Source organism: Heptranchias perlo, chromosome 1, assembly GCF_035084215.1.
Source record: "Heptranchias perlo isolate sHepPer1 chromosome 1, sHepPer1.hap1, whole genome shotgun sequence".
In the NCBI taxonomy this organism is placed as follows: domain Eukaryota; kingdom Metazoa; phylum Chordata; class Chondrichthyes; order Hexanchiformes; family Hexanchidae; genus Heptranchias; species Heptranchias perlo.
In genome coordinates this window covers 98,273,920-98,418,098 of record NC_090325.1, presented here as the reverse complement: position 1 = coordinate 98,418,098, position 144,179 = coordinate 98,273,920, and the positions used below count along the sequence as shown (strand labels likewise).

At 44.2% G+C, this 144,179-nt stretch overlaps 1 long non-coding RNA gene across 2 annotated transcripts; it reads right to left on the bottom strand.

The window, feature by feature from the left end:
* Positions 1–30,284: 30,284 nt before the first annotated feature.
* On the bottom strand, positions 30,285–108,518 carry LOC137335142 (uncharacterized). Of its 2 annotated transcripts, none has more exons than XR_010966348.1 (4): positions 108,456–108,518; positions 107,825–108,038; positions 82,832–82,941; positions 30,285–30,338 (listed from the first exon to the last, which is right to left on the bottom strand). It is a non-coding gene; the product is annotated as an uncharacterized lncRNA (long non-coding RNA). The 2 variants fall into 2 exon arrangements; XR_010966354.1 differs by having other exon boundaries at positions 107,825–107,905; positions 108,456–108,491.
* Positions 108,519–144,179: the final 35,661 nt, after the last annotated feature.

Genomic DNA, 144,179 nt, shown 5'->3' with positions numbered 1-144,179 from the left:
TGCAAGCAGCCACCTTTTACTAGCTTCTGGCTGTCACCATCTCAACTTCAAAAATATAAGATCAAAATTGTAAAAGCTTTCTTGCCCAATTGGACAATTCTTTAACCAGTTTATTTATGAAGTGCTCTTCGCAGTGACCAGCAGTTGAGCCGACTATGCAAACATTGACCCAGAATTTGTTGGGAAAATTTGTGGTGAGGAAGAGATATGCAATGATTTGTGAATCTCCACAAATTGCTGGACGACTTGCACAGCTCCGCTGCTAGCCTCACACAAACGGAAACTCGTCGTCAACCCCCCCTTGCATTTCAAGAAATTGCTGCATTTGCGCCATTAAAGTGAATTAAACTCACCGCAGAAAGTTAGGGCTGGCATTTAATGCCGTAAAGACCCTTTTAATGACAAGATTTATGTTCCTGCAAGATGACTCAACCTCTCCGGCTCAGAAAGTCAATAATTGAAACTGTGGACTCTCACTCCTGCAGATAGTGAATTTTTCCCAGAGGTATTTTAAATTTTAAATTTTTGGATTTTTTTCTTACTTTTCCTTTCTGTCTCCTTTTTTTCTCTCTCTCTTTACCTAATCTTTCTTTCCCTCTCTTTATTTCTCTTTCTGTACCTAATTTGACTATAATTCACCCTATTTCCTTCTCAGTCATTTGCTCTGTTTCTTTCTCTATCCTTAAATTGAATTGGTTAAGGAGATAGTCTGTTGATCCCATCATTCACCAAGGTCCAAGATGCCTCATATTTGCATTGTATCAAATAGATTTTTAGTGGCATGATATCTTGCCACCCTTCTATCTTCTCCTGTTTCAAAGTCTGAGATGATGACGATGAAGAGTAACAGAATCATCACCATTATGAGTTGACATATCCACCTTAAAATCCCAGTGTAATAGGGATCAAGTAGCTCCAGGTACATAAAGCCCATCACCTTCCGGTCTAAGACACATCTCTTCTCCATCAGATTATCTTCAAGGAAACTTTTTAAACGTTTTCAAAAATTAAGTCCCAAAGGATTCAGAATTGCTAGTCAACCAGGGAGTAAATTATTTCCACTTGGCTACCATCTAAAACATAGTATTCTTTATTGTTAAAAACATTATTTTTATATTTTATTGCAATTGATTAATTACAGCTTATTACTATAAATAACTTTTGTAGCAAACAGTACAGTGTAACAGGCAATATTACTGAATATACCCCTGACTGGCTCTCACTAGACTAAATGTATGTGTTTAAATGCCCCCTTAATGTAGTTAACAGCTGCTCAGTCTTACTTCAACCACTCCATTTGTTGGCCTTCTGTCAGAGTGGCTTGTGGATAACCCTGCTGCTTGGCTCTTATAAGTGGTAATGTATCCAGTTATGCTGCACTGTATGCCCTCAGTTCTGCTGTCTTGGGCTGATGTGGCTTTTGTGTTGTAAACTCTGTTTGGTTGGTCAGGTTGACTGATTTATGCCCTTCTGACATAGTCTCTATGCTGTGGGGGGAGGATGTTATTCATTCACCCATCTGTTGTTGGCAGTAGGCCAAGAATAGGGGCCAGATTCTGGAGATTTTTTTTTGTGGTTCAATATGCTGCTTCCTGGTCTTCCCATAGCAAATCCCTTGGACCCAAATATGAGAAGGCTGTTGAGTTTTCTCCTAACAGCAGCTTGATGTTGAATTCTACAGAGATACCACCACAACGTTTATGTGGGCAGAAACACTATGCCAAGTAGTACATTTTAAAACTATCATGTACTTGTTGAGACTGAACTGAGCAAAGTGGCAATAATAAAACCTTACCTTGGCTATTGCTGCTGCAGCCACAAATTACAACTGCTAAGTTTAACTGGATAGGACAAATCCCAGCATGCTTTATTACAATAAGTATGGACATGAACATTGTTTTTAAAAGGAATAGTGCTTCTTGAATCCAAGATCTCTCAATTCAAATAGCCTGTGGCTGAAAATTTGGTTTGATGCTCGTTGCTAGAAGTGACCAAAGTTATCTTATCTACCTTCATGAAAAGAGTTATATTCTCCTTCATCTTTTGGTTCATTAGCTGGGGAAGAAAATTTTGACAATTACCAAATCAGTTTGAATAATGGTGGAAAATCGGACACCACACACGTCTTTCTTCTCTAAATGTCCTTGAATATGCTGTTGTCTCCCAGCTTCATGCCCATTTTCCTGACTCCCTGTTTGAATCCCTGAAAGATGACTTCTGACCCTAGCTAAAGTCACAAACAACATCCTCTGTGATTGTGACTATGATGCATTATCCTCTCTCGTTTTCCCAAACCTCTGCTCAGTGTTTGACATGATTGTCCACACCACCCTCATCTAACTTTTCTCCTCCATTGTTCAGATACATGGGACTGCCCTTGCATGGTTCCACTTCGGAATACAGCCAATGCATCTCCAGCAATGGCTTTTCTTCCATCCCCTATACCTTTAGCTCTGCAGCTCCCCCAAGGATCTTTCCTTGCCCTCTTCCTCATATATATGTTGTTCCTTGGCAAAGTCATCTGCAGGCATGTGATCAACTTCCAAATGTATGCTGATGACACCCTGCTTTACCTTTCCAACACTTCTCTCAACCATTCATCTGCCTCCATGCTGTCAGACTGCCTTTACAACATCACACCATGGAGGAGGCACATCTTCTTTCAACTCAACATCATGAAAGATGAAAAGAAAGAATGTACATTTTTATAGCACGTTGCATGACCTCAGGATGTCACAGAATGTTTCACAGCCAATGAATTACTTTGGAAATGTAGTCAGTGAGGTTATCCAGGCAAACGTGGTGGCCAATTTGCTCACTGTAAATTCAGGAACACTGAAGTTATCGGTTCCAGCCCTCTAAGTCCACTACCTTGTCACTGATTCCATTAGTCCCCAGCCATTCACTTAAGCTGAACCAGACCATGTACAACCTTGGAATCCTGTTCAACATTATACCTGAAGTGAGCTGTAAGCCCCATGTCCTGTCCATCACCAATACCACGTATTACTAACCTCAGCAACATTGCCTGTCTCTACCACCCCACTGCAGAAACCCTCTGTTGACCGGAAGTCACCGGTTAATGGTTTTAGCTTAGTACACAGAGGAAGAGTCAATTCTCTCTTAAGTCTCAATTCGCTTTATTAACGTTATTAGATCATGTACATATCGCTTATACGTCTAGTTAGATATAGGCATGTAGTTTACAGCAGGTTATACAGTTTTATACTCAAACTAGGATTTAAACGCACACCCACTAGGTTTCTCTGCTAACACTCCCTGAGTATTAGGATTTAAACGCACACCCACTAGGTTTCTCTGACGACACTCCCTGAGTGTTCACAGAATAAAAAGGATATTATATTACCTGGAAAGGAGAGGTACTGCTGGCAGGGCAATTCTCTCTCTTACTCCCGACGTCGTCTCTATGTCCCTGACGTAAGGTTCCCACTTCCACGAGGGTTAGTCTCCAGAGTCTCCCTCACAAACAAACACACACTGGGACCAAGCCAGCAATTCTTCAGTTTTATTTCCAAGTCTGTCTTTTTGAATGATGCTGTCTTCTCTGGTTGGCTCAAAGTTGCTGGAATGATCGATGTCATCCCCTGATTGGCTGTGTTCCAAGGGCCTAGGTAGCATCACCTCAATACTCCTTTTCTAAATAAGGGCTGGTGTCTCATCACAGCTCCTTTGTCCTTGTAAGAAGTGGAACAAATTCAAACCGGTTCTGGCCAGTTCAGACCAGTGACTGAACTCCAGGTCACCTCAGTTCAAAAGGTCAGTGTCTTTGTTAGCAATTCGAATTAACCTCAATAGGTTTCTGCAGCCTCTGGCCAACATCTCCCCCCTTTTGATCCAAAGATGCCTATCTTAGGATCATTATTCTCCCTTTCTGTGTACCACTCCTGAGGCTGTCATTGTCCCCCAATGGGCATGTTACATCCGCGATTTCATATGATTATAGAAAAACAATATAAATGGTTATATAAACAATACAAAAAGGAAGCGTATATAAAATATACTTCACACACTGTCCTTATGTTGATAATCGCTTCTTCTGTTTCATTATAGCACTAACACTCAATTATTGCAAAATTTCATTTTTCCACCATCTAAGCTGATATACATTGAATATGACAAGTACTAATGCACATTAAATCACAATTATAGCAGCATGTGATAAAATCCTGACCCATGGATGTATTTGAACGTTAGATCCCCAATTCCAAAACTTATTCCAGAACCCGGGGTCCCGTAGCAGTTCATCTGCTTTATCAGCATGCGTTTTAATTATTTTAGTGTGTTTAGTCCATTGATGAATTATCTCATTGGCTTCCTCCGCTATTTGCATCCAATCTGCAGTCAGGTGCGGAATGGGTGGTAGTTCGGTAGGAACATATTTCCACAGATCTTGGTCTATATCGGTACGTTGGACTGTGAGGCTTTCGTTTATTACCATCCTCATTATTGGCTTAGGCAGAACATGTCCACCGACAACCAGGTCTGAGGTCATGTTGTTAATGGCCACATTGTGTCCTTCCAGAGGGCAATGTTTCCATCCTTTATTATAGCTCATAGCCGCTGTGGCTATGTAATACGTTTGTCCCACAAGGGCGTATTGTAAAAAGGACTGGTTGTTAACCGGCAAAATGGACAATGAACAATTTTCATAAGTACTGAACCCACAATTAGTAAGTCTCTGTCTCGTTATCTCTTCTGGACAGGCCCAGTGATTCCCTCCTTGGTGACACTTTGACAAATCTACCCCTTTCTCAGCACCATCCATATTATAGCATGAGATGGTGGATTGCTCAAAGATATCCAAGTACCCTCATGATACTTGCCCACATTATGAACTCTTTTTAATGGGTAGGTCAAATTACCTCCGTGCCGGGGAATATGAAACACCGCCCCAACGTAATATTTCCCTTTATGAGTCACTACTCCAGTCAGTATTTACATAGGTGTGGTCCCAGTGGACCATAATTTTACCTTGACCGTCGCTCCCCGATGGTCGCTCCATAAATGGACTCACAAATTGATTAATAATATTTCCCTCTGAGATTACCGATAATGTCACCTCTAGAACTGTGTTACATGAAAACCGTACTCCCGCTCCCTCCGGTATACCCAAAGTTTTTCCTACACACACTAACCCATCCACTCCCGTATAATACAAATTTAAATCCCCTCTTTTCCCTTTGTTGGTTCGGACTGTCTTATTCTGCAGAGCAATGTTGTCCCTGGTCTCGAAATATCCCTCCGTCGTCGACACTGCTTCAGGCACGTTCATTCGTCGTGACGGCTCCGAGGCAGGTTCAACCACAGTTCTGATGACGATCAATCCGATAGCAACAACATGCATCATCCCCTTCATTCTAGGCTGGACCTGGAATAAACAAGCGTAATTTCTGCTCTTATGTACAGTTTCTTTTAGGTACTATCATAAGTCCAGTCTCTCCATATACTGAGCCAGACGATCCATATCCTGTTCCCAATTTGTTTCAGATTCTAACCGTCCGTTTCTTCGAACCCACTTATTCCCCCTTTTTGTTTTATTTTTCTTTCGTTTTTGTTCCTGGATTCACCTCTGCATGTGAACGGACAGTGTCAAATTTGTTTTCAATCACCTCCTCTTGGACCTGTAGCTGGTCCTGTTCTTGATCTCCCTGACCTTCAGAATTCGGAACATCGTTAGCATCGAGCAGCACATGCCAATGATGATTATCCTGTTTTTCTCCTACCAACTTTAGCTGATTAATGTGGTACCAGCCACTCTTATCTGGTACCGTTAATATCCTGTATACAGATGGGCTAGCTTTGTCTACTATCTCATAGGGACCGGCAAACTTTGGACTCAAGAATGAGGTGGGCTGGTATATTCTAATCATTACTCTCTGTCCAGGGCTCAACTCTATGTATATCGCACAGCCAGTTCTCCTTTCCCCATCCTGTACTGATGAAGAGCCATCCACAAAAATTTTAAAATAGGGTTCTTCCTTTCCTGTTTCCTTTGTCTTTCTGCTTTCAGGCCCCGTCTTACCCCTTCCTTTTTGTTTTGATACAAATGGGCCCTTGGGGTCATTTGCTATCATCAATTGGCACTCATGTTTTTCTCCCCGATAAACTAAGTTGTCTGCTAACATAGTGGTGGTTTTCACCCCCTTTATGGTTATATTTCTCCCTTGCAGCAACAATGTCCATCTAGCAATTCTATTTTGGCTAACTCAACCATCCTTAATCCTTCCATCTAACAGTAGCTGTACTGGGGTGTGTTCTGTTAATATTGGAAGTGGATTTAGTCCCACTATAAAGGTAAAATGCTGCACTGCCCAAAAGACAGCTAGCAAGTGTCTTTCGCATACCGTATACCCCTGCTCTACTGGTGAGAGCATACGTGAGGCGTACGCTACTGGTCGTAATTTCCCGTGTGTCTCCTGTAATAGAACTGTCGAAAGGGTGGTGTCTGTGGTAGCCACCTCCAATGCAAACGGTTCCGTTGGATTTGGGGTTTTCAGAGCAGGCGCGGCAGCTAGTGCTTGCTTTAGAGCGGTCATGGCCTGGGTGTATTCTGTTTTCCACTCCCAAGCCACATTCTTTTTTAATAATTCCATCAGCGGGGCCGCTTTTGTGGCAAATCCATCAATGTGGTCCCTGCAATATCCCACCGAGCCCAAGAAGGACCTTAACCCTTTCACATCCCGCGGAACAGGGAGTCTGCCAACTGTCTCTACCCTTCGCTTGTCAATGTCCCTTAGTCCCGGCGTCAGAATCATTCCCAAGTAAGTAACTTTTTGTTTCATGATCTGCGCTTTTTTAGGGTTAATCTTTAATCCCAAGTCATGTAACAACTGCAGTAATTCACTTAGCAGTTGATAATGTTCCTTCTTAGTTTCAGTTTGTAGGAGTAAGTCGTCTACATACTGCACTAGATATTCAGGCCTCGAGAATCCTTTTAACCCTTCCCTCAGCCGTTGGTGAAATATGGACGGGGAATTGTGAAACCCCTGCGGCAGGGCAGTCCATGTATATTGCTGTCCTTGGAAAGTAAATGCAAATTTATTTTGACATTCTTTCTCCAGTGGAATCGACCAAAAACCGTTACTTATGTCCAAAACCATAAACCACTGCGCATCCTCATTTTGTCAAACTACTGTCTCTGGGCTAGTTGCTACAGTAGGGGCTGTTAATCGGGTGACTTTATTTAATTCTCTGTAGTCTATCGTTAGTCGCCAGCTACCGTCGTGTTTCCTCACTGGCCAAATAGGTGCGTTGTTAGTAGAAGCTATTGGTCTTAATATCCCTCGCTGCAGCAGACTCTGTATCACCTTCTCTATCTCTTCTTCTGCTTGTTTTGGGAAACCATACTGCTTTTGTGGTTTGGGGTCTGGACCTTGTATACACACACTCCCGATCATTTTCCCACAATCATGTTTATGTCGGGCGAATACTATTGAGTTTTGTGCAATAATCTGTTGTACTTCACGATCATTACTCATTTCTCCTGGTTCTATCCACATTTCCCCGATCGTGCATATCCTATCCCGATATTCCCCCACCGGGACAACTGTGTGATTCATACTGCCCATGCCCAAAGGCATTTGCCAAATCATACAATTAACAGGGTCAAAGCAAAATCCCGCTTTGGCCATATAGTCACTCCCTAATATATGTTCTTGTTCTCTAGGTAATTTGATAAGGACCACTGAATGCTCTATCACTATGTCTCCCACACCGACTTCCAACGGTACACTCACATATCCCACTTGTGAATGCCCAGTGAATCCACTTAGAACAATTTTGTTTTGAATTTTCCAATCTATGTCATTGATCTGAGTGGTGTTAACGGTGGTTTGGGATCCCCCTGTGCCCCAAAGGAATGTAAGAGGACGGCCTCCAACCCTACCATTCACTAGGGGTCTCCCCGTGTCATCCAACCGCGCGTCACACACCCATAACGGAGAGGCCTGAGATCGTCATTGCAGTTCGGGGTACAACCCGGAACTCGGTGATATTTCTATCGTATCACACTGAGGACTTGGTCTATTCAGCCCTTCCACGGGTAGGCTCTGATTCCTTCCCCGACCTGCATTCTCTCGTCTTGGGTTCGGGCAGTCCCTTGCGAAGTGTCCCTCTTGGCCACAGTTATAGCATTTGGACACCTCGCCTTGAGTTCTCCCCGTTCCCGAGAAGTTTCCTCTGCCTCTACCTCTTCCCACTGTCTGATAAGCTGGAGGGGGTTCCCCCTTAGTAGGTCCCCTCCCTTCATTTCTCCAGATTATCGCCTGATCTTTAACAGGCATTGCTCTGTGCCCGGATGCCTTGGATCGTTTGGGTATTTCCCTTTCCCATACTCTAACCATCTTCCTAATTATCCAGGGTTCCATATGTGTGTCATCAGTGGGGTCAAACTGATCTAGTGCCTTCCTCGACTCCTCAGTGCCATGCGACACTAGTGTTCTCAACCATCGGTTCCTAACCTCCCGCTGTAAATTATCCCTATCTAAGTCTGTACCGTAGATCCCTTGAAACACCACCCAAATGCGGGCCGAAAATACAGTGGGGTGTTCATCTTTCCTTTGATAGCATCTCATCAGCGCCTCCACTGGATCCCCTCTGTTATCACCCATGACAGATAATATCTGGTCCTTTAAGGCCTCATTCGTGCCTCTACCAAGTTTTTGTTCCTCCGGTAGGGCGGAGTGTATATGTGGGTGTAGGCACATTAGGATTAATTTCCTTTCCTCAGCATCGTCTAAGCCGTGTATCGCTCTCTGTGGCCTGACCGCTAGGAACAACTCCCTAGGATCATCCCCAGGCTCACATGTTCCAATATCTTTCGCAATAACCCTCAGTTCCTGTACCCCAAGTGGGGTGGAATAGGTCATATCCTGACCATCTTCCCCAACCTGTGCTCTAGTAGTTACCAGGGGGCAGACGGTTTTTTCTGCTCTGGAGCATATGCTGGCGGTGAGTCCCCTAGTGGAGGTTCCCTATCACCGCTGCTGTATCTATCCACCTTGTCTGCTAAATCATCCCAATCTACATCCCCTAGACCACTTTCTTCACCTCTTCCGGGTGCAAAAGCACACAATATGCCCCTCTGTGCGGCTAGCTGATCTTGCAGCCTCCCTATCACTTTCTGACACGTTGTGTGATCACCAGTACTACTCCTCTTCTCCTGAGCTGCTCTGTGAATCACATTCATAGCAGTTTTTAAATCACTACATTGTTGTTTCCATCTCTCCACCTCAGCTTTAGCTGCTTGGGCTTCTCCCTCTCTCTTACTCTTTTCATTAGTCAATTTTTCGCACTGTAACTGATATTGGTTCATGTGCATCAAATCTGCACTTCTCTGTACCTGTAGATCAGTTACCTTCTCACTAAGGCAGGCGATCTCCTCACGGAGTTTTTTATTCTCTACTTCTAATTCGTCTTGGATTTTCTGAGTCTCTTCTTTCTCTCTCCTAGCCTGCTGTCGGCATTCTATCCATTCCCCAAGTAAACATCCGATCGCTACGGACTTCTGTATCTTTTTAAATTTCCTATCTGACATATTTGTTTGCGCAATTTTCCAAAGGACCTCCCCAACAGGCGTTCCCTTGTCTCCAATGTGACCCGCATACTCCCCGTATTGTGGCCACTTCCCTATTACGTATTTTTGAAGGAGTCCCTTCCAATCAAAACAATCCAAGTCCCCAGGGCTTGGTGATTTCCCTTTATTCGTCATCTTACGTTATTAACTATGAATTAACTCAAACTCCTGTTCTCTGTATACTTTGCCAAATTCGGTTCGCCTCGAGGCTCCCACTGACGCAACAGAGAGATTTATCCTCGAACCCACCCAGGGACGCCAAAGATGTTGACCGGAAGTCACCGGTTAACGGTTTTAGCTTAGTACACAGAGGAAGAGTCAATTCTCTCTTAAGTCTCAATTCGCTTTATTAACGTTATTAGATCATGTACATATCGCTTATACGTCTAGTTAGATATAGGCATGTAGTTTACAGCAGGTTATACAGTTTTATACTCAAACTAGGATTTAAACGCACACCCACTAGGTTTCTCTGCTAACACACCCTGAGTATTAGGATTTAAACGCACACCCACTAGGTTTCTCTGACGACACTCCCCGAGTGTTCACAGAATAAAAAGGATATTATATTACCTGGAAAGGAGAGGTACTGCTGGCCAGGCAATTCTCTCTCTTGCTCCCGACGTCGTCTCTACGTCCCTGACGTAGTCTTTACGTCCCTGACGTAAGGTTCCCACTTCCACGAGGGTTAGTCTCCAGAGTCTCCCTCACAAACAAACACACACTGGGACCAAGCCAGCAATTCTTCAGTTTTATTTCCAAGTCTGTCTTTTTGAATGATGCTGTCTTCTCTGGTTGGCTCAAAGTTGCTGGAGTGATCGATATCATCCCCTGATTGGCTGTGTTCCAAGGGCCTAGGTAGCATCACCTCAATACTCCTTTTCTAAATAAGGCTGGTGTCTCATCACAGCTCCTTTGTCCTTGTAAGAAGTGGAACAAATTCAAACCGGTTCTGGCCAGTTCAGACCAGTGACTGAACTCCAGGTCACCTCAGTTCAAAAGGTCAGTGTCTTTGTTAGCAATTCGAATTAACCTCAATAGGTTTCTGCAGCCTCTGGCCAACACCTCATACATGCTTTTCTCATCTCCATGATCAACTACTCCAATGCTGGCCTCCCATCCTCCACCCTCCATAAAACCCAACCTGACCAAAACTGCCACTCATATCTTATCTTGTCCTAAGTCTCACTCGCCCATTACCCCATCCTCACTGACCTACATTGGCTCCCTATTCCCCAAAGGATTAAATATAAAACCCTTGTCCTCATTTATAATCCCTCTATGGCCTTGCCCCACCCAATCTCCCTAATCCAAATATATATCACTTCCCCGCATGGTCTGTTCTTCTGGCTCTAGTCTTGTGTGTATTAAATTCTTTTATTAAAAAACAATGGTGGAATAAACCATTGAGTAATTATGTACTTTATTATGAATTCCTTTCCAGAAAGTATTAAAGATCTGTGTTGATAGCAGTAATATCTGATCCCTCAGAATTTATTCTTTAAAATTTTTGTTGGCTATTAGTATTTGTCTTTTTTTTCATGCATATTAGAACCTAATTTCTATAATATGAGAGTGCAATTTATCAAAAAAAACTATTGGAATTTGTCAGCGCTCTTGCTCCAGTTAATTTTATTGGTATCTACAGACCTGAAGATTGAAAAAAGATTCTCATACGCCATTGATATGAGAATTCTGTTGTTATTGCACTAAGATTTGTTGGTACTGGGAAAGGAATTGTGCTGTCTGGTGTAATGTTGACACTGATAGTAGAACAGCTAACTTGAAGTTAACTCTACTTTTGATGCAATTACTATCAACTCATTAATTAAGGAATTACAAATGCAATGTAAGTAGTTAGCAAATCCACCAATGAAACCTATTATTAAGAAAAGGGCTTGACTAAAATAAGCTAACCAGCAACTTTGCACATTCAAGATCAATGTTATACATAAGCGCGATTGAAGCAGAATTAATATAGTGCTTAGTTAACCAGAATCCTTCAGCCAACAACAGCAAAGATTACAGAACATCAGAAATCTCTCTTATTCATGAAATTTCCATTTTAGCAAGTGCTCCTCACAGCAGGAAGGAGTGAAGATGGAGGATGAAGTATTTACTTCAAGAATTTACTGTCAAAAACAATTTGGCTTAAACCAAACAATAGTTTGACAGTACTGACTGTAACATTTTCATTTTAGTAGGGACATTATCATTGACATACATCACTGGTCACACATAGAATTTGAATCATCCAATATAATTGTGGCTGTAGCGTTAACTGCATCTTTAAAAAAATCACTGCAACCACACATTTCTGTGTTACTGGCTCCTTTCAGGCTTTAAGAGGTTTACTATAGAGTTATCTCACAATTAACCATGTTCAACTCAATAAAGGAGGTACTGATGCACTGCTAATGAGGTTTTTGAATGCACACAATTCCTTAAATTAGTGCACCAATAGGTATATACTAAACAAAGTTTTTAAGTCTATTTTTGGTTAGATCAATATGGGTGGCACTGGGTTGCCCCGATATAATTAACCAGAGAAACAGTTCTACAAGTACCTTCTCATCTGAGGAGGAATTACTGATATAATAATCTGAACATGAGGTTCAATCAAACTAAGAGGAATTTACATTGAAACTAAATCATAATATTATTATCCATATCAATTAAATAGTGTACCTTCCCACCAGTCATGGAAAGCTTCTCTCCTTCCCTCTCCAGGGTCACCAGGGTGCGAACATGACCACGGAAGAGAGGCAGGTAGACAGAGTGACCTCCTACCCCCCCCCCCCCTGCCCCCTTACCCACAGGTTGCACTCATCCTGCTCCTGTGATCCACTGTTTTTGCCAGACTGAGGAGCCATGAGAAGGTCATCTGACTTGCACGTCATCTTCTGTACTGGGCTAAAGGTGAGCCAAAGGTTGAGGAGCAGCCCCTTTAAATAGTAAGATAGGGGCTGCAACCTCTCACACTTCACGTATATATGAAATATTGTTTCCTTTAGACTCAAAAGTTACAAGCAGCCTTGACAAAGTGTTTACACTGCAGCCAGTTTTCTATGGATGTTCCATTTTACTGACTGCGCACATGTCAAGATATATGCACCTATCCATAACGCCTTTGACTACATGACATGGTGATAATCCAATTGCATAATCCACAAAACACAACCATGTAACTACATGGTAGAAATTTCTCAGGTCAGAAGTAAGTTAGACAGGATTGTAGAGAGCCTAGTAATTGTGGCAATGAATTTCATTCATAACTGCATCTGAAATCCTGAAGAGTAGGGAGGTTCTTTTACAGTTGCCCTTTCTGTTCCTATCTAGTTTTACCCCTCCCTGATCCAATTTCCCCACTCACTTCATATTTATCATTACCAGACATGCTATGAACTCTTCAAAACAGTACATAGCTGGAAAGCCAACATTTTAAAGAAAGCTAATATGATGTAGAATTGAACAATAACATGCACTTAATAAAAAAGTGCCACAGTTATTTAGATGACACCATATTGCATGGTCTGATTATTATATAATAGCATCATAATGGTTTCAGATGACTTTTTCTCCTTCCATAGTTTTGTTATAGTCTTGTACTCATCGAGATTCAGGTGTGAAAAGGACAGATAACAATGAAGATTCTTTACCTGATTAGCCAGAAGCAAGAATTCACTTTGGTTAACCATCTACAAGGCACAAGTCAGGAGTGTGATGGAATACTCTCCACTTGCCTGGATGAGTGCAGCTCCAACAACACTCAAGAAGCTCGACACCATCCAAGATAAAGCAGCCCGCTTGATTGGCACTCCATCCACCACCCTAAATATTCACTCCCTTCACCACCGGCGCACTGTGGCTGCAGTGTGTACCATCCACAGGATGCACTGCAGCAACTCGCCAAGGCTTCTTCGACAGCACCTCCCAAACCCGCGACCTCTACCACCTAGAAGGACAAGAGCAGCAGGCACATGGGAACAACACCACCTGCACGTTCCCCTCCAAGTCACACACCATCCCGACTTGGAAATATATCGCCGTTCCTTCATCGTCGCTGGGTCAAAATCCTGGAACTCCCTTCCTAACAGCACTGTGGGAGAACCGCCACCATACGGACTGCAGCGGTTCAAGAAGGCGACTCACCACCACCTTCTCAAGGGCAATTAGGGATGGGCAATAAATGCCGGCCTCGCCAGCGACGCCCACATCCGATGAACGAATAAATTAAAAAAAACTGGAAATAGATCAAGGTGGTCTATGCTTACGGTGAGCTGCAATGTTTATCGATTGCTTTTCTATAAATGTTTCCATGTATGACCCAACAGGTCCAAGCTAAACCCTTTGATATTGCTCTGTATGAGGTTACTCTTTGTATCTGCAGTGATGTTAACTCAAACATACATCTCTTCTGCACAATGTTGTGTTCTGTGCCTCAGTATGTAACCTCGTGTGCATGCATTTCTGTTCTGACGGCATCAGAGTCCTACAATAGTCCCTTGGTGGAACATTTTATTCACAGTGGCTCACTGTCTAAGGCTCAGCATCTTTGATTCATATTATGACCTTTTCTCATGATTTATTTTACCCTTGTGGCTATTTGCGTACTGCTCTGTATAAGCCCGTGAGAATAACTGGACAGAGTTTCCTGCAATAGTGAGATTGGCGACATACACCATAAACCTTGCTGACTTGTGCGCCAATCCTGCCATCTCTAACTTGCTCCAAATTTTGCTGGTTTTCTAATTAGAATACGTGGCAGTGACCATAGCGCGAATCAGGCAATTAATGTCGATCTAAGAGTTGAAGTGACGGTACATTCACCATCCGGAGCCGGGGGAGGGTTTAAGTGAACGGAAATGTTTTTTTTATTCGTTCATGGGATATAGGCGTCGCTGGCGAGGCCAGCATCATTGCCCATCCCTAATTGCCCTTGAGAAGGTAGTGGTGAGCCGCCTTCTTGAACTGCTGCAGTCCATGTGGTGAAGGTTCTCTCACAGTGCTGTTAGGAAGGGAGTTCCAGGATTTTGACCCAGCGACGATAGTAACTACTTAAATAAAGTTAAATCTACAATCGAGCTTTGTGCTAAACACTGATATCCTGTTAAAATACTCATGATATCAAAGATTAAGAAAAATAACTGACTCAGCTAAATAAAGGAAGAAATAAACAAATGAATAGAAACTGTGTTGGTCCTTTGTGATTTGAGGCAGATGAAACATTTGCAGGATAGTTACCATCACAAAATTATCGCAACAAACTTCTGAGCAAAGGATAAATAACACTGTGGAATATGATCTAGGATCTCCCTTTTCCATACCGATCTTGGAGCAATAAATGATGCCACTGCCAGGCCACCAGCACCATTATTTTTAAGTCTATGTGGCAGCAATGTGAAAACTGGCTTAAAACAACCCACTTTCCTGTGGACCTAGGAGGGGCGGGAGTGCTCCCCCAACTCCACAAAATTCACGATCAGTATCTCCCCATAGCCCGTTCTAACCTCCCCTCCCAGAATTTAACCGAGGGCTGCTGCTGGTGAGGCAGGCAGCCCAAAAATGATGTCTCCCGTTGGGTGAGCTGCCTGTGGAGGTGCAACCAGTGTCGTAAGCTCATCCCAGTTATTTAGATGAGGCCTGGGGATCGATTTCCATCGATTCGGGCCTCTTGCTTCAAGAGTCTGGGTCCGAAAAATGGGTTCAGACTAATTTCTACCTCCATATCTGTTCTATGTGTGATTTGAGTTAGTGGTGCTTTGTGACAATTATAAATGTATCTGACCAATTTCTGTGTACATATTTTGGCAGATTGCTGAGAAAAGTAATTGTCAAGAGAACTTTAGTTTCCCAGAACCTCATTCACTTGTTGTTCCTAATCACGGAATACCAGGTTCAAGGCTGACTTTGTTGATGTTGTAATTGTCTATAAAAGAAGCAAAAGGCTCTAAGATGAAAATCCAGATTGTTAAAAACTTGCTCCCACCTCCAAGGTGGATGGGTAGAATGTTGATTACAGTAATTGAAGCAGGAATTAATGCACAGGTTCTTGTAATGATATACATTGTGCTCTGCATAATAAAGTTCAGGAAATGTGCCTTTCAGTTGTGCCTTTATATACTCACTTTAAACTCAGTTTCTAAGCATCTTGGGGTGTTTTATCTGCATAAGCAGTGCTTTATAAATGCAAGTTGTTGTTGTTTTGACACAATGGGCAGAATATTCACAGTGCTGGTGCTAACTCAATGCGAATAATAATAACTACTTGCACAGGAAAAAAAATCTAAAAACACTTCATATTCAGGAGGAAAATAAGCAATTTGCAGAGTTGGAGAGAAAAAGCGAAAAATGGAGACAGTTCTGGTGGGGGAATCAAAGGCATAATTGAGGGAATTGAAAGGTAAGCGCAAAAAAAATCCTACTTAATACAATACCATTTTAATATATAAATGAGAATGGTAATGATTTAAGTGCTCTCATGGATTGGTCATATGCAATGCTAGTTAGTCCCAGGCTGGTCCTGTCGCCTTTGCTGTTGCCAATTTGCTTTAATAGTCAAAAGGCACAATTCAGATGTATTAATAATGCTTTTTTCAATATGGAATAATTCTTCTCCCTTGTCCAACTTGCTGTCTTCAATGTTTTGTTTTTCTCTGTGCTGTGGAGCATTTTTTTCCTTATTGGGCGTATACAGATTTGCTGAAGTCCAAATTAAAGAAAACTCAGATATTCATGACAAAGTAATGAAATGGTCAATTCAGGCCCATTCTGGTTTCCAATTAATTTGGAGCTATGCTTAAAATGTAAACAAAAGCAAGCCAGCAGCCAACCACAATGAGACTTATACTGCTTTATTTTGGGTTTTTTTTTCAACCGTTTTTACTCTAGATTCTTCAGCCCCTGTAACTTGGATCCTTCTCATAAGTAAGTCTCAACTCCTTATGCCTTCAAGATCATCTTCAGTAGCCTTGTTACCTAGATACATTTTCAACACCGAGTGCAGGATAATGAAAGAAAAAATCTTCCATTAAATAGTTTATCTACTGGAATTATCCTAAGCCTAAAAAAGGGTTTCTTATCTTTGATAAGTGAAAAAGCATCACATTATTGGACCTCATTTTAGGAACTATTAAGTAAATGTATTTAATAATGGGTGAACAGCAAGATAAATAACAGTAATTTAATACATACATATATATATATATATATACAAAACCTATATATACACATTGGAAATCCTTCTATCCAGCTCCTTGCAAGGAAAAGCAATAAAAAGTCACAGTCTAAATGCAAAGCCATTCTTTTGTATGTAACTTTTATATATACCGTGTTTCTTCCCCTAGCTCTTACCAGTGTAGGAGCTGTATTAGCCTGAACTATGGGTGGGATAGCTAAAGAAAGGTGACAGCAGGCCCTGGATATTGGCAGGAAGATACTCAATTCATTGAATGGAGGGAGAGGACCTAGTTGAGTCTCTCTCCCTCCAATTCAGCCCCCAGCACAAATCTTTGTCGGCCTCAGTCTTGGCTGAGGCCCACAAAAACTGCAGCTCCCTTCTTCTTTGGGGCTCTTCATGCTGCTTTAACTGCCCTCAGGTGCTGCAGTTCTTTGGCAGTGTGGGCCTCCCTCTTAATGGTGGGAATTCTGCTCGGAGCCTGCCCTGCATGTTAAATGACTTCTGACCCAGAAAAATGGGTTGGGGCAACGGTCGTGTTAGAGGAGTGGGCAGAAGTCCCACTCTGCCTCAAAGAGGAGAATGCCACCCTAAATCTTTTGAAATTTCCAAATTGACTCTCTTATACAACTGCAGCTGCTTAAGTGTCCTTGAAAGCAGTTACCAGACTCCCTCAATTTGAATAACCATCAAGCAAGTTCAAAAATAAACAGTCATCATACACATAAGTGAACAAGTCAGACGGTCTGTGTTTGTTCAAAAGTAGCTTGCATCTTCCCTCAAGCTTTACAGACAACTAACAAAATTTGACATATTTATATCAATTTAAATGTCAGACAAGATTCCGACTGTGGCTAGATTTTTAAAAGTTCCTTGGGGGAAAATATCCACAGGCATTCACCAATTTCCCGCCATAACTTTGGCGGAAACCCTGTCGATAGCTGTTTACGCAGTTCCTTTGGGGTTTCTGCCGATCCTCCACCCCAGTTACAATGGGAGATCGGAAGAGCCCCGTGGAAATTCCAAGCAATTTTGACTTGTGACTGAATTAAAGGAACACCTCTACGGAGCTAAAACAAGACAGAACTGCTTCATTTTTGTCGCACTTACAGAGCCTGGCACATCAATCATTCATTATTACTTTTTCACATCAAACAGTTACTAGAACAAAAAATGCCATCATTGTTTGTTTTATGTTGCTTGTGTCATAATCCACTTTGAACATGTTTAGATTTAAAAAAGATATGTTTATCAGTGATGTTGAAGTTTAATTTTGACATTGAAATTCTGTTTAGCTAAGTTCGATTCCCGGCGGTGCTATCTGAAGATGTTATAAAAATGCCATACAGGGAGACAAATATTAACTTAATAATGAGTCCTTCAAATCTATACTTTTCATGAAAAGTTGAAGAAAGTTAAATTTCTTGGAGATATATATTTATCTTATTTTTTCAATGATATTTAATAATGGGCCAGAGAAAAGGAGAAATGAGAGAAATTTGTGAAAGATTAAGATAATTAATAGTTTACATATTCTTAGTTTATTGTCCATTTTTTCTATTTTAGTTAACCTTTTCCCAAATGTACCAGTCACGATTCATTAAGATAGGACAGAACACACTATATTATTCATTCGTATAAAGGAATCCTTATCATTCCTTCAGGCTAGAATATCCTACTTTATACTTAAACAACAAGAGCACATTCTTTCCGAGAAGCACCATTTTGTAGCAAGATAATTGTCACTTTCTTATATGCAAGAACTTTGAATAACTAGCAAGGGTATCGGTTCCAGACACTCCAGATAAAAACTGTAATAACAGGATAAATATAGGACCGGAATCTGGTTAGTTAGATTTGTTCCTGTACCCTTCAGCTCAAAAATATTTTGCCCTGTAAGTTGCTGGAAGTGCGAGCTGATAACGGTGCAGTGAGGGAAACAGGGCATCTGGGACCTTGGTGAACTATGGGACCAACAGTGTATCTCCTTAAACAATGAGATTGAAGGATTGAGAAATAAACAGAGGAAGGACTGAGAAGAAGGGTGAATTAGGGTGGGTGAATTCAATGTCAAATCAGGTACAGAAAGAGAAATAAAGAGAGGGAAAGAAAGATTGGATTAAGAGAGAGAAAAAAGCAACAGAAAGGAAAAGTAAGAATTTTTTAAAAATTTAAAATGTTTGTTTTAATTGTTCATTTTCTGGGCAAGAGAGGTTGGTTGGCAGTCATTAATAATTATCACATCATTAAAAGGGTACTTATGCTGTTAATTACCAGACTTAACTTTCTGTAGTGAGTTTAATGGGCAATTAATATGCAAATACAGCAACTCCATGAAACACATGGGGAGATTAAGGACATGATGCCGTTTTTGCGAAGCTAACTGCAGAACACTGCAAATAGTCCAGCAACTGTGGCGATTCGCAATTTACGGGGTATCTTTTCCTCACCACAAGTTGCTAGCCGATTTGCACATCGCTGTTATTTTTTCAGTAAATTCCAGCCCGTTGTAATTCCCAGTGCATTATTAATAGTAATATATTAAATGAGATTTCAAAATACTAGTTTGTGCATCCTAAACAACACAATATGAAGATAATGGAAGCCAAAAGTCCCTCAAAGTTGTGCTGCATCTGCAACTTGTACTTACATATAGCTTTTTTTTTCCTCAAGAAGTCATGTCATTTAAGTGTACTGTTATAATACATTGTAGTATGAAATTTACACGGAGAATATTAATTTTCATGGTAATGTTGGACCACCATTTATCACCACAATAGAGGAAAGCATTATGGAAGGTTAACAGCAAGTAAATCTAATAATTCCTCCCCAAATGCCCCTAGGGTAGTCAAACAAATCACAAGAGAGTTCTCACTAAAAAATATAAGATAAGTTGTAAAATTACAAATGCTCTTAGGTAAGTGGTGGATCTTGACTACCTTTAGAGCATGCTGGCTGTAGCCATACCCTCCCCCTCCCTCCCCCAAATATCAAATTGATGTAATCTGTGGCATTGTATTTTTTTAAATAATACTGTAGGAAAGTAGATTCAGCGGCAAATAGCAACCATTTTATGAGTTCATCTGCCTGAGTTGTGATTAAGTGTCCATATGTTAGCAACATTGCAGCAATTAGTGTAACAAGGTCAGTGAGGGCTGGTAGATTGTTGGTTGTGCACAACTGTCAATATGGGGAAATATGACACTTATGACCAGCAAAATTATTTAACATGCGGAGCTGCCATTATCTTTAAGAGTAACAGTCATCAAAGAGGTTGTAGATTCAACCAAAATCTATTTGTTGATCCTCATGAGTGACATTTGGTGGCCTTGCACATGTGGTTGTTTTGGTTGGACCTCTTTCCTTTATATATATATATGTATAGTTTCTCGCATATTCATCATCAGCATAACTGAAGTGATACTGAGTGGGATGTGCTTTAAAATAATTACTTAATGGGATATGATTATGCTGCCATATGTTAAAGCAAAGGATTGTGTTAAATGGAGAATTTTTGATTGTCTGAAATGCAAGTTGTTTGGCATAAAAGCTAACTGAAATGGGGAAAAGACAAGTATAGTGGAGTACTTCATTATCCACTATATACATACGACAAAATAATGTGATAGTATATATTATTTTAAAAGAATAAAGGTTGAATTCACAGTACTGGTTGGATTTTGAGGCTAATTAGATCACACATGTTTATCATGCTGCTCAGAGAGTAACATAAACAAACCCATTGGTACCAAAGAGCAATTTTTCTTCAGCGCTTAAAAATCAATAATTTAGTGATTCTACAAAACAGAAAAACAAATGCAATTCTTTTTGATGAGAAGATGTTAGAAAAGTATCATTCATTCTTTCTTTCTCAGCCGAACTTTTTAAAGCCACATCAACGTAGGGATCATTTAATTATATATTCCTCCCCCACCATAAACAACATGGGCTAAATTTTAAAAGCAAAGTCCGGGTGTGTTGGGGCGGGGGGGCAAAGAAAATTGTGTTTTTTTGGAGCATGTAGAAATCCCAGCTCCAACACACTGAAGAATATATATGACCCAGAATCATCTGGGTACGCTTGCCGTTCCTGAACCCGGAAGTCCTGCCGGCAATTAAAGCCAGCAGAACGATATTTAAAGTAGTAATTCAAGCACTTGAAGCACTTGAAATGTGCATGAATGTAATTAATTCTGCTGGCAAGCGATTTCAACACTGCCTCAGCATGTTTCCCGTGCTATGTGAATCACGCCATGGTAAAGGAGTTGTGTTTCAGCCGGCAGCCATTTGGACATTTCAATCCCTGTTTGACAGATGGGGATAAAGGGTGAATTATTGCAGCAGGGCACGCAGTTCTCTCAGACAAACTTTTGGCAGGAAGATCTTTGTATTTAGACTGAAAATTTTTGGTTTTCACTCAGAATTGTTCTGTTAACACAAATTTACCAACTTTCCGGACCCCCTCAAACTGACACCATCAAATGGGGGGCACGATGGCTGCATTCACCAGTACATCCGAGGATGAGGAACATCACCATCCTCGCCAGACACGGCGTGCACTTCTATCTCTTGTAGCTCCACAACACAGTGCTGTGCCACAGGCACCTGCGCAAGAGCACAGAGGGGAACAACAGAGAGAGCGACGTCGCAGGAGGCACTACCCTCACCAAAGGGTCTATAGACCGAGGCTCAGCTTCCTGGACCTCTCTGAGGAGTAGTGCATACGGAGACTGAGAGTGAGTCGCATGTGGTCACAGACATCTGCAGCCTCCTTCATGCCAAGCTGCTCCCAGCTGGGCCTGACGGCATCTCATTATCCGTCGCAGATAAAGTTACAACTGCCCTCAACTTCTTCGCCTCCAGATCATTCAGGGCACCACCAGTGACATTGTCGGGATCTCTCAGTCGTCTGCACACAAGTGCATAAGGCAGGTCACTGACAGCTTGTTTCGCAGAGCCTCGCAGTACGTCAGCTTCCCCATGGACGACCTCAGCCAGTCGGAGAGGGCGGTGGGATTCCATTCTGTGGCTGGCTTCCCACGGGTACAGGGTGCGATCGATTGCATACATATAGCAATCTGAGCACCTCCACATAAACCAGGACATTCTTCAACAGAAAGGGGTATCACTCCATCAACACTCAGCTCGTTTGTGACCACCGCAAATGATTTCTTCACGTGTGCACCAGATTCCCTGGCAGCTGCCATGATTCGTTCATTCTGTGGGAATCTAACATCTCGGGCCTCATCCACGCACTGTCTCCTCGGGGACAAGGGATACCCCCTGCACACATGGCTCATGACACCTCTGAGGAATGTAAAGAATCTTACAACACCAGGTTATAGTCCAACAGTTTTATTTGAACAATACCTCGTGATTACAGATAATCTTTCCAACTGCCCGTTGTCAAGGCAATCAAAGTGTTCAGACAGAGAGATGTTACCTACAGGACCACCGAATATACAAACGGCCAGAACAAAAGACAGAGAGAGAGAGGGAGAAACATCTGAAAGGAAGAGAAAGACAGAGAATGACCCGTTGTATTAAAAACAGATAACTTTTATTTGCTGGTGGGGTTACGTGTAGCGTGACATGAACCCAAGATCCCGGTTGAGGCCGTCCTCATGGGTGCGGTACTTGGCTATCAATTTCTGCTTGACGATTTTGCGTTGTCGTGTGTCTCGAAGGCTGCCTTGGAGAACACTTACCCGAAGATCGGTGGCTGAATGTCCTTGACTGCTGAAGTGTTCCCCAACTGGGAGGGAACCCTCCTGTCTGGCAATTGTTGCGCGGTGTCCGTTCATCCGTTGTCGCAGTGTCTGCATGGTCTCGCCAATGTACCATGCTCCGGGGCATCCTTTCCTGCAACGTATGAGGTAGACAACGTTGGCCGAGTCACATGAGTATGAACCATGTACCTGGTGGGTGGTGTCGTCTCGTGTGATGGTGGTATCTGTGTCGATGATCTGGCATGTCTTGCAGAGGTTGCCGTGGCAGGGTTGTGTGGTGTCGTGGACGCTGTTCTCCTGAAAGCTGGGTAATTTGCTGTGAACGATGGTCTGTTTGAGGTTGGGTGGCTGTTTGAAGGCGAGTAGTGGAGGTGTGGGAATGGCCTTAGCGAGGTGTTCGTCGCCATCGATGACATGTTGAAGGCTGCGGAGAACATGGCGTAGTTTCTCCACTCCGGGGAAGTACTGGACGACGAAGGGTGCTCTGTTGGTTGTGTCCCGTATTAGTCTTCTGAGGAGGTCTATGCGATTTTTCGCTGTGGCCCTTCGGAACTGTTGATCGACGAATCGAGCGTCATATCCCGTTCTTATGAGGGCGTCTTTCAGCGTCTGTAGGTGTCCATCGCATTCCTCCTCATCTGAGCAGACCCTGTGTATTCGCAGGGCCTGTCCATAGGGGATGGCCTCTTTGACGTGGTTAGGGTGGAAGCTGGAAAAGTGGAGCATCGTGAGGTTGTCCGTGGGCTTGCGGTAGAGTGAGGTGCTGAGGTGCCCGTCTTTGATGGAGATTCTGAGGAGTAGTCCATGGTGAGCTTAATGGTGGGTTGGAACTTGTTGATGTTATCGTGTAGTCTCTTCAGTGATTCTTCGCTGTGGGTCCATAGAAAGAAAATGTCGTCGATGTATCTGGTGTATAGCGTTGGTTGGAGGTCCTGTGCAGTGAAGAAGTCCTGCTCGAACTTGTGCATGAAAATGTTGGCGTATTGGGGTGCGAATTTGGTCCCTATGGCTGTTCCGTGTGTTTGGGTAAAGAACTGGTTATCGAAGGTGAAGACATTGTGATCCAGGATGAAGCGGATGAGTTGTAGGATGGCGTCTGGAGATTGGCTGTTGTTGGTGTTGAGTATTGATGCTGTTGCAGTGATGCCGTCATCGTGGGGGATACTGGTGTAGAGTGCCGAGACGTCCATCGTGGTGAGAAGTGTTCCTGGTTCAACTGGTCTGTGGGTGCTGAGTTTTTGTAGGAAGTCTGTAGTGTCGCGACAGAAGCTGGGGGTTCCCTGTGCGATGGGTTTCAGGATGCCCTCGACGTATCCAGAGAGGTTCTCACACAGGGTTCCGTTGCCTGATACGATAGGACGTCCGGGTGTGTTGGCTTTGTGTATCTTTGGGAGGCAGTAGAAGTCTCCCACGCGGGGAGTACGTGGGATGAGAGCGCGTAGGATGCTTTGAAGGTCTGGATCGAAGGTCTTGATTAGTTTGTTGAGCTGGTGGGTGTGTTCTTTGGTCGGATCTGCGGGTAACCGTCTGTAGTGTTCCTGGTTGTCCAGTTGTGGGTATGCTTCTTTGCAATAGTCCGTTCTGCTCTGTATGACGATGGCTCCTCCTTTGTCCGCTGGTTTGATGACGATGTTGCGATTGGTCTTGAGAGCGTCGATGGCGTTGCGTTGTGCTTGGGTGACATTCTGGACTGTCTTCTGAGTGCGGCTGATGAATCTGGCATTGACGCATCTCCTGACAGCTTGAGCATACATGTCAAGCTGAGGGCAGCGACCCTCCGGCGGAGTCCAGTTTGACTCTTTCTTCTTCGGTTGCTGTACCGCGGATCCCTCTGTCTGCTGTTCCGGATCGTTGATTGTCTCATTGGGTTCGCTGCTGAAATCTTGGGATTTGTGGAAGAATTCCACCTCTGAGGAACACCACTTTCTGATCTTACAAGAACCGTTCACTTATGAGTGATTCCCTGACTTCATGACCAGCCAGGTAAACCGCCTCTCTGCCCATGGGTTCGTCCTCCTCCTCCTCCTCCTCCTGCTCCTGCTGCCCCTCAATGTGGATAGCAGATGTGGATGGTGGATGAAGGTACCCCTCTCTTGTGCGCCATGTTGTGCAGAACACAACACACTACTATAACGCAACCCACTCTCGCTGGTGTGTATTGAAGCACTCCCCCAGAATGATCGAGGCACCGAAATCGTATCTTCAGCAACCCTATTCCATGTTCAATTACAGATGTGGTAGCGATATGGCTGTCATTGTATCGACACTGTTGCTTCTATCTCTTGTAGCTCCACAACACAGTGCTGCGCCACAGGCACCTGCACAAGAGCACAGAGGAGAACAACAGAGAGAGCGACGTCGCAGGAGGCACTACCCAGAAGGCATCAAGTATCGCCATTCATGATGAAGCACATGAAAGGGCCCTATCACAAAAGCCAGTCAAGAATGGGCAAGATGCGGCAGTAGTGGTGAGAATAATAACATTTAATGTGACTTTAACAGAAACCAAATGTGAATGAAAAACATGACAGTCTGTCAAACAACCTTGTGCAAACCCTTCATGATCACAAATCCTTAGCCTTTCTCTCCCTATTACTTCTACGTGGTGCATCCCCTGTGGCTGCAGCTGAAGTAGTGGCAGGTTCCTCATGTCCATGGCCGGACTGCTTAGAAACTTCCAGCCCATACCCTCTGGGTTTTGGAGCTACGAGTGCCCCTCCAAAGGCTGCTCCACCTCCACCTGTGCAGGGGCAGACTTGGCCACTTGGATAGGAGACAGCATTGCGGGTACTGGTTGAGGGGGGGGGCAACGAGTGAGACGTCAGAGCACTTTGAGTGGCGACCCCACTTCCATGTCCCCTTTCACCATCATCCCTCTCCTGGACCAGCCCACATCACTCCTATCTGGAGAACAGTTTGGAGGACATGTGTGATGCCTTGTAAGCCCAGTTGTAAAGTTTCTGTCTGCCTGTTTAAGGCGGCAGAATGTTGTTCATCGTGAATCCAAAAGGCTGTGGTCAGGGCCTGAATGGACTCATTTGTGAGCCATGCTTGAAGCTCAATGGAGGCTAGCCTTCTCTCCATCACAGACATTCCCACACTTACCTGTGACACTATCTCAGACATTTCCACAGTTACCTGTGATAGTATCTCAGAGATTCCTTCACGAACCTGTGCCACCATTCCACTAATGCAGGATTTGGAATCCTCCATCCTCCGCGCTATTGTGGAGAGTGTGCGTGGCACCTGTTCCAGTACCTCGTAATTGTGCTTTTGCCCCGCAATCATTCTCCATTTAAAGGATGGCCCCCGGGGTTCAGCATCTGTGTCCAGCTGAGCAGAGTCTGGAGAGGAGTGCGCCCACCGATGCAGACTCTCCACAGCTGCTCCTGCCACCAGTGTCTGCTCGTGCTCACTTGTGTGTGGTGACTTACCAGGTGCAAATCCAACTAACTGACTACTAGGACCCACCGAGGTGTGAATATCTGCGCTGGTGGATGGCTCGCTAAGATGTGACAGTGCGCTCTCAGAGGCTGGGAGCTCCTCTGAGGAATCGCCCTCTGCTGTCATTGCGGTCGTTGAAGGGCCTGTAAGAGAACAGAAGGCAATATAATGCATCATCACAGATGTGTCATGTTGCGATGAGTTTACTGAGGTCTTCAACATGCCAAACATTGTTAACATCAATTCATGTTCTGTGTGATGAATATTAAAGTTGTGTCACCAGATGTTTGTGGGGTGCCAGTCTCGGCGTCCCTGATGGACAGGCACTTAAGGGGGCAGTTGATCTGCAGAGCCTCCTCCTCCGTGCTTGTGAGGACCACTATTTGTTGTGGCTCACCCCCCCACCCCAAGTCCTCGCCCTCTCATGTGCATTTTGCACTCTTTTCTCCTAGAAGGGGAGAAAGTACAAACATGTGAGTGAGTGATGGTGAAGTGGTCAGCCGATGAATGCATTGCTTTGGGTGAGGCTGACCGTGAAAGAGATGCATCAGAGGATGAGTATGAGACAGAGACATCACATTGGATCAGGATTGGGGTGAGTGGTAGTGGTGGGCTGACTAATGGGGAGGTGAGGAACTGCTGAGGAAGTGCAGGTAAGTTGAGGATGAGCCTTAAGTGGGTGTGAGGAGTGATGTGATGGAGTAGTCTTGGCAGTGCAGAATGAGTTGGGGGGTTGCGGGGGGGGTTGATGTGCAACACAGAATGCAGGAGAAACAATAAGTGAACTCACTTTTGCTGACCTAGTTAGGTCATTGAAACGCTTCCTGCACTGGACCCAGGTGCGGGAGATGTTGCTGCTGCTGGTGACCTCCTCTGCCACCTCGAGCCAGGCCTTCTTGGTGGCAGAGGCAGGACACTTCCTCCTGTCGGCCGGGTAAAATAGTTCCCTCCTCCTCTTCACCCCGGCCAATAGCAGCTAAAGTGAGGCATCACTGACTCTTGGAGCCCCCTTGCCCTGCGCTGCTCCAGCTGACAGCCTGTCATACAGGTGCACAGTCCACCCACTGCGCAGCTTTCGGACGGCAAACCCAGAAACAAGATTAATGGCCACCAATTAAGTCGCAATCACATGGGGAATGGCAAGTTTTTATTAGTTGGGTTTGCCGCCGCCCTTTTAAAATCTGATACTGTGTTGAACACGATAGGACCATTATCATACTCTCACTATATCTAGCAAGCCTGGATCATTTTAGACCATTCAGCTAGTTGAATTGAGGAGTATTACCATATTTTTATAGTAGGTTTAAAGGTAATAACGGTGACATTGTAGAGTTTTTTTTAAAGTAGTGCAATTGTGGCTTAATAAGCCCATAAGAGGAATGCTTAAATCATTGCTGAGTGAATTGGTCAGAGCAAATCCCTGAGTAAGAGTTGGAATCATATCAATGATTTGTGACTTAGATAAACAAACACTCTGGAAACTGTTTCAGGTCAGTATTTATGCTCAACACACACTATAACATCGAGCAAACCTCTGGGAAAGCAAACCAGACTCCGTTATTAGAAAGTTATTAATCAATGCCAGGTGGGCTTTGTAGTATTCATCAGACAACACAGGCTATCGCTTCAGCAGAATTCAAGAGGCCACAATTTCAGAACTCTCACTGGTGCAATGACTTTAGATACTGAATAAAGCATTGACCCAGACTCTGCAATGATTTATATTTGATTCCACCTTCATGCTTTTATAATGGACCATCTGCTGCTGTGTTCTTCCACAGGAAACTTAACATATTTCACACCACTGAGAATGCCCTGCCACCACTTCTGTCCATAGCAACCCTGGAGCCATTTGCTGAACTAGTTCGACCATATGTGAAAATCTGAATCTGTCAACAATACTCAAAAGCCTTATATTTACAATGCCGTTTTTTTAGTAAATGAAACTTTGTTCTGGAACAAAAAGGTCTAATTGAAATGTTCTATACAATGTCCTGGCAACTGGGATAATGCAGTGGCTGTGGTCCTTCTGTTTTTGGGCAGGTTCATTCAAATGAGATGGTAATAACATGGTAACATCATACATCCCACTTTCTATCATTATCACCTCCTTCACACTCAAATCAAAATTGACCCATTATAAAATTGGAGTTCAGAGTTGTCAGGTGCTAGTCAGAAGGCTAAAATAACTTTAAAAGGATATGTTTACTTATTTCTAGGTGCTGTAAAAACCTTTTTACTTGTTATTATTTTTTGTATTTTCATTATTGCCACCTACTTTGCCATCTAGCTTTATGGCATTTGCTAAGAGACTGTTGTTTAACCTTTGAATGCATCCCAACATCTGACTCGCTTTACTCAATGCCACCAAACATTGTTGTGTTGGCTTCAATTTATTGTCAATCAGAACCCCCACTTCTTTAATTTTCCATGCACATTACTTTCTTCCCATTTAAGTAATAGTTCCTTCCTGGATTTTTGGTCCCCATGTGAAGCACTTTGCATTTCTTGCCATTGAATTTCATCTGCCATTTGTTTGCCCAATTCCTAAGTATATTCAAATCCTCCTGTAGCTTAACCTGTTCAGCTTTGGAGTCCACCACCTTCATTAGCTTTGTATCATCTGCAAATTTAGCTGATGTGCTTGTAACTCCTAGTGCAGATCAATTATAAGGATATTAAACAAAAGAGGGTGTTACTACAATCCTCACATGAAGTAGTTATACATCCAAAATAATTATTTTGTTTTGCACAACCTTTTAGCTGCTATAGGCTTTTAAATCCTTCAGCAACATTCTAGTTTCTGCTTCCCCTCTCCCCCCATAACTGCCATTCTATTTTTTTATTCGTTCATGGGATGTGGGCGTCACTGGAGAGGCCAGCATTTATTGCCCATCCCTAATTGCCCTTGAGAAGGTGGTGGTGAGCTGCCTTCTTGAACCATTGCAGTCCATGTGGTGAAGGTTCTCCCACAGTGCTGTTAGGAAGGGAGTTCCAGGATTTTGACCCAGCGACAATGAAGGAACGGCAATATATTTCCAAGTCGGGATGGTGTGTGACTTGGAGAGGAACGTGCAGGTGGTGTTGTTCCCATGTGTCTGCTGCGCTTGTCCTTCTAGGTGGTAGAGGTCGCGGGTTTGCGAGGTGCTGTCGAAGAAGCCTTGGTGAGTTGCTGCAGTGCATCCTGTGGATAGTACACACTGCAGCCACTGTGCGCCGGTGGTGAAGGGAGTGAATATTTAGGGTGGTGGATGGGGTGCCAATCAAGCGGGCTGCTTTGACCTGGATGGTGTTGAGCTTCTTAAGTGTTGTTGGAGCTGCACTCATCCAGGCAAGTGGAGAGTATTCCATCACACTCCTGACTTGTGCCTTGTAGATGATAGAAAGGCTTTGGGGAGTCAGGAGGTGAGTCACTCGCCGCAGAATACCCAGCCTCTGACCTGCTCTTGTAGCCACAGTATTTATATGGCAGTATTTATATTCCTAACACTAGAAGCTTTCTGCAATTTTTCCATTTGGAATTTTGTCTAAGTGGAAAAGTTACATCCAGGGGTAGCTTTATTAATGTAATATTAATGTTATGCTAATAAAATGTATCGTTTAAAAATAATTTTAAATAATATTTTAAAAGCCTCATTTCTTTATTCGTCCTTCACTCTCCCTTCTCTAATATCTTCTGCTTCTACATTTAATATTTTAACTTTTATTTTGTATCATCATTTTTACTTATACTATTTCATTTATTTTTAAGTTTATGTTTGAGCCTAAAATACCTGAACTACCTGTTCTCCTGTGTCCCCATCAACCTACACTCCATTCTGGAGTTGAGCTTCACATCTCTAAAATTTAGCTCTGTTTCAAAGGTTAGTTGTTAGCGAATTAGGAGAATGAACATTCAAGTTTGACCCGGTTGTGTCATTGGATCAACCAGGTCAAACGTCCATGTCTTTTTCAGGTCACCCTTCTCAGGTGTGATGTCCCCGATGAAACAATTTGTCAGTTGCCCCAAGGAACAAGAGTGCCAAAATGAATTATCTTGGCAGCTGCCCCAGGAGTTAGAACTTGTGTCTGATGCCTAGGGAAGTGGTGCATGGTAGAGGGATGCTTATGAGAGGGGAATACAATCCTGTTTGGGGGGGTGGGGGGGTGGAGCATTCTGAAGATCATGGAATGTTGAATGTTTGAATCATTCGGCAAAATGTAAAATAGTTTGTGAAAAAGGAAGATGATGGTATGGCTTCTCTTTCGAGTTTACTTAACAAATAATAAGTTTATTGAAACCAGTTCAAACCAGACTGAGTGGTTCTAGCATAAAGCTCATTATTTCACTCAAGCAACAGAGATTTCAGCATCTTTATTCATGAACATATCCAGTCAATTTTTCAACGTCAACCTGCAAACACAAGAAAGAAACAGATTTTAAATATTGTCCAATGCACTGTGACAAACTACATATATTTATGCACCAAGCATGTAGCAAATTTTGGTTATGCATGTGTCATCTTCTATGTACATTTGTGCTGTTTCTATCAGAATAGGAATCTTCAATTATATTACAATGAACTGTGCATTGTAGGCTATGTTTTCCAGTTTTGGTTTTAGCAGCATTAATATTCCTACTTCTCAGGTTCAATTAACACTAATGTTCTTTCATGTAAAATATTTTGTGCTTTCCACTGGGAGAAATCTTTCACCATTATAGGATAAATTTAATGCCAGAAGTCTGGCCAATTCCGACTTACCTCAGAGAGATAGTTGAGATCAATGACAAAGGTTCTTGATGGATCTGATCCTAGCATAATTGCTGGGATTGCAGGCTCATGGATTTCAGGACTAATATACTTTGTACGTTTATATACCTACAACTCAAACCTCCCCCTGTCTGTCTGGCAATCTTATTCATGTTCTTCCCTACCCCTTCTGATCTGTTTTTCTCTTTTAACTTTTCTACACTCCTTGTCCCCATTGCTTTCCTTTCTTCTTATCTTCTTGTTTTTCCCTTTCCCTTGCCATCTTACTCTAAATCCTCCTCCGCAGCAAATATATCTACAACAGGATTTACTGTTATTAAAGAGCTCTTGCTGATACACCATGGCTAAATTCAGGAATTATCTAGAAATCCCAATCCTCACTAAAATGTTGGTGCAGTTCTCCCAATATTTCCCTCCTTTAAGTTAACCTTGTTTTTGTGTTCTCTCTTGGATACACATCAGTAAAAGGAATTCACCCATTGCCGACCACTCAAAAAGTATTACAAAAGAAACAAAAATCAAAAATTTCAAATTGAATCCTTCCTATGTTAAAACAGCTGCCCTTCTTCCTCCAGGAACAAACCCTGAGGCCCCTCCTTACGCTCCTCTTACCTGCTGATGCTCCATTAATGGCAATGTTGTGCAGCATGCAGCACACTATGGTGTACATAAAGTCAGATAAACCCTAACCCTTGAAAGTTTGCTTGAGCACACCAAAAGCCTGCTCCATCACTACCCTAGTGCATGAGTTGTGCAGAAATCATTAGCACAGGATATATGAATCATGATTACTCCTAGGGAATCAGGCATTAACATATGCAATCTCAAATCCAATTCCATCTGTACATTAAGAAATAACTTGCACTTATACCGCACTTTTCCTGTTCTCAGGACATCCCAAAGCACTTCACAGCCAATGAATTACTTTTCAAGTGTCGCTACTGATGGTTTATAGTTAAGTACAGCTGCAATTTTCATACCAAAGTCCCTCAAACAGGAATGTGATAAATGACAAGTTAATCTGTTTCCTCGATGTTGGTTAAGGGATAAATGTGGGCCAGTACAATTCCATTGCTTTTCTTTATTTACATCCACGTGAACAGGAGGCCGCTTGACTGGCACCCCATCCACCACTTTAAACATTAACTCCCTCCACCACCGGCGCACAGTGGCTGCAGTGTGTACCATCCACAGGATGCACTGCAGCAACTCGCCAAGGCTTCTTCGACAGCACCTCCTAAACCCATGACCTCTACCACCTAGAAGGACAAGGGCAACAGGTGCATGGGAACAACACCACCTGCACGTTCCCCTCCAAGTCACACACCATCCCGACTTGGAAATATATCGCCGTTCCTTCATCGTCAGTGGGTCAAAATCCTGGAACTCCCTACCTAACAGCGCTGTGGGAGAACCTTCACCACACGTACTGCAGCGGTTCAAGAAGGCGTCTCACCACCACCTTCTCAAGGGCAAATAGGGATGGGCAATAAATGTTGGCCTTGCCAGCAACGTCCACATCCCATGAACGAATAAAAAAAAAGGTAAGCAGTGCTGTAGTTTAACATCTCATCTGAAAGATGGCACCTCCAACAATATAGTACTGCACTGAAGTGTCAGACCATGAATTAACTCCTAGAAGGGGGCTTGAATCTAAAGCCTTCTGTTTCAGAGGCAAAGGTGCTACCGCTGAGCCAAGCTGACATTAAGGAAGTGGAATTCCTTTCAATTTATATATGCCATGGCATGACGGGGTGGTGCTACGACTTTGCTAACCCAGTCATCGAAATGCTTGGCGAGGCCTCTTTCCTGGGTTTTTTATGTAGCATGCAGCAGACGACAGTTATACTGGTGGTGGTGGTGGGAAAATATGTTGTATTATGAGGGATGTCTGATAGTAGTTCTGGTTGTAGCCTCACTGCACCTGCACTCTGCTTCTGCCCATGTTAAGTGCATGGGTATTATGGACCAAGATTGCATAGGGTTGTCTTGGCTTCCCTGGAGCCTCCATTACACTTTTCATTTCCCTTCAAAAATGGGCGGCACAGGTGATTGCCTTTGAACAAAACTTGAATTTATGTTTCTGTGCTGGACATGGACATACCATGTCCACAATGAATTTTTTTTTAAAAGTCCCTTTCAATTCATATAGGGCACAGCATTGTGCACAGGGGCCCAAATAACAATGTGAGTTCAATCATTGATCCTTTGGATTCTAGGAAACTCAGCAGATCTGTTGAATTGTGTTGTCCTGTCATTGTGCTGCTGCTGTTGGTCAGTGGTGAAAATGATGATGTTGTTAGCACTGCTGACTAATGTTCTGTGACTTCCTTGATACATCTGTAGACAACAAATTGGTCAACAGTGAAGATGTTCCCAATCCAAGCGTGGAAGGAGTCAAACACATGAAAATTGGGAGCTATATTGACTGTGATGACTACTGGCAATGCCACATGGATGTTACATATTGCCTGGATAATTGGTGTATCACATCAGTTTTGGCCTGACATCTGTATATATTCCATCTCTATTGCTGTTGGCTGCCTTTCTGGTGAGCACATTAAAAGAAAGAAGCCCCCAAATTCAGGGGTCTAACAACAGAAAAATAATGTTATCTATCATATGATGTATTTCCCATCAATGGGCACAATGCTGTTTCTGTGTGCCCAACATCACTAAAGGCCGCAGAGAGGGGATTTAAAAGGCTGGTTGCCTGATAGAAATCAATTATTATTGTTATTATGTATACAAATATCAAAGTGATCAATTGTTTTGGGAAAAATAGCCAAATGTGAAAACCGCAGCACTTGGATTTTTTCTACTTGTTCGACCATAACGGGCACTGCCATGAAATCCATCTCCGATCCCTGAACCGGGTGGCCTATTGGTGTTGTAAGTGGTGTGGGCATATGGCCGCAATATGCAAGTTCCTTGACCCTGAGGTATGGAAAGAAGTTAGGGGCTCATCCATGGGGTAGGCAGAAGTTTTGTCCCACCCACCCCAGATCCACCCCTAAAAAGCCTACCCTGGAAATTCTGGGCTAGAGTTTCTGAAAAGTATAAGTGAAGTTTCTATTTGTGCAACAATGTATGCAGTAAGTTCACATGAAATCTTTGTCTTCCTGAGTCATTAGGACAGGCAGACAGGGTGTCAGTTTAACGCATCATCTGAAGAACACCACCAAAAATGTAGCACCTGTTAAGTATTAGCACTATTTGAAGTGTCGATGGTAGCCATGATGTGGAGATGCCGGTGATGGACTGGGGTTGACAATTGTAAACAATTTTACAACACCAAGTTATAGTCCAACGATTTTTATTTGGTATCTACAAGCTTTCGGAGGCTTCCTCCTTCCTCAGGTAAATGTCAGGAGCTCCTTGAAGCCTACGCATTTATACATTACAGAACAATACATGGTGTTTACAGACTGCCCCTGCAACTGCCCGTTGCCAAGGCAATCACTGTGTTCAGACAGAGAGGTGTCACCTACAGAACCCCCGAATACACATTCAACAAAAAAACAAACAGGAAAAAAAACCAGAGCGAGAGAGGGAGGCAGAAACAACCGGAAGGCAGAGAAAGCCAGCAAATGACCCATTATATTAAAAACAGATAGCTTTTGTTCGCTGGTGGGGTAACGTGTAGCGTGACATGAACCCAAGATCCCGGTTGAGGCCGTCCTCATGGGTGCGGAACTTGGCTATCAGGAGAATGAGGAGAATGAGGCTCCGGGAATTCTACCACAAACGCCAAGATTTCAACAGCGAACCCAATGAGACAATCAATGATCCGGAACAGCAGAAAGAGGGATCCGCGGTACAGCAACCGAAGAGGAAAGAGTCAAACTGGACTCCTCCGGAGGGTCGCTGCCCTCAGCTTGACATGTATGCCCAAGCTGTCAGGAAATGCGTCAATGCCAGATTCATCAGGCGCACTCAGAAGACAGTCCAGAATGTCACCCGAGCACAACGCAACGCCATCAACGCTCTCAAGACCAACCGCAACATCGTCATCAAACCAGCTGACAAAGGAGGAGCCATCGTCATACAGAACAGAACGTACTATTGCAAAGAAGCATACCGACAACTGGACAACCAGGAACACTACAGACGGTTACCCGCAGATCTGACCAAAGAACACACCCACCAGCTCAACAAACTGATCAAGACCTTCGATCCAGACCTTCAAAGCATCCTACGCACTCTCATCCCACGTACTCCCCGCGTGGGAGACTTCTACTGCCTCCCAAAGATACACAAAGCCAACACACCCGGACGTCCTATCGTATCAGGCAACAGAACCCTGTGTGAGAACCTCTCTGGATACATCGAGGGCATCCTGAAACCCATCGCACAGGGAACCCCCAGCTTCTGTCACGACACTACAGACTTCCTACAAAAACTCAGTACTCGCAGACCAGTTGAACCAGGAACACTTCTCACCACGATGGACGTCTCGGCACTCTACACCAGTATCCCCCATGATGACGGCATCGCTGCGACAGCATCAATACTCAACACCAACAACAGCCAATCTCCAGACGCCATCCTACAACTCATCCGCTTCAGCCTGGATCACAATGTCTTCACCTTCGATAACCAGTTCTTTACCCAAACACACGGAACAGCCATGGGGACCAAATTTGCACCCCAATACGCCAACATTTTCATGCACAAGTTCGAGCGGGACTTCTTCACTGCACAGGATCTCCAACCAACGCTATACACCAGATACATCGACGACATTTTCTTTCTATGGACCCACGGCGAAGAATCACTAAAGAGACTACACGATAACATCAACAAGTTCCATCCCACCATCAAGCTCACCATGGACTACTCCTCAGAATCAGTTTCTTTCTTGGACACACGAATCTCCATCAAAGATGGGCACCTCAGCACCTCACTCTACCGCAAGCCCACGGACAACCTCACGACGCTCCACTTTTCCAGCTTCCACCCTAACCACGTCAAAGAGGCCATCCCCTATGGACAGGCCCTGCGAATACACAGGATCTGCTCAGACGAGGAGGAACGGGATGGACACCTACAGACTCTGAAAGACTCCCTGGTAAGAACGGGATATGACGCTCAACTCATCGATCGACATTTCCGACGGGCCACAGCGAAAAATCGCATAGACCTCCTCAGAAGACTAACACGGGACGCAACCAACAGAGTACACTTCGTCGTCCAGTACTTCCCCGGAGCGGAGAAACTACGCCATGTTCTCCGCAGCCTTCAACATGTCAACAATGACGACGAACACCTCGCTATGGCCATCCCCACACCTCCACTACTCGCCTTTAAACAGCCACCCAACCTCAAACAGACTATCGTTCACAGCAAATTACCCAGCTTTCAGGAGAACATCGTCCACGACACCACACAACCCTGCCACGGTAACCTCTGCAAGACATGCCAGATCATCGACACAGATACCACCATCACACGAGAGGACACCACCCACCAGGTGCATGGTTCATACTCCTGTGACTTGGCCAACGTTGTCTACCTCATACGTTGCAGGAAAGGATGCCCCGGAGCATGGTACATTGGTGAGACCATGCAGACACTGCGACAACGGATGAACGGACACCGCGCAACAATCGCCAGACAGGAGGGTTCCCTCCCAGTCGGGGAACACTTCAGCAGTCAGGGACATTCAGCCACCGATCTTCGGGTAAGCGTTCTCCAAGGCGGCCTTCGAGACACACGACAACGCAAAATCGTCGAGCAGAAATTGATAGCCAAGTTCCGCACCCATGAGGACGGCCTCAACCGGGATCTTGGGTTCATGTCACGCTACACGTTACCCCACCAGCGAACAAAAGCTATCTGTTTTTAATATAATGGGTCATTTGCTGGCTTTCTCTGCCTTCCGGATGTTTCTGCCTCTCTCTCTCTCTGTTTTTTTTCCTGTTTGTTTTTTTGTTGAATGTGTATTCGGGGGTTCTGTAGGTGACACCTCTCTGTCTGAACACGGTGATTGCCTTGGCAACGGGCAGTTGCAGGGGCAGTCTGTAAACACCATGTATTGTTCTGTGATGTATAAATGCGTAGGCTTCAAGGAGCTCCTGACATTTACCTGAGGAAGGAGGAAGCCTCCGAAAGCTTGTAGATTTCAAATAAAAACCGTTGGACTATAACTTGGTGTTGTAAAATTGTTTACACTATTTGAAGTGCAGCCAGTTTTTCAGCCTGTGTTCCTCCTTGAATCAACACCACCAATAAAACAGATTAACTGATCATTGCTATTTGTAGGACCTTGCTGTGCACAAAATGTCTTGTCACAGTGATTGCACTTCAAAGTAATTCATTACATGGGAAGTGTTTTATGATGTATCTGATAGGCACGACAAGACCTCCATAGAAGCAATGTATATGATGATCCTATTGTGCCTTATCCTGCGTATTATGTGTTGCCACCTGCTCCACAGGAGATTGCAGTGAGGCCAAATTTTGCAAGGAACAGCTGGATTCAAGATACTTGTGCCATTTATACCACTTAACTAGCTAGTTTGATGATCAACGAGTGGCTCAGCAGCATTAACACAGATACATTCTGATTGGCTCTTCAATTGTACATCTGTTTTAAACTGATCTTACAGGAATCTCTATCAGGGAGTCAGGCCTGAAAATGAGTTGGCTGCAAGTCATAACATTGGATGAGCCAGTAGCTCTTTAAAGGGATGCTAATCACTATTAAAGGGGAGTTGCTTACAATTGTTCTTCTGAAGGCTGAAGAAAGGAACAGAGTTGGTATCATCATGTATAATGAGAGAGGCACCAAAGATGAGTTGTTGATGCAGAAGTACAGCAAAGAAAGGTGGCCTTGTTTGGTGTTGAAGGGCACCCACCTGTAACATCTCTGGTGCAAACTGCATGACTGGAGGTTACTGTGGGAGTGAATGCAGTTTCCCAAGTTAAGTGTACTTTAGAGAAAAATAAATCATTCAGTCATGAGGGGTGTGTCAAGATAGTTGCAAGCACCATGTACTCTTCTTCCATACAAGGTAAGAATCCAATATAAATGTTCAGCTACTACCTTCACAGGGAAATAAGCAGAAAAAAACCGACATGTTTAAAGCATCAACTCCTCTTGGTAATACTCTGTCATTCAACAGAAGCTACATATTACAATTGCAATAGTGCTGCAAGTGGAAGCTCCTAAAATTTACCGCTTAATATAAATAATCCTAGAGGAAAATTAATGAAAGATGTAGCAAGTCTGTCTTTTTAATAAGAATTTGGTTGCTTTGATTTCATTGGGATCACCCTTTTAATATCATGTAGTAAAATCAAAGGGTCTGAAATTAGTTGATGGCATACCAATGTACAAACATCTACTGCCTTTGTCTGAAATTCCCTGTTAATCCATTTATTTTAAATGGGTTTGACAATTGCTGCTAAGAAAGTAGAGAATTTCAAACAAACAGATTAAATATTAATATCCCATGGTATAATTTCAGGGTCAAAGTATTTAACGAGGCTAACAAAATAAATTCTGAAAAAGCCTTATGTACTCACAAATTGAATTAAAACAAATTTTACACAACATGTAGCCTAATGGTAGCCATCATTTGAATCTGTAACTGTCTACATGTTGTATTTTGTTTATATTATCCACATTTGAAAAATACACAGGCCTAGAGTTTGGGTTGCAGAGTGCCCATTTTTCAGATGTGAAACAGGTGCTTAAGGGTCCAATATGGTGAGCAGCACATATGCCCATTCCACATTAGAAATTCATCAAGCGCCCCCATAGTCATCTGGCGTCCCCATTGGAAATATTTAAAGACCTCATTATTATATTAAAATAAGAGTTCTACACTGGTTGGAGGACCCTTTTGTACAATTTATCTACCCCAGTGCCTGACTTGCCACATGAAAACTCACCCAGTATATCATTGCACCAACAGTCAGCAAGAACCCTGAAGGAGTGCTATTTAAGGGTCTCATCCCTTCCTTGCAGGTTAGTTGCTGGTTTGCCCTGTTAGGCTGCAAGTCAGGAGAGTGATGGAATACTCTGCATGTGCCTGGGTGAGTGCAGCTCTAACAACACTCCAGAAGCTCAACACCATCCAGGACAAAGCAGCCTGCTTGGTTGGAACCCCATCCACCACCCTAATTAGTCACTCCCTTCACCACCAGCGTACTATGGCTGCAGTGTGTACCATCCACAGGATGCACTGCAGCAACTCACCAAGGCTTCTTCGACAGCACCTCCCAAACCCGCGACCTCTACCATCCAGAAGGACAAGGACAAGGGCAGCAGGCACATGGGAACAACACCACCTGCATGTTCCCCTCCAAGTCACACATCATCCCGACTTGGAAATATATCGCCGTTCCTTCATCATCGCTGGGTCAAAATCCTGGAGCTCCCTATCTAACAGCGCTGTGGGAGAACCTTCACCACACGGACTGCAGCGGTTCAAGAAGGAGGCTCACCGCCACCTTCTCGAGCAATTAGGGATGGGCAATAAATGCTGGCCTTGCCAGCGATGTCTACATCCCATGAATGAATTTGTTAAAAAAAAAAGTCAACTTCTCAGCCTTTTTTTTGGGAGGAGGAGCTTAATACGATTAAAATCACTAAGGAATTGGTACTCAGTAAATTAATGGGACTCAAGGTGGATAAATCCCCTGGACCTGATGGCTTACATCCTAGGGTCTTGAGGGAAGTGGCAGTAGGGATTGTGGATGCTTTGGTAATAACTTTCCAAAATTCTCTGGACTCGGCAAAGGTCCCGGCAGATTGGAAAACTGCTAATGTAACACCCGTATTTAAAAAGGGTAGTAGACAGAAGGCTGGAAATTATAGACCAGTTAGCCTAACATCTGTGGTGAGTAAAATTTGTGTTAAATGGTCAACAATGATGTCATCAAAGAGTCGTAAGTGATGTCCTTGTTGCAAATGTTTTTATATTTCCAATGACAATGTCAAACATACTGGTGCTAAATATTTTTAATCACCTTACTATAATGAATGCTGAAAATTGAAGTAATTTGGTAACTAACTGTGATATTGAAAATGTTTAAACTGGCTATAACCTTTCAGAGAAACAAATTTCTCCTCCAAGAGAGCTTTTCTTAACAAATTAAGAAGTTAACTTGCAACAAAAAAAAAAAATCCAATTTTTTTTCCTGCCAATCACTCTATCCATTTTCAACACCTATTGTACATTTATGTGCTGAATCTCAAGTTAACCAGCATATGGGTTTGAGCATCGAGGTGTGAAAAAGTTAGATTTATGCAGACCAGTATGAAAGGCCACGTTTATTTAACCAAGAAGTTTATGTGCTGACATAAATTTTCTGTACTTTATATGTCATTCAACATTACAATATCTGTAGCATTAAATTTTAATAATGAAATTTAAATGAGGTGGACCAGCTGCCACTATTTTGCACCAATAATGTCGCATTCAGATGAACTAAAAGTGATGACATTTGGAAATTAAAAGTAACCATGATAATTATGGTACAATCTCTGGTTCACAAAGACTTTTCTGTCGAGGAGACATTTCAGCACAAATTGACAGGACTTATCTGTACTTGAAAATCCTTCAAATATCTTATGTAAGCATTTATTTTCAAGTCTTTTAAGCTCCGTTGATCATACTTAATCATTATTAGGTTTGTATGGTACTTTACTGGAGATTGAATGAATAAAACAAATATAAACGTAAGTTTTTCTGAATATAAAGATACAGCTGTTGGCCAATAATAAATTCCCAAATCTATAGCTGCCAACTAAAACATTGAGCTTCTTCATCCTATGTAGGGGTGAATCTGCAATCAGGTGCTCCCATCAGGGAATACCACTCATAGTGAATCCTGGATAATCACAGGGACACAGCCCCTACATTTCCATCAATTTAAAGTGGTACTCCTAGGAAGCATCTGTTTGGAAAATCACAGGTACACAGTTGTGATTTTCTATCCATTTTGTGCGGAAAATCACTGCCCGTACGCCTGTGATTTTCTGAGATGTACCCCTTTGCGAGCACCACTCCCCGCTGGAGGCACTGGATCATCCCTTACATGTAATAAGGTCCCAGGCTCACAAACTGAATACGCTACATTTAGTTTTATTTGCCAGAGTTTGAAACCTTCAGCTATGTCATTGAACCCTGGCTGTATCAGGAACTCATCAAAGAAAATGCAATCAGCAGATAGTTCACATCGCTCAATTTCTTCCATAGGCTGGTAGACTGAATTAATTGGTGTGACTTTAACATGGCGGGAAGTCAGCAGGTGGGTGAGTAGTGATGTGGGAAACCCGGAAAACTTTTCTGCGTGTCGGTTTGAGCGATTGCAACTGAATTGAAGGCACTTAATTTTACTTTTGGGTTTTGCATCTCCAAGTTGCGCAGCGGGGTTCATGGCACTCGAATGGTGTGCCATGAACTGGACTATTTAAAGGGCCATTGGAACAATGCATTTTGAAGGAGAAAGGAGGAAATTTTAAAATGCAGCACCCCGTTTCAGCAGTTCCTCCCTTGAGTTGCTACTGGCTGGTGTCAGAAGCAGAAGGGAAGTCCTATATCTGGCTGATAGGAGGAAGTGCCCTGCTTCTGCCACCAAGAAGGTATGGCTGGAGGTGGCAGAGGAGATCATCAGCAGGAGCATGGGACCCAAGTCACGGGTGCAATGCAGGAAGCGCTTCAATGACCTAACCAGGTCAGGAAAAGTGATTACAGTTACTGATTCACCTACATCCTGTGGTGTACAAGACCCCCCACCCCCCTCACTCTGTCTTGCCAAGCATACTACATCACATCACTCCTCACACTCACTTAAGTCTCATCATCAACTTACCTTCACCTTCTATGCACTTCCTCACCTCCCCATTTGTGAACCCACTCACCCCAATCCTAATGCAATGTGATGAATATGTCTGATAGTCACCCTCTGAATCATCTGCTTCATTGTCAGCCTTACACAAAGCAATTCATTCATTGGGTGAACACTTTTATCTTCAGTGACTCACACACCTGTTCTTTCTCCCCTTTTGTAGAAGAAAGCGCAAAATGCACAGAAGAGTAGTAGAACTGGAGGGGGTCCACCACAAATAGTACCCCTGACAGATGTGGAGGTGGAGGAGGAGGCGATGGACACAAGTCGCACAGATGAATGCCTGGCCGTTGGAGATAGTGAGACCGGTAACCTGCAGATGGCTGGTGACAGAACTTTAACATCCTTCACACACATCGTGAATTGATGTTATCAATGATTGACCTGTTACACACCTCAGCATGCTCATTGGAAAGACAGAAACTTCTGCAATGATTTTTTAATATTGCTTTATGTTGTCTTCCAGGGCCCTCACGGATAGATGGGATGGGCAATAAATGTTGGTCTTGCCAGCGATGCCCACATCCCGTGACTGAATTTTTAAAAAATGAGGCAGGGACCATAGAGGGTGATTCCTCAGAGGAGCTCCATTCTTCTGAGGGTGCACTGTCACATCACATCCAGCCATGCACCAGTGCAGATACTGGCACTTCGGTGTGTCCTGTTAGCCAGATAGTTGGGTTGTCACCTGGTGATTCAACACTCACAAGTGTGCAAGAGCAGACACTTGTGGCAGGGGCAGCTATGGAGAATCCGCGTCAGAGGACTTGCTCTGCCCAGCTGGACCCAGATGATGAACCCCGAGGGACATCATTGAGAGTGAGAATGATTGAGGTACAGCTTCACCTTTGCAAGGTAATGGAAAAGGTGTCGCGCACACTCGTCACGATAGTGGATAGCATGGAGGAGTCCAACTCCATCACTAGTGGATTGGTGGTGCAAGTAAGTGTGGGAATGCCTTCGATGAAGAGAGCGGCAGCCTCCAATGAGCTTCAGGCTCAGCTTTCAAATGAGTCCATGCAGGTCATGGCAATGGCCGTGTGGACTCTGGATGCAAACACGTCTTCTGTCTTAAACAGGAAGACAGAAACTTCATCCATGGCCTTACTATGCGCCACATCTCCTCACCAGCCTACTGTTCAGCAGAGTGGTGGGAGTGATGTTGTGCTGGCCCGGGAAAGGGATGATGGCGATTGGGGACATGGAAGTGGGGACCCCACTCACAGTGCTCCCACATCTCACCCATTGCTCCAACCCTCAACCATTACCCAAAATGCTGCCCACTCTCCCATTGTCTGAGTCTGCCCCTGCACAGGTACAAGTAGAGCAGTCTTTGGTGAGGCCCTCACGGGCTCCAATACCCAGAGGTCGTAGGCCAAAAGCATCTCAACAGTCAGGGCAGGAACCTGAGCAACCTGCCACTACCTCTGCTGAAGCCATCAGGGGTTGCTCCATGTAGAAGTGCTAGGAAGAGGAAGACTAAGGTTTTGTAATCACCAAGTGGATGCACAAGGATGTCTGAGAATGTCATGTTTCTCACTTATATTTTTGTTCTTAACTGCACATTAAATGTTATGATTCTCACCTTCACTGCCACGTCTTGTCCATTCTTGAATCCCTTTTGTGGAATCGCCCTTTCATGTGCTTCACCATGAATGCCAAGACTTGATGCCACCCATTGGGCATGTGTGCAATGGGTGTATGTGTGGTTGAAGGTCTGTTTTGCACAAACAGAGCCGGGGGGGTGGGGGCTGGTGGTGGCGGTGGATGTTCCAGGCAGTCTGAATAGTTCACTATCTTCAGTTTGCAGATCTCATTGAGAACCTGTGAGATGTGAGTGAATCACGGGCAGCCACGTGTGCCACTGCTCTAACGATGGATTCGCAATCTTTGCCTTCCTGCTCCTCGTCAGTGTTGCTGGTAGATGAGGATGTTTCTTGAGTGCATTCGAGCTCCTCCACCTGTAACCCTCTCTGCTGAGCTATGTTGTGCAGGATGCAACACACGACTATTATTCTGCATACCCTTGCTGATGAATAATGTACGGCTCTCCCAATCTATCCAGGCACCTGAAGCACATCTTCAGCATTCCTATGGCTTGTTCAATGACAGACCTGGTGGTGATGTGACTGTTGTTGTACCACTGCTGTGCCTCGTTGGTGGGGTTTCTCACCGGTGTTATGAGTCACGTCTGCAGGGGCTATCCTTTGCCTCTAAGGAGCCAGCCCTTAAGTCTGTCTTGTGTGTGGAAGAGGGCCGGGACTCGCACAAAATGAAGTAATCATGGCAGCTGCCAGGGAATCTGGCACACACCTGCAGAAACCTCCTCCGGTGGTCGCAAGCTAGTTGTGCATTGATGGAGTGATATCCCTTTCAGCTTATGAAGACTCTTGGTTCTTGCGGAGGTCCTTGGATTGCCATGTGTGTGCAATCAATTGCGCCCTGCACCCACGGGAAGCCAGCCAGAGAGTTGAAACCCACTGACCTCTCAGTCTGGCTGATGTTGTCGCGGGGGATGTTGATGTAGTTGGATGCCCTGGAAAACAAGCCATCCATGACCTGTCGTATATACCTATGTGCAGATGACTGAGACCCCTTGTGATGTCACCGGTGGCACCCTGGAAGGATCCAGAGTTGAAGGAATTGAGGGCAGTTGTGACTTTAACTGTGACGGGCAATGCATAGCCACCAGGCCCAGCTGGGAGCAAATGTCTGCGACCACCTGGCGACTCAATCTGAGCCTGTGTAAGCACTGCTTCTCCGAGGTCCAGGACACTTGGCCTCTGCCTGTAGACCCTCTCACGTGGGTAGTGCCTCCTGCGACCTCAGCCCCTCAGTTGGTCCCCTCTCTGCTCTTCTTCAGGTCCTTGTGACACACCTCTGTCTTGTGCACCTGCAGCTCCCAGAACTGCACACATGCCTGTCACAGATGATGTACCTCCTCCTCAAATCTTCTGTGGAAGAGATCCATTGCACCCCCACCCTGATGCTGTCAGTTTGTGGGAGTCCAAAATGTAGGTAAATTTGTCTAAACACAAGAATTCTCAGTCTAAACACAGAACTCCCAGCCAAAGGTTTGTCTGAGAGAATTGATTGCCCTGCTGCAAAAGCTCACCTTTTATTCACGTCTCAATCACTGGTTTAAAGGTCCAAATGAGGGTTGGCTGCAATTCGCCTCCATGGCATGTTTTAGAGGCCACGGGAGAAACGTTCAGGAGAAGTTTAAAATAGTTTATGGCTGAATACACAAAAATTTAATCCCCTTAAGTGCTTGAACAGCGTAATTGGCCCTTTAAATATCGGCCCGCCAGCTTTAAGTGCCGGTGGGACTTCCGGCTGTCAGAAATCGTATCCATGCGTATGTGTCAGAAGCGCATCCAAACGTGCCTGGGTCAAACCCGGAAGTGGGCACGTTGGAGCGGGGATGCGGTCCCACTCTGAAAACTTAGTATTTTCGCTGCCCGCCCACTCCCAACCCACCCATTCTTGGAGATTAAAATTACCCCCAATGTGTCACTGGGCAAATAAAATGTATTTTGTTGTGAGAAAAGCTTGTTTGGAATTTTTTTTAAAGAAAATCAACTTTGTTTGAATGATTAGATCTTTTTGTTTAATAGTGCAGATTAACTCTGGAACTGTGGAGTTGGTAGGAATGTCTGGTGAGAAACTTTAATTGCATCATCCTCCCAAGTGTTGGAAAATGCACCAAATAAAATAATTTTTTTTAAAAAAGAGGACTTTGATCCAAGTCATCGTGGAAAGTAAATCTCATCTCTGTATTGCTCACGTGCCCTTTCAGACGTATTTACATGCGCTCTGCTGGTCAATTGCTCTTAAAGTAGAATGGAAAATCATTGCCAAATCACAAACAACAATTTCTAACTATTCTTCCTTTGTTTTGCTCTTCTCCTCTTCTCCCAGGATTTGCACCATGACCCATCTCTGTCCAACAGAACGGATCTATGAGGTGCTCCTCTGCCTCTGCCTATCCCTGTGGCCATACTTCTAAGTCTTCCCATTCATTAAGCTAATAGAAGGTCTGATCTAGCAGTAAAATTTCACTTTCAAAGTGCTTCCAATGCTGTGTAATTTTGCATATGAATCCCTTCAATTGGCTTTTAACAAGGCCTTAATGCTCATAAAGCAGTGTTTTTGAAAGGTTCTGAAATAATGCTGTGAGGATGACATAAGCCTGCTGACTTTGTGGTTGTATCCTTTCTTTGGGTGAAGACTAAATCTGTGAAGTCTTGTATCTGTTTTGGATCCATTTAGTGTATATTGTTCTTCCTCCCAAAATGTATCCTGTCACATTTTTCCACATTAAATTTCATCTGTCCAATCATGTAACCTGTCTTTTTTTGAAATCGCTTACACTCCTCAGTTAGCCAAGCTCCTTATTTTTGCATCCTCTATAAATTTTGATATTGTGCTCCTTTTTTTATATGACTTCAGATCACTTTTATGTGTTGCTAAGAGCAATGGCCCTAACACTGACCCCCTGGCTGACACCACTGTTTCTATCCCTCCAGTTGAAAAACATCTATTAATCACTATTCTCTTTTTTGCTGTCCTTCAGTAAACTTCCTATCCATGTTGCTACCATGTGTCTTAATATTATCAACACACCTCCTATGCAGCACCTTATCAAATTCTTTTTGAAAATCCATATGCATAACATCCACTGCATTTCCTTTATCAATACATTCATTCTGTTATTTTGATTACGTTTGTCAGACACAACTTCCTTTTTACAAATCTGTAACACATGACTGTCCTTAATTAACCCATGTCTTTCTAAGTGAGCATTCATTTTATTGTGGCCCCTATAAGCTTATCCACTACTGATGTTAGCCTGACTGGATAAATTGGGTAACTATAGATCAGCCAACTGGAGGTGTTACATTGACATCCCTCCAAATCTCTTGCATAACTGTCACGTCGACAGATGTTTTTGGTCAGAGCTCTGCTGTTTCCTCCCTGACTCCCCTCATGCCCTCTCCGAGCTGATCTTGTCCATGAAACCCACCTCCTGCTCCCTTGATCCTATTCTCATTAAACAGCTGGCCGGGCAACTTCCCTTCTTGGCAGCACCAAGTCCTGTTCAACCATCACCTCTATGTTCCCTGACTTACGTTGGCTCCCAGTCACACACAACTTCAAATTTAAAATGCTCATCTATATGTATAAATTCTTTCATGATCTTATCACTGTAACCTGCTTCAGCCCTACAACTCTCTGGGAACTCTCCGTTCCTCTCTCTGTCCTCTTATGTATTCCCCCACTTCCTTTGCCCGACCATTGGTAGCTGTGCCTTTAACCGTCTAGTCCCACTGCTCTGGAACTTTCTCCCTAAACCGCTCCTCCTTTAAAACCCTCCTTACAATCTACTTCTTTGCTTCTTTGACCTAGCTTTTATTCACCCCTCCTCTTATCTCTTGTTTGACTCAGCCTCTATTTTTGTCTCATTGCGCTTCTGTATGTGCCTTGAGACTTTTTCTATGTTATAAGCACTATATAAATGCAAGTTGTTAAGTCAGTACTTTGTCCAAATGGTTGACAAATAACTTGAATTTCATCATTATGCAGCAATTATTTTATATTTCTCCAATTTTGCTTCACACCAATCAATACTCATTTCTCCATGTGATCATTAAGTTTAAGAACATTAGAAGTAGGAGCAGGAATAGGCCATACAGCCCCTCGAGCCTGCTCCACCATTCAATAAGATCACGGCTGATCTTCAACTTCAACTCCACTTTCCTGCCTGATCCCCATATCCCTTGATTTCCCCTAGAGTCCAAAAATCTATCCCTTTTAGCCTTGAATATACTCAACGACTCAACATCCACAGCGCTCTGGGGTAGAGAATTCCAAAGATTCACAGCCCTCTGAGTGAAGACATTCCTCCTCATCTCAGTCTTAAATGGCCGACCCCTTATCCTGAGACTATGCCCCCTAGCTCTAGACTCTCCAGCCAGGGGAAACAACCTCTTTGTCTACCCTGTCAAGCCCCCTCAGAATCTCATGTTTCAATGAGATCACCTCATTCTTCTAAACTCCAGAGAGTATAGGCCCACTCTACTCAGCCTCTCCTCATAGGCAACCCTCTCATCCCAGGAATTAATCTAGTGAACCTCTGTTGCACCACCTCTAAGGCAAGTATATCCTTCCTTAGGTAAGGAGAACAAAACTGTAGGCAGTACTCCAGGTGAGGTCTCACCAAAGCCCTGTACAATGCTTCTGTATGATCTGAGAATATTAAATATTTATAGCACGTCAAGGCAACAATATGGCTTTTCTTCTGAAAGGGTGGGCCAGCTCACTAATATTTAAAATAACAGTCTGGCAAAGAACTGATGAAACACTTCATGTAAAGTTGTGATGTGGAGATGCCGGTGATGGACTGGGGTGGACAAGTGTAAGGAGTCTTACAACACCAGGTTATAGTCCAACAGCTGATAAAGCTGTTGGACTATAACCTGGTGTTGTAAGACTCCTTACATCATGTAAAGTTAGCAGATATGAGTGTCAGACATTAGGATTTAATTAATTCTTAAGGCTTTCTCAACAGGAATTGTTTAGATGAAATGTCAAAAAGAAGTTAATACTATTTTTCACAGAATTTTTGTAAAGGGAAGGGGAATGGCAAGAAGTCAAAAAAAAATAACGACAAATGAGTCAAACAACATTTTTGTAGGCATCTTCAGAACTGAAAAAAGTACTGAGGCAAGCCATTAAATAATAGGTAACAGGTGGTAAAATATTAATAGCTGTAATAGAATGCAAAGTGAGCAACTCGGGACTTAAAGGAACTCTGTGACTTAGATTAAGTTTTTTGTTTTAGCTTTGGAGGCTTAAAATGTTTGACGTTTGTAAATCCAAAACTCAATTAAGATATGTTCGGGTAAGGCAGCTACACATATGTTATGCAGAGCATGCCTTTTGGTAGCTGGCCCAAAGCAAGTTTGTTTCGTGTGTCGATCCACAAATTTTGGTATTCCAGAGAAGCTTGCGTAAGGCAGCAGACTGCAGCAATCATAAAATCCTGCAGTCCATACCAGCATGGTCATGGTGGGAAACGTGCATTTGCAAATAATTTGCTTATTGTGTTGTCTTTATTGCTATAAAGCATCATTTTGTGGCAATCACTTTTTTCTTTTGACCAGTGCTATTACTTATATGCAGGCTTTGCGACTGAGGACATGAATCATTTAAAACCGATTATCTTTAATAGGTATATTTGTGGTTCGAGGAAGCATATTTCGACTGTGTGGAACAAATATTAGCAGCAATGGAGGTAGATAATGGTTATTTTGTTGATTTTTATTTTGTTTGCTCAAATATGACAGCCCCCTATGAGCACTTCCATCAGGTGTAGCTTGTTGCTACTGCAAAAAAAAAAGTGGGCTGTTCCATCCTGTCAGGTGGGGGATAAAACATTCATTGGTCTGCCTGAGATTGCAGGGATCTGTTCTAGATCAGCTGCTGTTTGCACTATTTATAAATTTTATTGAGTGCTGTTGATTGTATAAATAGCGCTGATGACACCAAGCTATGTGGTTAGGTGATAAGTGTAAAGGCAGGTTAATAATGTTCAAAAGGATATGGTATTAAAATATTAAGGGATATGGGCCAAAGGCAGGAATATGGAATTAGATCACAGATCAGCCATGATCTTATCAAATGGCCGAGCAGGCATGAGGGGCTGAATGGCCTACTCCTGTTCCGATGATATAAAACAGATAGGATGAAGAATGATAGATTGATTTCAATGTGGTAAATGCAAAGTCATGCACGGAATCAGGAAATGAGAGAATCAATAAGTATTCAATAGGATATAAAAGGAAAACAACTGTGATTATTGACCATTCCATGGTACGGCCATCTGATTTTTAGATGTCTCAGCTCATTGGTAGTGATTTAGAAAGTTGTCCCATCAGCTGGTGAACATCCCTGCATTGCCAGTTCACACCTGGACAACTGTTTTTACTATGCAGCTATGTCCAAGAAACGTCAACGATAAGTCGTGTGAGCTACCGTTCGGGATCTGATAGTCCGTTATCGTTGCATTTCTTTTAGTTTTTTTTTCCTTTTCATCAACCTCCATGAACAGTACGAAAGTACAACTGAACACTCAAAACTTACCATGGTCTGTAAGACATCCAAATTTGCATGCACTGTTTTGCACTTTTGCAGCGTGTATGAGAACCCCTCAAATCTCAATTCTTTCCCTTTCTGTTTCCAGTTACTCCAACCTCTGTTTGTTTTCCATGGAAATACTCCTCTGTTTATCAGGTTGGCACTAATGCCAATTCCTTTGTCATCTTGAATTACCTTGTAAGTCAAGCCACACACATTGCTGATCGTCCCAATGATTCAAGCAATCGCCATGACCTTTACTCACCTCCAGCCCTAACTCTTATACTGTATCTGCCTTCTCACTGCTGGACTCTTCTGACCACTGTCTCATAGTTACCTTTTGCAGGATACCTGAAGCAGATCACACTCTGTAAACCAGTCCTGTCATCTTTGCCATTTTAAGGCAACCTTCTGGGATGGTCTTTGAGAATTCTTTCATGCTTTTCCCTTTTTTCACTTTTCTGACCCTTGTATTTATGTTGTGATGTTAATCTAGCTAGCATGGAAGGTTTCATAACTCATTCCTTTCTGTGTACTATGATTCTACTTGTGGTTTAATCATGCCTATCATTCTGCTATCTCTGCCCATTGCATCGAATAACTTTATCAAATTGAAGCATTTCAAATCAACTTTATCTCTGCTCGTTACTTCTGTAAATCTACTATTAGAGTTGCTGAATGCAACTTAATTGCAACCACCTGGACGTTCCCCTCCAAGTCACACACTATCCAGACTTGGAAATATAGCACCATTCCTTCATCGTCGCTGGGTCAAAATCCTGGAACTCCCAACCTAACAGCACTGTAGGAGAACCTTCACCACACAGACTGCAGCAGTTCAAGAAGGCGGCTCACCACCACCTTCTCAAGGACAATTAGGGATGGGCAATAAATGCTGGCCTTGCCAGCGACGCCCACATCCCATGAACAAATTTTAAAAAAATAGTCAGTGACTGTCTTCCTGCCCCTTCAGTGTCTCATAATTTCTATACCTCTTCCTTTTCATTTCTCTTCTGCCCTGATGGTATAATTGTTGGGTCTCCTAAAGAGAAAGTGGCATTTTGGCCCCGTTTTTCTCCTACAACTCTAATCTTAATAACCTTGTTAAAGAACTTCCCTCCATTACTCCATTCTGTTTGAATGTTATGATGGAAATCACATGTTATCTTCTTCAAATCTGCCCTCTGCACTCTAATAAAGACCCCTGATGCAGATGGTAAAACTCGCATCATCCACAATGTGAGTGTCTCTAAACTTATTCCTGTCCTACATCTTTCCTACTCCTAGTTTATCTTTCCTTGTTCTTGGAAATTTCTGTTCACACTGGCCCTGAAAATCTGCAGGCCTATGATCTCAGCATTAGATCCTGAATTTGTCTGCCATAAACCTCCACCAAGCTATCTAGGAACAGGGGTGGTTTACACATTTTAATAAAACTGGTGGGCATCCGTGCCCATATGGATGCATTCTGGGTCCCTGCCAGAGCTGGGGATTTTGGGTGAAGGGTGGCAGGAGAAGAAGCAGTGATGGAAGGAAAATCTAGCTGGTTCCTTTTTATAGGCATGCACTTCAACTCACTTGATTTTCCAATATCTACTGCGTGCAGGACCATCAAGTGCACCTGGGCAGAGACCCAAGAATATCTTCGCTAAAAGCTGTAATTGAAACACGGTTGCAACTGGGTCAGGTTTGGCAATTAAATATTCTGGGGAATTAATCTTTCAGGAGGGATAGGGAAGGAAAAAAGGGAGGAGAGGGTAGCAATATTAATGAGACAGTAACATAGCACTAAAGGATAAGGATTTAAATAGACAAGTGATCCAAACAGAATCCTTTTGGATTCAGCTGAGAAGTAGCAAGGGATTGCTAAAACTAGTGGAATATGATATAGACCCCTGAGCAGTAGAATGGAAACTGAAGATGAATTTTGTAGACTAATTATAGAGGCATGTGTTAACAATAGAATTATTGCAAGCAATTCTAATTATCCAAAATAGGCAAATTAGAATGTTTATAATGAGAAAGGGAAGGTTTTTTTGCAGTGTGTTCAAGTTCTTGCTCAATATGCTGTTGCTGCAAACAAGAAAGGAAGCATTACTTGATCTAATTTCAAGTCATTACATGGACCCGATGTGTAACCTATAAGTAAGAGAAAATTTGGGAAATTGACCACAATTTGATTTAGTTAGGTGCAAAAATAGAAAAGATAAAAGAACATTTGAGAACAAGAGTACTTGACTGGAAAAAAAAAACAAATTGTAGGGCGATAATTCAAGTGGGTGGAGTAAAAAGGAATGTGGTAGGAGATAGTATGGTCAGGGGGATAGACACTGTTCTCTGCAGCCGCAACCGGGTGCCCCAAAGGTTGTGTTGCCTGCCCAGTGCTGGAGAAGAACTTGGAGCATGAGGGGAAGGATCCAGCTGTCGTGGTCCATGTAGGAACCAACAACATAGGTAAGACTAGGAATGAGGTTCTCAAACTCCCTCAGCAGGAGCTTGGGTCCAAATTAACAAGCAGAGCCTCAAAGGTATTAATCTCAGGATAACTACCTGAGCCACGTGCAAATTGGCATAGAGTCAAACTGATCAGGGAATATATTATAATAGCATGGATAGAGGATTTGTTAACAGACAGAAAACAGAGTAGGAATAAATGAGCCATTCTCAGATTGGTAGGCTGTAACTAGTGGGTGCCACAAGGATTGGGCCTGAGCTACTTACAATCTATATTAATGACTTAGATGAAAGGACTGAGTGTAATGTATCCAAGTTTGTTGGCGATACAAAGCTAGGTGGGAGAGTAAGCTGTAAGGAGGACACAGAGTCTGCAAAGGGATATCGACAGGTTAAGTGAATGAGCAAGAAGGTGGCAGATGGAGTATTACGTGGAGAAATGTGAGGTTATTCACTTTGGAAGGAAGAGTAGAAAAACAGAATATTTTTTAAATGGTGACAAACTATTAAATGTTGGTGTCCTTGTACAAGAAACACAAAGTTAACAGGCAAGTACAGCAAGCAATTAGGAAAGCAAATGGTATGTTGGCCTTTATTGCAAGGGGGTAGGAGTACAAGAGTAAGGAAGTCTTGCTGCAATTGTACAGGGCTTTGGTGAGACTACACCTGGAAGTACTGTGTAGTTTTGGTCTCCTTACCCAAGGAAGGATATTCTCGCCTTAGAGGCGATGCAACGAAGATTCACTAGATTGATTCCTGGGATAAGTGAGTTGTCCTATGAGGAGAGATTGAGTAGAATGAGCCTATACTCACTGGAGTTTAAAAGAATGAGAGGTGATCTCATTGAAACATAAAGGATTCTGAGGGCGCAACAGGGTAGATGCTGAGAGGCTATTTCCTCTGGCTGGAGAGCCTAGAACTAGAGGGCATAGTCTCAGACAAGGAGTTGGACATTTAGGACTGGGATGAGGAAGAATTTCTTCACTCAGAGGGTTGTGAATCTTTGGAATTCTCTACACCAGAGGGCTGTGGATGCTCAGTCGTTGAATATATTCAAGAATGAGATCGATAGATTTTTGGACTCTAGGGGAATCAAAGGATATGAGGATCAGGCGGGAAAGTGGTTGAAGATCAGCCATGATCTTATTGAATGGCGGAGCAGGCTTGAGTGGCCCTTTGGCCTATTCCTGCTCCTATTTCTTATGTTCTTATAACATGGAAGGGAAATTGGCAAACAGAACCATAGATGAGCAATGGGAATTACTTAATCAGAAGTTTCTAAGGTTCCAAATTATATTCAAGTAAAAGGGTGTGTATTGGCAGCTGGGATTCCATGGATGAATGGAGAGGTTAGCAAATTTGAAATTAAATCGAAGCCTCTAGCATTTACAGAGCAAATAATAAAATAGAAAGCCAGAACAAAATACAGAATATATGTAAAAGCTTAAAAAAAACAAAGATTAGAAAGGGCATGAAAGAAAATTAGCCAAAAGAGCATGAAGGACAATAAAAAGACTAGGGGGAGATTTTTACTCAATTTCATCTTGAAGGTAAAATGACTACAATCGCAGCTGATCAGGGCAACTCTGCAGTCCGGTGCTCTCGGTAAAGTAGCTGTGCTATAAGTGCGATCATAAAAAGAGCTCCGATTTTAATAAAGGGCACGAGTGAGGCTCGCAGGGGTCAGAGTAAGTGACAAACTCGCATCGTGGCGCTGTGTAAGGCTTGGAGTGATTTTTACTCTTGGGCCTCAGTTCAATGTTGGAGGTGAGTGTCCTGCCCATACCTGGCCGGAATCCATACATGGCCGGTGGGAGTGGGATTTCAGGCAGCGGAAGGCCGCTGCTGGGGGCCCATGGGAACTGTCCCCCACACTAAGGTAAGTGATGAGGGTGGGTAGGGAAGGAATCGCAGTCAGGGGAGGGGGTGGGGAAGGCCCAGTGCAGGAGAGGCCCAAAGTTTCCTTGTGGGGCCTCCAGGTGCATTCCTTCTCTTTCTGCCCCACAAGGAAACTATAAAAAATTTTAAAAACCTAACCTCCTGAGCCTCTTCTGGCCCTGATCGTTTTTGCCTCCAGGTTTCTCTGGCGAGGGTTTCTGACTCTTCCCAAAACCCAGGAGTTAAATTAGCAGATGGGAGTGCATCACAACTGGGTAGGATCATAGGAACAGAAATAGGCCATTCAGCCTCTCGAGCCTGTTCCACCATTCAATGACGACATGTCTGATCCATACCCTAACTCGATTTATCCATCTTGGGCTCCATATCCCTGAATGGCTAGCAAAAATCTATCGATCTCAGATTTTAAATTATTAATTGACCTAGCAGCTATTTCTTTTTATGAGAGAGAGTTCCACATTTCTACCACCCTTTGCATGAAGTAGTATTTCCTAACTTCTCTTCTGAATGGCCTGGCTCTGATTTTAAGGTTATGTCCCCCTGTGCTAGACTCTCCTACAAGCCGAAAATGTCTCTCTCTACCCTATCAATTCTTTTCAAAATCCTAAAAACCTCAATCAAATCACCCCTTAACCTTCTATATTCCAGGAAATACAAGCCCAGTTTACGTAATCATTCCTTATAATTTAACCATTGGCGCTCTGGTAATATTCTGGTGAATCTGCACTGCACTCCTTCCAAGGCCAATGCATCCTTTTTAAGGTGCAGTGCCCAGAACTCCAGTACTCCAGATATGGTCTAATCAGGGCTTTGTATAGCTGTAGCAAAACTTCCTCCCCTTTATATTCTAGCCCTCTAGATATAAAGGCTAACATTCCATTAGCCTTTTTGATTATTTTTTGTACCTGACTACTACATTTTAGTGATCCCTTTGGGCCACCATTGTTCCTAGCTTTTCACCATTTAAAAAATACTCAGATCTGTCCCTTTTTGATCCAAAATGGATGACCTCATTTTGCGTTGAAATCCAATAGCCCACTTACTTAATCTATCATTGTCTCTTCGTAATGTTATATTCCCACTACACTACTTACTATGCCACCAATCTGTTTGTCATCGGCAAACTTGGATATATGGCTCTCTATTCTGTTAGCTAAGTCATTAATAAATATAGTGAATAGTTGAGGCCCCAGCACAGATCCTGTGGGACACCAGTAGTCACTTCCTTTCCATTCGAGTACATGCCCATTATCCCTACTCTCTGTCTTCTACCAGCTAACCAATCTCCTTACCAGGTTAATAATTTGTCTTCAATTCCATGAGCTTTAATTTTAGCTAACAATCTCTTATTTGGAACCTTATTGAATGCCTTCTGGAAATCCATATAAACTACATCCATAGACATTCCCCTGTCTACCACTTTAGTTACTTCCTCAAAAAATTCAATTAGGTTCATTAGACATGACCTACCCTTTACAAATCCATGTTTGCTCTCTCTAATCAGCTCAAACTTCTTTAAGTGATCGGTCACTTTGTCCTTAATTATAGATTCTAATAACTTCCCCACATCAGATTTTAGACAAACAGGCTCCTCTCCCTCTTAAATAATAGAGGTAGTTAAGTACTCTGCCCCTATTTTAATCCCTCGCACACTCCATTCTCATTGGGTGTCAGGGGTTCAATAGGACTATGATTACAACACTGAAAACCAATTTTCTGACTCGTTGGCCTCTATTTATTCCCCCGAAGGGCAGGAGAGGTTTGGGGGGGTTGTTAAAATATTAGGATCGGGCAACCGGACCCCATCCCTGCCCATTTAAATTTTGAAGTGCAGGGATTAGGCCATGGACAAGGCTCCCGCAAAAGGCAGGTGGAGGCCTAATTAACATACCAAAGCTGCGGCCTGATGACATCATGGGCGCCACGACTTAAATTTATTAGTACGTGAGGGGAAGGCCTGACCTGTGGGATTCCCGGCAGCTGCAGGTAAGTGGTTCTTTTGGTTCTCCTTGTGAGCCAGGAGGAGCAGGAGTGCTCCCCCAGGCCCTTCAAGGAAGCCTTCGACCCCCTGCATCTACAATTTTCAGGCTCCCAACTGCAGTCAGGTGTGAGGCGACCCTACAATATGTTAATGAGGCCCTGCCATTAAGATTGGCAGGGCCTCCACATCCCCGGATCCTCCTTGGCTCCCCATTAATATCAGGATCGTGAACCCTGTGAATATGGCTCCCTGTTTGGAGTGCATGATCATGGAACTAGGCCTAATATTCCAAACGTGGCCTTATCAATGAGTATTGCAGGGTTAAAATGATCTGGTTTGACTTGAAAGCAAATGTCCTGAAAAACGGAGAGTAAACATATGCTTCCAGGAATTAGGACTCAAAGTTATGAAGAGAGACTCAAGAAACAAAACTTGTTTTCATAGGAGTAAAGAAAATTATTGGCTTTTGATCCAAACCTTTAAAATGCTGAAAGGGTTGGCTAATGCAGCTCTAAGCAAGCTATTTAACTTAGAATGTGATTGTAGAGCTTGAGGACATGAGTATGGAATTAATAAGCTTCAGGTAACACGAGATTAGAAGATTATTTTCCCCTTGACAAAATCATGAATATAAGGCATAGTCTCCCAGCACTAATGGTTACTGCTAGGTCATTTAATTACTTTAAAAGGAATTGGATGAATATCTGTCATCCATGTCCATAGACATAACCTTAATGCACCATTCCTTAATCATTTGCATATTATCATCTCTCCCTTTTGATCTATAGATAGATATTTATTCTGTAGCTACATTATTTCATCTTGCTTCCTCAAACATATATGAAGCCAGCATCTAATTAATATTATGTACACCTGCCTCACTGAGAGATTTCCTCTGGAGCACCTGAGATTTCCTAACCACATACAGCTTAACCTCATCAAACCCCATTCTAAAACAGCTTAAGATCCTATATGATAAGCCCATACAGTTGCATGATCCCTGGATGTAAACAAGAAGACCCAGCAGAAATAATTCAAAATCTAAATTATCCGAATTACACCAACTGGATATTTGTATTGAGAAATCTCAGATGGTTGGATATGTACGCCTACCAACTGATTTTGAATCCTGTACACACATCTTTCCATTTTTTTACAAATATAGAGCTCAATTTTCCTTTGCTATACACCTCAAATTGACCAGCATAGCAGAGGAAAATGAGGGGAAATAAAGCACAGAGACCTAGCGGCAGATCTCCATCCCTGTGAGCACCACCAGGTATCTTCCTCTCCAGTGCCCCCTCCCCCCGATAGGGAAGTCTGCCACCTGCCCCTTGCCTGCCCTCTTCGATATAAATTACAGCAAAGGAGTGTTTCTGGGGAAACAGCTGGCTTTTCCTGTCTACTGCCTCAAGTGTCACCGACCCCGGGGACTGCCAAGAGAGGGATAGTGATATGTCCTGGGTCAGTGGTGGGAATTCTACTATGCCCATTTCTAGTTGTTGGCACCACTTCCTCTATTTAGGATTCTTACCTTCAACTGGAGGTCCCATGGCTTATAGAGAGCCTTTCTTTCAAATGAGGAAAAAAAGTGCTCTTTAAGGGTGCTTTTCTCCACTCCAATGCTGGCTCCTCCCTTTTCTGATACTACTGTGGATGTCTGCATTTCCCTTGTTGGCGGTGGTGGACTCCCTTTCTGTGATGGGATCCCACAGGGAGTCCACCACTGCATGACTAATGAGCCCTAACCCAAGAAGATGCGTCAGGGTCATAGCAGGATTGGGATTGTGGGTAGAACTCCTACCTTGACCCTTCTCTGGTGATGAACCCACCTTGGAGGAAAATACAGCTCATGCTGTGGGAACATAAAGATTTTATGGTGTAACAGTGGACAAAGAGTTGATTAAAACACAAGGTGCTTTAATCAGCTCAAGGTTCCCTATTCAGCATCGAGTCTGTGCATTCATGCAGCCTAGCCATTAATAGATACAACAGTTTTGTAGAAAGTGCAGAATGCTGCTTGGAATTTTAATTGGATTCCCAAATGTGTGTGCTTTTCAATCTTAGCTGAGTAACTGATGGAATGTCAGAGGAAAAATTAGCTGGGGAGTGATTGTTTCCAAGGTGCACTTGAGTAGTATATGGAAAAGGAGAAAAAAATTATCGCAATATAGATAGATTTTTACAACTCACCAGCTACTGTGATTTAAGCACAATTTTAGAATATGGGATGCAATTCTGAATTAATGTCCACTTAGCAATCAATAGCATCATGATTAATCAACTGTTTGGTAACTACAGTACATACTAAGGATGTAAACGTTAGATTCGGATTCAGAGTTCCAAAAATAAGAATTTATAAAACTGAAGCTCTGATCTTGGCCACTGTAATGTAAGTCCTTCTGATCAGGGAACACAACTCATTCTGACAGACAATAGAGTTTGGGGAAATGGATGCATACCTCTACACCAGCACGAGTACAACTGGGAGAAGGGTAAAACAGGCAGAGTCAGAACATTGACTTGCTCTCATGAATAAGTGCTGAATGAGCATGCACAAGAAAGAATCAAAAGCTTTCATCAGTGGGACAGATCGGACATTTAGCTAAATGTCAGGCAGCATCTGTGGAGAAAGAAACCGAGTTAATGATTCAGGTTGATGATATTTTGTCAGTTCTGTGATGGGACCCCACTGGGAGTCCACCACTGCATGACTAATAAGCCCTAACCCAGGAAGATGGGTCAGGGTCATAGCAGGATTGTGATGGTGGGTGGAAATCCTACATTGACCCTTCTCTGGTGATTAATCCACCCGAGAGGAAAATTCAGCCTATGCTGTGGGGACATAAAGGTATTATGGTGTAACAGTAGGCAAAGAGTTCTGATTAATCAGTTCTGATAAAAGGTCATCGACCTGAAACACTAACTCTGTTTATTTCTCCTCAGATGATGCCTGACTTGCTGAGTATTTCCAGCATTTTCTGTTTTTATTTCAGATTTCCAGCATGCGCAGTATTTCACTTTTGATTTAGCTAAATGTACCTTGTATTCTTCCAGGTTGCACTTGTGTTTTAGGAGCTACTTCCTCCTTATCACTACCTATTTCATGTGTAGCATGGTTTCTGATTTCTGTTGTTCTTTTTCAATGGTTAGTCTTCTTTGAAGAGCAAAGTTATAGAGCAAGCAATTATTCTGGAGATCATAGAAGGTTGTATTGAAATACATCCTCTGATGTGTCCAGGAAACTGAAGATGCCAGTGGTGTTCTCAGTAATGATCCTGGTATCTTCAGGGGCCTCATTGTATCCGTGCTGTGGCTTCTGTCTGTGAATCACTTAGGCAGGGCTAAAGAGAGTAGGCTTGGTCTCCCTTTGCCTTCAACTAAGCCTCGCATGGATGATCAGTGCAAAATAAAAGCATTGCAGGAGCTGCCTGAGGAGCAATCATTGATCTGCTTGATACAGTGCTATTGGTCACAGAACAGTCAGACATTGGTGGAGTAGGTATGGGTCTGGGTGGTCTTATGGGCACAATCAATCACTTCCTGTAGTATTAGAAAGCCAGTGGTCTGGTGGAATTGAGTAAACATGTCAAGTTGCTGTTGCTGGTCAGTGGGAATGGAGATGAACATGTTGACCCTGCTAAATAAAGCATGAGTCATCCAGTTGATGCCTGCTTGGAAATGAAACTGTCCAATACTTCTCAAGCTCTCTACATTAGTCCAGAACAAGCCAGAGGCATAAAAATTGAGGGAATTGTCACCTTGATAGTCCCTGCAGTATCCTCCCTATGTGGGAGGTTGTTTGAAAGTTTGCCTCAACCAGATAGCACAGCTCTGTGACTGCCACCTGCTCTGCCTTAGTTTCTAGAGGCAGTACTCTTCAATCTTTGCCAGTTAGCTGAGCCAAGGCTTGTAGATATGCTGATCAGTATTGTGGTGAGTCTGAAAAGTATGCATTTGGTGCCATCTGACATCTCTGCTCCTGATCTCCCTGCTTGGATCTCCCTGCTTGACCAAGTGAAATTCTGGGGGACCATTAAGCTTCCTGGCAGCAGGAACTCAGGGACACAGCAGAATCACAACAGACCAAAAACCTGCTACAGCTGCAATGCCCACTTCACTAGGCAGTAGAAACAAATTGCACGTGTAAGGCACGAAGACTGGAATTTGATCTAGTCTAGCCTTAATCAGAAATTATGCAGAAAACAATTAGCATAAGCCTAACAGATAACTTAGGTGCAACATGAACTCTTAATGCTGGACTCTCTGCATTGCTTGCCACTAGCATAAAGGTTGACAGAATTTATAGTTTCCAGAATTAGTTATCACATAGCACTTTTTGATCTTCTGGGTTCAGTTTTCATTGATATATTAATGTAAAAGGTGGCTTGGCTTTTGCTGCTTGATTTAAAAAATATATTTTGCAGCAGTTAATGTGCCAGCTAGAAACTTTACTCAGACATGCATTCAGAACACTGCAGTAATACAGTGAACTAGAAATAGGTATGTTGCACAAATTTGATCAAGTAGCAATTTTGGAGAAATCATCTATATTATTTTGTGGTACCTGGTGTCATATTAAAAGTTCTGTCTTCAAAAATATATTGCCTTAAGACTGTAATAAGCTTAACCTAAATATAACTTAGTGTTCTGGTACTACAAAGTTTTCTTGAAATTTGTGAAGTTAAACTTTGTGGACCCAAACTTCCAACAGTGCCATTATGCTTTTGAAACTGCTGGAAAAAGATTTGTACCCACCTTCAAGTTGTGGCACTGTCACTAAGTTGTAAGGTAAGTTTACAAATTAGTGACAGTGGTGCAGACAGTGGAAATAGAGCCTGCAATGCTGTAGGGAAGGGGCAGTGAAAAATAGCACAGAGATGGGAGTTAGGCCCCAAATGAGCCATGGAGAGGTGGCTGGAAAACATCTGGAAAAAGGGAGTGTGGAAGAATGAAGGATGGAGAGGGGGAGTGGGGAGGGTAAGGGCTGGAAAATACCAGGAGCAGATGCATCAGTGAGATATGATTTCTGAAACTGATTAAAGGGGCAAGACAGCACTGAAGGAAGCAGGCAACCTGAGCAACAAAAATAACAGCCAGATGAAAAAAACAAATGGCAAACTTCAGGGAAATGGACCTGCACGTCCTTGTAATGGAGAAGCAGGGCAGGAGACACAGTCTATCTGGAGTTGGAGCTGGAGACTTGCCAAGAATGTGGTATGGACTTCGTGGAAGGAGATGGCTGTGACAATGAGTGCCATCTCCTTGAACCCCAGTAATCCTTTGCAGTGCAGCTCCTCACCAGAGCAGGTAAGGTAAGTTACCTTTTCCCTCGGATAATTCCTTGCCGTGGCATTCCTTCATTCATTAACTTCAAGGTGCCAGAGGAGTCAGAGGTAAAAATGGTACCTGGCAGTGTGGAAAGCAGAAGATCTGAAGAATCTAAACACTGTAAGGTTAAACATTCCCTGGAAGTCTGCCAACTGTATGGCAGGTACTGGATTTGTTGAATGACCTTGTGGGCTAACTTATATCTGGCCATCCCAGAGGAAAGTCTAAAATCTGAGTGCATTTTTGTAGATTAGCATTATAGGTGCAGCTGGTGAAAACTAACAAAAATAGATGTCTCTCAATTTTGACCCTGCTGATTGATGGAAATGGAATCTCGCAAAAATTGTATTATGACATCAATACACAAGTCAAAGATTCCCTTACACTGATGGATGGTCCAGCAATCTTGGTTCAGTAAGTTATAGTTAACTTTACATTTAAACTTCCGCATACAGGGACTTGATTACCAGTTGATTACAACGTCCTGGAGAGAGTTTGATAGGCCGGGAGAAATGGTATATGAAGCTTTGCCATTGGTATTCTATACAGACTATTTGGGGTGGATCTTAACTTTGTTCGATAATGTAAAATGGGCAATAGTGAGTAGGAAGCACGTTTTACAACTCTCCTGATTTTTATTTCCATTGAAGTCAATGGCAATCCTTAAGATTTTATATTATTTATGCAGACCTTGGTCAACTAATGATTTTCAGCTTTTCATCATATATATTAATGACTTGGATGAAGGAGTAGAAAGTTGTATATCCAAGTTTGCAGAAGACACTAAGTTAGGAGGTACCATAAGTTGTGTGGATGGGAGCAGGAAGTTACAAAGGGACATGGACAGACTAAGTGAGTGAGCAAAACTAAGGCAGATAGATTTCAATGTGGGGAAGTGTGAGGTCATCTACTTTGGATCCAAGAAAGACAAATCAGAATACTTAATGGGGAAGATTAGGAGCTGTTGAGGAGCAAAGGGATGTAGCTGTGCATATCCACAAATCACTAAAAGCCAGTACGTAGGCTTTTAGATTGCTTGTTATACCTAATGGAATATTGGCCTTTATCTCAAAGGGGTTGGAATTCAAAAATGAGGATGTGATGCTTCAGTTGTACAGATCCTTGGTCAGACCCCATTTGAGGTACTGGGTTCGGGTTTGGGCACCGAACCTCAGGAAAGAAATATTGGCCTTAGAAGGGGCACAATGCCGCTTCACCAGAATGATACCTGGACTAAAAGGGTTAAATTATGAGGACAGGTTGCAAAAAATGGCTTGTATTCCCTTGAGTTTAGAAGGTTGAGGAGTGATCTAATTGAGATGTTTAAAATGATAGTGATTTTATAGGGTAATAGAGAGAAACTATTTCCTCTGGTGGGGGAATCCAGACAAGATGGCATAATCTTAAACTTAGAGCTAGGCCATTTCGGAGTGAAATCAAGAAACACTTTGTCATGCAAGGGGTAGTGTAAATCTGGAACGTGTTCCCCAAAAAGGCTGTGAATGCTGGATCAATTGAAATTTTCAAGACTGAGATTGATAGATTTTTTTTTTTTGGTTGTGTAAGGGTATCAAGGGATTTGGATCAAAAATGGGTAAATAGAGTTGAGGTACAGACCAGCCATGATCCAACTGAATGGAGGAACAGGCTTGAGGGACTGAATGGCCCACTCCTGTTCCTATGTGCCAGTCACCTAAATAATCTATTTGTCCAAGTCGAATGCCACTGACCATGCTTCCTCATCACCAACTATTGAATCCAAGCCCTTCTGTGAGAGATGCCCACCATGAAGCTGACTCCTTCTCCAAGTTGTCAGGTGACAAGTTGGTGTAGGCCAGAGGCCTTCCTCCCATCAAGGTGGCTAACACAGCTTTTTATCTTCAACTGGTAGAATTACTTTTAATGGGATATGATATGCGTTCATGCTATGGTCAAAGATGATAGCAGTTTACTCACATTTTTTTGATTAACTGTGCTAATCACCATACCGTTTACCAGGAGTTCCTAGTATTTGCTGTTTGCATAGGGAGGGTTCAGTTTGTCAGTTGTCTAATGATCAACTAGTGACTATCTGCATTAGGGGCCTCTTTTGGGGGTTGAATTAGCTTCAAAGTGACATGCTTTGTTACAGAAGACCTAACCAATGTCAAGCTTCCATAGGGAATGTGGTAATCTGATACCTGACCCAGACAGGCCTGTACTAAAGAGCACAGTTGATGACTGGTCAGGCAGCTTAGCTCATTACTCTGACCTGTTGAAGGGGCAGATTTGTCTGAGGGCTAGTTTTCATCCCGCTCATCTCAAGATAAGCTTGCAATCCAATGTCCTTCCAGGTAGGTGGTCTTAGTTGGACTAGCAGTGGGCAAATTACCAGTGCTTTGTGCTGATTAACAGAACATTATTAACTGGTTAAGTTTCCACAGTAACCCTAGGCTCACATTTGGGTCTCTGGGTCTTGGCTGTTATCAATCTGTGTTCAAACACTTCGGACATAGATAAGTGGGATGTGTTCCTATGGGGAGAAAGCATGCACCACAAACTACCTTTGTGAAACTTGGTTTGGAGACTCTTATACATGGAAACCCATCACCATGTTTGTCAGTCACCAGATAAAACATAAATGTAGTCCTTGGTCTTGTGGTGACAAAAAATCTCTCCAAGGTGTCCAGCAGCAAATGATATTTCTGATTAAATATTTTAATCAGCATCCTGAGAAAGGACCAATATGGTGAAAGTTTTGTTTATAATCATATATGCTCTTTCAAAAAGCCGACACAGGCACGATGGACTGAATGACTCCCTTCTGTGCTGTATTATTCTCTGTTTCTTATGATTCTATATAATGGATAATCTCTAGCACTCAACCCATTAAAATGTTAATCGGTCTGCCTCATGGAAGATTGGAGAAGTGCACATTTGAAAGTGAACATCTTATAGCTGTAATGAGTTGATGATATTTACTTCTATTTGTGTTGAATCACTGAGCAGCGGGAAGCCTAGTTTCTTTAGTTAGCTGGATAGCTGATCATGTGGATGAGGGGAAGAGCAGCAAAAGTTCTTCACAAAATTGGCTGAATTTCAAATTCATATCCCTGAACCTCCGAAGGACTGAACCACTCAGCTCCTTGATTGATGGAACACTACGGTCTTACTGTTGTTTTCCCAGCTGGCATGCTCGGAGGCAGCATGGTTTATTCCTGTGCTCATAATATTTCCATTTTTATCAAAGGAAGTTGGCTCTCTGCCCTTTTGAAGAGTAGAACATTGTGTTCTCCATTATTGCTTAAAAGGCTCTGTGCTTATCATTTTGCTTAACATCTATGTTCCCTTTCAAAGGCTACTATTTCACCCAAACTCCACTTGGCAAGTACACCTTTATTTCTTTTTATTTTCCTAGAGGTGATTGCAATGATGTGATTTCATTGGAATGTTTTGTGAAGAGGAGTTGAGGCATCAGAAAAATCATTGTCCTGGCAAATGAATTCCTAAACAATGCATCTAGAGCAGAATTGTTTGAAAGAGAAACAATTAGAATATAAGCCCAAGTTTCTGTCTCCAGTTTCTAGACCAACATGGCATTCCCTTCTTTTGAAAGATGTTCCCAGATGGCTTGTGCCAAATAAATTGGGCAGTGTCCTAGGTCCAACCATCTTCAGCTGCTTCATCAATGACCTTCCCTCCATCATAAGGTTAGAAGTGGGGGTATTTGCTGCTGATTGCAGTGTTCAGTTCCATTCGCAACCCCTCACCAAATGAAGCAGTCTATGCCCGCATGCAGCAAAACCTGGACAACATCCAGGCTTGGGCTGATAAGTGGCAAGTAGCATTCAAGCTAGACAAGTGCCAGGCAATGACCATCTCCAACAAGAGAAAGTCTAATCCTCCTTCCCTTGACATTCAACGGCATTACCATTGCCAAATCCACCACCATCAACATCCTGGGGGTCACCATTGACCGGAACCTAAACTGGACCAGCCACATAAATATTGTGGCTACAAGAGCAGGTCAGAGGCTGGGTATTCTGCGGCAAGTGATTCACCTCTTGACTCCCCAAAGCCTTTCCACCATCTACAAGGCACAAGTCAGGAGTGTGATGGAATGCTCTCCAATTGCCTGGATGAGTGCAGCTCCAACAACACTCAACAAGCTCAACACTATCCAGGACAAAGCAGCCTGCTTGATTGGCATCCAATCCATCATCCTAAACATTCAATCCCTCCACCACTGGCATACCGTGGCTGCAGCGTGTACCATCTACAGGATGCACTGCAGCAACTCGCCAAGACTTCTCCGACAGCACCTCCCATACCCATGACCTCTACCACCTAAAAGGACAAGGGCAGCAGGTGCATGGGAACAACACCACCTGTACGTTCCCCTCCAAGTCACACACCATCCCGACTTGGAAATATATCGCCGTTCCTTCATTGTCGCTGGGTCAAAATCCTGGAACTCCCTTCCTAACAGCACTGTGGGAGAACCTTCACCAAACGGACCGCAGCAGTTCAAGAAGGCGGCTCACCATCACCTTCTCCAAGGCAATTAGGGATGGGTAATAAATGCTGGCCTTGCCAGCGACGCCCACATCCCATGGATGAATAATTTTTTTTAAATTTCCACCACTGAGAACCCGAGAAGGCATGAAACAGGAAAAGGCTTTTAAAGCCACCAGACTTGCACCTTCACTGACCACATATAATCTATTCAATCATGGACCACTCCACCTACTTAATCTCCCTAGGGAAAGCCATGCATAAAAATATCCTCGAATATAATAAAGTGAACACTTTTGGCGGGGGGGGGGGGGGTGGGGGTTGGGTAGAAATTCCACAGTCTGGACTACAAGTGTTATGAGGGCAGTGCTTGGGCCCAAGGAAGAGGGAGGACTGCTCTTTTACTGACAGAGCTCTGGACATGATGCCTGGGGAGGTGATGGAGATGCAACAAACCAGGTATGCTGTATTTGGAACAGAAGGGCGCTCTCCTCAGTTGTCTTTCTGCCTTGGAAGAAGTGTGAGAGCAGGTGAACACTGTTTCAGATGTACGGTGGTCTGCTGCTTTGTTCCACATTCAGGAATGTTGCCGAGATAAGTGCACCTTCCATTTGGCCAATTCAATGGACCAATGACTTTCACTGCAAACAGCTGCACTTTGACTGTGGAATGCATTAATATCACTTTGAACCCTTTTAGCCTTTTTCACACAATCACAAGGCAGTCGATGTTCATGCGCATCTTCCAGCTGCCAAATGTACAAATAATGTGGCATAGTCATCATAAAACTTGAGCTCACTAATGTAGCTGTGACCAGCAGCCACTTGTATGCTGTATGCTCATTAAAGCATACATATATTAAGAGGCAGGGTGGCAAACTGCAATTTCTGTGCTCTTCAAACTTCCAGCGATTCATTTTGTTTCTTTTTTCTTGCAAGCAGAAAGAAATTCAGAATGGAAAGGTGATGGTTTCTCCAATATCAAGACCCTAACCCCTCTTGAGGAAGTGACGCTCCAGATAGTGGGCTTTGCATCAATAGAGACAATTTGAGAGGGTCATGCTGGCAGGTATATCCCAGCTTCAGTGAAATATCCATTATTGCTGCTTATTCTTTCTCCTCAATCATTCACACACTCAGGCATTATATCATTTACAAACTTAGCATACAACACAGAATCATAGTAAGCCACATATTGACAAGACACAAAAGATAGTGTGGCACTAATGTTACGATAGTACTCGTTCCTTGTGTTCCTTTAGGTGTCCCAGAGGAGCTGTCAGCTGAAAGTCTGAAGGACACTGAGCCTACTACTGCGCACATCATCATTCACTCCACCTGTCACAAGCACATCCACTCTTGTGGGGTGGGGAGGTTAGTTTTTAAGTTTGAGGAAGAAGCACCAGGTGAGATAGATGCATTCCAGTGAGAGAGACTCTAGGGGAAGGGTGTACCATCTGTGGCTAGCTAAGGAAGTTAAAGATAGTATCAAATTGAAAGAAAAAGCATACCATTCCATGAAGATTAGTGGCAGGTCAGAAGATTGGTCAGAATATAAAAAACAACAAAGAATGACTAAAAGAATAATAAGGGGGGAGAAATTACAGTAGGAGAGAAAGCTGGCTAGAAGTATCAAAACAGATAGTAAGAGTTTCTGCAGATTTTTAAAAAGGAAAAGAGTAAGTAAAGTGAGCGCTGGTCCTCTAGAGAGTGAGTCTGGGGAATTAATAATGGAAAAATAAGCAAATGGCGGATGAATTGAACAGAGATTTTGTATCCGTCTTCACTGTAGAGAATACAAATAACGTGCCCGAAATAATTGTGACTCGAGGTGAAAGGGAGGGAGGAACTTAAAACATTTACAATCACCAGGGAAAGGGTTCTGAAAAAAATTAGAACTAAAAGCTAACAAGTCCACAGGTCCTGACTAACTTCATCCTAGGGTCTTAAAAGAAGTGTTTGCAGAGATAATAGATGCATTGGTATTAATTTTCCAAAATTCCCTAGATTCTGGATGGGTCCCCTCAGATTGGAAAATAGTGAATGTAATTCCTCTATTCAAGGAAGGAGGGACACAAAGCAGGAAACTACAGGCCAGTTAGCTTAACATCTGTCATAGGGAAAATGCTAGAATCTATTATTGAAGTTATAGCAGGGCATGTAGAAAATCTCAATGCAATTAGGCAGAGTCAACACGGTTTTGTGAAAGGGAAATCGTGTTTGACTAATTTATTAGAGCTCTTTGAGGAAGTAACAAGCAACGTGGATAAAGGGGATCCTGTGGATGTGGTGTACTTGGATTTCCAGAAGGCTTTTGTTAAGGTGCCACATCAAAGGCTACTACACAAAGTAAGAGCTCATGGTGTAGGGGGTAACATATTAGCATGGATAAAGGATTGGTTAGCTAACAGGAAACAGAAAGTAGGCATAAATGGATCATTTTCAGGTTGGCAAGATGTAACGAGTGGAGTGCCACAGGGATCAGTGCTGGGGCCTCAACTATTTACAATCTATATCGATGACTTGGATGAAGGGACCAAATGTAGGGTTGCTAAATTTGCTGATGACACAAAGGTAGGTAAGAAAGTAAGTTGTGAAGAAGACATAAGGGGCCCGATATTAGGAGGGTGGCAGGTTCTCAGCGGGGGGTCGACTGAGCGCGTGGGTAACGCGTCCAGTGAAATCAGTGTGCTCTGCACGGAATTGCAGGCTAATTGGAGCCACTTACCTGTGCTTCCGGGTTTCCCGCTGGTAAGCTGTGCGGCGGGCAGACTGCGCATGTTCAGCAAGGTCTGTCAGCTGGAGGAGCCCTATTTAAAGGGGCAGTCCACCAATGCTCCTCCTGCAGCAAACAACCAATGCTGAACCATGGAGCAGGCCAGAGGGAAGGCTGCCCCAAGATTTTCGGACTCCTCACTCCAGGTGCTGCTGGATGGGGTGAGGAGGAGGAGGGAAATCCTTTTCCCAACTGATGGGAGGAAGTGCCCTCCCTCTACCACCAAGAAGGCCTGGCTGGAGGTGGCCAAGGAGGTCACCAGCAGCGGCAATGTGCCACGAACCTGGGTCCAGTGCAGGAAGAGATTTAATGACCTAACCAGGTCAGCCAAAGTAAGTATACTTGCGCATTCTCCCACACTCAGTCTTCCACATCACCTCCACCACCACAATGCTCTCGCATCACTCCTCACATCCACTCAACTATCATCCTCACCTTGCCTGCACGTACTCACCGCCCCTGTCCCCATTCGAACATTACCACACAACCCAATCCTCGTACAATATCATGGCTATGTTGCACACGCACCCTCCCATGCATCTCCCTCCCGTTCAACCCCACCCACACCAATGCATGCAGTGGCTTACCATGCAACCATCACTCAATTACGCCTCTGTGTTTTGCCTTGATAGGAGAAGAGATGCCAGAATGCCCAGGAGAGGGCACGGACCGGAGGGGGCCCACCACACCAGGTGGCACCAACAGACGCAGAGCAGCAGGCATTGGAGATCAGTCGCACGCTGGAGTGCCTGTCCGTGGCAGATGCCAAGGCTGGGATTGCACAAGCGGCCGGTGACAGAAAGCTAACACTCAGCACTCATGATAGCGATAGATCTTAGCATCACTTGGCATCTGCAGCACCTCAACATCTGTCCACATGCCTAATATTGCTTTCTGTTCTCTTGCAGGGCCATCTGCGAGCGCCGTGACCGTGGAGGGTGATTCCTCAGAGGACCTGCCGGCCTCTAAGGGTCCATCGTCACATCTGAGCCATGCATCCACCAGCGCAGATACGCACACCACGGTGGGTCCCCGTCCTCACTTAGTTGGGCTTGCACATGGTGAGTCACCACGCACATGTGAGCACGAGCAGATCCTGGTGGCAGGGGCAGCCGTGGAGAGTCTGTGTCAGTGGGAGCACTCTTCTCCAGGCTCTGCTCAGCTGGACCCAGATGCTGAACCCTGGGGGCCAGCCGTGAAAAGGAGTCGTCGAGGGGCAGCAGCACTCTCCACAATTGCGCAGAGGATGGAGGAGTCCAACTCCTGCATGAGGGGAATGGTGGCACAGGTACAGGAGGGTATCTCCGAGATAGTGTCACAGGGACGTGAAGGCATCTCTGAGATAGTGTCGCGGGTAGGTGCGGGAATATCTGCGTTGGAGGAAAGGCTAGCCTCCCTCAAGCATCAAGCACGGCTCAACAATGAGTCCATTCGGGCCCTGACAACAGCCGTTCGGATTCGGGGTGAGCAACATTCTGCCGCCTTGAACAGGCTGACAGATTCTTTACAAGTGGTCTTCCAAGGCCTCACACAAGTCCTCCAAGCTGCCATCCAGCAGGGTGGAAGGAGTGATGTGGGCCTGGGCCATGAGAGGGATGATGATGAAAGGGGACATGGAAGTGGGGTTGCCACTCAAAGTGCTCCCACATCTCACCTGTTGCCCCCCTCTCAACCAGTACCCGCAATGCTGCCCCCTCTCCAGGTGGCCGAGTATGCCCCTGCACAGGTGCAGGTGGAGCAGTCTTTGGAGGGGCCCTCACGGGCACCGAAACCCAGAGGGTGTCGGCCCAAAGCATCGAATCGGTTAGGGCATGGACAAGAGCAACCTGCCACTACCTCTGCTGAAGCCACAGGGGTAGCACCACGTAGGGGTTCCCGGAAACGCAAGGCGAAGGTCTTGTGAGCACAAAGGGAATGCACAAGGGTGTCTGACAATTTGTCATGTTTTTATTTATTGTGCATGTGAAAGAAAACAAATATATTGTTATTATCACCACTACTGCCATGTCTTGCCGATTCTTGACTGGCTTGTGGAATAGGTCCCTTTCATGGGGTTCACCATGAACACGCACACTTGATGCCACCCTTTGTGTCACTGCAGAGTGGGTGTAAGTGTACTTGCAGGGCTCTTTTGTGCAGACGACTAAGAGACATCGGCGATGTCCCCGATGGCACCCTGGAAGGATGCGGAAGAGAAGTTGTTGAGGGCAGTGGTGACTTTGACAGCAACAGGTAAGAAGATGGCGCTCTGGCCAGCCGGGAGTAGCTTGGCATGAAGGAGGTTGCAGATGTCCACGACTAGATGTCGAGTGACTCTGAGCCTCCGTGTGCACTGCTGCTCAGAGAGGTCCAGGAAGCTGAGCCTCTGTCTGTAGACCCTGTGGCGAGGGTAGTGCCCTCTGCGACGCTGTGCAGGTGGATGTGTCACAGCATTGTGTTGTGGCACGTATCAGAGGTGGATGGCGTGGCCGGCGAGGCTGGCGATGCTGTTCACCCTCCGAGGAGGTCATGACTGCAGCTACGGCGGCCCCCATCCGGAAGATGTACATTTGAGGGGGTCCGCAAGGTAAGTAAATGTGTCTGGACACCGGGGTAAGTGTGCAAGTTTGTGAATTTTACAGTTAGGACGAGGGTGGTGGAGGCCAAACTTTGTCCAAAGTGACAGAGTGGCCTCCTGCAATGAGTGAGTGCCTCCCCGCCACCCCCCCCACCCCCGTCAAATGGACCTTTGCAGCTGCCACACACTGATGGCTGCAACACGTCCATTTGAACTAGGAGTGTTTCCCCCAATACGGGAAACAGTCACAGTTAATTTCAAAATCCCAGCCCTCCTAAAATATCAGGTCTGTAAACGACCTGAAGTATCTGTTTAAGTACTTTAAGTGGCACCCCGCCGGCTTTAATTGCCGGTGGGAGTCCCACATGTGGGGGCTGTGGGCGCATGTCAGTGCGTCACTGGGGAGCCTGGAATTGGGCGGGTTGGAGCCGGGCTCCGGACCCGCCCCGGGAATCCCTGGTTTTCGCAGCCCCCCCACCACGACAGCACCCAATCGGGGGTTCGAAAATCGAGCCCAAGACGTCTGCAAAGGGATATAGATAGGTTAAGTGAGTGGGCAAAAATTTTGGCAGATGGAGTATAATGTGGGAAAAAGTGAACTTGTCTACTTTGGCAGGAGGAATAGAAAAGCAGTAAATTTAAATGGAGAGAGATTGCAGAATTCTGAGGTGCAGAGGGATCTGGGTGTCCTAATAGATGAATCTCAAAAAGTTAGTATGCAGGTACAGCAAGTGATTAGAAAGGCAAATGGAATGTTGTCATTTATTGCAAAGGGAATGGAATATAAAAGTAGAGATGTTTTGCTACAGTTGTGCAGGGCATTGGTGAGACCGCATCTAGAATACTGTGTGCAGTTTGGTCTCCTTATTTAAGATAGGACATAATTGCTTTGGAGGCGGTTCAGAGAAGGTTCACTCGACTGATTCCTGGGATGAGGGGGTTATCTTATGAGGAAAGGTTGAACAAGTTGAGCCTGTATACACTGGAGTTTAGAAGAATGAGAGGTGATCTCATTGAAACATATAAGATCCTGAGGGGACTAGAAGGGGTAGATGTTGAGAGGATATTTCCACTTGTGGGAGAGACAAGAACTAGGGGCCACAGTTTAAAAGTAAGGGGCCTCCCATTTAAGATGGAGATGAGGAGAATTTTTTTCTGAGGGTCGTGAGTCTGTGGAACTCCCTTCCCCAGAGAGCGGTGGAGGCAGGGTCACTGAATATTTTTAAGGCTGAGTTAGATAGATTCCTGATTAACAAGGGAGTCAAAGATTATAGTAGGTCGACGGGAAAGTAGGGTTGAGATCACAATCAGATCAGCCATGATCTTTTCAAATGGCAGAGTGGGCTCGAGGGGCCGAATGGCCTACTCCAGCTCTTAATTCGTATGTGAGGTACACAACATGAGTGAGAAGGAGGATGTGGAGAGAGGAGCAGAAACTTATTGCCCAGAGGACCAGCTCAAAGCCACCTTCCAGCTGCCATGTTCCAGGGTTGGTGCCATCCCAAGCCTGCATTAAAAAATGCTGCTTTCTGAAAACCATCAATGCACGGAGTAATTTAAGAGTAGATGTTGTTAGGTAAAGGATCATTATGTGCACGAGCCAGTTCTTTGGGTATATGTGGTCAGGACTCCTTTTGCATGGATATGTTATTAAATTTACTCAAAATGTTGTCTGTTAGACTTAGCTGAAGACTTCTTTATGGCTACACTACTGAATCAGTAGCAGTCTCTTCTGCCTTTATTCATTCCCCTGCAACTATTCCTCATCCTCTAGCTCCATGAGGACAAGGTATTCCCAGAGGAACTCATTCAGTAGGTAAGCGTGCTAAAATGAGTCTTAAGCTCCTGAAATGTTGAGATATGGAAAAACATGCAAACCGAAAGAAAGCAAAAATGCAGATGTTTTTTTAAAAAAAAGCAAAATAAAATCTAAAAATTCAAACATGCAATAATCTCTGAAACAATCTCCAACCAGCACAACAAAGTTTTAACACACAAAAATTGAAATGCTAGCACTGCAACCATTTTGGAGGCAATATACAGGCAGTGGCACCGGCCACCAAAATGGTTGTGTTAAAATTGAGTCCACAGATTAAAGTTGTGGAAAAAGTTGATGTAATAAAGATGTACAACCTAAAAATATATTAATCATATTTTATAAATGAGGTGGTGTTGAATTTACTAAATGGATCAGAGAATCATTGGAAGGAGGTCATTTGGCCCATCGAGTCCACTCCGGCTCTATCTAAGAGCAATCCAGCTGTCCCACTCCCCTGCCCTATCCCCGTAGCCCAGCAAATTTTTTTACTTTCAAGTAGTTATCCAGTTCCCTTTTGAAGGCCATGATTGAATCTGCCTCCACCACCTCCGGCAGTGCATTCCTGATCCTAACCACTCGCCGTGTGTAAACATTTTTTTTTCCTCATGTCACCTTTGATTCTTTTGCCAATCACTTTAAATCTATGCCTTCTGGTTCTTGACCCTTCCGCTAATAGGAAGTTTCCCTCTATCTACTCTGTCTAGACCCGTTATGATTTTGAATACGTCTATCAAATCTCCTCGCAACCTTCTCTGTTCCAAGGAGATCAACCCCAGCTTCTCCAGTCTATCCACGTAACTGAAGTCCCTCATCCCTGGAATCTTTCTAGTAAATCTCTTCTGCACCCTCTCTAAGGCCTTCATATCTTTCCTGAAGTGTAGTACTCAGAACTGGATACAATACTCCAGTTGTGGCTGAACCAGTGTTTTATAAAAGTTCATCATGACTTCCTTATTTTTGTACTCTATGGGTTCAATTTTGAAAAGGTGGCAGGTTGGCGGGGGTGGGGGGGGGGGGGGAGTAAAGGTGCGCGTGGCAAATCCAAATTTTTAAAAAAACTTACCGTTTCTGATGCGATCACAACATAATTGATAGTGATTAAAGTTCTTTCCAGCCAGCCTGATTGACGAGCTGGCTGCCGGCAGCAGCTGCAACGTTGATGTGGGAGGGGGGAGGAAAAGAGAGAGAGCGAGACGTCATCCGGCACTGGAAAGGAAGATCGGGGGTGGGTGGAGATCGGAGGAGGAGATATTGGAGCAGGCTGGAAAGGTAGGTTGATTTTGTGTAATGGTTTGTTATTTAATTTATTTTGTTTCGTTTTGCCTGACCATGAATCAGAAGCTGTGGGAAAGCCGCCTAGTTAAGTTTAAAAAATCGTTCTAACTACCTAATATGTCACAAATAAAGTGCCTTGCGTACCTCAATGAGGTACATTTGGTTCTTTAACTTTCATCCCGCCAGCTTTAATTGCCGGCGGGACTTCCGGGAGCCCGCGCGCACACAGGTGCGTCTGTAGGGAATTCGGAAGTCAGTGGGTTGGAGCCAGCTTCCGAACCCGCTCTGCATTTCCACAATTTTCAGAGCCCCCCTGCAATTTAAGTTTAAAATTGAGCCCTATGCCTCTATTTATAAAGCCCAGGATCCTGTACGCTTTTTTAACCACTTTCTCAACCTGCCCTGCCACCTTCAACAATTTGTGCACATATACCCCCAGATCTCTTACAATTGTGCCCTCTAGTTTATATTGCCTCTCCTCATTCTTCCTACCGAAATGTATCACTGCGCATTTTTCTACGTTAAATTTCATTTGCCACGTGTCCGCCCATGCCACACCAGCCTGTCTATATCCTCTTGAAGTCTATCACTATCCTCTTCACTGTTTACTACCCTTCCAAGTTTTGTGTTATCTGCAAATTTTGAAATTGTTCCTTGTACACCCAAGTGCAAGTCATTAATATATATCAAGAAAAGCAGTGGTCCCAGCACCGAACCCTGGGGAACACCACTGTACACCTCCCTCCAGTCCGAAAAACAACTGTTCACCACTACTCTGTTTCCTGTCATAGGAACTGGAGTAGGCCATTCAGCCCCTCGTGCCTGCTCTTCCGTTTGATAAGATCATGGCTGATCTGTGATCTAACTCCATATACCTGCCTTTGGCCCATATCCCTTAATACCTTTGGTTGCCAAAAAGCTATCTATCTCAGATTTAAATTTAGCGGAAGAGAGTTCCAAACTTCTACCACCCTTTCTGTGTAGAAATGTTTTCTAATCTCGTTCCTGAAAGGTCTGGCTCTAATTTTTAGACTGTGCCCCCTACTCCCAGAATCCCCAACCAGCGGAACTAGTTTCTCTCTATCCACCCTATCCGTTCCCCTTAATATCTTATACTTCGATCAGATCACCCCTCAACCTTCTAAACTCCAGAGAATACAACCCCAATTTGTGTAATCTATCCTCGTAACTTAACCCTTGAAGTCCGGGTATCATTCTAGTAAACCTACGCTGCACTCCCTCCAAGGCCAATATGTCCATCCGAAGGTACGGTGCCCAGAACTGCTCACAGTACTCCAGGTGCGGTCTAACCAGGGTTTTGTATAGCTGCAGCATAACTTCTGCCCCCTTGTACTCTAGTCCTCAAGATATATCACTCATCCAATTCTGCATCCATGTTGCTACTGCCCTCTTTATTCCATGGGCTGTAATCTTGGTGATAAACCTACCGTACGGCACTATATCAAACACCTTTTGAAAGTGCATATACACATCAACTGCATTGCCCTTATCTACCCTCTGTTACCTCATCAAAAAACTCTATCAGGTTAGTTAAACATGATTTGCCTTTAACAAATCCGTGCTGGCTTTCCCTAATCAATCCACCCTCGTCTGAGTGATTAGTGACGTGCAGTGAGACCCGCATCAATACTTCACTAATTTTTATTTTAATTATAACATTGACACATTGTCAAATTTAAAAGCTTGTTTTTTTAATGCATCTAAATGAGATATCAATCACCCATTATATAGTTGAACATAAGGTCAGATCCATTATTAACCCCAGTGACTGTATACAATTGAATAGAAGATCACAGATGTATCTAACATTGCTTCTCAAACACAAGGGCTACCTACGTAGTGAGTGACACATGGCATCCAACACCAAACTTACAAATATATTCAGAGGAAATAGAATGAAGGGACTCTATTGCAGAACAGCAGCACAATAGGTCTTATGACAAGGAGACACATGCACTCACACAAGATTAAATGTATATATTTTATCAAAACAGGGAAGAGAATATGGCTAGAAATGCAGACACGGGATAACAATAAATATAATCTGTATCTAGGCATTCATGTGTCAACATGTCTTGGTCAAAAAAAAAGGAAAGTGAATAGACAGTTTTTTTAGATGCAGTAACATCAGTTTGAAGCTCAAACAAGCAGCTTCCTTTTATGTAGTGATAAACTCAATTATATATTGCCATTTTTAAAGGAAAAGTTTGACCCAAACCTGAAATTGTCCAAATTGAAAAAAGTATGTAATTATTTAAATTATCCTGAACTAACACAATGGAGTCATTTCAGCTCACATTCACAGTATGCATTAAATACTGTCTACTTCTCTAAATTCAAAGTTGCTTAATTCTAACGATCTGATAAGTAACAAAAAATATTAAATTCTCACTTTCCTGTGTTATTTGTATTACTTAGTTCAAATTATTAGTTGATTCAGTTTTTTTAGCTCAAAAATGACTTTGAATGATGAGGTGTGAACTATATGGACTGGATTTTTCTTGGCTGTGTTGTGCACATTTTCCTCATTGGCAGTGCTGGGCTTCCTCTTGGCGACAGAGATCCCGCCGGGAGTCCATCTTGACTGATTAATGAGCCCCAACACAGGAAGACTGGTTAGGTTCATGGCAGGGTCAGAGTGGCAGTGGAAGTCTTGCTCCAACCCCCCTCTGGTGGGAGGAAAATCCAGTCCTACTTGTCATACTTGCATTCTAAGTTCTAAACCTGAACCTTCCAAAGTGTTTAGTTGAAGCAACAACACAACGTAGTGAACAATAGGAACAGGAGTAGACCATTCAGCCCCTCGAGCCTTTTCTGCCATTCAATTAGATCATGGTTGATCTGCATTTTACTCCATTTACCCGCCTTGGTTCCGTAACCCTTAATACCCTTGCCTATCAAAAATCTATCAATCTCAGTTTTGAAATTTTCAATTGACCTAGCCCCAACGCTTTTTGGGGGAGAATGTTCCAGATTTCCACTACCCTTTGTGTCAAGAAGTGAAGAGGTGCTTCCTGACATCATCCCTGAACTGCCTCGCTCTAATTTTAAGGTTATGCCCCCTTGTTCTGGACTACCCCACCAGAGGACTATACCTGAACAAATCAGGGCTCTGCTCACTTTACTGTTCCCTCACTGTTTTTGAGCTACTAAATCTTGTAATCAGAACTGATGCCCTTCTCATGAGCAAACCTGGATATTTGTTTCATAGGTGTGTTATGTAGTTTTCTATCAAAATGTTAGTGAAATACTTTTGAAACATTTTAAAGAAAAAACAGCTGTAAGTAGTTCTATAAGCTTTTCTCAATCAACACTGATGTTTCTTCATCTATCTTGTTTTTATATCTCCTTGTCTTTGTTTCATCTGTTTTCATTAATTTGTTCACTTACTCCCCTCCATTTTCTATTCATGATTTCATTACTTCCCTCTCTCTTATCTTTCATGTCTCTCCATTTACTATTATCTCACAAGTGCTTTTTGTCTCAGAGGAAGAAAACTGTTAGCATATAAAAGGTTAGCAGCAGTAACAGATTGAATCATTGACCCAGAGGTCACATTCCATGACAGTAATCACTTAACAGCTTTCCGTTATGATCCTTGTTGAATGAACTCAGGTTTTGCTTTTGACATCTGGCACCTTCCTATCTAAAAACACTCAGATACTTTTAGAGTTGCACTTATTCCATAAATAGAAGATGAAAGTTTTTCTCTCAACTGAACTTCCATAGGTTAAAATTTCTCTTAGAGCTTTTGGGGGGTTTTCTTTATGACAATCATTCATATGAAGACATCAAGTGCATTGACGAAAAGTATTACATATGAAAAAGATCTTCATATTAATTAACATTAGAAGAGAATTAGCCATTCAGTCTGATATCGGTGTCACTTTGTACAAGGGAACCAATTGAACGACAGTGAACCTAAATCTCCCTGGGCAAGTGTAGTTACTTATTTAAATTAATTCCTACGTAAGCAGTTTTACAAGTTCATATAGTTTGTGAAATTGGACCTTGGCAGCTTCAAGGAAGATTGAGAGGGATGCATAATAGGTGGCTGATCCGATATCGCTCGTTTTACACTATCGTCAAAAGTTAAAATTACCCCAATAACCAGAATACCTTTAAAATGGTATATGACTGTAAATATACACCCAACTTTAGCAGGTCAAAAGGTTAAGAAGCTGGAATTTGTACCTGGGGTACTAGCGTATGAAAACTTAATGGACTCACCTGAAATTCCCCTCTCCATTATTTTAGCAGAGGCATTATACCTTTTAAAATGAATGGGGCAACACTTTCACTAAAATAGCAGAGAAATTTCAGACAATTGTTATATGCATTCTTACGTCAGTATCCCATGGTGTAATTTTGGGGCTCAAGCTTCTATTATTCATTTCTCCCTTCTGAATACTCAATGCTTGATTCCCTTTTTTATTTCATCATCTTATGAGTCCTTTTTTTTCCTTTTTTTAAATCATTCTGTCAATTTTCTTCCCATTGCCTTTAAAGATATTGGGTACATTTTCAATTTGTCACTCGGGCATAAAATTGGCATTGCGGATCAGCTGCCCGTTACAGAAAGTGACCAAATTTTCTTTCCACAGAAATGAAAATCGGGAAGTTTCAATAGCGGGCGATCAGTCGACAATGCCAGATTGACGCCTGTGTGGCAAGTTGAAAATATACCTAATTTCCTCCTTACTGAGGTACAATTTCATATGTGTTTGCCTTCCAGTACTCTAGCCAAGTGGCCGTTGTTCATATGTGAACCATGACAGCAAGTGTTGACAAACTATTTGACAGTTGAGGGCATCATCGCCAATCATCATGTTGTCTTCATCCAATGTCCACAAATGTGTACTTCTAGCAGGAGTTACTTGACAGCAATCAGGAGTGAGAACCTTGGTCAATTTTACTCCTTTCAACCCAGGGGGGTGAGCCAATTGTAGAACCCAGATCACCTAACTCAGCACTAGACAAGGAATAAATCTAGGACCTTGAAGACCTGTATAGCTCAGCTACTTATTGTGGAGCCTTCTCCTTACTTTTAATCACCTTGCAATGCACCATTCTCCAGCCAAGAGAACAGACGATCTTTGCTCCGGCTTCTGCTATGGCTACTCTGTAAGGAGCTATGATGACATACGCAAGAATGGTAGAGGTTAATGCCATTGAATTTTCCCCCTCTCCCATTAGGAAAGGATCTCATCTTCACTTGGTGGCTCTCCCTGATTACCCAGTTAAAACCACATACCACCTACACAGAATAAAAAGCATAAATTTGCATCCTACTACTCTGCTACTCATCACATTAGTATGCCAAAGTACCACATTACCTCATCTCTAACAAACTGGTTAATGTTACAAGGAATGATTTCCCTTTTTGAGTTTTGTAGACATGTCTATCAATGCAAATAATATAGTGGTTGGCAGGTATCATTTGATTAATAGTAAATGCTAGTTCTGGTATCAGATATCTAAATATTTGGTTAACATGTTACACCTGGAATATTTACATTGCTACACACAAAGAACAGAAATAAAATGGTTTTAGGTGGTTCTGCCAAAACTCAGCAGTATAAACACAAATTGTCCAATGTTAGAGGTCACCAAAAAACCCTCTGATATTATACAATGGGATACCATCATAGTCATCTGAAATTCTTCATCCTGTTACTTTAGTGGAGGCATTGACCAAAATAAATTGGTTAACACCTTCACTTAAATAGCATAGAAAGGAATTTCACATAAATGTGTTAAGCATTTATACATAATTTGAGTCTAATTGCATTCCAAAGGCAGAACCACTTAAATACAGAAACTATAGTTGTGTAGAATGGCCATGGTACAAATGCAAATTTTAAATTGTTTTTCTGAAATGCACTGATTGTTACCATTTGAATGAATTTTTAAAACAGAGAATTACTTTGCATCTTAGTCAGTCAGATTATTTGAATATCTGACCCTATAAGTATTAGGAACTATCTAGTTTTCTGTGATTACAGTAACTGCAAAAGTATTTTTTCTCATCTTTTTAATACTTTTGATGACTTCGATTTGTGACAATCTAAAGATGTTCATAGATTTTTTTTTAAATGTGCAACTAAACTGAACTAGAGAACATGTTTGATTGTATAACTTGTGATTTTCTCTGCTCTATCTATTGCTTTCCTTCTTGTATTGTTAGCCTAGCTCAGTGACAGCACTCTTGCCTCTATGGCTGAAGATCATGTTGCGTACAAAGCCTACTCCAGGGTCTTGGACATATAAAACTAGGCTGATACTTTTGTGTAGTACTGAGGGAAAGCTGCATTGTTAGAGATGCTTTCTTGCAGATGAGATGTTAAACTGAGGTCCTGCTTGCCTGTTCAAGAGGACATAAAAGGTCCCATGGCACTATTTGAAGAAGGGTAGGGGAATCTTTCCACTGTCAAATGGCCAACATTTATCCAACAACCAAAGGCACCAAAACAAATTCACTGGTCATCTGAGTTCTGTTTGTGGGACCTTGAAGTTTGCAAATTGTCTGCCACATTTGCCTACAAAACAGTGACTACACTTCAAAAGTAATTAATTGCCTGTGAAGTGCTTTGGGACATCCTGAGGACATGAAAGGTGCTATATAAATAAAGTCCTTTCTTTCCGAGTTAGAGCACTGCTTTCATTAATGTATTATCGACCCATAGTTGTGACAGTGCTGCAAAGAACTGTGGGCAAGTGATGCCTCTGTGGACTTACAATTGCTGTGCCATCATTCTAATTTCAGAAATGCAGTTGGTTTCATAGGTAGCAGACTTTGCTCATAGATGACTTAGTAATCATTTCTAGTAGGAGAAATATCACAAACCCAGGTGACCTAAATATCTATATTTTGAACAATACAATAAGAACTAGCTAATAAACAGTCATGTTCATTAATTGGAGCTAAGCAATAGTAACGTAATTCAAAGAATGGATTCATCATCATGGTTTTGTTCCTTTTTAACATTCAGCATTTTAAAAATAAATTGTTCATGGGATGCAGAATAAGAGGCTGGCCAGGAGGGCATTGGAATAGTTGAGCCTGGAGGTGCCAAAAGCATGGATGAGTTTTTTTCAGCAGTAGATTTGAGAGGTGAGAACACATTCAAGGACTTGAGAGGAAAAGAAGGTTGGGGATGGGGCTGTTTGCAAGGACAGAGGAGTAGAGGATGATTTTTTTTTAAGGAGGGGAGTGACAAGGTAGTCCATGAGCTCCTTGCATTCCTTGTTGGAGGTGATGGTGGAGGGGGCAGGGGAGAGGTTGAATAGATTGACAGCTGCAGATTATCGTGGCTAATGGATGTTGGGAGTTTGAAATTTCAGTTCAAAATAACTTGGAGGATTGTCTTTTCCAGGAATGGATGCAGAGGGAAGTGGGGTTAGAAGTGGGTAGGGAGATGTGAGTAGTGAGGAATACAAGGAAGTGGTCAGAGATGGCCTTGTCGGTGATCAAGACAATGGGAATAGAGAGGCAATGGGAGATGGTAGGGTTGAGGGTTGGTTGTGAATATGAGTAGGAGGGTTTATACGGAGGGGGAGGTTAAGGGAGAATAGGAGGGCAGTGAACTCAGAGGAGAGAGAGTATGGTGAGTTGAGACGGAAATTGAAATCACCGAGGATAAGGATTTGCTCAGTGCTGAGGCTGAGGGAGGATATCTTCATGTTAAACTTGGTGTGGTTTGAGTGAGAACAGAGAACGAGGACTTTAAAGATGAGAGGGGTGGAACAAGATGAGATGTTTAAAGAAGGAGAAGATGCCAAGAGGAGTAGGGGGAGAGATTAAGAGATTTGATAATAAGAGCACACTGCCATCATGGCAGTTTGGTTGGACCAGGTGGTGGAAATAATAGCCAGGCAGGGAAACTTCAGTGGGGGGCAAGGTATCATCACCTGGGGTCGACATGGGGTTGGTGACTGTAGGGTCCAGGAAACTCTGGGGAGGAAGAAGGTCTCGTAATGGCTTCTCCTCCTTTCAGTCTGGCCTCCAATACTTACGTACTGATGCTCGATATGGCCTACTTAATGACTTTGACTTTCCCAGATTAGACTCAATGGCATTCTGTTTGCTTGTCTGCAGAAAAATACTCACCTACCACATAGGTGTTGTAATTTGGAGTTCTATTGAAATACTTAAACAACATGATCAGATTGTTGAAATAGTTTAATTAGATTAGTAAACACATTTGCGTAAGATTTGTTTGAAGGAGCAAGAACCAAATTTTGACTTGCTGTACGAACATACCTAAAGGACAGTCAGAAAAGACCAGCTGGTCTATCGAGTTTGGCCCATTCAGCTGTGTTGCAAATAAACAACACTACCTGCAATGGTCCCCGTGCATCAACAGCCTGTAATCTCCTGGGAGAGGCAAAAAAAACATTTTTTAAAAACCTAGGCCGATTCAGGGAAAAAAAATCTCTGAAATTCCTCTGACGACCGAAGGCGATCAAAATTGAGCTTCAGTAGCTAACGATGACCACTGTGTACATCATCCAATATCTTACTTACCTTTGGTACTCAGTGATGTCAGCCTCCTCCAGCAACTTGTCCAGCTCCCTTTTTGATGTTTGCAATGAATTTGCACCCATTGCATATGCCGGCAACCGAATGCAATGATACTGTGGGAAAAGAAAAAACTCTTGATATCTAACCTAGTTCTATGCTTACATAACTTGCACATATGTCCCCTTGTTATCTCTAACTTACCTAATTCAAATAATCTGTCCACATGTGTACAGTCTTGTCCCTTTAACATTTTAAGTACTTCAATTAAGTCTCCCTGAAGTCTACATTTTTCAAAAGTAAAAAGAACCAGTTCCCAGAGCATATCATGAAAGCTAATCTAGTAGCCCTCCTCTGATCCTTTATATTTCCTACCATGTGAGGGGTTTAGAACTGGACACAGTCGGACTGATTTGAACTCTCTGCGGGAAGCCTTAGTCAGTGTTCTGCCTGATTTTAACTGCCGGGTTCCATTTAAATGCCACTGGTTAGGCGCTCACAACATTTCGGGTGGAAAGCGACAGCTGACTGGAGGCCCCTCACCATCACCAAAGGAAGGCTGCTGGCAGCAAGGTACCAAGAGGGGAAGTGTTACAAAGGCCTTGTGGCTGGGGAAGAGGAATGCCCGGGCAACAGAGGTCTGGGGCTCGATTTTAGGGTCGGGTTACCTGCGGGTTTCCAGCGGGGGGGCCCCGAAAATCCCGATCTCCGATCACGTGACCGGATTCGGACGAAATCCCGGCCACTTCCGGGTACCGCGCTGACGTGCGGGGCTGCGCGCGTAAGCCCCGCTGGTGGGAATCCCGCAGGCAATTAAAGCCAGCGGGGTTCCACTTGAGAGCACTTAACTTGCTCGTTGTGGTCAGTTAATGAGCTGAAGCAGCTGTCAAAAGAGGAAGTGTGGGATTTTAGGTTCAACGCAGTCAGTTTCCCACACTGGGGGAAACAGGACCCTTCAAACCAGGCGTGTTGCAGCCAGCAGCCTGTGGCAGGTGCCAAGGTGCGCTCCACGGGGGAGAGCCCTCACCCACGCAGGAGGCCACTGCGTCACATAGGGCAACCCCTGCCCTCCACCAACCCCCGCCAAGCCAGAGGACAGACCGACACGAAACCGCAGCCCCAGTCCGAGGACCCACCCACCTACCCTGCACAACCCCTCACACCAACACCTGCCAGATGGGTGGTGCGTTGACATCGTCGGAGGACGAACAGGATGACCAGCCCCAGCAGCCTCGCAGTCCACGCCGTCCGCCTCGGAGAGGTGGGGCCCCCCAACACGGTGCTGCGGCACACCCACCTGCACAGCAGGAGGGAGGGCAACCGCAGAGAGAGATGCGTCGCAGGAGGCACTACCCTCCGCACAGGGTGTACAGAGCGAGGCTCAGCTTCATGGACCTCTCCGAGGAGCAGTGCATACGGAGGCTCAGAGTCAATCGCCAGGTAGTCGCCGACATCTGCAGCCTCCTTAACGACGAGCTGCTCCCTGATGGACCAAGCAGCATCTTCTTACCTGTCGCCGTCAAAGTCACCACTGCCCTCAACTTCTTCGCATCCGGTTCCTTCCAGGGTGCCACCGGGGACATCACTGGGGTCTGTCAGTCATCTGCACACAAGTGCATAAGGCAGGTCACCGATGGGTTGTTCCGCAGGGCCTCCCACTACATCAACTTCGCCATGGACGAGCGCAGCCAGATGGAGAGGGCGGTTGGATTCCATGCCATGGCCGGCTTCCCACAGGTGCAGGGTGTAATCGACTGCACCCACATCGCAATACGGGCACCTCCGCATGAGCCAGGGCTGTTCATCAACAGGAAGGGGTATCACTCCATGAACGCCCAGCTCATCTGTGACCACCGCCAGAGATTCCTACACGTGTGCGCCAGATACCCCGGCAGCTGCCACGATGCCTTCGTCCTCAGGGAGTCCGCCGTCCCGCCCATCCTGCAGGCACCCAACGCCGGCAACGGCTGGCTCCTTGGCGACAAGGGGTATCCCCTCCACACGTGGCTCATGACACCTCTGAGGAACCCCATCACCGAGCCGGAGCGTCGGTACAATGACAGCCACACTGCTACCAGGTCTACAATTGAGCAGACCATAGGGCTTCTCAAGATGCGCTTCAGGTGCCTTGATCGTTCTGGGGGAGCGCTCCAATACACACCATTCAGAGTGGGACGAATCATAGTTATCTGCTGTGCCCTGCACAACATGGCCCAACAGAGAGGGGTGCCGCTGGAGGAGGCCCCATCCACACCCGCCACCCACATTGAGGAAGGCGAGGGCGAGGAGGAGGAGGAGGAGGAGGAGGAGGAGGCGGAGGAGGAGGAGGCGGAGGAGGAGGACGCGCCCGAGGATGTTGGACGACCCATGCGCCGAGCCGCGACTCACCGGGATGGTCGCCGGGCCAGGGACGCACTCATACGTCAACGGTTCTCCTAGAGTCAGACACTGCGAGGCGCTCGCATCTCCTCACCTGCACATGCGAGCGGCCATAGCAGCCCCCTCCACTGAAGAGTGCTGCCAGTAATCCTGCACCCACAGCAGTGTGCCCAATGGGTGGCAGCAGGTGTTCGCCGTCATGATGGCCTCCACGGAACGCAACTATTGCACAAGCCGCGGAAGAATGGACGAGAGGTGGCAGGAGTGGTGAGAATAGACTATTTAATATCTGGAATGTGACATTATATAAGAAACAAAGTACAAAATAATAAACACCCTGGTGTATTCCCTTTGTGATTATAAGGCCTTTGCAATTCTTTTCCGGGAACCCCTACGTGGTGCTACCCCTGTGGCTCCAGCAGAGGTAGTGGCAGGTTGCTCGTCTTCTTGCCTTGACCGGGTAGATGCTTTTGGCGGACGGCCCCTGGGTTTCGGTGCCCGTGAGGGCACCTCCACAGACTGCTCCTCCTGCACCGGGGCAGGGGCAGACTCGGCCACCTGGAGAGGAGGCACCATTGCGGGTACTGGTTGAGAGGTGGGCGACGGGTGGGACGTGGGGACGCCTTGAGAGGCGTCCCCGCTTCCATGTCCCCGGTCACCATCATCCCTCTCTTGGCCTCGGCCCACATCACCCCTTCCACCCTGCTGGACGGCAGTTTGGATGGCATGTGTGAGGCCTTGCAAGGCCACCCCTAGTGTATCCCTCAGCCTGTTGGTGGCGTTGGAATGTTGCTCACCCTGAATCCGTACAGACGTTGTGAGGGCCTGCAAGGAATCGATCTGGAGCTGTGCGTGACGCTCGAGGGAGGCCAGCCTGTCCTCCACCGCAGACAGTCCCACACCTACCCGCGACACTGTGTCGCCGGTACCCTCCTGTGCCTGCGCCACCAATGCCCACATGCAGGAGGTGGACTCCTCCATCGCCTGCGCTATTGTGGACAATGCGCGCGGCACCTCTCCCAGTACGTCAGCAATTAGCTGGTGGCCCTCGACGACTCTCCTTTTCACTGGTGGCCCCCTGGGTTCAGCATCTGGGTCCGGCTGAGCAGAGCCTGGAGATGAGTGCTCCCTCCGTCGCGGACCCTCCGCGGCTGCCCCTGCCACCAGGGTCTGCTCATGCTCACTCGTGCGCAGTGACTCACCAAGTGCTACCCCAACTAGTTGGCGAGGGGGACCCACCGAGGTGCGTGTCTCTGCGCTGGTGGATGGTTGGCTCTGATGTGACGATGCACCCTCAGAGACCGCCATGTCCTCTGAGGAATCGCCCTCCACGCTCGCTTGACCCAAAGACGGACCTGCAAGAGAACAGAGGGCACTTTGAGGCATGTGGACTAACTTGACAGTGCGCCTGATGGCAGGTGATGAGACAGTAACTCGCGATCATGGGTGTTGAGTGTCAGCTTTCCCTTACCGGCCGTTTCGGCAGCGACACACTCGCCATCGGCCACCGACAGGCAATGTCGCGTGCGGGCGAGGTCGAGCGCCTCCACCTCTGCGTCGGTGAGCTCCACCACTTGCGGCGGCCCACCTCCGGTGCGTGCCCTTTCCCTATTGTTCTTGCTTCTCTTCTCCTGTGAAGGCAAAACACAGATGTGTGAGTGGGTGCGTCTTGCATCGTGAGACGCATCGAGCATCGGTGTGGTTGGGTTGAGCGTGGCGCGGAACGGATGGGAGGACGCGTGGGCCACGTGCCCATCCCATTGCATGGGGATTGGGGTGTGTGGTAGTGTTCGGGTGGGGTCAGGGACGGTGGGTACTTGCGTGCACGGCGAGGATGGTGAATGAGTGGCTGTGAGGATTGCTGATGGAGCGCAGTGGTGGCTGTGCAGGAGGGGGTTGTGATCTGCTTGGCGTGATGGTGGGGACGGGATGTGGGAGGGTGCGTTGGTGTACTCACCTTGCCAGACCTAGTCAGGTCATTGAAGCGCTTGCGGCACTGCTCCCAAGTCCTTGGGGTGTTGCCCCTGCTGCTCACCTCCGCCGCCACCTCTGCCCATGCCTTCCTGGTTGCGGCGGCAGGGAACTTGCGCCCATCTTCTGGGAAGAGTGTTTCCCTCCTCCTCCTCACTCCCTCCAGCATCAGCTGTAGTGCCAGATCTGAAAAACGGGGCGCAGCCTTTCCCCTTTGTTGAGCCATTCTCCCAGACCTCTTGCTTGCAGCAGGAGGGGCTTTGGGAGACTGCCCCTTTAAGTGGAGCTCCTACATCGCGTCGACGGTACTGCGCATGCGCAGCCGGCCGGCACGCAGCTGGGGAGCGCAGAACCCGGAAGCAGGGCTTAATGGGTCCAATTATCCCGCGATCGCGTGGGGGACGCACACAATTAGCCGTCCGCGTTTTCGACGCTCCCGGAGGACCACCCGCTGGGAACCCGCAGGCCTGCTAAATTCGAGCCCCTGGACTTTTCTAGTGGGGCCCAGAGGAGGACTCCATGCCCAATGCCACTGATTTCCATTCATCTGGTTAACAAAGATCAGTATCATTCTTTGTTACCCTAATGAGCTATGAGTATGCATTTTTTTTTTTGTACAGACTTCCAATTGGAATTGAAATGATTCGAGCTTTGGGCCCTTTGAAGTTGAGGGAAAACCAAACGTTGGGTTGAATGTTCATCCTTATTTTCAGAAGTTTCTCACAGCTGGCATAATTCTGCACCTGCAGGTTCCTCAGGCCCTTTAGGACTTTACGTAGAGCTTCTGACTACATCTTGTTAGTTCTATTTTATGTTCTGAATCAGTGAACTTCAATTCAAATGTCCCTTGATTTCACAGTGGGAATTGCATAAGGGCAGAGATTTCACTTTTTCTAAGTGATAGCTGATATGTACTAACCAGAAATCACAGCCGGTTTGGAACGCTATGGAATTTAGTATTCTTACAAATTGTCTTGCCTATACTCCAGTATATAAAGAAAAACACATGTGACATTTCCATTTTCAGTTCTCACATTCTTCATTCTCCCAGTCTGCCATAAGGAAACTTTGGGTGAATTTTATGATGTTTGTGATGTCTACTTTATTTCTGTATATGCTGGGAGCTGGATTTATATTGTCTTGACTCCTCTAAAATGCAACAGAATCCTTGTCAGTTGTCAGAAAAACAGATTGCCAAAAATAGGCTCCTTTTAAATTCAACCTCAGGTCACCAAGGTAAAAGGAAATTGTTTTAACACAATGGGGAGAAAATGCTACACGTTGGAAGATTTTTTCAGTGGCAGAATGACACCTGGAAGCTAATAAAGTGCATGAGCTGACAGCTTTGTTTGATGGGAACAGTGATCAGAACTTTCTAACTCATGTTCCCAACATTGGAAATGGATTGGCAAAAATATCAGATAAAGCAATTACAGTAGTTAACTGGGGTTGTAGATCTGATTGGAGATATGTCAGGAGTTCTCATGATCTTGGCCTTCAAAGGGACTCGGCCTATCTTTGGCACTAATATGCCTAGTGAGAACAGGAATACCAGCCCCCTCCATGGTAGAGGTGGAGCTCACCTGGGGTTCCAGGCTGGGATCAAGACCTTGGCCAGGGGCAGTCTGTAAACACCATGTATTATTGTTCAATATGTATAAATGCGTAGGCTTCAAGGAGATCTTGAAACATTTGCCTGAGGAAGGAGAAAATCTCCGAAAGCTTGTGAATTTAAAATAAAATTGCTGGACTATAACTTGGTGTTGTAAAATTGTTTACAATTGTCAACCCCAGTCCATCACCGGCATCTCCACATCTTGGCCCCTGAAGAGGAGGCAGGTATTTAAATTTTTAACATTTTTTAGTGCGGCCCTCTTCGTAAGGGGCAACATCAAATAGTTTCCTATGGAACATCTCCCATCCCCAGCCCAGGCACCTATACTGTAAATTGAGGCTGTTGCACAAGGCAAGTACCCTAAATGCACACAGGCCCTCAACAAGGACATGTAAATAAATTAACATCCCCTTGATCCTGCATACTGTGATGGGGTCAGCAGTAGAGAGCACTGGTAGATGTGATCCTGGCATAATTGCCAGTATTGCTAGCCCATGGATTTCCTGGGCATTGTTTTTTGCATCAGTGAAATATGTGCTAACCAGATGTATATTGTGGTCTCCTCTTGTGAAAGCTGTGCACTTCTGCTCACCCTGTGAATATGTAACTCTAGTGATGCCCTTTTATGGTACTTTGTTAGTAGCAGTACCATTGATGGAATGTGGCAAATCTAACTGTGGAGCTTCAGATAGTTCATAAGAAGTGATCAGCAGCACTCAGATAGTTGGGTATCAAGGTAAAGATGCCTTGAATAGTCAACACAAAGGGTTCCCTGCCCTTCAATGGGCACCTGAAAATTGTGGCCAGGCCTGCATGGTATTACTGACAGGCTGCGAACGTGAGTTTTAATGTTATGCCTCTGTTGTATCTTGCTGAGGCCACTGGTTGCAGCTATCTCCTCATAGCTGCCACTGGTCTGCCTGAACAAATGCCTCACTTAAACTACAATGTATTCTTTCACTAACATTATCTAGCCGTAACTATAGGATTTCTTGTACAATAGAGCCCATGTTGAGCATAACTAGAATCATAGAATAATGGAGGTCATTCGTCCCATTATACCTGTGCCAGTTCTTTGAAAGACCTATCCAATTAGTCCTATTCCCTTGCCCTTTCCCCAAAGCCCTGCAAATTTTTCCCCTTCAAGTATTTATCCAGTTCCCTTTGAAAGTTATTATTGAATCTGCTTCCACTACCCTTTCAGGCAGTGCATTCCAGATCATAACAACCTGCTGCATTTTTTTAAAAAAAAGGTCTCATCATGCCTCTGGTTCTTTTGCAAATTACCTTAAATCTGTGTCCTCTGGTTACTGACCCTTCTGCCACTGGAAACAATTTCTCTTTAAGGCCTTGACATACTTCCTAAAGTGTGGTGCCCAAAATTGAACACAGTACTCCAGCTGGCGTCTAACCAGTGATTTATAAGGTTTAGTATAACTTCCTTGCTTTTGCACTCTATGCCTCTGTTCATAAAGCCAAGAATCCCGAATGCTTTTTTAACAGCCTTCTCAACTTGTCCTATCGCCTTCAAAGACTTTTGTACATAGACTCCCAGATGTCTCTGTTCCTGCACCCCCTTTAAAATTGTATCATTTTGTTGAGATTGCCTCTCCTCATTCTTCCTACCAAAATGTATCACTTCACACTTCTCTGCATTAAATTGCTTCGGCCATGAGTCTGCCCATTTCATCAGTCTGTCTATGTCCTACTGAAGTATGCTTCTATCTTGCACATTGTTTACTAAAATTCTGAGCTTTGAGTCATCTCCAAACTTTGAAATTTTGCCCTGTATAGCCAAGTCCAGGTCATTAATATATATCAAAAAGAACAATACCGACCCCTACTTCCCCCCTGGTCTGAAAAATAACTGTTCACCACTACTCTCTGCTTTCTGTCTTAGATAATTTCATATCCATACTGTTAACAGCGCTCAGAGCATTGTGGAACAATGTCCCTTTGTTGTTTAGCCCATGGGTCAATGGGGTTTCCATTTCATCCATCTTTGTTCCAACATATTGATGGCAGAGCTGGAGATACTAATTAGTGAGATGCAGGGATTCCCTGAATTGAATTTTTCCATCTGCCCAATTTCTCTCCCACCATGGTGTGTATGGTGGCCATAATCTGTTCACAATGTACATTACATTGTGTACATGACAATGGTGTTCCAACATTCTCAGTTTGAAGGTGTGCACCTGGCCTCTGTACCTAATGCTCCCTATGCCTTGGTCTCAGGTCTAAGATATCTTTTAGTGCACTCTGCAAACCATCATCAGCTAGTGGACCCATTAGCAGATCTATTTTGGATTTTGCCACATGCTCCAGGCTTTCCAGGCCTAACAATTTGGATAGCTCCTCCAGATGGTATTGTTACTTTGTCCTTCTGCAGTCTTATATGCAGACTGATTTAAGCTAGATTTGTCTTGCTATCCCTCTCAATATCATAAAATCTCTTCTGAACCTACCACCTTCCTGGTAGGTGGTGTGCATGGTGTTGACCCAGCTGGTGACCTCCTCCCAAGGCTTTTTTCTTAGAGAGATTGAGAACACTGAACATTTCTGTCCTCCTGGCCAGTATCTCATACATGGTCAAATTCACCACTGCATTGGTATTGCATGGTTCTCTGGTTGATTTTTCCATTCTTACTCCAAAGTTTCCACTGTATGTCTGTATTGATGAAAAGTTTGCTTCTTATCGGGGTCCAAGTCTCATTTTCTGTTTGTTAAGGTGCTAAACTGTCATAGTTGCTGCTGTGTTGTAATTGATTCAAAACCGCACATACTAAATTTAACAAACAGTGGGCAACGTGGTAATGCTGAGAGTAAATTCAGCAGTTCTGCTTGATCCTAAATTCCTCATGCTTGACAATAAACAGGTCCTTAGGGGCCCACATTTCTGATATATCGTATTTCATTGTGTGACCTAGTCCCCAGACAGTTTAAAAATATTTTAAATCATTTCACTCATAGGCTGACAGATGTTAATATTTAGAAATTATTATAAGTGCCCATATTGATTAATATTTCAACTTTAGCCCCTATTACCATCACAATATAGATTAGAAAAACAAATTACACTCAAAATAAAGTCTCCAAAGAAGTCAATAGTATGCCTTGTTTTTGTCAGTGATGCTTTTGTAACATAGTTTACATAACTTAGCTACATTTTGGTAATTTGGCAATTGATAACAAACTGAAAATGTCTTCGATATTACTGTTCATCTAAGAAGATATATTTCTAGGTTGCTATAGACGCTTCAACATTTAGCTACAGCCTCTGTTCCCTGACTTCCCTTGAATGCCAAGAGTCGGTTTTATTAGCCCTGCCATTAGGGATGGGCAATAAATGCTGGCCTTGCCAGCAACGTCCACATTTTAAAAAATTAGTTCATGGGATGCGGGCGTCGCTGGCGAGGCCGGCATTTATTGCTCATCCCTAATTGCCCTTGAGAAGGTGGTGGTGAGCCGCCGCCTTGAACCGCTGCAGTCCATGTGGTGAAGGTTCTCCCACAGTGCTGTTAGGAAGGGAGTTCCAGGATTTTGATCCAGCGACTATGAAGGAACAGCGATATATTTCTAAGTTAGGATGGTGTGTGACTTGAAGGGGAACGTGCAGGTGGTGTTGTTCCCATGTGCCTGCTGCTCTTGTCCTTCTAGGTGGTAGAGGTCGCGGGTTTGGGAGGTGCTGTTGAAGAAGCCTTGGTGAGTTGCTGCAGTGCATCCTGTGGATGGTACACACTGCAGCCATTGTGCGCCGGTGATGAAGAGAGTGAATGTTTACGGTGGTGGATGGGGTGCCAATCAAGCGGGCTGCTTTGTCCTGGGTGTTGTTGGAGCTGCACTCATCCAAGCAAGTGGAGAGTATTCCATCACACTCCTGACTTGTGCCTTGCAGATGGTGGAAAGGCTTTGGGGAGTCAGGTGGTGAGTCACTCGCTGCAGAATACCCAGCCTCTGACCTGCTCTCGTAGCCACAGTATTTATATGGCTGGTCCAGTTAGGTTTCTGGTCAATGGTGACCCCAGGATGTTGAATGTGGGGGATTCGGCGATGGTAATACCGTTGAATGTCAAGGGGAGGTGGTTAGACTCTCTCTTGTTGGAGATGGTATTGCCTGGCACTTGTCTGGCGCGAATGTTACTTGCCACTTATGAGCCCAAGCCTGGATGTTGTCCAGGTCTTAATGCATGTGGGCTCGGACTGCTTCATTATTTGAGGGGTTGCGAATGGAACTGAACACTGTGCAATCATCAGCGAACTTCCCCATTTCTGACCTTATGATGGAGGGAAGGTCATTGATGAAGCAGCTGAAGATGGTTGGGCCTAGGACACTGCCCTGAGGAACTCCTGCAGCAATGCTCTGCGGCTGAGATGATTGGCCTTCAACAACCACTACCATCTTGCTTTGTGCTAGGTATGACTCCAGCCACTGGAGAGTTTTCCCCCTGATTCCCATTGACTTCAATTTTACTAGGGCTCCTTGGTGCCACACTCGGTCAAGTGCTGCCTTGATGTCAAGGGCAGTCACTCTCACCTCTGGAATTCAGCTCTTTTGTCCATGTTTGGACCAAGGCTGTAATGAGGTCTGGAGCTGAGTGGTCCTGGCAGTACCCAAACTGAGCATGGGTGAGCAGGTTATTGGTGAGTAAGTGCCACTTGATAGCACTGTCGACGACACCTTTCATCACTTTGCTGATGATTGAGAGTAGACTGATGGGGCAGTAATTTGCCGGATTGGATTTGTCCTGCTTTTTGTGGACAGGACATACCTGGGCAATTTTCCACATTGTCAGGTAGATCCCACTGTTGTAGCTGTACTGGAACAGCTTGGCTAGAGGTGCAGCTAGTTCTGGAGCACAAGTCTTCAGCACTACAGCCAGGATGTCGTCAGGGCCCATAGCCTTTGCTGTATCCAGTGCACTCACCCGTTTCTTGATATCACATGGAGTGAATCGAATTGGCCGAAGACTGGCTTCTGTGATGGTGGGGAAATCGGGGGGAGGCAGAGCTGGATCATCCACTCGGCACTTCTGGCTGAAGATGGTTGCAAACACTTCAGCCTTGTCTTTTGCACTCACGTGCTGGACTCCGCCATCATTGAGGATGGGCATGTTTGCAGAGCCTCCTCCTCCCGTTAGTTGTTTAATTGTCCACCACCATTCACGACTGGATGTGGCAGGACTGCAGAGCTTTGATCTGATCCATTGGTTGTGGAATCGCTTAGCTCTGTCTATAGCATGTTGCTTCCGCTGTTTAGCATACATGTCGTTCTGCGTTGTAGCTTCACCAGGTTGGTACCTCATTTTTAGGTATGCCCAGTGCTGCTCCTGGCATGTTCTTCTACACTCCTCATTGAGCCAGGGTTGATCCCCTGGCTTGTTGGTAATGGTAGAGTGAGGAATATGCCGGGCCATGAGGTTACAGATTGTGTTGGAATGCAATTCTGCTGCTGCTGGCCCAAAGCACCTCATGGATGCCCAGTTTTGAGCTGCTAGATCTGTTCTGAATCTATGGTAGTAGTGCCACGCAACACGTTGGCTGGTGTCCTCAGTGCGAAGATGGGACGTCGTCTCCACGAGGACTGTGCGGTGGTCACTCCTACCAATACTGTCGTGGACAGATGCATTTGCGACAGGTAGATTGGTGAGAACGAGGTCAAGTAAGTTTTTCCCTCGTGTTGGTTCGCTCACCACCTGCCGCAGGCCAGCTCGGTGAGTGTTGGTGCTACTGAGCCACTCTTGGTGATGGACATTGAAGTCCCCCACCCAGAGTACAGTGCTTCCTCCAAGTGCTGCTCAACATAGAGGAGGACTGATTCATCAGCTGAGGGAGGACGGTAGGTGGTAATCAGCAGGAGGTTTCCTTGCCCATGTTTGACCTGATGCCATGAGATTTCATGGGGTCCGCAGTCAACGTTGAGGACTCCTAGGGCCACTCCCTCCTGACTGTATATCACTGTATCGCCACCTCTGGTGGGTCTGTCAGGGATGGTGATGGAAGAATCTGAGACATTGGCTGAAAGGTATGATTCTGTGAGTATGGCTATGTCAGGCTGTTGCTTGACTAGTCTATGGGACAGCTCTCCCAATTTTGGCACAAGTCCCCAGATGTTAGTGAGGAGGTCTTTGCAGGGTCGACTGGGCTTGGTTTGCCGTTGTCGTGTCCGGTGTCTAGTGGTCAGATGCCGGGTGGTCCGTCCGGTTTTATTCTTCTTATAATCTTTTCTAGAGAGATTTTACAACTGAGTGGCTTGCTAGACCATTTCAGAGGGCAATTAAGAATCAACCACATTGCTGCGGGTCTGGAGTCACATGTAGGCCAGACCGGGTAAGGACAGCAAGTTTCCTTCCCTAAAGGACATATCCCAGGAACGAATTTTAAAAAAACACAGCCCTTGGAAATTCTACAAAATATATTTAAAATATTTTCAGCCTTTGGAAAGATTGAAACAATCCACACACCCCCACCCCGCTACTGCCTCCATGTACCACTTTACCTTTAAGTGGCTGCATGTCTTGAAATTTCAGTTTGCTTACCTGCATAACTATCCACCATAGCTTTTTGTGAGTCCTGACCAACAGATCCAATATAGGCTGGAGGTTTGCCATGAGTAAACAATTAGGACCGACCTTGAAAAATATCATGAGGTTTGTCTAGTGCAATATTGGAAAACACTAACCTCACTGTTCCATGGGGCGTCATTTTAGCACCCGCTATCGGGTGCATTCCTGGCGGGGGGGCTCCGAAAATCGGAGAATCCCTGAGCTGGACCGGAGCCCGCCTCAAACCCGCGCACTTCCGGGTTCCCCGCTGACAGGCCGGCGTGCACGCGCAGCCCCCGCAGGTGGGAATCCCGCAGGCAATTAAAGCCAGCGGGATGCCACTTGAAAGTATTTATTTAGGTATTTCAGGTAATTAACTGACCTGATTAAGGGATTATGTGAGGAGGGGTGGGATTTTAGAGCAAACTGGGACTGTTTCCCACACTGAGGGAAACACTCCCAGGTCAAATGGACGTGTTGCAGCTGTCAGCCTGTGGCAGCTGCAAAGGTCCATTTGACAGGTGGGGTGGGGAGAACCTCACTCATTTCAGGAGGCCACTCTGTCACTTAGGACAAAGTTTGGCCTCCACCACCCTCCTCCTGACAGTCAAAGTCACCAACCTGCACACTTACCCCGGGGTCCGGAGACATGTACCTACCTTGCGGACCCCCTCAGATGTACATCTTGCGGATGGGGACCGTCGTAGCTGCAGTCATGACCTCCTCGGAGGACGAACAGCATCACCAGCCTCGCCATCCACGCCGTCCACCTCTGACATGTGGAGCTCCACAACAGAGTGCTGTGACACATCCACCTGTGCAGCAGGAGGGAGTTCTACCACAGAGAGAGATGCGTCGCAGAGGGCACTACCCTCGCCACAGGGTCCACAGACCAAGGCTCAGCCTCCTGGACCTCTCTGAGCAGCAGTGCACACGGAGGCTCAGAGTCACTCGACATGTAGTCGTGGACATCTGCAGCCTCTTTCATGCCGAGCTGCTCCTGGCTGGCCCGAGCACCATCTTCTTACCTGTCGCTGTCAAAGTCACCACTGCCCTCAAAAACTTCTCCTCTGCATCCTTCCAGGGTGCAACCGGGGACATCGCCGATGTCTCAGTCGTCTGAGCAAACGAGCCCTGCAAATACACCTACACCCACTCTGCAGTGACACAAAGGGTGGCATCAGTTGTGGGTCCTCATAGTGATCCTCAGGAGAGGGCATTATTGCACAAACCAGACAGGATTCGCGAAGACGTGGCAGTAGTGGTGCCAATATAATATGTTATGTGAGTTGGTCAGAAATTCAATATAAGTAACACCCATGACAAACCCTCATACACCCTTGTGCATCCCCTTCATGCTCACGACACGTTTGCCTTACGCTTCCTACTGCACATATGTGATGCATGCCCTGTGGCTGCAGCACAGGTGGTGGCAGGTTGAGTGAGGCTGGCCGTGAGAGAGATGCACGAGATGGCGAGTATGGGATAGAGCCATGAGATTGTATGAGGATTGGGTTGAGTGGTAGTGGCGGGATGAGTACTGGCGAGGTGAGTAGGTGCAGGTAAGATGAGGATGAGGTTTGAGTGGGTATGAGGGGTGATGTGACAGAGTAGTGTTGGCAGTGCAGTAGGAGATGTGGGGTGGGGGCGGTGATGTGGCAGAAGGAGTGTAGGGGAATGAGTAAGTGTACTCACTTTGGCTGACCTACTGAGGTCATTGGGGCGCCTCCTGCACTGTATGCAGGTGGGCGATATGTTGGTGGCGCAGGTGACCTCCTCTGCCACCTCGAGCCAGGCCTTCCTGGTGGCAGAGGCAGGCCGCTTCCTCCCGCACGCCGGGAGGAAGATCTCTGTCCTCCCCCTCCTCCTCACCCCATGTATTGATACGTGGAGTGAGGCATCATTAAACTGGGAGCAGCCTTCCCCCTGGGCTGCTCCATGCTGTAATTTTTGCTATTTGTTGCAGCATCTGTCAGTGGAGGGCTGCCCCTTTAAATAGAGCTTCCACAGCTGACAGATCTTACTGCGCATGCGCAGCCCGCCCGACGCGCAGATCAGCAGTGGGGAACCCGGAGGACCAGGTAAGTGGATCCAATTAGTGGATTGGATGCTACGATCGCGCGGGGAGCTGACTAATTTCACCGGGCGCGTTACCCACGCGCCCGATAGCCCCCCCGCCGGACACCCGCAGCCCTGCTAACATCGGGCATGGTCTCTGTTGTTTATATTCGTGGTGGAAGAGGGAGATAAAAGGAATGTAAGGAATGGAAAAAGCAATAATTGATTTCTAAATCTTTAATTAATTATACCTTGTAATTAATCAGTTTCCTATAAATAAAAAATGATCGTTAAGCCCTGATCCTAAGTATAGGTTTATGCTAAGGCATTAAATAATTAAATTGATGAATATTGACTATTATAAAATCTATGTTGAAGCTGTACAGCACGTGGGGCAGTTCCAATTCTCCAACTTAATTGTAGAAATGCTCATCATTTTCTGTGATGACAGAAGACAGAGGGTGGTTGTAGAGGGTTGTTTTTCAAACTGGAGGCCTGTGACCAGCGGTGTGCCTCAGGGATTGGTGCTGGGTCCGCTGTTATTTGTTATTTATATTAATGATTTGGATGAGAATTTAGGAGGCATGGTTAGTAAGTTTGCAGATGACACCAAGATTGGTGGCATTGTGGACAGTGAAGAAGGTTATCCAGGATTGCAACGGGATCTTGATAAACTGGGCCAGTGGGCCGATGAATGGCAGATGGAGTTTAATTTAGATAAATGTGAGGTGATGCATTTTGGTAGATCAAATCGGGCCAGGACCTACTCCGTTAATGGTAGGGCGTTGGGGAGAGTTATAGAACAAAGAGATCTAGGAGTACAGGTTCATAGCTCCTTGAAAGTGGAGTCACAGGTGGATAGGGTGGTGAAGAAGGCATTCAGCATGCTTGGTTTCATTGGTCAGAACATTGAATACAGGAGTTGGGATGTCTTGTTGAAGTTGTACAAGACATTAGTAAGGCCACACTTGGAATACTGTGTACAGTTCTGGTCACCCTATTATAGAAAGGATATTATTAAACTAGAAAGAGTGCAGAAAAGATTTACTAGGATGCTACCGGGACTTGATGTTTTGACTTATAGGGAGAGGTTGGATAGACTGAGACTTTTTTCCCTGGAGAGTAGGAGGTTCAGGGGTGATCTTATAGAAGTCTATAAAATAATGAGGGGCATAGATAAGGTCGATAGTCAAAATCTTTTCCCAAAGGTAGGGGAGTCTATAACGAGGGGGCATAGATTTAAGGTGAGAGGGGAGAGATACAAAAGGGACCAGAGGGGCAATTTTTTCACTCAAAGGATGGTGAGTGTCTGGAACGTGCTGCCAGAGGCAGTAGTAGAGGTGGGTACAACTTTGTCTTTTAAAAAGCATTTGGACAGTTATATGGGTAAGATGGGTATAGAGGGATATGGGCCAAGTGCAGGCAATTGGGACTAGCTTAGTGGTATAAACTGGGCGACATGGACATGTTGGGCTGAAGGGCCTGTTTCCATGTTGTGAACTTCTATGATTCTATGATTCTAACCTTTATTGTTACACTTAAACCAGATGCAATAATCCTCCAATTAGCTCATTGTGCAGTGGGGAAGAAATAAACTCCAACTGGATCACACTTTGCTGAGCAGACCTTTACCTCGTAGGGAATGCCTACTTTTCCCATCATTCGTGGGCCTGGACAACAGATAGTCAAAGAAAGTTATGCTGCTCTGTATTTTAGTGAATAACTTTGATTAACAAGAGAAAATGTTTCCACTTGTGGAGGAGTCCAAAACTCGAGGTCATAAATATAAAATAGTCACTAATAAATCCAATAGGGAATTCAGCAGAAACTTCTTTACCCAAAGAGTGGTAAGAATGAGGAACGCGCTACCACAAGGAGTAGTTGAGGCAAATAGCATAGATGCATTTAAGGGGAAGCTAGATAAGCACACGGGGGAGAACAGAATAGAAGGGTTAGCTGAAGCAGGGAGGAAGGAGGCTCACAGAGCATAAAAGCCAGCATAGACCAGTTGAGCTGAGTGGCCTGTTTATGGGCTGTAGTTTTGTTGTAACTCAATGTATACAGATCACACAAGCATCAAGTAATACATACAACCTTTAAACCAAGGAATTCAGCATCAAGACAGTAGAGTGATCAGCTCTTGAGGTGGTCTTCTTGTAGGACATCTTTCCTCGAGGCGAAGCTTCGTTAGGCTCCTCCGACTGCAGTAAAAAATCTGCCACACTCTCCTATTTTTGTATGGATTTTGCTAGTTGGGGTGTGAGTAAAAGTTAAGGGAAGTCCCATTTTGGCCAATCACTCACTGTTGCATCAATGATGGAGGGCTGGCAGTTAGTTCTCGTGTGTCACTCAACTTTCTGTGATCATTTGAAACCAGGCACAGCCTTTTGACCATGTGAAACCACCATGTTAAACCTTCTGTAGTCTCCCAACTGTGTGAAACCAGGTGCAGTAATTTTAGTTGTCTTTCCCAAGGACTTCTAACTGTCTCAGCACTATTTATCAAATTGCTATCTATCCATTATTTTGAAAACCAAAGGCCTGCTTCTCGAAGCTTCATTCTTATCAGTTGTTTTGAAAACCAAAGGCCTGTTTAAAGCTTCAAGAAGCTTCTGCACTTTGCTGTGTTTGCAGTTTAAACTCACAATATCCAAATGTCCAAGGGATTTTAATCCCTGCCTTTCAGCCTCTAAGTTGTAAACAAATCTGACAGTTAGTCCCTCAAATGTGATTCTACTAATCATATAATTGACTTTCCAGAGGAACATGTCAGCTCTCACACCTATTTGGCAATTATGCTTTCGCTTTTTCCTAGGAATAGTCTTTTTAAAGCTAGCACTGAGCAGTTAGTGTGTTGTGAATCATATTTCCAATGGTTGTGTGCACAGCATTATGTCAGTTTGGTTCAAATGGATTAGCTTAGGACTTGGAAAGTAAATAGAGTGTGAGGACTTTCAATAAGGTAATGAATGTGAACCTTCACCTCGCAGACTGCAGCGGTTCAAGAAGGCGGCTCACCACCACCTTCTCAAGGGCAATTAGGGATGGGCAATAAATGCTGGCCTTGCCAGCGATGCCCACATCCCATGAACGAATAAAAAAAAAAGCACTGTACTCTTGGCAAAGACATTATTTTGCCCATGTAGTCGAAGCTGATCTTTCAACCTTTACGTACAGCGAAGTTATGCTTTCTTTTTATAACTACTATTGAATGCTTAGTTCCTTGCTCTTCCTTTCAGTTTAATTTGTATGATCACATTGTGGCAATTTTTGTGAAGTTAGAGTGTGATTAATTAGTTTGCTTCAGTGTTGAGTTTTAATTACAATTAACCTTCGTCTTCAGAAGCACCGGGGAGGAGAAAAGAACAATAATGAGCTGCTAGTAACTATAATGCCTCCAAAATGATACTATTTTTGTGCAGTGACACTTACCAGAGCACCTTTTCACTGTGCAGAACACTACCATATCTCGGCCAACAGAAGCAAAGATTAAAGGGTTTTTGTGTATTGTAACAGGAAATCTACAAGGATTAGATTTGTGGTGGGGGACTCTGAACATTTGTAAATTAAAGCACATCAACACTTTGTTGTGATGATCCTTTTAATGAATTTTACTAATTTATGAGATGAAACATTATTTCTGGTAAGCATGTTAAAGATGACAAAGGTTCCAATGTTAAAGTTTTCTCCACAAGAATCCAATGTGTGAGATGATATTATGATATGGGCAGTCCATTAAAGGAATAGTTCAGTATGGGGACTGAAAGCACTTTAATTCCAAATTAAATTTTATTTTTAAAAAAATGTACCTCAGTCAGGGCCACCATCTTCAGAATGTTTCTATGGCCGGGCATTGATGATGTCTGTGTGCATAGATTTAACTCCCAGAACCCCTTACAATAATGAGCAGGAAGTAGGAAGAGAGTACAGGATCTGGGAGCCAAGCATCTGCACTGCTGTGTTTCAGCAAAAGTCTTAAAAGCAATAGGAAAATTAAAGGCAATCAGGACACCAAACAACACATAACGGGCCAGAAATCGTGCAGAGCAGCAAATCAATGGTAACTGCTTCTCCTGCGTATTAAATGAATGAATAAACTTACTGTGGGCTCTGTGGCATCAAATTACTTGAATTTGAACCTTTTTAAAAAAAATGTGCACTATCAACCCCGCCTCTGAGCAGCGTGAGTTGCCACCCAGCTGGAAAAGTGTGAGAGGAGACACGCCCACAGAATCTGCCAGGAAGAGAAGTCACACCCACAGCTGTATTGCTCAAGCATATTATTTATAAAAAGCCAAAGAAATAATTGAATTAAATTAAAGAGACAGAAGGGAAAAGTTTAAAAAAAAAAATTTTAATTTAAAAAAAATGCAATGACCAATAAAATAAGGAGCAATATGAGACTCCACATTTTTAAAAGTTAATTTTTAGTTGTTTGGTAGTAATAAGACTCAAAACTTAGTTTAGACCTGGTATTTTTAAGCATACCTGTTTGCTTGCAAAATTAGTTACTTTCCAGCTGGGCAGATAAGCAATTTGGCGATTTTTCAGTGATTTCTCTAATTGCAGCGTGCGATGTCCCTTTAATTCGAAGCTGTCATATCGCCTGCAAACCAATAGGAGCAAGTTCTGGATTTCACTGTGCATATGCGAACTTCATTTCGCCACTAACAACAGAGAGCGCTGTTGAGCTCACTGTTATTTTGGGAGCAATTTCTGCCCCAACAATTTTTCTTAACATATATATATATTTTTCTTCTTTTAAAGTTTGATTGAACTACAGTAGCAAAGTCCCCAGAGAATGTAGGACTAATTCACAGTTAATAAAAAGTCAATAACGCTAAGAGTCATTGACTCTGACACATGTATTGATAAGTGTCTTTCCAGCTATGAGCCGTTCAATACAAAAAAATTGAGACCATGGGCTCGATATTACCAGGGCGGGGGGGGTCTATTGGGTGCGGGGGTAACGCGCCCGGTGAAATCAGTCTGCCCCGCGCGCAATCGCAGGCTGATTGGATCCACTTACCTGGTCTTCCGGGTTCCCCGCTGCTGAGCTGTGCGTCGGGCGGACTGCACATGAGCAGTATGGTCTGTCAGCTGGAGGAGCTCTATTTAAAGGGGCAGTCCTCCACTGACTGATGCTGCAAGAAATAGGAAAAATTACAGCATGGAGCAGCCCAGGCGGAAGGCTGCTCCCAGTTTAATGATGCCTCACTCCAGGTATCATTGGATGGAGTGAGGAGGAGGGGGAGGACAGAGATCATACCCCCGGCGGGCAGGAGGAAGCGGCCTGCCTCTGCCACCAAGAAGGCCTGGCTCAAGTTGGCAGAGGAGGTCACCTGCACCACCAACATATCGTGCACCTGCATACAGTGCAGGAGGCGCTGCAATGACCTAAGTAGGTCAGCCAAAGTGAGTACACTTACTCATTCCCCTACACTCCGTCTGCCACATCACCGCCCCCACCCCACATCTCCTTCTGCACTGCCAACACTACTCTGTCACATCACCCCTCACACCCACTGAAACCTCATCCTCATCTTACCTGCACTTACTCACCTCGCCAATACTCATCCCGCCACTACCACTCAACCCAATCCTCATACAATCTCATGGCTCTATCTCATACTCACCCTCTCATGCATCTCTTTCACGGCCAGCCTCATTCAACCTGCCATTACCTGTGCTGCAGCCGCATGGTATGCATCACATATGTGCAGTAGGCAGCGTAAGGCAAACGTGTCGTGAGCATGAAGGGGATGCACAAGGGTGTTTGAGGGTTTGTCATGGTTTTTACTTATATTTAATTTCTGACCAACTCACATAACATATTATATTGGCACCACTACTGCCATGTCTTTGCGAATCTTGTCTGGTTTGTGCACTAATGCCCTTTCTTGAGGATCACAATGAAGACCCACACTTGATGCCACCCATTGTGTCACTGCAGAGTGGGTGTAGGTGTATTTGCAGGGCTCTTTTGTGCAGACGACTGAGAGACATCGGTGATGTCCCCGGTGGCACCCTGGAAGGATGTGGAGGAGCAGTTGTTGAGGGCAGTGATGAATTGACAGCGATAGGTAAGAAGATGGTGCTTGGGCCAGCCAGGAGCAGCTCGGCATGCAGGATGCTGCAGATGTCCACGACTACATGTCGAGTGACTCTGAGCCTCCGTGTGCACTGCTGCTCAGAGAGGTCCAGGAAGCTGAGCCTCGGTCTGTGGACCCTGTGGCGAGGGTAGTGCCCTCTGCGACGCATCTCTCTCTGCCATTGCTCTCCCTCCTGCTGTGCAGGTGGATGTGTCACAGCACTGTGTTGTGAAGCTCCACGTGTCAGAGGTGGACGGTGTGGCCGGCGAGGCTGGTAATGCTGTTCACCCTCCGAGGAGGTCATGACTGCAGTTATGGCGGCCCCCATCCGGAAGATGTACATCTGAGGGGGTCTGCCAGGTAGGTACATGTGTCTGGACCCCAGGTAAGCGTGCAAGTTGGTGAATTTTCATGTCAGGAGGAGGGTGGTGGAGGCCAAACTTTGTCCAAAGTGACAGAGTGGCCTCCTGTAATGAGTGAGGGTCTCCCCCCGCCCCACCCCCACCACCTGTCAAATGGACCTTTGCAGCTGCCACAGGCTGATGGCTGCAACACGTCCATTTGAACTGGGAGTTTTTCCCCCAGTACGGGAAACAGTCCCAGTTGTTTGTAAAATCCCACCCCATGTAAAATATCTCCTTAATCAGGTCTCTAAACGACCTGAAATACCTAAATAAATAGCTTAAGTGGCACCCCGCCGGCTTTAATTGCCTGCAGGAGTCCCACATCCGGGGGCTGCGTGCGCATGTCAGCGTGTCTGTGGGAAACCCGGAAGTGGGCGGGTTGGAGCCGGGCTCCCGCCCCCCCCTGGGATTCCCCGATCTTCGGAGCCCCCCCGCCAGGAACGCACCCGATAGCGGGTGCTAATATCGAGCCCCATGAAACAGTGTGCTGTTTAACTTCTCAATAAATTATACCTGGATCATTTTATTTATTTTTTTATTATACATCATCAAATACCATTTATATAGCACAAGTCACAAGAAAATGTCTCCTGTGGTCACCAAGCAGGAAGTAGGAAAGACACTAGGGAAAGTCTCTGAAGGCATGATCAAAGTTATAAGTTTGAGAAGACCTTTGAAGGTGCGGAGGACATAGCCATATGGAAAGGTTTAGAAAGAAAGTTACAGAGTGCAGGGGCATGATGCCTGATGGCTGTGACAAGAATGGTGGAGCAGTGAACTAAGGGGAAATTGGGGCGGGAGAAGAAATATGAGTGAGGAAGGAGACAGGAGATGATGAGGGGGGGAGAGCAGGATTGGGAGATGAAGAGAATTTTGGGTTCAGAGCAGCAGCCATTGCACTTGCACAGATGTATACAAATGAGGGTCATTTTAACTTTGGGTGATAGTGTAAAACGGGCGATATTGATTCAGTCGCCCGTTATACATCTCTCCTGAGTTTCAAAGTAAATTCTTTGCGGGAATCTTTGAAAAATTATTGGGGAAAATACATTTGAGGAATTGAAGCATCGGAGACAGCAATTAAAAGATGGAAAGAAGCAGATAGAATCACATGGTTTTGTGGCAGCAGGCAATAATAACAGCTCCAGTGATCTTATGTATTAGAATGCTGATAGTATAATGTTATGATGTAAGCTGCCTGTGTAATCAGATTTTACAGTGTGATGGACTTCAATACAATTAAGCAAAGTAATATAAAAATTATGCAAATGTTATGAATACTTTCATCAACAACTGGGGGAATAAATCTTGCATCATTGCTACTTCAGCTGTTCATTTCAGAGACTATTTAATGCAGGTACCCAATGGTCAAGCAGGCTCGAGGGGCTGTATAGCCTACCCCTGCTTCTATTTCTTATGTTCCTATTTCTTATGTTCAACCTATGAGAGCCCCACATAAATACATGACAAATCCTGGGATGGAGGAGATGTTACTTTTCTTACTTTTTGAATGGACGATTGATAATCAGTAACGCATGTTGTTAAGCAGGTGAACAGAATGAGAACAATTAACACTTACTTCAATTCAATCTGAACTCTCATTAAATAAGGTTTAGGATATAGTTTGTTACCCAAGTTTTCCTGTAAAGATAAAGCCATTCCACATAATTTCATGTATGTTGAAGAGCAGAGGTCCCATTCCCCTGCTCTTTCCCCATAGCCCTGTAATTTTTTTCCCTTCAAGTATTTATTCAAGTCCCTTTTCAAAGTTACTATTGAATCTGCTTCCACCACCCTTTCAGGCAGTGCATTCCAAACCATTACAACTCGTTGCATAAAATTGTTTCCTCATGTCACCTCTGGTTCTTTTGCCAATCACCTTAAATCTGTGTCCTCCAGTTATCGACCCATCTGCCACTGGAAACAGTTTCTCCTTATTTACTCTATCAAAACCATTAATGATTTTGAACACCTCTATCAAATCTCCTCTTAACCTTCTCTCCTCCAAGGAGAACAACCCCAGCTTCTCCAATCTCTCCCCATAACTGAAGTCTCTCATCTCTGGCATCATTCTAGTAAATCTCTTCTGCATTCTCTCTAAGGCCTTTGAGCATATAATTTAGGCAGATATCACAATGCAATACTGAAGGAGTGTTGCATTGTCAAAGGTGCTGTCCTTTAGGTAGAATGTTAAAACAACGGCCCTATCTGTTGCTTGAGGTGGATGCTGGAGGTCCCATGGCTTTACTTGAAGAGTAGTAGGAAGTTGTTCTGATCAATATTCCTCCCTCAACCAAAACCTTAGCAAAAATAGATGAACTCACTATTATCTTTTGCAGTTTTGGGATTTTGCTTTGACTGTATAACAATAAGTCCATACACATCAAAGTAATACATTGCAGGTGAAGCATTTTGAGATTTCTCTGAGATGTGATCAGGCACCATTTAAATGCAAGTCTTTCTATCATAGAAATGTCTTTCCCTATAGTACCAGTTCTTACCCGTAATGCATAAAGGATATGATTTTTTTTCTACAAGGCCAGAAAGTACTTTCACTTATACTTAGGAACTTGAGTGAATAGTTTGGACCGTAGACTTTTAACTTCTTTCAATTGGACTATTGACGACCACACGGACACATATTACCATGATGTTACATATAGCCCGACCCACTGGAAAACTTGGATTAGACAAACAAGTATTGGGAGTAACAACAGTGCATATACTTAATTATTATATTTCTGAATTTCCTTCATGTCTTCTTGTTGAACCATAATTGTTATGCCTTCAACTGTAATCCCATTCCCAATACTAGTGCAATGTTTATTTATTTCTGCTCAGAATGATAACATAAGTCAATGCATTCTCCAAAAATGGCCCAAAATATCCATGATCCTACTCCACCACTGTAACTATGGCAGACCGGAAATCGTGCTGTGCCATTGTGAGGAAATCCTAACCCACCAGAGTTTCCAGGTTATGAAATTTTTAAATGCCTGCACCATTATGGGTGCACGTTGGGCATCTGCTAAACTTGAGGAGAGGAGGTGCAAAATGTAGTGCTTGAAAGCCATTTGGAGATTCAGCTGGCAAGACTGGCTTAAAATGACAATATTTCTGGAAGTTAGCCACCTTTATAAGTGGGCCAATATCATGGTGGCTGCCTGGAATCTCCAGGAGTGTTTCAGGCTGGGGCATTGCCTGGAATACCCTACAGGCCCCACCATTGCCTTGGATGCCTGCTGATGTCTAGGTCACTCAAGCCAAAGGAGGCAGGAGCACTAGGAAATCTGGCAAATGATGCCATCCTACCAGCTCTGCATCCTTCTTAATGTCAGACCTTCAATGGGGCAGATAGAACTTACAACCAAGTTTTCTGTGCATTACCTTAAGGGCAGAGACCCAGAGTTTCTGGGTCCTGCCTCATTTCTCATCCCCATTTGAATTCTCTCACCTCTTTTGCGCCAGCACTCAACCTCAGACTTTGAAGAAATTCAGGTCTATATCTTTATTCTTGCAAAAGAAGCAATAGGAATTACTCCACATTTGAATGGAGATATAAATTGTAACAAGCCACAGCATGCACCGTCAGGCAAGATTTTCACTGCAGTACCACCCATCTACATTCCAATCATCTTCCATCCAGGGTTTATTTTCATTTTTTATCTGACATCTCACTGCACTCATCCACAGGCCTCATCAAATTTTACTGTGCCAAGTCTTTACAACTATCCATGCCAAGTAATACTGTTCAGAACAGTCTACTTTAGGTCCTTTATGGGCTCCTACAATGCCTTTAGTACAATATTTATCATCAAAAAAGGGCACTGGATGCACTCTGGAATTATAATTGCTTGTACCAGCCATATTCAAATCAATATGTTTATACCACAAGTAGTTTTAAGAGCTGACAGGTAGAGAATAATATGATCACTTACCCCATTCTCACCCTCACGTGGCTATCTCACGCTGTGAAGCAGTTGTTCCCCTTCTTAATTTGGTTATCGTGTTAGGGTCAACTGAATAAAATTAAAGTTGAACAAATCAAAAATAATTGTGTACGTTCTGTGATTATCGAGTTGTTTCAAGAGTCAGACTGGTGATTGAGGTGGCCTATTCAAAATCCAGGCTGAGTTTCTGTTGCTTAGTATTCTGAAAAGACATCAGATTTACCAAATTAGCATATGAATCTAATATCCTTCTGGAATTCAAAACACAGCATAAAGTTTAATCAGACCAGTGTTGTTGATGGCTGTCAGAGCTGGGGTTCAGATGTGTAGGTGCACAAAGATCATACTTTGGTATTAATTGCCCTTCTTGTTGGTCTAATTATCACGTTCAAGGTCAGGCAGCCAAACAAATACGATATGTCAGTGATGTAACTGAGCTTCATTGATATTCAAAGATTAGTAAAGTACCTGTGTGTTAATCATTTTTTCCAGCCCCATAAAGGGCTATATAACCAGTTCAAGACCAGTTGGCAAAGCAAATATTGGGGCAGAAATTGCTCAGAGCGGCGAACCAATACTGCTGGCAGTTCCACAGATTTATACTAACCCATTAACTTACTTTGGGCGCTTCCTTGAATGAGAAGTGGAGAAGAGCCCAGCGTCAGTTCAAGTGAAACTAGGACCTGTGGGAAAGTGAGAGGAGTGATCTCACCCCTTGGCCAATCAGATCGCAGTATTTTTGACATGCTGCGTAACTCTCTGCAGGCAGAGTCACGCAGGACCAGGAAGTGAAAGATACAACACTAAAATCAACATTTTGTAAAACATTTATAGACAGTGAAAAAAGAGAAGGTAAGAAATAATTGAATTAAATAAAAGAGACAGAAGGGAAAAGTAACATTTTTTAATTTTTTAATTTTAAAAATAAATTAATGACCAAAAACTATTAAAATAAGGAGTAATGAGACTCCATATTTTTGATAGTTAATTTTTAGTTGTTTGGCAGTCAGTAAGACTTGCTGCGCTGCTAAAGCTTAGTTTAGACCTGGTATTTTTAAGTGTAACTGTTTTGTGATGATATTCATTACTTTTCAGTTGGGCAGATGAGCAAGTTAGCACTTTTCAATGATTTTCCTGATTGCAGTGGGCGATATCCCTTTAATTCGAAGTTGTCATATTGCCGGCGAACCAGTAGGAGCAAGTTCTGGATTTCCACGTTTCACTGCGCATGTGCGAACGCCGAAACTCGCTCCTCCATTTTGCCACTAACAACAGAGAGCGCTGTTGAGCTCACCGTTATTTTGCAAGAAATTTCTGCCCCATTATTCCAGCAATGCCACCTATGTGATTGGGTAACTATTTATATTCAATGTTTTCCGTATATAGAAAATGTACTCTGTGGTACAGTGCTTCTTGTACTGTGACAGTGTGCCATTAAGTGGCAGGATGTGAATTTGAACCTACAAGTCCCCATACAAGTATGTGATTTTGGGTAGGCTATCAAGAAGAAATGAGAAACAGAGGCAAAACTTTTTTGTTTTTCTAATTCCCATGGGCTCAATTTTGAAAGGTGGCGGGTTGGCAGAGGGGGGGTGAAGGTGCGCGTGGCCAACCGGCATAAACAAAACTTCACAACTAGCCTGATCAACAGGCTGGCTGCCCTCGGGAGCCGCAACGCAAGGGGTGGGAGAGAGACAGAGAGAGAGCGAGACGTCATCCGGCACTGGAATGGAAGACCTGTGGGGGAGGGGAGAGTGGAAGATCGGGGGGGGGGGAGAGGGAAAGATCGGGGGGGATGGGGGAGATCAGCGGGGAGAGGGCGACATCGGGCGGGTTGAAGAGGGGGAGATAGGGAGGATATCGGGGTGGGGTGAAGAGGTGGACATCGGGGGGACATTGGGGGGGTGAAGAGGTGGACATCGGGAGGGGTGAAGAGGTGGACATCGGGGGGTGAAGAGGGGGATATCGGGGGGGTGAAGAGGTGAACATCGGGGGGACATCGGGGGTGAAGAGGTGGACATCGGGGGGACATCGGGGGGGTGAAGAGGGGGACATCGGGGAGGTGGATAGCGGGGGGACACAGGGGAGTGAAGAGGGGGATATCGGAGAGGGAGACATCGGGCATCGGAGCAGGATGGAAAGATAGATTTATTTTGTGTTTTAACTTCGTGCATTGATTTTTTAATTTAATTTATTTTGTTTCTTTTTCCCTGATCTGGCCCTTCACGTCTGGTTTTCACCAGGCGTGAATCAGAAGCGGTGGGCAAGCCGCCCAGTTAAGTTAAAAATCGTTATAACCAAGTGATCTGTCACAAGTAAAGTGCCTTAAGTACCTCAATGCGGTACATTTTGCTCTTTAACTGTCATCCCGCTGGCTTTAATCGCTGGCGGGACTTTTAGTTTCGGGATGCCTGTGCACACTCAGGTGTGTCCGTGGGAAACGCTGAAGTCGGCGGGTTGATGCCGGCTTCCAAACCCGAATGGGATTTCTGCAATTTTTGGAGCCGCCGCGCCCCCAACGCACCGCAATTTCCCCGTAAAATTGAGCCCTATGTTTCATGATCTTGATTGTGCTGCAGTGACCATCTCCAATAAGAGAGAGTCTAACCACCTCCCCTTGACATTTAATGACATTACCATCGCCAAATCCCCCACCATCAACATCCTGGGGGTTACCATTGACCAGAAACTTAATTGGACCAGCCACATTAATACTGTGGCTACAAAAGCAGGTCAGAGGCTGGGTATTCTGTAGCGAGTGACTCACCTACTGACTCCCCAAAGCCTATTCACCATCTACAAGGCACAAGTCAGGAGTGTGATGGAATACTCTCCACTTGCCTGGATGAGTGCAGTTCCAACAACACTCAAGAAGCTCGACATCATCCAGGACAAAGCAGCCCACTTGATTAGCACCCCATCCTCCTCCCGAAACATTCACTCCCTTCACCACTGGCGCACCGTGGCTGCAGTGTGTACCATTCACAGGATGCACTGCAGCACCTCCCAAACCCGCGACCTCTACCACCTAGAAGGACAAGGGCAGCAGGCACATGGGAACAACACAACCTGCACGTTCCCCTCCAAATAACACACCATCCTGACTTGGAAATATATCACTGTTCCTTCATCGTCGCTGGGTCAAAATCCTGGAACTCCCTTCCTAACAGCACTGTGGGAGAACCTTCACTACACGGACCGCAGTGGTTCAAGAAGGCGGCTCACCACCACCTTCTCAAGGGCAATTAGGGATGGGCAATAAATGCTGGCTTTGCCAGCAACACCCACATCCCATGAATGAATAAAAAAAAGTGACCTAGTTTTCACCTCTCTGCTTGAGTGCATTAGGTGACAGAGTTCCAAAGTTTTCGATAGAGGAAATGCCCAATGCATCAAAGCCTCTGTTATAGGGCTGTTCCCGTTCTATTTTGAAGATATTCCATGCATAATGAGTTTTGGATCTTGGATTTTTCATCAAAGAAAGAAAATAAATAATTTCATAGTGCCTTTCTCATCCTCAGGATGTCCCATAGCATTTCACAGCCAATGAACAATAACTTGCATATATATGGCACCTTTAAGGTAGTAAAACATTCCAAGGTGCTTCACAGGAGTGTAATCAGACAACAAATTGACATTGAGCCAAAGAAGGAGACATTAGGTCAGGTGACCAAAAGCTTGGTCAAAGACATAGATTTTAAGGAGTTTTTGTAAAGGAGAGAGGTGGAGAGGCAGAGAGGTTTAGGGAGTGAATTCCAGAGCTTATGACCTAAAAGGCTGAAGGCACGGCCCACCAATGGGTGGGAGAAATAAATGGGGGTGCGCAAGAGGCTAGAGTTAGAGGGTTGTGGGACAGGGGGTGGTTACAGAGATAGGGAGAGGCAAGGCCATGGAGGGATTTGAACATGAGGATGAAAATTTTAAAATCAAGGCATTGGTGGACCAGGAACCAATATAGGTCAGCGAGCACAGGGGTTATTGGTGAACGGGACTTGGTGCAAGTTAGGATACGAGCAGCAGAGTTTTGGATGAGCTCAAGTTTATGGAGGGTGGGGGATTGGAGGCCATGCAGGACAGCATTGGAATAGTTGAGTCTGGAGGTAACAAAAGCATGATGAAGGTTTTAGCAGCAGATGGGCTGAGGCAGGGGCAGAGATGGGGGACATTATGGAGGTGTGAATAGGCATTCTTTGTGATGGAGAAGATACAATATCAGAACCTCAGCTTAGGTTTGAATAGGATGCAAAGGTTGTGAACAGTCTGGAACAGCCTAAGACAGTGGCCAGGAAGGGGGATGGAATCAGTGGCTAGGGAACAGAGTTTATTGCAGGGGCCGAAGACAATGGCTTTGGTCTTCCCAATGTTTAATTGGAGGAATTTGTGGCTCATCCATGACTGGATGTCGGACAAGCAATCTGACAACAAAGAGGCAGTGGAGGGATTGAGAGAGGTTGTGGTGAGGCAAAGCTAGATGTTGTTTTGAAATGCAATCACTGTTGTAATGAAAGCAAATGTGGCAGCCAATCTACGATCAGAAAGGTCCCACGGACAGTAATAACACATTGATCATTTTTTGTTCAGGTTAGATGAGAGATAAGAGTTGGACAGGACACCTGGAACATTCCGTTGCTTTTCTTTGAATAGTGCAATAGGATCTTTATATTTAGCTGAGAAAGAGCTTCTGTTTAACATTTCATTTGGAAGACGGCACCTCCAGCAATGCAGCACTCCCTCAGTACTCTACTAAAGTATCAACCTAGATCAGAGTTGTCAAACGTACTGCCCGTGGGCTAGATTTGGCTCGTGGAACACTTTCATCTGCTCGCAGACTCCCCAACCAGCTGGTTGTCCTTGTTCACTGGAAGAATTTGAATTTGGGCGGGAAGTGCCAATTGGCTGCATTTCCCACTCAGAGTTGAAAGCCTAGTCGTTTAAATTGATCGTGATTTGTCAATTGTCTGGTGCTGCGATTTGCAATTTGACGGGTAGCGCTGATTGGCTGAAGCCCAATCATTTTAAATTGGGCACCATTTTTCTTTCAACACTAGCGCCTGGTCAGCGGTGATCGAGCTTCTCCTCACTGTTGCTGCATAATTTGATTGTGTTTTAGAGTTGTCTTTACAGACTGGGTGCTTTTTGCAGACTTGGTGCTTTTCACAGACTCAGGACTGACTCACCAGTGTAAAAGAAAATAAGGGTGCATAAATTTGTATTGTTAATGCTTAATGAAGAAAAAGTACTACCCGAGTTGCTGATGTGACAGGATTATTTCCCCATGAATCTTCATTTCTTTATTCATTCAATGTCTCGTAACATTGGTCCCTGGTTTTTAAGTTCTGTAGTCACAAATGGCCATCACATCTTCATTCAAGAAGAGAATGGTAGATCAAGGGTGTTCTGCATTTCAAGAGAAATGGAGAATTTCGTATTTCCTCGTGGGCATGAATGAAAAGTCCATGTGTCTGATTCGTAAACAACAGATAGCTATGGTGAAATAATACAACGTTCGAAGGCACTATGAAGCAAACCATGGTGAGAAATGTAATGTTGGGGAGGGTTTAAACTAATGTGGCAGGGGGATGGGAACCGATGCAGGAAGTCAGTGGGAAATAAAATGGTGACAGAAACAAAAGGCAGTAAGGGAGAGTGTACAGAACATGACCGGACAGATGGTCTGAGAAAGCAGGGCAAAGACCAAGGGAAGTCTAGATTAAACTGCATTTATTTCAATGCAAGAAGTCTGATGGGCAAAGCAGATGAACTCAGGGCATGGATGGGTACATGGGACTGGGATGTTATAGCTATTAATGAAACATGGATAAGGGAGGGGCAGGACTGGCAGCTCAATGTTCCAGGGTACAGATGCTATAGGAAAGATAGAGCAGGAGGTAAGAGAGGAGGGGGAGTTGCGTTCTTGATTAGGGAGAACATCACGGCAGTAGTGAGAGGGGATATATCCGAGGGTTCGCCCACTGAGTCCATATGGGTAGAACTGAAAAATAAGAAGGGAGAGATCACTTTGATAGGATTGTACTACAGACCCCCAAATAGTCAACGGGAAATTGAGGAGCAAATATGTAAGGAGATTACAGACAGCTGCAAGAAAAATAGGGTGGTAATAGTAGGGGACTTTAACTTTCCCAACATTGACTGGGACAGCCATAGCATTAGGGGCTTGGATGGAGAGAAATTTGTTGAGTGTATTCAGGAGGAATTTCTCATTCAGTATGTGGATGGCCCGACCAGAGAGGGGGCAAAACTTGACCTCCTCTTGGGAAATAAGGAAGGGCAGGTGACAGAAGTGTTGGTGAGGGATCACTTTGGGACAAGTGATCATAATTCCATTAGTTTTAAGATAGCTATGGAGAAGGATAGGTCTGGCCCAAAAGTTAAAATTCTAAATTGGGGAAAGGCCAATTTTGATGGTATTAGACAGGAACTTTCAGAAGTTGATTGGGAGAGTCTGTTGGCAGGCAAAGGGACGTCTGGTAAGTGGGAGGCTTTCAAAAGTGTGTTAACCAGGGTTCAGGGTAAGCACATTCCTTATAAAGTGAAGGGCAAGGCTGGTAGAAGTAGGGAACCTTGGATGACTCGGGAGATTGAGGCACTAGTCAAAAAGAAGAAGGAGGCATATGACATGCATAGGCAGCTGGGATCAAGTGGATCCCTTGAAGAGTATAGAGATTGCCGGAGTAGAGTTAAGAGAGAAATCAGGAGGGCAAAAAGGGGATATGAGATTGCTTTGGCAGATCAGGCAAAGGTGAATCCAAAGAGCTTCTACAAATACATAAAGGGCAAAAGGGTAACTAGGGAGAGAGTAGGGCCTCTTAAGGATCAACAAGGTCATCTATGTGCGGAACCACAAGAAATGGGTGAGATCCTGAATGAATATTTCACATCGGTATTTACGGTTGAGAAAGGCATGGATGTTAGGGAACTTGGGGAAATAAATAGTGATGTCTTGAGGAGTGTACATATTACAGAGAGGGAGGTGCTGGAAGTCTTAACGCGCATCAAGGTAGATAAATCTCCGGGACCTGATGAAATGTATCCCAGGACGTTATGTGAGGTTAGGGAGGAAATTGCGGGTCCCCTAGCAGAGATATTTGAATCATCCACCGCTACAGGTGAGGTGCCTGAAGATTGGAGGGTAGCAAATGTTGTGCCTTTGTTTAAGAAGGGCGGCAGGGAAAAGCCTGGGAACTACAGACCAGTGAGCCTGACATCTGTAGTGGGTAAGTTGTTAGAGGGTATTCTGAGGGACAGGATCTACAGGCATTTGGAGAGGCAGGGACTAATTAGGAACAGTCAGCATGGTTTTGTGAGAGGAAAATCATGTCTCACGAATTTGATTGAGTTTTTTGAAGGGGTAACCAAGAAGATAGATGAGGGCTGTGCAGTAGACGTGGTCTACATGGACTTCAGCAAAGCATTTGACAAGGTACCGCATGGTAGGTTGTTACATAAGGTTAAATCTCATGGGATCCAAGGTGAGGTAGCCAATTGGATACAAAATTGGCTTGACGACAGAAGACAGAGGGTGGTTGTAGAGGGTTGTTTTTCAAACTGGATGCCTGTGTCCAGCGGTGTGCCTCAGGGATCGGTGCTGGGTCCGCTGTTATTTGTTATTTATATTAATGACTTGGATGAGAATTTAGGAGACATGCTTAGTAAGTTTGCAGATGACACCAAGATTGGTGGCATTGTGGACAGTGAAGAAGGTTATCTGGGATTGCAACGGGATCTTGATCAATTGGGCCAGTGGGCCGATGAATGGCAGATGGAGTTTAATTTAGATAAATGTGAGGTGATGCATTTTGGTAGATCGAATCGGGCCAGGACCTACTCCGTTAATGGTAGGGCGTTGGGGAGAGTTATAGAACAAAGAGATCTAGGAGTACAGATTCATAGCTCCTTGAAAGTGGAGTCACAGGTGGATAGGGTAGTGAAGAAGGCATTCGGCATGCTTGGTTTCATTGGTCAGAACATTGAATGCAGGAGTTGGGATGTCTTGTTGAAGTTGTACAGGGCATTGGTGAGGCCACACTTGGAGTACTGTGTACAGTTCTGGTCACCCTATTATTGAAAGGATATTATTAAACTAGAAAGAGTGCAGAAAAGATTTACTAGGATGCTACCGGGACTTGATGGTTTGACTTACAGGGAGAGGTTAGACAGACTGGGACTTTTTTCCCTGGAGAGTAGGAGGTTAAGGGGTGATCTTATAGAAGTCTATAAAATAATGAGGGGCATAGATAAGGTCGATAGTCAAAATCTTTTCCCAAAGGTAGGGGAGTCTATAACGAGGGGGCATAGATTTAAGGTGAGAGGGGAGAGATACAAAAGGGTCCAGAGGGGCAATTTTTTCACTCAAAGGGTGGTGAGTGTCTGGAACGAGCTGCCAGAGGCAGTAGTAGAGGCGGGTACAATTTTGTCTTTTAAAAAGCATTTGGACAGTTACATGGGTAAGATGGGTAAAGAGGGATATGGGCCAAGTGCAGGCAATTGGGACTAGCTTAGTGGTATAAACTGGGCGACATGGACATGTTGGGCCGAAGGGCCTGTTTCCATGTTGTAACTTCTATGATTCTATAAGTACACAGGAAATTTACGTGAAGATAAATTTGCTGTATTAGCACAGTCATTGAGAAAGCAGCAGTTAATGTTTACTAATGCTCGCTATGTAAGTGATTCTGCTGTTAAGGCTGGCTTTGTGACTACCCATAAAGTGGCTGTATCTGTGAAACCATTTTCTGAGGGAGAATTTTTGAAGAACTCCATGATGAGAGACCACAAGAACAGCAAATAACCCCTTGACAGCTTGATGGGAGCTCTGGGCAAATTGGATGTGGACAGGACATGAGCTGTGAGTCTGACCACAGACGGGGAACCGACAATAGGGTACGGTTGCATAGTGGTTATGTTACTGGGCTAGTAATCCAGAGGCCTGGACTAAAATCCAGAGTCATGAGTTCAAATCCCGCCATGGCAGCTGGCGAATTTAAATTCAATTAATTAAATAAAAATCTGGAATTAAAATACTAGTATCAGTAATGATGGCCATGAAACTACCGGATTGTCGTAAAAACCCATCTGGTTCACTAATGTCCTTTAGGGAAGGAAGCCTGCCGCCCTTACCTGGTCTGGCCTATATGTGACTCCAGACCCACAGCAATGTGGTTGATTCTTAATTGCCCTCTGAAATGGCCGAGCAAGCCACTCAGTTGTAAAATCTCGCTACGAAAAGTCATAATAAGAATAAAACCGGACGGACCACCCGGCATCGGACCACTAGGCACCGGACACGACAACGGCAAAACACCAAGCCCAGTCGACCCTGCAAGGTCCTCCTTACTAACATCTGGGGCCTTGTGCCAAAATTGGGAGAGCTGTCCCACAGACTAGTCAAGCAACAGCCTGACATAGCCATACTCACAGAATCATATCTTTCAGCCAACGTCCCAGACTCTTCCATCACCATCCCTGGGTATGTCCTGTCCCACCGGCAGGACAGGCCCACCAGAGGTGGCGGTACAGTGATATACAGTCAGGAGGGACTGGCCCTGGGAGTCCTCAACATTGACTCTGGACCCCATGAAATCTCATGACATCAGGTCAAACATGGGCAAGGAAACCTCCTGCTGATTACCACCTACCGTCCTCCCTCAGCTGATGAATCAGTCCTCCTCCATGTTGAGCACCACTTGGAGGAAGCACTGAGGGTAGCAAGGGCACAAAATGTACTCTGGGTGGGGGACTTCAATATCCATCACCAAGAGTGGCTCGGTCGCACCACTACTGACCGAGCTGGCCGAGTCCTGAAGGACATAGCTGCTAGACTGGGCCTGCGGCAGGTGGTGAGCGAACCAACACGAGGGAAAAACTTACTTGACCTCGTCCTCAACAATCGACCTGTCGCAAATGCATCTGTCCATGACAGTATTGGTAGGAGTGACCACTGCACAGTCCTCGTGGAGATGAAATCCCGTCTTCGCACTGAGGACACCATCCAACGTGTTGTGTGGCACTACCACCGTGCTAAATGGGATAGATTCAGAACAGATCTAGCAGCTCAAAACTGGGCATCCATGAGGCGCTGTGGGCCATCAGCAGCAGAATTGGATTCCAGCACAATCTGTAACCTTATGGCCTGGCATATTCCTCACTCTACCATTACCAACAAGCCAGGGGATCAACCCTGGTTCAAGGAGGAGTGTAGACGAGCATGCCAGGAGCAGCACCAGGCGTACCTAAAAATGAGGTGCCAACCTGGTGAAGCTACAACTCAGGACTACATGCATGCTAAACAGCGGAAGCAACATGCTATAGACAGAGCTAAGCGATTCCACAACCAACGGATCAGATCAAAGCTCTGCAGTCCTGCCACATCCAGTCGTGAATGGTGGTGGACAATTAAACAACTGAAGGGAGGAGGAGGCTCTGCAAACATCCCCATTCTCAATGATGGCGGAGTCCAGCACGTGAGTGCAAAAGACAAGGCTGAAGCGTTTGCAACCATCTTCAGCCAGAAGTGCCGAGTGGATAATCCATCTCAGCCTCCTCCCGATATCCCCACCATCACGGAAGCCAGTCTTCGGCCAATTCGATTCATTCCACGTGATATCAAGAAACGGCTGAGTGCACTGGATACAGCAACGGCTATGGGCCCCGACAACATCCCAGCTGTAGTGCTGAAGACTTGTGCTCCAGAACTAGCTGCGCCTCTAGCCAAGCTGTTCCAGTACAGCTACAACACTGGCATCCACCCGACAATGTGGAAAATTGCCCAGGTATGTCCTGTCCACAAAAAGCAGGACAAATCCAATCCGGCCAATTACCGTCCCATCAGTCTACTCTCAATCATCAGCAAAGTGATGGAAGGTGTCGTCGACAGTGCTATCAAGCGGCACTTACTCACCAATAACCTGCTCACCGATGCTCAGTTTGGGTTCCGCCAGGACCACTCGGCTCCAGACCTCATTACAGCCTTGGTCCAAACATGGACAAAAGAGCTGAATTCCAAAGGTGAGGTGAGAGTGACTGCCCTTGACATCAAGGCAGCATTTGACCGAGTGTGGCACCAAGGAGCCCTAGTAAAATTGAAGTCAATGGGAATCAGGGGGAAAACTCTCCAGTGGCTGGAGTCATACCTAGCACAAAGGAAGATGGTTGTGGTTGTTGGAGGCCAAACATCTCAGCCCCAGGGCATTGCTGCAGGAGTTCCTCAGGGCGGTGTCCTAGGCCCAACCATCTTCAGCTGCTTCATCAATGACCTTCCCTCCATCATAAGGTCAGAAATGGGGATGTTCGCTGATGACTGCACAGTGTTCAGTTCCATTCGCAACCCCTCAGATAATGAAGCAGTCCGAGCCCGCATGCAGCAAGACCTGGACAACATCCAGGCTTGGGCTCATAAGTGGCAAGTAACATTCGCGCCAGATAAGTACCAGGCAATGACCATCTCCAACAAGAGAGAGTCTAACCACCTCCCCATGACATTCAACGGCATTACCATCGCCGAATCCCCCACCATCAACATCCTGGGGGTCACCATTGACCAGAAACTTAACTGGACCAGCCATATAAATACTGTGGCTACGAGAGCAGGTCAGAGGCTGGGTATTCTGTGGCGAGTGACTCACCTCCTGACTCCCCAAAGCCTTTCTACCATCTACAAGGCACAAGTCAGGAGTGTGATGGAATACTCTCCACTTGCCTGGATGAGTGCAGCTCCAACAACACTCAAGAAGCTCGACACCATCCAAGATAAAGCAGCCCGCTTGATTGGCACCCCATCCACCACCCTAAACATTCACTCCCTTCACCACTGGCGCACTGTGGCTGCAGTGTGCACCATCCACAGGATGCACTGCAGCAACTCGCCAAGGCTTCTTCGACAGCACCTCCCAAACCCACGACCTCTACCACCTAGAAGGACAAGGGCAGCAGGCGCATGGGAACAACACCACCTGCACGTTCCCCTCCAAGTCACACACCATCCCGACTTGGAAATATATCGCCGTTCCTTCATTGTCGATGGGTCAAAATCCTGGAACTCCCTTCCTAACAGCACTGTGGGAGAACCGTCACCACACGGACTGCAGCGGTTCAAGAAGGCGGCTCACCACCACCTTCTCGAGGGCAATTAGGGATGGGCAATAAATGCCGGCCTTGCCAGCGACGCCCACATCCCGTGAACGAATAAAAAATAAAAAAATGGTGGGCAAGAATGCTGGAGTTATGGCAAAACTAAAGGCCAAATTGCAATGTATCAACCCAAACCAGCAGTTTGGTAGTTTTCACTACATTTTACATTAAGAAAGTCTATGTAATAAAACTTTGAAAATAAGTCATGTTAAAGATGTGGTTATTAAAACTGTAAATGTTATTTGAGGTGCAGCCACCGACAGTTTATCAGGCCGTTGGCACAATGTGAAATTCACCATGAATCGTCATATCACAATGCAATTCGGTGGCTTAGTCAGGGAGCTGTGTTGAAGTGCTTTTTTGAATTGTTTAGTGAGATCCAACAGATCTTGGGTCAGAAAGGGAAATATATTACTGAATTACAGGACAATGAATGGCTTCAAGTCTTTGCTTTCATGGTGGATATTACGAAGCACCTGAATTCGCTCAACGAGTAGCGACAGAATATTCTGACAATGTTCAGGCTTTTGACACAAAGCTTCAGCTGTGGAAAATCAACTTTCCCAGTGTAACTTGCCACATTTTCCTGCCTTGAAATCACTACTGTTTGGACTCAATGTGATGCACTACAGAACAATACATGGGCAAAATTGCTGAACTGAGGAAGGAATTTCAAAAACAGTTCTCTGACTTCAGGAACCATGAAGGAGTGTTTGTAATTTTCAGCATACTATTTTCTATCAATGTGCATGATGTACCAAAGGTTCTCCAAATGGAAGGGTGAAATTCTGTTGAAGGACAAGTTTTCTGATATCGTTGTTACCAAGTTTTATCAATACCTGGCACCAAATTATCCCAATCTGAGGTCCTTTGCATCAAGAATTATTTCATGTGTGAACAAGTAGGGGGTTAAATTGGGCCGTGTAGTGTCTGTTTTTTAGGCGCTACGCAGTCAACTAAAGTTTCAAAATGGTGTCCAAGATGTGCGCACACACTTGTGGAAGTGTGCAGGTCACTATCTTGGTAAAGGGGTTTGAGAGCACATGATGACCGCCGGCAGCATGCAGAGTAGGGAGATGATGACGCAAATCAGTGAGCAACGCTGATTTGAAGCCACCGCTGCCATTTTGCAATTCCAGACTCCAGCCAACGTTCTGTCTTAACCTCACACAGTTGAACACGATGTTAAAAGGCATGAAGGACCCCCCACAAGTGCTATTTAAAGGGATCATGAAGTATCTAGTTTCTGGATTATTTCATCTGACTGCTGGTGCCATTGTACGCATTTTTGGATGTTTCCTATACTTGGCTAAAGTTTCAGTTCTCTACTGGGAGTGGTTTCTGGCTGGTCTTGCAGTACTGTTTATGTCATTTAAAATATTGCGCCGAAAAAAGTTGCTTCCAGACACGAATGGCCTGGTAGGTCTGCATCTGGGAATTGAACATGACTGGGAAAATGAAGAGAGGCCATGCAGAGCAGGATAAGTTGCTAGAAGAAGGAGGAGTAGGGGCAGAAGGGCACTCAGCAGGAGGCCATATCTGCGGAGAGTCTTCAGGGACCAATTCTCTTATCTCATTCTTAACGACGACCAGTGCATCCGACATCTACGGTTCACTAAAGATGTTGTGACTGAAATCTATCAGCTGCTGCAGCCACAACTGCAGCCCCAGAGCAGGGCAAGAATAGTATTGCCTGTGGCTGTCAAGGTGACAGTGGCTCTTAATTTTTATGCCTCTGGCTCCTTTCAGGCTACTGTTGGAGATATAAGCAACATCTCGTAGTTTGCAGTGCAATGCAGTATAAAGGCGTTCATCAAGGCTCCCTACACAATGAGAAAGATATTCATCTCATTCCTTCAGAGACAAGCAGGAGGAGTGAGCACAAGGGTTTTCTTCAGATTACATGCTTTCCCATGATGCAGGGTGGCATTGACTGGACGCAAATTGCCATGCGTGCTCCTCACCTGAACTCGGGCATATTCATGAACAAAAAGTGATGCCACTCCCTCAATATGTAGCTGGTGTGTGTGACCACACACAGCTCATCATGGAGGTCAATGCCCACTATCCTGGCAGCAGTCATGATTCGTTCATTCTGTGGCAGTCCTCTGCTCCACCTGTATTTGAAAAAGCACAGGCAAGTCAATGGCTGGCTATTGGGCAACAAGGTTTATCCCCTCATGACATGGCTCATGATTCCGGTAAGGAACCCATGCACATGTGCACAGTAGGCCTGCAATGAGAGCCATGCTGCCACAAGGAACATTGTAGAGCACACCAAAGGCATCCTCAAGCAATGCTCCCACTGCCTGGACTGCTCTGGAGGAGCCCTGCAGTACTCAGCTGAGCGGGTATCAAGATTTGTGGTAGTATTTTTTTTATTCATTCATGGGATTTGGGTGTCGCTGGCAAGGCCAGCATTTATTGCCTATCCCTAATTGCCCTTGAGAAGGTGGTGGTGAGCCGCCTTCTTGAACCGCTGCAGTCCATGTGGTGAAGGTTCTCCCACAGTGCTGTTAGGAAGGGAGTTCCAGGATTTTGACCCAGCGACGATGAAGGAACGGTGTGTGACTTGGAGGGGAAAGTGCAGGTGGTGTTGTTCCCATGTGCCTGCTGCTCTTGTCCTTCTAGGTGGTAGAGGTCGCGGGTTTGAGAGATGCTGTGAAGAAGCCTTGGCGAGTTGCTGCAGTGCATCCTGTGGATGGTACACACTGCAGCCAGGGTGCACCGGTGGTGAAGGGAGTGAATGTTTAAGGCGGTGGATGGGGTGCCAATCAAGCGAGTTGCTTTGTCCTGGATGGTGTCGAGCTTCTTGAGTGTTGTTGGAGCTGCACTCATCCAGGCAAGTGGAGAGTATTCCATCACACTCCTGACTTGTGCCTTGTAGATGGTGGAAAGGCTTTGGGGAGTCAGGAGGTGAGTCACTCACTGCAGAATACCCAGCCTCTGACCTGCTCTTGTAGCCACAGTATTTATATGGCTGGTCCAATTAAGTTTCTGGTCGATGGTGGCCCCAGGATGTTGAATGTGGGGGATTTGGCGATGGTAATGCCGTTGAATGTCAAGGGGAGGTGGTTAGACTCTCTCTTGTTGGAGATGGTCATTGCCTGGCACTTGTCTGGTACAGATGTTACTTGCCACTTATCAGCCCAAGCCTGGATGTTGTCCAGGTCTTGCTGCAAGCGGGCACGGACTGCTTCATTATCTGAGGGGCTGCGACTGGAACTGAACACAGTGCAATCAAAAGCGAACATCCCCATTTCTGACCTTATGATGGAGGGAAGGTCATTGATGAAGCTGCTGAAGATGGTTGGGCCTAGGACATGGAATGTTGTCTTTTATTGCTTGGGGGATAGAATATAATAACAGGGAGGTATTGCTGCAGTTATATAAGGTATTGGTGAGACCGCACCTGGAATACTGCATACAGTTTTGGTGTCCATACTTAAGAAAAGACATACTTGCTCTCGAGGCAGTCCAAAGAAGGTTCACTCGGCTAATCCTGGGGATGAGGGGGTGGACATACGAGGAGAGGTTGAGTAGATTGGGACTCTACTCATTGGAGTTCAGAAGAATGAGAGGCGATCTTATTGAAACATATACGATTGTGAAGGGGCTTGATCGGGTGGATGCGGTAAGGATGTTCCCAAGGATGGGTGAAACTAGAACTAGGGGGCATAATCTTAGAATAAGGGGCTGCTCTTTCAAAACTGAGATGAGGAGAAACTTCTTCACTCAGAGGGTAGTAGGTCTGTGGAATTTGCTGCCCCAGGAAGCTGTGGAAGCTACATCATTAGATAAATTTAAAACTGAAATCGACAGTTTCCTAGAAGTAAAGGGAATTAAGGGTTATGGGGAGCGGGCAAGAAATTGGACATGAAGCTGAGTTCAGATCGGTCAAGGCCCTTTGAGTGGCGGAGAGGGCCCAGGGGCTGAGTGGCCAGGTCCTGCTCCTACTTCTTGTGATCTTTAGATTTGTGGTTGGGATCAGATCAGCCATGATCTTATTGAATGGCGGAGCAGGCTCGAGGGGCCGATTGGCCTACTCCTGCTCCTATTTCTTATGTTCTTATGTTCTTATGACACTGCCCTGAGGAACTCTTACAGCAATGTCCTGGGGCTGAGATGATTGGCCTCCAACACCACTACCATCTTCCTTTGTGCTAGGTATGACTCCAACCACTGGAGAGTTTTCCCCCTGATTCCCATTGACTTCAATTTTACTCGGGCTCCTTGGTGCCACACTCGGTCAAATGCTGCCTTGATGTCAAGGGCAGTCACTCTCACCTCACCTCTGGAATTCAGCTTTTTTGTCCCTGTTTGGACCAAGGCTGCAATGGAGGTCTGGAGCCGAGTGGTCCTGGCAGAACCCAAACTGAGCATCGGTGAGCAGATTATTGGTGAGTAAGTGCCGCTTGATAGCACTGTCGACGACACCTTCCATCACTTTGCTGATGATTGAGAGTGGACTGATGGGGCAGTAATTAGCCGGATTGGATTTGTCCTGCTTTTTGTGGACAGGACATACCTGGGCAATTTTCCACATTATCGGGTATGCTGCATGCTGCACAACCTGGCCATTATGAGGGAACAGCCCTTGTTACCACCTATCAGGCGAGAAGCTGAAGAGCATGAGCATAAGGACGAGGTGGAGGAGGAGGAAGTGCAGGAGGAGGAGGAGAAAGTGCAAGAAGAAGTGGAGGGAGAGGAAGAGGAAGGGAGGCTACAATGTGGACAGGCCCTTTTTGCCAGGGCTCTAAATGATCAGATTATTCATAAACGATACCAGTAACCCCAAATACACCTCCCCATTCACCAACAGTCCCACACTCCTTACCTTCCCTCTCTCACTGACCATCACATCATCCTCTTTCTGACAACACATCGGTTCCTCTGTCAGCTCACCGCATAAATGAAAACCACCACCAAATACAAATTCAAATCCAAATTTATCAATTCACTCATGAAATGATCCATATAAAATGAAACTATTCATCATTATGCATTCTCTTAGTGCCTGTCGTTCATGTACCTTTGCCTTTACCTTTCCTAGTGCTCCTATGAGGCACATCCCCAGTGGCTGCAGCATGGGTGGTGGAAGGCCCATGACCTTCAATTGAGGAGACTGCAGATGGCCTTGGAGGACAACCTTGAGCAGCTCTGGGCCGGGAGAGCCCGGCTTCAGACTGCACCACCTCGGCCTGGGCTGCAGCAGTCTGGCCTGGCTGGCTGACAGGCAACAGCAAGGGCACTGGCGGAGTGGCAGGGGTGGGAGCAGGAAAGCTGTCATCCTGAGAGAGGACAGCAGGTTAATCTTCCATGGAGCCACTGCCATGCTCCCGGGACGATGCCTCAGCAATTATGGTGATCTGCTGGAGAACAGATTGCTGGACTGCTGTGATGTCCTCGAAGTTCCTTTCAACAGTGGCACCCAGAGCTATAGTGGCAGTAGTCTGAGCTTATAAGGCAGCAGTCTGAGGTCCAAATGCAGCAGTCAGACCTTTGATGGAATTTGTTTGTGCAGCAATGGAAGCTGTGACATCTTTCATTCGACGCTGCATCATGGTGGGTTCCATGGGTGTGCTGATGGAGGTGACCACCCGTTCCATGTGGGAATGGATGGGCTCCAAGCTCTGCACAAAGCCGTTTGCCAAGTTGGAGCTGGACTTCTCCATGCTCCTTGACATTGTGTGCAGGCTTTTTGACAGGCTTTCCAGTGCAACCAAACATTTGGTTGTGTACGCCCTTTAGCGCTTATCTGTAGTCTGGCCAATCGAAGTCCTCATCTGAAGAATCTGCAGCAGAACTAGTGTGCAACCTCATTCTCTGGCGAGCTGGCACCTGCAGTATCCTTTCCCCTCGCCAGGCTCCTGCGTACTTGCTCTCGGTGTCTCACCATGTGCAGATCCCTCCTCTATCCTAGCCTCTAAATTATGCACCGTGTCAGTCTCTGAGCTGGTGGTTGCGAGTGTAAGATCGAATGACGGTGTCTCTTCATCATCACTGTCTTCTTCCTCTGCCTCCTCTAACTGGGAGTATTCAGTTCTTGGGTATCTGAAATGAAAAATGGACAAGGATTGGGTATGCAGAGACCCTCATCATCAATCCCTCTGGCACCGCTGGTGGCCACGGCCTCAGTGATGCCTCTTCTCATGATGGCCAGCACTGTCTCCTCCATGAGGGTTAAAATGTGTAGGCACGCTTGTCCTCCTCCAGTTGTTTGTTCCTGCCTCCTGTTATGCGCCACTTTCTCCTGCAAGAAAGAGAGAAGTGTGTCAGTGAGTGTCCTGCAAGATGTTTGGGTAATGTGGCCTGTCATGGTTGAATAGCTACCAGTGCGTGTGAATTGAGTGTGAAACTTACAATCGTGCTAATTGTGTGAGGGTGAGGTAAAGGATCTGAATTGAAGGGTTGAGTACCGATTGATAGAGATTGTTGGTAGGTGGGTGATGGCGGTATAGTGAATTGAGCAGTGGATGAGGCTAGTGGGACAGTTGGATATCACAAATGCCAGTTGCCATTGACAACTCACCTTGACAACTCGTGTCAGGTCAGTAACTTCTTCCTATACTGCATCCATGTTCCTGGAGCTATACTCCTGACATTGACCTCCTCTGTTACTTCCTCCCACTGCCTCCTGAGCAGAGGATCAGAGGAACGTGGGAACAGGAGTAGGCCATTTAGCCCCTCGAGCCAGTTCTGCCATTCAATGAAATCATCGCTAATTGGAGACCTAACTCCATAGACCTGCCTTAGCCCCATATCCCTTAATATCTTTGGTTAACAAAAATCTATCAATCTCAGATTTAAAATTAACAATTGAGCTAGCATCAACCGTAGATTTTGCATGTATAAGTGTTTCCTAACTTCACTCCTGAAAGTCCTGGCTCTAATTTTTAGGCGATGTCCCCTCGTCCTAGACTCCCCAACCAGTAGTAATATTTCTCTCTATCTACCCTATCAGTTCCCCTTAACATCTTGAAAACTTCAATCAAATCACCCCTTAATCTTTTAAATTCCAGGGAATACAACCCTAGTTTGTGCAATCTCTCCTCGTAATTTAACCCTTGGAGTCCAGGTATCATTCTAGTAAATCTACGCTGCACACCCTCCAAGGCCAATATATCCTTCCTAAGGAGCGGTGCCCAGAACTGAACACAATACTCCAGGTGTGATCTAACCTGGGCTTTGTATAGCTGTAGCATAACTTCTACACCCTTGTATTCTGGTCTTCTAGATATAAAGGCCAACATTCCATTAGCCTTTTTGATTGTTTTCTGTACCTGTCCATGACATTTTAATGATCTGTGTGCATGAACCCCTAAGTCTCTTTGGACCTCCACTGTTTTGAACTTTTCACCATTTAGAAAGTACTCTGATCTATGGTTTTTTGGCCCAAAGTGGATGACCTCACACTTGCCTACATTGAAATCCATTTGCCACAGTTTTGCCCATTCACTTTCTGTAATTTTTGCTTCCATCTACACTGCTTACAATGCTACCTATCTTTGTATCATCGTCAAACTTGGATATTTGACTCTCTGTCCCATCATCTAAGTCGTTAATAAATACAGTGGATAGTTGAGGCCCCAACACAGATCCCACTAGTCACATCCTGCCAATTTGAGTATCTGCCCATTATCCCTACTCTCTGTCTCCTGCCGCTCAGCCAATTTCCTAATCAGGTCAATAATTTGCCCTCAATTCCATGAGCTTCAACTTTAGCTAAAATTCTCTTATGAGGGTCTTTATCAAATGCCTTCTGGAAGTCCATATAAACAACATCCATAGACATTCCCCTATCCACTACTTTAGTCACCTCTTCAAAAAATTCAATCAGGTTCATCAGGCATGACCTACCCTTTACAAATCCATGCCAGCTCTCTCTGATCAGTTGAAAATTTTCAAGGTGTTCAGTTACTCTATCCTTAATTATAGACTCTAATAATTTCCCAACAACAGACTTTAGGCTAATTGGTCTATAATTCCCTGGTTTCCCTTTCTCACCTTTCTTAAATAACGGAGTGAAATGTGCAATTTTCCAATCTAAAGGAACGGTTCCTGAATGGAGAGAACTTTGGAAGATTATAATTAGGGTATCTGCAATGTTCTCACCTACTTCCTTTAATTCAATGGGATGGAAACCATCTGGTCCTGGGTATTTATCACTCTTTAGCACTATTATTTTCTTCATTACTATTAATTGGCTTACGTTAATTATGGTGAGTCCCTGTCCCTGTTTCAAAATTCGTTACCTGGGGGTGTCCGGCAAGCTATCCTCTTCTTCTACTGTAAATACTGATGCAAAATAATTAGTTAACATGTCTGCCATTTCCTTATTTTCATTTACAATATCACCATTATCAGTTTTTAAGGGGCCCACATTGCTCTTGACCACCCTCTTTTTCCTAATATAATTGTAAAAATGATTTGTGTTGATTTTGATATCCCTTGCAAGTTTCATTTCATACTCCCTTTTTGTAGCTCTTGCTATCTGTTTTGACACCTTTTGCTGTTCTTTGTATCTTTCCCAGTTGCCAGGATCTGTGCAATTTTTTGCATCGTTGTATACTTTTTCTTTAGTTTTTTGTTGTCCCTTACCTCTTTTGCCGTCCATGGCTTTTATTTTGGCAAGTAGAGCTCTTGCCCTTTAGGGGTATAAATTGGTTTTGTATCACGTTAAATTCTTTTCTGAACACCTCCCACTGATCTTCTGACATTTTACCCATTAACAGATTTGCCCAGTTTACTGTGGACAGTCTCTGTCTCATCCCATTGAAGTCGGCCTAACCTAAATTTAGAATCTTAGTGGCTGTTACAGGTTTCTCCCTTTCAAACACAACATTGAACTCAATCATATTATGATCGCTATTTGATAAATGTTCACGCACCGTTAGGCTGTTAACTAAATCTGGCTCATTACTCAATATTAAATTCAATATGGCCTAGCATGTGTCTGGAGGGCCTCCTGCCCCTCTGTGGGTACAGGATGCCCTTCCTTCTCTCCATCATTTGCACCATGCCTCCAATGCATTTTCAAAAAACTCTCTTGCAGATTGAGCCATCTTGACAAAATTCTTCAAAATCAATTCACTACCTGACACCACTTCCAGCAGCCATAATGCACCTCCCTCTTAAGAGGTGCAGGCTACCTTTAAGTAGTGCTAGCCACTCGCGATATCGGGCCCCCTGCTGATACAGGTAGCACTGGCTGCATGCAGCAATCATGGAAATCAGCAGGCAGCACAAATTTAACGTGCTGCCTGCAGCACAATGAATGGGCGCGGGTTAATCGTATACTGCGATCCCCATGTTCATTTTCGGGGCTTATCCAGTTTAACCCGCCCCCTCCCCCCCAGACTCCTTCATCTATATCAACAAGTTTTCACTCGGTTAATCCCAGGGATGAAGGGATGGACATATGAGGAGAGGTTGAGTAGATTGGGACTCTACTCATTGGAGTTCAGAAGAATGAGAGGCGATCTTATTGAAACATATAAGATTGTGAAGGGGCTTGATCGGGTGGATGCGGTAAGGATGTTCCCAAGTATGGGTGAAACTAGAACTAGGGGGCATAATCTTAGAATAAGGGGCTGCTCTTTCAAAACTGAGATGAGGAGAAACTTCTTCACTCAGAGGGTAGTAGGTCTATGGAATTTGCTGCCCCAGGAAGCTGTGGAAGCTACATCATTAAATAAATTTAAAACAGTAATAGACAGTTTCCTAGTAGTAAAGGGAATTAGGGGTTACGGGGAGCGGGCAGGAAATTGGACATGAATTTAGATTTGAGGTTAGGATCAGATCAGCCATGATCTTATTGAATGGCGGAGCAGGCTCGAGTGGCCGATTGGCCTACTCCTGCTCCTATTTCTTATGTTCTTATGTTCTTATGTAACAAGTCTAAACTACGTTCTCAACTTTGTGACACACACCTGTATTTGCTACTCAAGAAAGCCACATCCCCGTCATTGCTCCAAATATTGATGCAATGGTTTAAGCCAAGTGTTTCCAGGTATCGAGGAGCAGCAGTAGCAGTACATAGAACTTTAATTTTATATATAACATTATTCATGACCTCAAGGCATCCCAGAACCATTTACAGGCAATGAAGTCCTCTTGGGGATAGAAATTCGGGCTCATACATGTTTGAGTGCACAGGTTGGAGGTTGGGGGGGGGGGGGCACAAGGAGCGAATCCTGCACCTGAATGGTGAGGCCTGAGGCATGCTGATATTTCCATCAAACCAGTGAGGTGTGAAGAGGCTGCTGGCAAAGAGTGGAGGGAGGTTGGGACACTTCTAGCATCGCAGCAGCCTTCAGGTAAGTGAGGGCCAGGGGTGGGGGGGAAGATCGCTGGCTGGGTCGGGGGGGAAACTAGGAAGCCGGGGTGAGAGATTGGAGGCTGGGGTGGGGGGAGGGCCCAATGGGGCAGGATCAGAGGCTGGGTCGGGGGGGGAAACTAGGAAGCCGGGGTGAGAGATTGGAGGCTGGGGTGGGGGGTGGCACATTGGGGGAGGATCAGAGGCTGGGTCAGGGGTGGAGTTAAGAGGCCAAAGGTAGGGAACCACAGGCAGTGGTGAGAGATTGGAAGCTTCGGGGGGGGAGTGGGTGGTGGCGGCAGGGGCGTAGATCAGAGGCTGGGGAGCGGTGGTGATCAAGGCGGAGTGGCATAAGAACATAAGAAATAGGAGCAGGCATAGGCCATATGGCCCCTCGAGCCTGCCCTACCATTCAATCAGATCATGGCTGATCTTCGACCTCAACTCCACTTTCCTGCCTGATCCCCATATCCCTTGATTCTCCTGAGAGTCCAGAAATCTCAATAATGGCTGCTCGCATTCTTTAAATGTGGGGTTGGGTTGAGCACTCCTGCTGCTGTTGGTAACTGGCAGTCCAATGTTTGGTTTTCCTGGCACCAACTGCCTCAGTGTAAACCGATCTTGCATAGGGGGCCTGAAATAGGCATAGGCCCTTGTTTGCCAACGCAAAGGGACTAACGCTTGTTTCAGGCGTGGACACTGCACAACGATTTTGTGTCCTTTCCCAATATGGTGAGCAGCGCACTTCTGGCAGGAAATGCGCATTTGCTTCCAGCCCGACATATTGGAGCCTTAGTAGGCCCATTAGCACCTGAAAAATGAGCAGTGCACAGCCAAATTTCTAGACCTTGAAATGTAGCCACTGTTGTAATATAGGAAATAAAATCCAAATGTAAGTAAGTACCAATATGTTTTATCTTTATCTATTTCTATCTTAATAACTTTTGCTGAATGTGGCCGATGCCAAGTGCCAGGATATCAGATCAGGCCCACCATATAAAATGAGTTTGACATCCTTGATCTAGATTATGTAATTAAATCCAAAGCGAAGCTTGAACTCACTATCTTCTGACTCAGAGGCAAAAGTGTGATCCCTGAGCCAATGCTGACACTTTGCCAGAGCACCAGTCAAAGCAGTTGTGATGGATGGGATGTAGTTACAATGTTATCAGTAAATTCCCTCCTTGAACATCATTCTGCATTGCAAGACATTGCAGGGTATTAGGTTGATGTGCTGCAATGTATGCTTGTGTGTGACGAAGTGAATGAGTGACTGACTGAATAAGGAAAGTAAGCATAAAATGTAAAGAATGATACTAGGCATGAGCTTGGGAGAGCCTCTGACTTTTTCCTTCATCACTACCTCTTTGCCTATGATCGCAGAACCTCTCATCATAAGCAGTGAACAGTCACAGATTAGTTAAAGGCCCTCCTTTCTACATGTGCTGCCTCCTGGAACATGCAGCCTTCTCCTGCAAGCAGATATAAATGGAATACCTGTTGGAAAGAAGAAAGTGACAGATTTGTGCCACTTAGGCACGATACCAGCTAGATCATATGAGTGTGTGAACAGGCAGCATTAAGGATCATTGTGCTGATATTACATTTGGTGTTCATTACCTGCCACATTTAATGGAGGACAAGGTGAGATGGCATCAGTACACAGTGTTTTGGAACAACATGAGCACACCTATGCATTGAAAGATGAACAGTGGGTAAGTGCACTGCATTCTTCATTTGTAAGGATGCACCAGGTTTATAGTAATGAGCAATAAAAAGGCTTTGCAAGATAACCTGTCTCAATGTTGTCATGTATTTACAGATGTACTCTGAAAACCTTGTGCAGCTTAGCAAATTTCTTACCTGCTTCCAGATGTCAGCCACAGATGAGATTGCTCTTTCACCTCCATCCATTTTGCTGTGGTGGTTATTTTTATTGCAGTATGGCCCTCTCCTCGAAATATAGCCATCCTTAGTTCCAGGACCCCTGCAGCAGGATCCCTAAACCATGATCAGTGCATGTGGCCATTTGGCCTCCAGCCATTTTCTAATCACCTCTAGTTGGACAGCTTCAAGAGCTGTTGGTGCTGCCTGGAAATCTTGCCTCTGACCTCTGGACACACCCAGCATGTATGTGCTAAGTGCAGGAAGCCCTGAACAAATGCTCAATTTTGCTGACTTCACATTATGGTGTGAGGTCAACCTTTTGCCCCAGTCAGGACACAATACCCAATGTGCATGGTCTTGGTACCATTTTGCTAGGAACAAATTATCAGCCCCCATTAAGAAAGTTTAAATTATAAAAAAGATATTTCAATCCACTATTAAGGAAAGGTGCAGCAACTGTATTCCTACCTTCAAAAATCAATCAAAATGGGCAAAACCTTATATTCTACTCTGCCTACCCATAACTGGTTGCCTTCCCTGGATGAAGTTCCATTGACTCTTGACAAGTGAAAAATTAATTTAAATGAGTTTTTGAAAAATTGTGTTTGCCGCACATTAAATATAACCTTAAAACATTTTTGGCTGCTGCCATTGCAAACAAGAATCTTAAAAGAATAGCCATGAAAATCTTCACTTGCTTCATGATTACACCACATTTTTAAAAAGACAAGTGCTTTTTTTGTCAGAAGTACAGTTACCAAGCCAAAAATAATTAAAGAATCTGACATTTTACAGGGAGGGAAGGAGAGGGGGAGAATGAGGGGAGGGTTACCTCTCTTGATACAAGCCAGAAGTGACAAACTAATTGTAATATAATCCTGACAGGAATTACAGTTGCTTGTTTGCTAACCAAAAAATGTAGTAGTTCTTTTTTAAACTGTTGCCTACATATATATCAGTTATGAAATGATTCGGCAAACATCTACCAAGAGATCAAATAGCCTTGTTAGTGGGAAAGTGAATGAATTGAAAATTCATGGCTTGAGGCACAGAAAAAATAATTCCCAGGCTGGATAAAATAAGATCGACTAATCTCCAGTGCTGATGAAAACCATAGTATGGTCATGGTATTAGCCAAGTTGAAATAATAAGGCAACGTGCAGTTCGATAGATGTTTTCAAAAGGAATCTCAGTATCTTGCTGAATTCACTGTAACACTGTTGTAACAGGAACAAAGCAAGACACTTAAGTGAAAGGCACAGCACAGTAAAATCAAGTTGAAACGTATTCTACAGAGATCATCTGAAACTCTTCTTCATCGTTGTCTGGATCCAGGGCTGACTGCTGCTTGTGGGCATCCACAAATGTCAGCATGAAGTGTATGATGACATTATACAAGCTCTAACTGCTCCATGCTGCTGTTGCATTGAGGATATCGGCCAGTCGGGGCAGAGTGAGTGATGACCTGACATTTTGTAGAAATAGCTTTGATAGCAAAGCAGTTGTCACAGTGCCAGCAGTACTGCTGAGCTCTTCTAAATATGAAATTTGAGATTACCCTGAAACCTTTTTTAATGACCTATGGGTAGGGATGCACTTTTAATGCTGTTGTTATGCTGCCAGAACTGTCTCTGGGTGAATACATTGACATTAAGTTAGTGCCACCTCACTCACGCCTGGGTTTTGTCCAAAGCTCAGACCACTCAGTACGCATGGCTCACTTCCCTTGGCTGCCTACATATCAACCTTGTTAATGCCAGCCCACCAGTCCTGGAGTGGTGCCGCACTTGTACTGGTAATAGGTTGAGTGGACTTAATTCGTGTTGTGTCTGTTGTAATTATTGTACTGGAACCAAATATAAAAGTAAGGTAAGACCCTCCTTTGTGGAAAGTCTAACAGTGCGTAAAAGAGATTTAAGGATTCCAGAAGAATTAGTACATTCTGCAATTCAGTGCTAAATTTACTGAAACCAGGATGAATTCAATCCCAAATTGTTAGCATAACAACAAAAAAAAGTTATAAACAAAATTTCAATTTTATTTCATGTAACACCGAAAGATCACTATTTTCTATATATTTTTAAACCCCTTGATGTTAATTTCAAACCTTCCTCCTAGCTCCGATTAATTTAATCTTCTGGTCAGATACTGGCATAGCTCTGATAATCAATATAAATTTGAACATCCTCACCTGCTTTTTCATTGGATTTTGCATTCTGGACCACTGCTCTTCGCAGTGTAAATTTTCATTTGTAAATTTGCTTGGTGTCTATGACACCATTGGGTCATGCCTGATCATCAACTTTTGTACTCAAAAAGGAAAACAGAAACATAAGGAACTGGAATAGACTATTCAGCCTCTCAAGTCTGTTCCACAATTCTATTACATCATTTTTTTTTATTCGTTCATGGGATGTGGGCATTGCTGGCAAGGCCAGCATTTATTGCCTATCCCATGGCTGATCTGTACCTCAACGCTCATTTGCCCGCCTTTGTCCCACATTCCTTGATACTATTATTTAAAGATTTTACAAACAGAGTAATGAGCAGCTTGTGGTCCATTTCAACATTAACAGCGCAGTCAAATACAAGCTGACTGAACCTCTAACAATAATAATGCTTAACCACTTCTTCTCTGTCTATGTATATATTACAGGTGATTCCATAATTGGGGGCTCCCTGTAAGGAGGAGTGATGCTTAATAGAGCAAAAATCAGGGGCTGCGGGCCTACATTTTTCTGATTGGTGCTCCCTGTGAGGGGTGTTCCTTGCTGGGTGCGCCAATCAGGGAATCAACCCTCCTGTTTCCACATCAGTCAGTGAACATGATGCCATGGGTTGCCACTGATCAGCATACTTTTGCTTTCTGTGATGATTCTGATGAAATTTTTAAATTCTCTTTCCAAGATTGTAGACCTTCAGAACCTGCATGACTAGCTCCTTTAAGTTTCCCCAAGCTTCTTCATGTTTGCTATTCCACCTCTATTCACAATTGTCTTTCCTCACAGCTTTCTGGCATGTGATTCATTTTCTAAAAGCTTTGGTGTGAATTTGTGTGACCATACCTAAGAGCACATTTTATTTCATTGTGGATATGGCACGTGCGCAATAGCTGAGAATTTTATATTGTCAGACTTAGTGCCATCACTATTAATGATGTCACCAACAAATTTCAGCTCCTTGACTACAAATACATAGGAAGATAGGAACACCAATAGACCATTCAGCCCCACGAGCCTGTTCCGCCATTCAATTAGATCATGACTGATCTGTATCTTAACTATCTACCCGCCTTGGTTCCGTATTCTTTAATACCCTTGCCTAACAAAAATCAATCAACCTCAGTTTTGAAATTTTCAATTGACCTAGCTTGAACAGCTTTTTGGGGGTGAGAGTTCCAGATTTCCACTACCCTTTGTGTGAAGAAGTGCTTTTTGACCTCACCCCTAAACGGCCTAGCTCTAATTTTAAAGTTAAGCCTCTTTGTTCTGGACTCTCTCACCAGAGAAAATAGTTTCTCTCTATCTACCCTATCAAATCCTTTTATCATCTTAAGCACCTCAATTAGATCAACCAACTTGAAAATATATCACCATTCCTTCATCATCGCTGGGTCAAAATCTTGGAACTCCCTTCCTAACAGCACTGTGGGAGAACCTTCACCACACGGATTGCAGCGGTTCAAGAAGGCGGCTCACCACCACCTTCTCAAGGGCAATTAGGGATGGGCAATAAATGCTGGCCTCGCCAGCGACGCCCACATCCCATGAACAAATAAAAAAAAACCCTTAAGCTTCTATATTCAAGGGAATACAAGCCTAGTTTATGCAACCTGTCCTCATAATTTAATGATGTGGAGATGCCAGTGATGGACTGGGGTGGACAAATGTATGGAGTCGTACAACACCAGGTTATAGTCCAACAGCTTTATTTGAAATCACAAGCTTTCGGAGCTTTGCTCCTTCATCAGGTGAGTCACCTGACGAAGGAGCAAAGCTCCGAAAGCTTGTGATTTCAAATAAAGCTGTTGGACTATAACCTGGTGTTGTACGACTCCGTACACTCATAATTTAACCCTTTTAGCCCTAGGATCATTCTGGTGAATCTGCGCTGCACCCCCTCCAAAGCCAATATATCCTTCCTGAGGTGCGGTTCCCAGAACTGAATGCAGTACTCCAGATGGGGTCTAACCAGAGCTCTGTACAGCTGTAACATAACTTCCACCCCTTTGTATTTCAGCCATCTTGAGATAAAGGCCAACATTCCATTAGCCTTTTTAATTATTGTTTGTACCTGTCCACTAGCTTTTAGTGATTTCTGCACTTGGGCCTTTAAATCTCTCTGCTCATCCACAGCCTAGCTTCTCACCATTTAGAAAATACTCTGATCTATCTTTCTTAGTTCCAAAGTGGATGACCTCTCACTTTCCCACGTTGAACTCCATCTGCCATAGTTTTGTCCATTCCCTTAATCTATCAATGTTCCTTTGCAACTTTCTGCTCCCATCTACACCACTTACTATGCCACCTAACTTAGTGTGATCAGCAAACTTAGATATATGGCTGCCTATTCCTTCATCCAAGTGATTTATAAATATAGTGAGAAACTGTGACCCCAGTACAGACCCCTAGGGGACACCACTAGTCACATCCTGCCAATTTGAGTACATACCCATTATCCATACATTCTGTCTCCTACCTCCTAACCAATTCCCTATCCAGGCCAATAGGTTGCCTCCAATTCCATGCGCTCACATTTTTGTTAACAGTCTCTTACGTGGAACCTTGTTGAATATCTTCTGGAAGTCCATATAAATAACATCCATAGACACTCCCTTATCTACCACGTTAGTTACATCCTCAAAAAATTCAATTATGTTCGTTAGACATGACTTGCCCTTTACAAATCCATGCTGGTTCTCTCTGATCAGCTCATATTTGTCCAAATGTTCAGTCATTCCACATGCTTGCCAGTGATAAGTTTCAGGTTTATTGTTTTAGGAACTTCGAATGCTTTCCAAGGTCTTACAACATGTTGTTCTTTAGAATAACCCCAGACTACTAACATTCATCAATGTGTCAATGCCTTCAATTTTCTCATGTTTTTAATGAGCGGATTTGTGATAAACTTCCAGAGCAGCAGCATCACAAAAGTGAATAATCTGCACCTCCCAGAAACCTGAGAATAAATTTAAATTGCTAAAATATTTTATATTAGCAAACTCTCATAATTGCATCATGAGTCGGAAGCTCAAGCTGTTCCCTTTCAAAAGCCCTGTTTGGATTTCTGTACCATTATTTTCTGCGGGGATTCTCCTGATCGACAGCCATAACATCAGTGGAAGGTTCGTGGTAACCCCGGAAAAATGATGTAAACACCATTTACTCCATTTCTCCGAGGTTTTTGTGGATCTCCAATTAAAGTTATAGCAGTTGATCGGGATAACATCCACGGAAATTCAACCCCGTGGAAATCAAGCAAATTCTCAATTTACCATTCCTTTTGTTGACAGTTACTAATGAGTTTACCACTTCCATTAGTTCATCTATTTTCTTCATGACCTTTAAGTCTTCCACTCAATTAAGCTTCATTTTTAATTTTCGGAACAGTGCAAATGGAACTTTTCTGCATGGGGTGACTTCTATATCAACCTTAATTTGGTGTTCCTCCAGCAAATACTTCAATCTTTCAAAATGATCATTACATTCCAATTTAAATTTTTCATTTTCAGTGCAAGTTTGTGAGTACCTAATCTTAATAGTTTGAGATTTTTTTTTACAAGCATTCAGATCCACATTCATTTTGGCACCACTGCAAAAGACAGCTTGTATGTTGCATCCTTATACTGTATGTAATGATGATAACACACTTTTTTTTACTGGTTAGTCTGTTCTTGATTATTCTGTCATTTTATCTTTGACCCCTGCAATTTATGTATATGCTGTAGGCCATTGCAATCTCTCTGAGATTACAGTCACACAGGAAAGGGTGTACTCATTTCGTGCTGACACATTCACTAAGGTGATAATTACTGGCACGGTCATGTCGGGGCAAAGAAGGCTGATGTGTTGTCATGTGGTAGGATGGGTAGTGGTTTGAGAGAATATCTCTTTATTTGCAAGTGGGGGAGAAGGAGGTCAGGCTGTGGTATCCAAGATAGACTGAGTTAGACAGCGGAGAAAACATCCGAGAGGATCTTTCCTTTGATGCTCCTTGCAGCAGTTAGAGAGGACTCCTCTGAGTGCACGTCATCCTGGTGTTCTGCTCTACGCAGTTCAGGATTCACCAGGACCACAGCCTCTTCCTCAGCCATGACAAAGTGCAGCCCTTCCTGAATGGCAAAGTCATGAAGGGCACAGCAGGCTATACTGGTCATCCGTTCTAGGGCATAAGGGAGATCACATCCTGACCTGTCCAGGCACTGAAAGTGTACTTTTGACACCCCAGTGGTCCTCTCCAGCCTGGTAGCTGCACATGCCTCATTGTTGCACTTCTCTGCCACTATTCGGGGCCCTCTGATTGGAGTAATTTGTCATGGGAGCAGGGTATATGCTTTTTCGCCCAGAAGCCACGTATGGATCCAATTCTCTTCCCTGAAGTGGACAGAGAGGGTCAAATGATGAAGGCAACTTCTTGAATATTGGGTGTTGACATGGGGGACCTCTAATTGTTGTCACACTCTATCGGAACATTGGGGGAGTGGAATCTCTTCCTGTTGAGATAGCTGAGTGAGTGTTCTATGGGCACTCTCAGTGCAATGTGGGTGCCATCAATTGCACCCTGAACATTGGGGAACCCAGCAACCCCATAAACTGTATTGCCCTATTTCTCTACCACCCTGCTGTGATGCCAAAGCTTATGAATTGGGCTGCTCTGCTGTAAAGGATGTCAGTGATCTCACGATTGTCCGTACTGCTCCCTGGCTGATGTTGCAGAGATTCCCCTTGGCTGCCTGAAATGACCCTGTGGTGTAGAAGTTGAGGGCAGTGGTCACCTTCATAGCCACTGAGAGGGCAGTGCAGGCAGATTGTAGTTGTAAGTCTTCATACATTCCCCAGGGGTAAAGGTCAGGAAATGAGCATTCCCCAAGAGCAAAGGTCAGGCAAATCATGCCTGGTGTTTTTAGGGTTCCTAACAAACCAGCTTCAAATGATGAAGAAATAACAAACAGATTTATTATGGTTGGAAGCATATTTACACTTATCAGCTCACTGCTAGCATGCAAACTCCAACTTGCAGACTGATCTATTTGTCCAGTCTGGCTCTAACCCAATGCTCAGTTGCAACAATGATGCAGTAACAGTACTTGTTAAGGGAGTATTTATAAAATCTGATAGTCAAACTGAAATGTCGTTATAAACTTGTCTGCTCCCATGCTGTTATGTCACAGAAGAGGCTCTTTTGACAACGTAAATAATAACATATTGCTGTGAAAAAGTTTTGTCCTTTGAAACATCATGTAAAATAACTTAATTTTCTAAAAACAATAATGTTTTTTTATTAATAATTTCAGATAATAGATTATTTTCTACGTCATGGTAAAATGCGACTTATATCTTAATAAACTGGAATAACCATTGTTCTAACATTTTACATTGAGTACAACTAACCTAATTTATTCATTGTATGTGGCCAATCACACCATGCGATAAATGGTTGTCGTCTCACATACTTGGGATATGGATTTTATTCTACTTACGTGAGATATCGACTCAACAGGAACTAGCAGCTTGTGAGCCGCTGGTATTTGAAAAACAATTCACACAGCTTGTGCACTGGCACTCACCACCGGCCAGTACCAGCTGTAACCATAGCTTCTCCTACCTAATAACTGTCACCATCAGTGCTACAAACAAAGCATGCTGGCTTTACACAAATAATATAATGCAGCAAGCCTCATTACTCATTATGGATGTCCATGAGCATCTTACCTGGCAGCATATCAACTGCAACACTAATTCAAAGTACAGAAAAAGGACCACCATACTATACCAAGACTTCATGACAAAAATATAAGTTTACTGTTAACCTTAAAACAACGTAACACAAAACTGGGACACTTGTGATGTATAAATAGATTACTGAAAGGAAAATTGCTGAATACAAAGTTTATTCTACTTCTGAAGGAAACCTGCATAATTGACTTGCAATTTTATCACTCATGAGTAATGCATTTTCCACTCATGCAATAAGCATTGTATTCAGCGGCTTCTGGCATTAGGTCTGCAGAATTTAGATACTGTCCACTGTGAGGTACTTGGATTGATGTTTCAAATGGATCTTTGAGTAATTGAAATATTAATGACACATTTCTGCCTCACAACCTCCTTAAAAGATGTCTTTTGTATTTGTAGCATTTTCCTTCTATTAGTGAAACTGTCCATGAATGCAGCAGGACAGCTTCGTGAACAAGAGGGATGAAAACATGGCGGTAAAAGAAACATGGCTGCTATTGGCTCAGCTATTTCCACTCCCATCCTAAACATAGAATCATAGAATCATAGAATGATACAGCACAGAACGCCATTCGGCCCATCATGCCTGTGATAGAGCTTTGATAGTGCTATCCAATTAGTCCCATTCCCCTGCACTTTCCCTATAGCCCTGCAAAATTTTTCCCTTCAAGTATTTAAACCAATTCCCTTTTAAAAGTTATTATTGAATCTTCCACCACCCTTTTAGACAGTGCATTCCAGATCATAACAAATCGCTGCATAAAAAAATCTCCTCATCATACCTCTGGTTCTTTTGCGAATTACCTTAAATCTGTGTCTTCTGGTTTCCAAGCTTTCTGCCACTGGAAACAGTTCCTCCTTATTTACTCTATCAAGACCCTGCATGATTTTGAACACTTCTATTAAATCTCCCCTTAACCTTCTCTGCTCTAAGGAGAACAGCCCCAATTTCTCTAGTCTGTCATAACTGAAGTTCCACATCCCTAGGACCATTCTAATAAACCTCCACTGCACCCTCTCTAAGGCCTTGACATCCTTCCTAAAGTGTGGTGCCCAGAATTGGACACAATACTCCAGCTGGGGCCTAACCAGCTATTTATAACGACTTAGGATAATTTCCTTGCTTTTGTACTCTATGCCTTTCTTTATAAAGCCAAGGTTCCCTTATGCTTTTTTTAACAGCCTTCTCAACCTGTCCTGCCACCTTCAAAGATTTGTGTACATACACCCCAAGTCTCTCTGTTCCTGCATCCCCTTTAAAATTGAACTGTTTAGTTTATTGCGTCTCCTCATTCCTCCTACCAAATGAATCATTTCATACTTCTCTGCGTTAAATTGCACCTGCCATTTGTCTGCCCATTTCACCAGTCTGTATGTATAGTACGCACTTGGGTCTAAATTGAAAAACAATTTAAAAGAAGAAGACTGCGGATGCATCAATGCATGGACACTAGTTAACTATGTTTAAAATTCTTGAGGCTTGTAGTGACAAACAGGAGCTGAATCATCAGCCTTTTTGTGAATTCATTTCTTTTCTTCCTCTATGGACAAGACACAACTTCTATGCTCTTCTTCAAATAGTGCAATGGAATCTTTTATGACCACACGAGAAGGCAGCGTAGGCCTTGGTTTAGCATCTCATCTGAAAGACAGCACCTCCAAGAGTGCAGCACTCCCTCAGTACTGCCTCAGTACTGCACTGGGGTATCAACCTAGACAACATGCTAAAGTCTCCGGAGAGGGGCGTAAACCCATAGCCTTCTGACTCAAAGATGTGAGTGCTACCACTGTGCCAAAGCTGACATTATGGTAAAATACTGAATGCCATTTCCAAATTATAATGAGGTGTTGGTAAATAATGCATACTACATATTTGGTATTGCATTACTATTTAACTCAAAAACAATTAAATCCTGATAAACGCAGTTTCTCAAGAATCAGGATTACACTGTGATTGATATTTCTATAAACCAGATAAAGGTAACCAATCTTTGTACTGCAGTTCATGTAATTATGCATATAGCATTTCAGTTTAAACAAAACAGAAAACACTTAACAGAACCGTATACTTTACATAACAGTAGGAAAAAAATGTCAGTGACGAATATTTAGCACAGTGAGCAATAAAAAGGATCTAATTAAAGAATGTTTTCTGTTTGATTCTGGAGTTCGCTACAATGGAATTGAATTTTGTTTTGAGTGGGCTTGCATTTGTATTGTGTTGCACATTATATGTAAATTAATGATATAAATAAAACAGTGTAAATGGTTAACTTGTTTAAATGTGTTCCCCAAAATGATAATAAATGCTTTAGGCTGATATTTCACAAATTGGGATTTATATCAGAGGTACTGACTCAATCGTTCATTGAGGGGTAACTATGCGACCTTTCAAATAGGGTAAGTGTTACAAACCTACCAAACATTGCCAGATAACAAGGCTTTCACATCCTTTTTTTATTTTCTGATATTTTGATTTCACAAGCATGTATCTATCTTCAGGACCTTTTAACATTCCAGCTGTGAATCAAGTAGCAGAGAAGATTAACAGGCCGTTTGTGGCCTGCGAGCCATTGGCTGTTCTTTATACTTATGCTAGTTGGTGAACATATCAAAAATGAACCTTTTGTGACTTACTAACCAAGAGCAACCACAAATTAAAGTGTAGAGATAGTTATTTCTGAATCTTTATCAGCTCCCCACTTCCTTGTCAAACGTATAACCAGAAAGAATTCCTGAGCCAGTGCTAGGACTTCTGAAATCACTGTCACTGTGGTAAGTAAAAGAATGGTAGAGAAAATTCTGTAACTTAACATACATTAATAGCTGTAAACTTAAACAGGATCTCTTGCAGGAATAAGAATATAATCTCTCCATTGACACTGAAATGAATAGCTCAACCAGGGCCTTGCCATCCTGTTCAGAGACCAGAGCTCAATAGGATACTATTATGCCTGTAAGAACTACACTTTGCACATGTAGTAACAGATATCATAGAATGCTACAAATGAAAAATGTATTTGTAAATCCATTTCCCCAAGTCTACTTTCAACAAACAGGAAAACAAATACAGAAATCATTTTTGTAGATGGACGAACATGTAAACATATATTTTAGATTCTGCCGGATCGATTCTATGCTAAATGGTTGTTTTACCGCACAATATGGTCACAGAGATTTGAAGGTTTAAGTGATTTGATGGATTATTTATATTAGTGTTCGAATTTTGGAGATGCTAAATGTCTAGCATATTTTGGTATGCACATTAAAATGTCAATATTGTAATATGTGCTGTGGTATTACTGCCTGACACTTTATACTATCCCTTCAGAATACTATCAGGTATTGTAGATCATTCTCATTGATGTAAGGTTTTGTTTGTCAGTGTGATTATTAATATTTTAAGAAGGAAGTGTATAAGACATAGAATACTCCTAGCATCTCTATTATTATCATAACTCTTCATAAAGCTAAGTCCCTGGCAATTTATACCACTGAGCAACTTACATCAAAATTAGTATTCAGGATGTAAACAGTACTGTGTCAATTAATGGAATAAATGCTCTACTTATTATATTAAACAACACAGTGTCAAAATGCTACAGTAAGCCTCAGAGAACTAAATTTATTACTTATGTAAAAATATTTTGTTCATGAGGCATTTTTCAAATGACAGCACAATACATTATGGATCATTTGATATTTTTATACAAAACCACTCTTCTCAACCCCTAAAGGTGTATACTGCTAAAGGCTTATGTTACTGGACTCCAATTTGGTAGCTGCCTTCTAGTAAATGTCATTTAAACACATAAAAAGCATCTTTGTTACATTTTTTCAAAAGAAAAATATTTCTGTTTATCATGCCATCCTAACTATGGCAAAATCACCTTCGTGGAACTGATCTATAATCTTATACAACTTCATAATCTTAAAGAATCCCTAATGGTTCTTCACCATGGAATCAACACTTCTGTAACTTTCCCACACATTTAAAACAAATATAGTGCTCATCTTTTGTAGTAGTTTGTGTTAT